Raw genomic sequence first — 144,179 nt, 5'->3', positions numbered from 1 at the left:
GAGGGCAAGAAATGACCTTCTCAGCCCAGCATCTTAGACTTAAGAGGAAGGAGATTAAGCAAGAGTCTTCACTTGTGTCTCCTGGCCAAAGCCAGGTTCTCAAAGACAGTTTTAACCAGAAAGCCGTCCAAAGGGTCTATTGAGTATTTGTTCAGCCAGAAATAAACTCCTGGTTGGTATCTGAGTATTACTTGCTGTACGTACAACTCCCTTAATAGCAGATGTCAGAGGTAAGGAAAGGTGAGAGGTAGGAGTTAGGAACAGGCCCCAGCCCTCATCTGTTCTCCAAAAGGTAAAATCAGCGTGCACGTTAGGGGATGGCTGTGTTACAGTCTGCTCCCTCCAGACGTCACGGAGATCCTTCTTGTAATAATGCCACATTCTGCACCATTAAGTCGGAAACCATTTTAAGCCAAATCGGCTCAAAAACTGGGGAACCATGAATATCCACTTTATAGTTTGGTGCCCGTGGCCCAAAGGAGCTGGAGAATAACAATAATGATAGTAATGCAATGAACTGAACAATGTCTAGTGTAAAAAACTGTGCTTTATGAAATTCTGAAAATACATCTATGAGATGGGGATTACTGTTAATTCCATTTTCTATACATACACACACACACCAAAAAAAAAGACTCAGGGAAGTCAAGTTGCCCAAAGGCAAATTCAAAACTCATGTTCTTAATTGCTACACAATCTTCCCTCTCAATCAGATACTCTCTGAGAAGACAGAGAGTTACTTTAGACTTCCTTTTCCAGTAGTTTTGATCTATGGAATTCTAACACGAGATGTATTCATCTGTCTCTCAGCACTCCTCACTCCCACCTTGGGGAAAAAAACAAAACCTTAGGAGAGAAAACAATTTAAAACTTACCAGGCATGCTTATCTCAAAGTAAGTAACTATAACAGTCCCCCCTTTAGGATAGGTTCTATGAAAGCGAGATATGATAGAGAAGGACCATAAGGGAGTTGAGATGTTTCTGAAGTACGTTCAAAATGCAGAGAGAAAGAGCACCGGTTCCCAAAAACACACGCCAAGCACTTCACAGGTTTGCCTATGCAAACCTTGCCTACAGAAGCTCTTCTATAAATTAGATGCCATCACTAACTTTCAGAGAAAAGGTAATCAGAGATCTGAACCATCAGCAGGAAAAGAATGAGATTAGTTAACGTCAGGCACTAATGAGCTCTGAATTATCAAACAAAATGGGCCTTGTTTGGTCCTCATCATTCCGGGCCCTAGTCTCCCAATCTTACTTCTCTCTGTCCTCTGCTCCGTGTCCTCAGAGCTCCTTCTTACTGCCTCTACCCACTGCCCGCTCCACACACCCTCCAGCTCATCCCATCGGTTTCCAGCACTCTCAACCTCAACTTGTATCTTTGTCCATCTTCCCTCTAACCACTTGGTTGTGCATTTCCTTAAATTCCCTTCGCCTGGTGTAGACAAAAGAGGGAAAGGGAAGGAAACAGCACAGCAATCTAATGTTGACAGGAAAACAGAAAAAAAAGACCAAAAAAAAAAAAAAAGTTGAGGATCTGTATTCCTGGGTATGTGCTCAGATGCTCAGTCATGTCTGACTCTGTGCGACCCCATGAACTGTAGCCCGCCAGGCTTCTCTGTCCATGGGATTCTCTAGGCAAGAATACTGGAATGTGTTGCCATTTCCTCCCCGAGCACACCTTCCAGACCCAGGGATCGAACTCACGTCTCCTGCATTGCAGGCGGATTCTTCACCAGTGAGCCATGAGGGAAGCCTATTTCCTCTATATCTGAGGGTAATGAGGAAAAATGTTGTCACTTTTAACTATCCATAGGGCTTCCCTGGTAGCTTTGACAGTAAAGAATCTGCCTGGAATGCAGGAGACTTGGGTTTGAACCCTGGATCTGCACAATCCCCTGGAAAAGGGATGGCTACACACTTTAGCATTCTTGCCTGGAGAACCCCATGGACAGAGGAGCCTGATGGGCTACAGTCCACGGGGTTGCAAAGAATCAGACACAACTGAGTGACTAACACTTTCACAGGCATCCAGACAGATGTCATCGATGTCATCTTAAGCACACTGACAATAACAGCCAGTAAATAGTCTATCATCATCAAAGCATTTTAACTAACCCCTTTGTGAAAGAGAATGAGAATTATTCATTCCATTTTACAGCTACAAAACTAATGCTCAGACAGGTCAAGGGGCTAGCACAAGGCCACATATATCTTGCAAGTGGTTGAGTTAAGATTTATAAAAGATATTCTTTATTTCTAATCCTGTGATCTTTCTACTATATTATGTTGTCTGTTTCTAAAAAAAGGATAATGCTTATCATAAATCCATATCAAGGTTGTACTGAATAATACTATACATAAGTGAAGTTTATCTTCAATTCGCTCTCTTTTTTTTTTTTTTTTTTGAAGGGGACCATTTTCAATTAAAGCCTTTATTGAATTTGGTACAATATTGCTTGTTTTATGTTTTGGTTTTTTGGCCCCGAGTCATGTGGTATTCAAGCCCACAGCCCATGAGATGGAAGCAAAGCCTTAACCACTGGACGACCAGGGAAGTCTCTGCTCTTTTTCTCTATGTGTAGTCCCCCCCTCATGTCTGGGCTCTAACTTCCTTTAGAATCCTGTCCTTATGTCGGCCCTGGCTGAACAGGTTGTCAACCACACGGCTATTCTGAGTCTTTCTACCCTGGGCCCCAGCAATTCTCCTCTTAATTCTGCATCCCCTCAGTGCTATTCAGACTGAATTAGTCCTGGGCGTGGCACACGACGTCCAGTGCCTTAGACAACAGGCACACTCAGGGATGGGCAGAAAGGACCTGAACGCATCTACTGCCCTAGACCATACTACTGTCTCATAAGGGAATTATGAAAACTAATAGGAGCTGTTTTGATGATGGCTTATTATATGACTGCAGCCATGAAATTAAAAGATGCTTACTCCTTGGAAGAAAAGTTATGACCAACCTAGATAGCATATTCAAAAGCAGAGACATTACTTTGCCAACAAAGGTCCGTCTAGTCAAGGCTATGGTTTTTCCTGTGGTCATGTATGGATGTGAGAGTTGGACTGTGAAGAAGGCTGAGTGCCGAAGAATTGATGCTTTTGAACTGTGGTGTTGGAGAAGACTCTTGAGAGTCCCTTGGACTGCAAGGAGATCCAACCAGTCCATTCTGAAGGAGATCAGCCCTGGGATTTCTTTGGAAGGAATGATGCTAAAACTGAGACTCCAGTACTTTGGCCACTTCATGCGAAGAGTTGACTCATTGGAAAAGACTCTGATGCTGGGAGGGATTGGGGGCAGGAGGAGAAGGGGACGGCAGAGGATGAGATGGTTGGATGGCATCACTGACTTGATGGATGTGAGTCTGGGTGAACTCCGGGAGTTGGTGATGGACAGGGAGGCCTGGCGTGCTGTGATTCATGGGGTTGCAAAGAGTCGGACACAACTGAGCGACTGAACTGAACTGAACTGTATTATTCTTTCTTTTCGTCTCACTGTCTAACAGTACTTATCAAATAAGCATCTTTTGAGAAACGATGGCCTCCTTTGACAGTATTTCTCACCAGGATTATACTGGAAATACCATGGTCAAGTGTGATGTTTGGAACATTTTCCCCCAACTGCGTATTTCTTGAAAGACAAAGGTGGCCCCATAGGCTTAGCCTCACTGGTCCCCCACACTTGGCATCACCATTGCACTTCAGCAGATGCATTTAATCCCTTCCTCCAAAGATGACTTTGGACAAAATGTTAATAGGACGCTTACTGGGGCACATAAGAATCAACTAGAAATATTTCTTCAAAAATAAGTTTTCCATAGACATAACCACTTTAATTTCAACAGTTTCAGATTTATTACAACTGAACTACTCGATCAGGTCTCATCTGTGGGGTTTGTTTTAAACAATATGAAAATTTGCAGATTAAAAAGGCTAGAATGAAAGAACACAAAGACAAAGAGAAAAGGATCTTAACCCTAACCTTCACCTAGTACGTCCTGTGTATCAAGCAGTTCACATACATTACTTCTCACAAAATTCTAGAGGTCATTAGAGTACCCTTATTACGTAGGAGGGGCTTCCCTAGTGGCTCAGACGGTAAAGAATCTGCATGCAATGCCGGAGACCCGGGTTCAATTCCCGGGTCAGGAAGATCCCCTGGAGAAGGGAATGGCAACCCACTCCAGTATTCTTGCCTGGAGAATCCCAAGGACAGAGGAACCCAGTGGGCTACAGTCCATGGGATCGCAAAGAGTCAGACATGACTGAGCAACTAACACTTCATTATGTAGGAAAAAGAGATGAGTTTAAAGAGATTAACTCTCCCCCCACTTTCCATCTCATTAAACAGTACATTTATGTGTGTACTTTAACAGTGCACTTTAACAAACCTGGTAAATTCAGGTGCCAAATATATATACCTTAAAAACGATGATAGCCAGACTTGAATTGAAACCCAAGTCCCTTGTTCTTCCACCACAGCCTCCTAAGTACATATATGGTGCTATCTGTGCTATCAGATGGAGAAGGAAACGGCAACCCACTCCAGTATTCTTGCCTAGAGAATCCTGTGGACAGAGAACCTGGTGGGCTGCTGTCCACGGGGACAGCACAGAGTCAGATACGACTGAAGCGACTTAGCATGCATGCATGCATGCATGCATGCACTGGAGAAGGAAATGGCAACCCACTCCAGTACTCTTGCCTAGAGAATCCTGTGAACAGAGGAACCTGGTGGGCTGCTGTCCATGGGATCGCACAGAGTCGGACATGACTGAAGCAACTTAGCAGCAGCAGTGCTATCAGAAAATAACAAAACTATGTGGAAACCATGCAATTCTGCTACCAGGCCAGTGCATAATATACCACTTTGTGGGAAAGTATATCTGTTCTTCAATATTTAATCAACTAAGACAACGGGATGAAAGGTAAAGATACTCAAAGGTTACATAGTGAGACCCAATCAGATTCCAGTGAATAGCACACACCTGAGTGGAAAGTGAATGGAGCCTCAAAAGATGAGAGTATCTAAAATATAAACACATTTTTAGACTGTCAAAGACTATACATGGACTAGCTTCATGAATTTATAGTCTAACAACCCTTACTTTCTAGACCAGAAATCTGACAACCTCGCAACTAAAATCATTTACCTAAATAAACAGTTGTTATCTGATATACACTTGTATTTTTTTCAAAGCAGACTTCCCTGGAATGTCAAGGTGCCCTTCAATACTTGCAGGACCACCCCTGCAAATGCTCATTATGAAGATTAATTATTGGCTTTAACACTGATGGATCTGGTATGACTCCAGGCATAAAGAATACGCACTCAGTGCTCAAGAGACACACTATCTAAAGTAGAAAGACAAATACATGTTTTAAGAGCTTGAAGGGTGATCAGAACCTTGGAGTGTAAGTCACCATGTTTACATTTATGAAAAAAATGTTATTCTCCTCTTTTCATTGCCTTTACAGCCCATAAATACCACTGAGATGGGAAGGAGGACGATCAGCACATTTGTGAAACGGCATGCAACTGCATGGGAATATTATTCATTTTAGTGAGTTTATTGCTGGACAGCTGTTTACAAATTTAGGAGCAGATTGGTCCATGGATGAATGAATTTTGGTTTAAGAAAGAGGAACGTGAGGGGCCTCTGAGGTCCTTGCTGATAATATTCATACTAACCAATGTTCCATTGTTTCCCTTAGGGAGCAGTTAAATTTTTCCACACCAGTTGATCAGTGGAAAATATCGTCTGAGTTATCCTGACAATGTATAGGGTATAAAACATATCTTTAGGGAAACCGAAAGCCCAGTGGTCCATATGGAGCCAGGAAAAAAACAACTTTTCAGATTCTGGTATTGAAATGCAGTATGGTTTTAAAATCCTGCAGGCTATTGTCTACCTGTCATCAACCAGATTATATTCCTCTGGCCCATGTTAATGCCAAAAAAAGTCCCAGAAGTACCATTTTTAAAAAACTTCTTAAAAAGTATAGATTTATAATCATCAGAAAATGAGCAAATTTTAGTTTGTGTGTGTATATATATACAGGGCTTCCCTGACAGCTCAGCGGTGAAGAATCCACCTGCCAGTTTAGAAGAAGTGGGTTCAATACCTGGGTAGGGAAGATCCTCTAGAGAAGGAAATAGTAACTCACTCCAGTATTCTTGCCTCGGAAATCCCATGGACAGAAAAGCCTGGCAGGCTACAGTCCATGGGGTTGTAAAGAGCTGGACATGACTTAGTGACTAAAACAACATATATGTATATACACATACACACACATATATACATATGTATACATGAATGAATGAATGACTTGGGCAAGTTAATTAAACTTGATTAACTTTATTATGGGAAATAATGTTAATACCAATATCTTAGAGTTATTTTTAGGCGAAAATGAGTTATTTTTTGTTTTAAAAAATTAGCATGATGTTTGGCACAGTGTACAAGATCAGTAATAGAAGATACAGTTATTATTATTGTTATTATTATTATTTCTATTATGCCTCTCACTTATGTCCCTTCACCAGCTTAGGGTGCTCTCCATACACAAAGTTAAAAGCAGTTTTTCTTCATAATGTACCATAAAGAAAAGTGTTTGCTTTGAAATCAGAAAGACTCAAGCCTGAACAGTGTATTAATTTTTCAAGAGGTTTAAATTCACGGAGACTCGGTTTTCTCATTGGAAAGGGGATATATTAGGCATAACTCAAGTAGTGAAAATTCAAATAAGATATTACATTGAGCAAAGAGCCTGAAACATCAAGGTATTCAAAAAATATTACCTCATATATAGATATCTGTATTTTAATAGATGACATTTTATTGTCATCTTGACTATTTGTCTATTTCATCCATGCCAGCGTACAAACTTGAAGGCAACAACTGCTTTTCCATCTTCATAATCCCAGTGCTTAAGTGGCTATTACTTGTGCTGAGTGAATGCATGAATAATTTATATTTTATTTATTCTTCAAAAATGACCACTAAGAAGAGTTTTTAGAATTATAATTAAAAATTGACAGGTTCTAGGATGTTTGCATGTAAATTCTTAAAATGACACCTGCTAGTTATACGTAAGATACAACAACTTTTGTCAATGAAAGAAAGTGTAGTGACCAGAAACAAATGAATAGACACAGATTTTTGACTAATTCATCCAATCATTAATTCAAAAATGCCACATGCAAGGCACTGTGTAAGACTTTAGGATTATGATAGTAAACAACACAGATTTGACCACTACCCTTATGGAATTACAGTGCAGCGCAGCAGATGCCAGTCAAACAAATGCCAACATACCATTAAAATTACAACGTGAATAACTGCAATGAGCTTTAAGATCAGAATGCCATGAAAGCATATGTAGAATAATGTCATGTGACTTTTTCCTTCTGTCTCAAAGTTTTGACTGAGTTCCTCTCAGTTGGCGACTATATGGATGATAAATGACTATAGTTTCAAAGCAGAACTCAGCAAGAAGTAGCCGCAAAATCTCTATCAATCTTAATCACCTAACCCTTTAAGCCACATATGACAGGGCTAGAAAGTAATTCTGAAAAAAGATTCACTGAAACAGAGATTTCCTTGAGTAGAATTCACAAGGGTAAACTGCTGTGGCATCTTCCCATTACCATTCCCGCTCCCCACAAATTCAAGTCAAACAGATGCCTCTCACGGAGACTGGGGTTGTCAGAATAAGAAGAGACTTGCATCTCATTCGCGGCATGTGTGCTAAGCTTCGGAAACTCAGGGACTCACTCCATACGCTTCTGAGAAGAGAGCACTTCAGTGGCATCCTCAAAAGTCTCAGGGCTTACACGAGTCTCCAACTAGTGGCTGAGTCTAAACGACAAAACGCTGAAGGTGGGAGGACAGAGAAGGAGCAAGCAGGAGCGAGCTGGCCTGCTACCCACAGCAGAGCAAGGCTTCTCATGCACCGAGTAGATACTGGGTGGCTAAACCTGATTCATCCTGGAAGCATCTCTGTATGGTTAACTTTACGTGGTGTCAACTTGACTGGATCATGGGGTGCCCAGATACTTTGCTAAACATTTTTTCTGGGCATGTCTGTGACAGAGTTTCTGGATGAGATCAGCATTTGAATCAGTAGACTGAGTAAAGAAGACGACCCTCTCCAATGTGGGTGGGCATCACCCAGTCCATGGAGGGCTGAGTAGAATGAAAGTGCAGAGAAGGGAGAATGTTCTGTCTGTGCCTGACATGTGTCTTCTCCTTTCAGACTGGGAATCACATTATCACCTCCCCTGATTCTCAAGCCTTCTGATTCAGACTGAATGACACCACTGCCTTTCCTGGGTCTCCAGTGTGTAGACAGAAGATCATGAGACTTAACTTACACCATCACATTGACTTCTTGTAATAAACTCAGTCTACACAGATAGACAGAGAGAGAGAGACCCTATTGGTTGTTTCTTTAAAGAAAGGAATGGCAACCCACTCCAGGATTCTTGCCTGGAGAATCCCATGGACAGAGGAAGTGGGCTCCATGGGGTTCCAAAGAATTGTACATGACTGAGTAACCTTCACTTTCACTTCTGGAGCATCCTGACTGATAAAGTCCCATTTTAAATGACCATTTGTCAGGATAGGGGGTCGGGGTTGGGGCGGGTGGGAGGAAGGACTCTAGAGCAGGAGTGAGCTGAGAAGAGTTACCAAGTAATTATATGGAAAGAAAACTGCATTCGTTGAATACATAACTTACAACCTTCTTTATCAACAGTTATTCCTTCTTTTCCAGGCACAATACTGTTTTGCAGTTTTTGTTCCTTAGAGAAAAGGGCTAATTACGTGAGATAAAATGCATGTAGAAGAGAGTACAGCACCTAGTAAAGCTGAAATACAGTGACGGTAGAAGGAGCTGGAGGACACTCGAAAACTGGGTCACAGAGGAAAGTGATTCATTAGTGATTGATTGATGATGAAAACACAGTCCAGAGTTGAAAAGAGGGAGTATGTAGTGAACATGAGGAAGTCAATTCTAAATGAATGTTTCATAGGTAAGGAAAATTATTCCAACTGTCCAAACTATTTCTCAAAAAAAGGTGGAGAGCTGATTATTGATACTCAACTGAAAATATTTTAGGTCCCACAGGCCTGAAGGATGACTTTTTAAAACTTGCCTTTTAAAATTTAACTTAAAACTGCAAACTACATTCTTGTACATAATCTAATTCATTTTCTTTTTTAATTATTATCTCACATCCTAAGGCTTCTTTTCTTATTTACAACTTTAAAAAAAAATACTGATTTTATTTTGACTGCACCAGGCCTTCACTGTAGCACGTGGGATCTAGTTCCCTGACCAGGGACGGAACCTGGGCCCCGTGCACTGAGAGCACGGAGTCTGAGCCACTGGACCATCAGGGAGGTCCATAATCCACTCTCAAAACAAGTATGGAGTGACTGGGAAGAGCCTTTTGGAGAAACCCAAGGGCAATCCTCACTTGCCGAGGAAAAAGGCAAGCATCTGGGGAGGAAGGAATTCATCTCCAAGGGGAGGGGCCGAGTGGAGGTTTTCTGAATGACTCTTTTCACCCACAGCCTTGTAGATGCCACATGAAGAATGATTTTTGAGGCAGCTGCATCCTACATTTAATCATTGTCCTAATTATGAGAATACTCTTAAGACCCTGGCCCTCTGCCAGCACCAGAAACGCCCTCTGACAACAGTATTGACAGGGATCATGGTCTCTGAGTGGCCTGTTGAATGTCTACAGCCCTTCCTGTGCTTCGGTGTCTTGGGTTACTTCTAAAGATAAGGTATAAAAATAATGTTAGTTTTTTGCACCAATTACCTCATTGATTAGCTCTCCTACAGGTAAAGAAATGAGAAACCATTATAGGCATATATAAAACTGACAACTAGCCTACTTACACAGAATTCTGCCCAACAATCTGCCTTCCAACACCCAGGAAGCTGCACCATATATTTAAGATATCTAAACTGTTCCCACCATATGTCCAGCATATCTGAGTACTCAATGGTGACTTTCTTTATCAAGGAAGCTAACTGCATCCACTTAACTCCACGTACTATATTTCTGCACTCTATCTTTTGGGTATGACTATCATTTTCTTCCCTCCCTTCTTTTTCCCTGTGAGTTGTGGCCTTGAGACATCTGTATTCTAAATTCTGTCCTCCCTTATTCCCCCGACTCCTAGCTCTCTGTTCTATCCACAATCTGTTCTCACGGTCTTAGCCATCAGTAGTAACTCCTCCTTCCCTGGATCTATCCTATCCCTAGTTTTCCCTTTTATCACTTTCCCTCATTTTCTGTGTCCTTGGGTGGCCCTACAGAATCCTCAAACTTCTACGCTGCACCTTTTTGTTTTTTCTACCTAGAAGAAACTTGAAAACAAAGAGTGGCATTGATTGTTCAGTCGCTCAGTCGTGTCCGACTCTGTGTGACCCCATGGACTGTAGCCACCAGGCTCCTCTGTCCATGGGATTCTCCAGGCAAGAATACTGGGGTGGGTTGCCATTCCCTTCTCCGGCATGTGATTAATCAAATGCAAATTCATGCATGTCTTCTTTATTCCCCCAAAGCACTCTTTCACGGAACAAATACAGGTTTTTTAAACTGAAGGCATAGTAGCTCCTTAAGGAGGGTCACTGTTGCATTATTTCCAAAAAACGTACTGATTGTTCACAGATTGTGCTTAACAGTAATATGAGGCAAGGAGAGTAAAACAAATGAAATAATAATTACATACAAGGAACCTACCATATGGGGTGCAGTTAAGGCAGTATCACAGTAGATGAAAACAGAATAGTATGAACCTTAGGACTGGTCTAAAAGGGGCCTGTGGGATATAAAGAAGACGCGTTCAATAAAGAGGGTGCACTGGAGACTGATGAAATGAATAGTAAAGGAAAAGGACTCCCACATGGTCCAGGCGCTAGGACGCCACAATTCCAGTGCAGGAGGCTCAGGTTCGACCCCTGGCTGGCTAACCAGATCCTACCTGCCACAACTGAGAGTTCACAGGCCACAACTAAAGATCCCGCGGGCCACAGCTAAGACGTGGTGCAGCCAAATAAGTATTAAAAACAGTAAAGGAGAGACGGGGGAGAAAAAGAGAGAGAGACTGAGAAAGGCTGGGACAGGCATTCCACAGAGAAAGTAAGAGCGATGAAAGCTAATCAGGAGATATAAAGATACTGGGGAAGAGTAGATAACCCCTTCTAGGTAAATATTAAAATAAAAGAAGACAATAACAGCATACAGCAAGAACGGTCACTGGAGCTAAGTCATAGAGTTTCAAGTGTACATGGGCCAGGGTTTCTCAAAAAACTGATGGACAGTGAAAGCCAGTGAAGGTGTTAGAACAAAAGAGTGGCATGATTGAAATGTATCAGTCAGCTTCGTAAACAGAATATCAATATGAGAGAAGATTCATTAAGCTTCATTAAAGTAGATTCATTACTGTAGTTGTTGGAAACTATATTACATTTGACCAAATATCTAGCTTAACAGGATATGCGTATCACCAACTTATTGGTGTCATACATACATACATACATATGGGGTGTCATACAACGGCACGCCACTCCAGTACTCTTGCCTGGAAAATCCCATGGATGGAGAAGCCTGGTAGGCTGCAGTCCATGGGGTCGCTAAGAGTCAGACATGACTGAGTGACTTCGCTTTCACTTTTCACTTTCATACACTGGAGAAGGAAATGGCAACCCACTCCAGTGTTCTTGCCGGGAGAATCCCAGGGATGGGGGAACCTGGTGGGCTGCCGTCCATGGAGTCACACAGAGTCAGACACGACTGAAGTGACTTAGCAGCAGCAGCAGCAGCATACAGAAACACTTATTTAACATAGCAAATTCAGAGAATACAATGTGGCCTTTTTTATGATTCAGAAAGAATTTCAGAAACCTGTAGCGTATCTGAGTCACTATTATGAATAGCAGTTGTTTACAAGTTTATCAGGGCTGTTTCATGAAGTAGTTTAGGTAAGTGTCTACAATCATTTCTTTAATAGATATTAGCCAATAACTGCAGCTGGACCACAGTTATAGATAAAATTTAGTTAAGCAGACATAAAATTTTAATTTTTTCATAATTGAACTCAACTTACTCTGGTTCCACATCATTTAGCTTCTGCTAATGTTGACCTGAATCTTGCCATTTCAAGGTAACTCAGTCATTTCTGATTTAAAATTTAGATTCTTAGGTAAATATTTAAACAAATTGAATATTTTAGTCTCTCACAATTAAAAATTTAAGTTTGTATCTGGACTGTTTCCCAATCTTAAAGACACTTCCCTCCTCCTCCTCCTAGAATCTATCCAAGGGCAAAAGGATTATAAGAGGACAGGCATACGGGGGTAGGGGCTTCCAGGCCTCTACTTGTTGGCCCCCCTGAGATGTCTAAACTCAGCTGGGGGACTTTCCCGGTGGTCCAGTGGTTAAGACTCTGCACTGCCAATGCAGGGGGTGCTGGTTCGGTCCCTGGTTGGGGAACTAGGGTCCCACATGCCACTTGGTACAGCCAAAAATTTTTCTTAAAAAATAATTGATGGAGGTTTCCTCCTTCAATACATCCACTAAATCCACCCCAAGTTCCTTCTCCCAACCCAGGGAAACCTCTTATTTTCTTCACTCTGTCACAGAAATCCATCCTTATATAAAATCCTGTATCCTTCCATAGTCTCTGATATATACCAAGAAATTGATATTTTTATATTTCCTGAATATGGCTCTTGTTTAAAGGGAAACTTGGGATTTAGAAAACTCCATTCTGTCTTGCAACTGAGAGCCTAGCCTTTCAGACTATTGTTCCTTCTGGGTTTCTTTTCAAAGTTTGTTTTCAAAGTCAAAGCTGGGCAGTGATGCATGTGTTCTTAATCAATGTTCTTTTCTTCTAAGGAAAGAACATACAGAAGACTATTGACATGGTTTGACTAATGGGCTTAAGGATAGAAAACAAAGTACAGAAAATAACATAGCTCACTAGCAAACTATTATCATAACTATATATGGGTATCATAACTCATCAATGGATGGATTTGTCTGCTCAGGCTGCCACAACAAAATGCTGCAGACTCAGGGGCTTAAACAACACAAATTTGTTTTCTCACAAGTCTGAAAGCTAGAAGCCCAAGATCAAGATATCATCAGGGTTAGTTCTGGTACGATCTCTCTTTCTGATTCATAGAAGGGGACTTTCTCGCCAAGAGCACATATGACCTTTCCTCTGTGCACACACACAGGGACAGAGAGAGCCCTCTGGGTTTCTTCCTTATCATTATGACCTCATTTAATCTTAAACACTTTTTTAGAGGTTTTGGGCTTCCCTCGTGGCTCAGATGGTAAAGAATCTATCTGCCAATGCAGGATACCTGGGTTTGATCTCTGACTCAGGAAGAGCCCCTGGAAAAGGGAATGGCTACCCACTCCAGTATTCTTGCCTGGAGAATCCCAAGAACAGAGGAGCCTGGCGGGCTACAACTCATGGGGTTGCGAAGAGCTGGACACAACTGGGCAACTAACACTTTCACTTAGAGGTTTTATCTTCAACTACAGTCATACTGGGTGTTAGCGCTTCAATATATGAACTGTGGAGGGTCACAATTCAGTCCATACAGTGGGTCACAACTTATGTAAATTGTCTGCAAATAATTTGTGAGGAATTGTAAATGTGGTTCTGGAAAAGACTCTTGAGAGTTCCTTGGACTGCAAGGAGATCAAACCAGGCAATCCTAACAGAAATCAACCCTGAATATTGATTAGAAGGACTGATGCTGAAGGTCCATTATTTTGGCCACCTGATGCAATGAGCCAACTCATTGCAAAGGACCCTGATGTTGCGAAAGGCTGAGGGCAAGAGGAGAAGGGAGCACAGAGGATGAGACGGTTGGATGGCATCATCGACTCAATGGGACATGAGTTTGAGCAAACTCAGGGAAACAGTGGAGGGCAAGGAAGCCTACAGTCCATGGGGTTGCAAACAGTCAGACAAAACAGAGCAACCAAACAACAGCAGCAAATTACACTTCTGGGCTTCTGGTGAGGCAATAAAGACTCTGCCTGCAGTGAAGGGTCAGGAAGGTCCCCAGAGGAGGAAAGGACAACCCACTCCAGTACTCTTACCTGGGAAGTTCCGTGGACAGAGGAGCCTGGTGGGCTACAGTCCATGGGTTTGCACTGAGTGACTGAGCACACACAGCACACAATCACATTTAATCAGAAGGACGAAGCATTCTGACTCCCTGCAGTGATTTAGGGACACGTGGAGGTGTCTCTAGCATGCTCTTAAAGATGTCTCGGCAGGTGTATCCCATGTCATTTGTAAAGGAAAGGAGAAGGGAGGGATTAAAGGAAAAGAAACAAGACAGTTCATCTCTGGGTTCTAGTCCAAAGGGAGAGAACAGAAGATACTTCTGAATAAACAGATAGCAATGCAACAAATTAACAGTGTTAGAGTTATGGCTAAACTCTTTCCAACAGGTTCAATATAGAATGACTTTTAAAAAATGAAGTTTATTTTTTTTCCCAAAAGTGTCTAGTCCAGACTCTGATAAACTAGAGCCCACGGGTCAACTCTGGCCCACTGCCTGCTTTTGTATAATCTGCAACCTAAAAATGAAATTTATATTTTTTAATATTGAATAAAAAATCAAAATAAGACTGGTATCTTGTGATACCTGAAAATTATATGAAATTCAAATGTCAGAGTTCACAAAGTTTTATTAAACATGGCCATGCTCCTACATACAAGTGCTGAGTAATTGTGACAGAGATTGAATGACCCGGGAAGCCTGAAATGCCTACTGACTTCTGGTCTAATGAGTTGAGGATGATAGAGCAGCTCTACCCTGTGAAGTCATCGAGGGACTTGAGCTGCCAGAGGCAGCATCGCCAACTTAAACAAGCTCAAACTCAGCTTGTTGGCCATCGGGGTGCCAGCTGGCAGGAAGAGTGGATATGGCACACTATAGCACAATTACTTGTATTGATTCATCGAGCAAACATGGCTGCGAGGGACACAGAGACTAATGCGCTCTCTAGTCGGGAGGCCAGGTGTCCAATTTAAACTGTCTTTCTGATAGGAGATACGGCCAAACTGGAGGCCTTTAAGCTGACCCTCTAGTGCGTCCTTATTCTCAATTCTGACCTTGAACTTCTGTCTCCATACACAGAATTTTTATTCTCACAAAACAATAAGAGAGACGTGTAATACAAAGTGCAAAAATATGTTTTGTTTGCTTTCAAATACTGGTGTGTGTTTCTTGAAAATCCTCTTTAAACGAGGAAAACTGAGACCAATATATCTTATCATCTACATTGAGAAGCTGAAGAAACTGGTTCTAAAAATGACATTATCTTTGTTTGATACTAGTTACTGAAATGTCAAAATTTTTCATCAGTCTAGAACTTTCCTCCCTCCTCCTCCTTCAACTGCTTCCATGCAACTCTTCAACATGTGTTCACTATGCAGAAAGACACACGAAAATTATTAAAGCAAAACTATTTTAATGAGTTTCGGCCTCCATAGGATTATCAGGATAAGAACTGAGTTCATTGTCTTTATGCCACCTCCAGAGCTGCTTTAGGTTATACTGGACTGGAAAAATTAATAATCTTACTTTTTCCTGATAAATCTCATTAGTTGAGCACTACCCAAATACATGTTTAAGTTTGGCTTAATAAAATCACTAAATGGAATAGTACATCAGAGACTTGCATTCCCTTGCTTCTGATCTGTACAAGACCAAAATAATTGAAAACACATCTACCATTAAAATAAACCCTATAGCTATACTCAAGATTAAATTATTATTACCTGATATTTTATATTATTTAGATTTTGCCAGAAAAAGATTAGTCATATTCCTGCAGGAGTGGAAAACTTTTCCCATTTTCCCTTCTAGGTTCTTTGGCTAACCCAATAATTGACAAAAGACAGATTAACAGGAGAAATTTTTAATTTCCTATGCCCAGGAGCCACATATAAAATATAAGACTCGCAGCAGGTAGCTTTTATACCTTTCAGACAAGGAAACAATAAATTTGTGAAGAACTGACAAGACAAAGAGGTCGGGGTTTGGAATACGAACCTAGTGAAGATGTAACATGTAACATGGTTTATTTAGCCTTCTTGGTCTAAATCCCCTAACTCTGGGGGTAAGGATGCCTCCAATCTCCAGGTACAAGGCACGTATCTTTCACACAGGAGATTTATTTTCAGCTTTCAAGGGGGACAAAGGAAGGTCAGAGCGTCTTCTTTTGAACCAGCTATTTAAGTAACTTTAATTCAAAATAACCAAGAACCCAAAGGCATATTCTGTTTTACTTTACTCCTCCACATAAGCATTTGCTTCAGCCACTATGTGACTGTCGTTTCTGGCCTCTTGCCTAAGAGTTTGGAATTTAGATTTTTCAGTGTAGAAAGGTGAGAGTCCATACCAATTGTCTAAGGCAAGTGAGATGATATTCAACTCCACCCTTGACCCAAAACGCCCTAATCCAAAAATAGGCTTCTCTGTAATTACAATTATATGAAACAATGGAACTTGGGAAATAGAGATAAAACAACAGATCCATTAAATGTTAATGGAGAAGAGCATTTTAGAGACTAACTCACCCAGGGCTGACCAAGTGCATGCAGCCTGCAGGTAAAAACCCAACCTGGTCCATCTGCTTGCAGATCGTCTGTGGCTCTTTTCACACCATGAAAGACAAAGCTTGCGTGGAGCACAGAGCTGAAAATGCTTCCTCCCGGGATCTGTGCAATGTTTGCCAACTGCTGATTTAGTCCAGCTTCTCTCACTGCCTGTGTGGTGGCTACTGAGTTCAGGAGAGGTTACAGGGGTAAAGCAAGAAACAGATCCCACCTTGCGTATTTCACAGGCTAGAGCCCAAAAGTAAAAGATTAAAGTGAAACCTCTTTTTCCTGTTAATTCAATAACAGTCTAAGCCCTTGTCAGTTCAGACCAATAACCTGCTGCCCCTGAAAATGTGGGTCATGCATTTTTATGATTATGAAACTGCTCATGCTCTTCCAACCTCTTGGAACATCATTTCCTCCACCCTTGTCTGTCTGGAAAACTCCCACTTACTTTAAAGCCCATTTCAATGTCATATCATCTCAGTAGCTTTCCTTGCTATCTGTAAGTAGAAACAATGGCTCTCTCTATATTTTCTTATAACAACTTATGTGTATATTTTTTAAATGTATTTATTATACATTGAAGGATAATTGCTTTACAATATTATGCTGGACCAAGAGAATGCACTGGTCACAGGAAACACCCTCTTCCAACAACACAAGAGACATCTCTACACATGGACATGACCAGATGGTCAATACCGACATCAGACTGATTATATTCTTTGCAACTGAAGAGGGAGAAGCTCTATACAGTCAGCAAAAACAAGACCAGGAGCTGACTGTGGCTCAGACCATGAACTCCTTAATTGCAAAATTCAAAATTAAATGGAAGAAAGTAGGGAAAACCACTAGGCCATTCAGGTATGACCTAAATCAAATCCCTTATGATTATACAGTAGAAGTGACAAATAGATTCAAGGGATTAGATGAGTGCTGGAGGAACTATGGACAGAGGTTCATAACATTACACAGGAGGTGGTGATCAAAACCATTCCCCAAAAAATAAACTCAAAAAGGCAATATGGTTGTAAAAGGAGGCCTTACAAATAGCTGAGAAAAGAATAGATGTGAAAGGCAAAGGAGAAAAGGAAAGATATCCCCAACTGGATGCAGATTTCCAAAGAATAGCAAGAAGAGATAAGAAAGCCTTCCTAAGTAATCAATGCAAAGAAATAGAGGAAAGCAATAGAAAGGGAAAGACTGGAGATCTCTTCAAGAAAATTAGAGAAACCAAGGGAACCTTTCATGCAAAAGAAGGGCACAATAAAGGACAGAATGGTATGGACCTAACAGAAGCAGAAGATATTAAGAGGTGGCAAGAATACACAGAAGAACTATACAAAAAAAGATGTTTATGACCCAGATAGCCACGATGGTGTGATCACTCACCTAGAGCCAGACATCCTGGAGTGCGAAATCAAGTGGGCTTTAAAAAGCATCACTATGAACAAAGCTAGTGGAGGTGATGGAATTCTAGTTGAACTATTTCAAATCCTGAAAGATGATGCTGTGAAAGTGCTGAACTCAATATGCCAGCAAATTTGGAAAACTCAGCAGTGGCCACAGGACTGGAAAAGGTCAGTTTTCATTCCAATCCCAAAGAAAGGCAACAAAGAATGTTCCAACTATCACACAATTGTACTCATCTCACATGCTAGCAAAGTAATGCTCAAAATTCTCCAAGCTAGGCTTCAAGAGTACATGAACCAAGAACTTCCAGATGTTCAAGCTGGATTTAGAAAAGGCAGAGGAGCCAGCGATCAAACTGTCAACATCTGATGGAATATAGAAAAAGAAAGAAAATTCCAGAAAAACATCTACTGCTCCCTTGTTGACTACACTAAAGCCTTTGTCTGTGTGGATCACAACTGTGGAAAATTCTTAAAGAGATGGGAATACCAGACCACAAACCAGCCTCCTGAGAAATCTGTATGCAGGTCATGAAGCACCAGTTAGAACTGGGTATGGAACAACAGACTGGTTCCAAATTGGGGAAGGAGTACATCAAGGGTGTATATTGTCACCCTGCTTATTTAACTTATAGGCAGAGTACATCATGGAAAATGCTGGGCTGGAGGAAGCACAAGCTGGAATCAAGATTGCCAGGAGAAATATCAATAACCTCAGATATGCATATGACACTGCCCTTATGACACTGGCTGAAAGTGAAGAGGAACTAAAGAGCTTCTTGATGAAAGTGAAAGAGGAAAGCGAAAAAGTTGGCTTAAAAGTCAACATTCAAAAGATGAAGATCATGGCATCCGGTCCCATCACTTCATGGCAAATAGCTATGGAAACAGTGACAGACTTTTGGGGGTCCCAATCACTGCAGATGGTGACTAAAGCCATAAAATTAAAAGATGCTTGCTTCTTGGAAGAAAAGCTGTAACAAACCTAGACAGCATATTCAAAAGCAGAGACATTACTTTGCCAACAATGGCCCGTCTAGTCAAAGCTATGGTTTTTCCAGTAGTCATGTATGGATGTGAGAGCTGGACCATAAAGAAAGCTGAGGGCCAAAGAACTGATGCTTTTGAACTGTGGTGTTGGAGAAGACTCTTGAGAGTCTCTTGGACTGCAAGAAGATCCAACCAGTCCATCCTAAAGGAAATTAGTCCCGAATATTCATTGGAAGGACTGATGCTGAAGCTGAAGCTCTAATACACTGGCCACCTGATGAGAAGAACTGACTGATTAGAAAAGACCCTGATGCTGGGAAAGACTGAGGGCAGGAGGAGAAAGGGATGACAAAGGATGAGATGGTTGGATGGCATCACTGACTCAATGGACATGAGTTTGTGCAAGCTCTGGGAGTTGGTGATGGACAGAGAAGCCTGGCGTTATGCAGTCCACGGGGTCTCAAAGAGTCAGATACAACTGAGCAAGTGAACAGAAACAGTGTGTGTATGTGTGTGTGTGTGTGTGTGTGTGTGTGTGTGTGTACTGGAGAGAGAGAGAAATTGTGCAAAATATTATTCTGACATTAACCACCATTTATCATTTAACAAGAACAAGCTATTTAAAATATCTATTTGTAAGAGCTCATTCTAAATCTTCATCTTCCACCATCATTCTGGTCTCTGTTATCACTGATCTTTATTCGCATCCTGTGTTAGATGGATCCCCATACTAAAGCAGGTCTGTTGAGGGAGGAGTCACTGGATTCTTAGCTGAAGGGATCACAGGGCAATCAGATTCCTCCTCTCCGTCTACAGCTGGAAGTTCAGACATACGCAAAAGAAATGATTGTTTTAATTATAAGATAAACATCCCTGGGTATTTCTGTCTTCAATGGTAACTGTACAAGTTTGAGCAAGTGCAGAAGTATAATTCTTGTGCATTTCTATAAATGTCTTCTGTGGATCTAAATGAAGTATCTGTTTGCCTATCCTAAATATCATATAAAAAAATGTATCACTGACTGAGAAGTCAGAACTTTTATTTTGTATATTTTCTTTCAATATTCTTTACTGACAGCATTAATGGAAGAAAAAAGAAAAGAAAACAAATAGGGTCTGTACGAGAATATTCCAATTAACTGTTTCACACCTGCCTTCAGGGGATATTTACATAGATATGATAGTAGTTGTCTCTTTAAGAACCTGCGCCCTCCTGCAGCTTTAAAATATACATCATCAGCCAAGACTCAGACTTATTTAGTTTTAAAATCTCAGACTTAACATGGGACGACACACATGATAGACCGACACTGAATTTAATTGTATTATACAGGGGAAAAAGAAGACCACAGAGCATTGCCTAAGAAGTGGTCAACCTAAGAAGTTAGTGAATTCAAATGCACTCACAGTTTTTAAGGAAGCTCTGTAGTCCGCTCCATAGTGGCTATACCACTATATATACTCCCACCAACAGTGTATATATATTCCCACCAACAGTGTAGGAAGCTTCCCTTTTCTCCACACCCTCTCCAGCATTTATTATTTGTAGACTTTTTTGATGATGACTATTCTGACCAATGTGAAGTGATATCTCTTTGAAGTTTTCATTTGCATTTCTCTAATAATTAGTGAGGCTGAGCATCTTTTCATCTGTATGTATTCTTTAGAGAAATGTCTATTTAGATTTTCTGCCCATTTTTTGGATTGTTTCTTTCATACTGAACTTCATGAGCTGTTTGTATATTTAAAAAAACAAAGCTACCATATGAGCTATCAGCCCACTCCTGGGTATACATCCAGAGAAAACCATAATTCAAAAAGACATATGCATCCTGATGTTTGCTGCAGCGCTATTCACAACAGCTAGGACGTGGAAGCACCCTAAGAGTCTATCAGCAGAGGAATGGAAAAGAAGATGTGGAACATATATACCATGGAATACAACTCAGCCATAAACAAGAATGAAATAATGTGATCTGCAGCAACTTGGACGGACCTAGAGACTGTCATACTGAGAAAAGTCAGACAAAGACTATGATATCAGTTACATGTGGAAACCAAAAAAGCATACAAATGAACTTATCTACAGAAAAGAAATATAGTTATAGATACAGAAAACAAATTTATGGCTATGAAGGAGTAAGAATAAATTGGAAGATTGGGACTGACACATACACGTACTGTATATAAAACAGGTAAGTAATACAGACCTACTGCATAGCACAGGGACCTCTACTCAGTACTCTGTAATGGCCTATATGCGTAAGAATCAAAAAAGTGTGGATATATGTATATGTATAACTGATTCACTTTGATGCATACCTGAAACGAACGAAACACTGTAAATCAACAATTCTCCAATTTAAAAAATGAACATATCCATCACCTCCAAAAAAACATTGTACTTGCAGGTTGAATCCCAAGCATCTAACCAACCAGACAATTTGCCAAATTGTGAGTTTAGAGAAAATAAACAAAAAAACACATCAGATAGTTCCAAAGATGAATTGAAACAGAAGAACTAATGCTTTTGAACTGTGGTGTTGGAGAAGACTCTTGAGAGTCCCTTGGACTGCAAAGAGATCCAACCAGTCCATCCTAAAGGAAACCAGTCCTGAATATTCATTGGAAGGACTGATGTTGAAGCTGAAACTCCAATACTTAGGCCACCTGATGCAAAGAACTGACTCATTAGAAAAGATCCTGATGCTGGGAAAAAATGAAAGCAGAAGAAGGGAATGACAGAGGATGAGATGGTTGGATGGCACCACCAATGCGATGGACATAAGTTGAAGCAAGTTCTGGCAGTTGGTGATGGACAGGGAAGCCTGGAGTGCTGCAGTCCATGGGGTTTCCAAGACTCGGACACAAGTGAGCAACTGAACTAAACTCAACAAACTTGTGGAACAAACGGGTCCCTAGAGATCAAAGAAATGAAAATGAAATATTACTTTTTATGTGACTACATCTCTCAGACTAAGGTAATACAGCATTTTAATATATATCTATTTAACATGGGTTGGCTAAGCTTATTCCTTGGAAGAAAACCTATGACATACCTAGACAGTGTATTAAAAAGCAGGGATATCACTTTGCCAACAAAGGTCCAAACAGTCAAAGCAATGGCTTTCCCAATATTTATGTACGGATGTGAGAGATGGACCATAAGGAAGGCTGAGTGCTGAAGAACTGATGCTTTCAAACTGTGGTGCTGAAGAAGACTCTAGAGAGTCCCTTGGACATCAAGGACATCAAACCAGTTGATCCTAAAGGAAATCAACCCTGAGTAGTCATTGGAAAGACTGATGCTGAAGCCCCAACTTTGGCCACCTGATGAGAACAGCTAATTCACTGGAAAAGACCCGGATGCTGGGAAAGATTGAGGGCATGAGGAGAAGGGGGCAACAGAGGATGAGATGGTTAGATAGTATCACTGACTCAAAGAACATGAGTTTGTGCAAAATCCAGTGGATAGTAAAGGACAGGGAATGCTGGCATGCTGCAGTCCACGGGGTCGCAAAGTTGGACATGACTGAGCGACTGAACAACAAGCTTTTAAATAAGCCAGTCCAGGTTCGATGCATGAGACAAGGTGCTCAGGGCCGGTGCACTGGGATGACCCTGAGGGACGGGATGGGGAGGGAAGTGGGAGGGGGGTTCAGGATGGGGAACACATGTACACAGATGGCTGATTCATGTCAATGTATGGCAAAAACCACTACTACATTGTAAAATAATTAGCCTCCAATTAAATAAATTAATTTAAAAATTTTTGACTAAATCTATCAAAAAATCTAACAGAAAAAAATACTGAGAGGCTTGCTTTGGATTAGATGAATATTGTGTTTTTCTTTCCTTTGTTTTTATATTTATTCTAATTATCTCCTATAACATATATAATAGGTAAACTTTTTAAAATAGTAATAAATTCTCATTCAAATTAATTATATAGTGTCTTTAAGTAATTCATGAGATTAAATATTTAGCCATTTAATATTTCACTCAAGATCAATTATTCTAATGCCGTGGGAGAAAGCCAAAGCATTCTTGTAATTGTTTCTGTAGTTTGCCAACTTGGAAATGTTACACAAATAGATAACCTTTCTGAGCCTCCGATGTCTCATTTATAAAGTGGTAAAAATAGTAACAGTGACTTCACAGGGATTTTGTGAGTTATTAGTGAAGTAAACAAAGATAATACTGGGATTAAAACGGTGAGTTCTTTTCTTCCGGCAAGTATGTCTCTCTAATATCTGACAGCACAAACCACCATCATGTTCTTCACTTGAGCCATCGACCATCATCTTTTCATTTAAATTGAAAAAAACACCAACAGCATGGCATGGGGCAGTACACTGCAGGCACGTGAAATTGTGTTAATGAACATCAGGGAGAATAAGAAAAGTTTTTTATCTAGACTTGGAGAAGTTATATGCTTTGGGGAAAGGCTTTAAATAGCCTTTGGAATGAAATACAACATTTCTAATAGGACTCAAATGCTATTAAATGTGTTAGACTCTTCCAAGAATAATGGTACAAGCACATTTTGGGAAAAAGATGAGTCTTGTTAATATGCTAATTTCACAGGCATATTTCTACTTGACAACTGTGGGTATTATTTTAATTAGAGTCATACTTACACTTTAATATAAGAATTACTACTAAAAGCAGTCTTAATTTCCATCAAGAATAATTTACTGTATTCTTTTCACTTTATTCTTGAATCCACACCCGCTGCAAATTATCTTGTCTCTTTTAACTAGTAGCCTAAAGCAGTCTTCTTGTTTTCTACTCTTTTCTGCTATTTATATCAATTATCTTTATTTCTTTTTCAATTTCCCCTTCATTTAAATCTCAATGTGATAAACTTTAGACTAAAACAATAATAAAAGAATTTTGCAGGCTTTTAAATAAAAATCTATTCAGTATTATTTCTACTTATTTCCAAAAATGAGAAATGCATACAATTTAATGGGATACAATGGGAAAAACGGGATAAAAAAATCTTAAATCATCACTGGGTTCTAATTGGAAATGTTTATCTAACCTCATAGCTTTCAGAATAATTGAAAAATTAATATAAACTATTTTGTGTTTTGATATCATCCTAATGTAATTCTAATTCAGGCCAGTTACATCACAGATGCGAAGTTACCCTTTGTTGGGGGTGGGGGGGAGGGTCTCCTTTAAATCATAGGAGTACCATCATAATAATTTATACCTACTCCACATATTCAACTTAGCATCTATAAATCTGAGTTTCTCTTGTGAATTAATGGGTACATGTAGCATTAAATTTAATTTAATCACCTTCTAAACAGAGGGCTTCCCAGGTGGCTCAGTGGTAAAGAACCTGTCTGCCAATGCAAGAAACACAAGTTCAATCCCTGGGTTGGGAAGATCCCCAGAGAAGGAAATGGCAACCCACTCTGGTATTCTTGCCTGGAGAATCCCATGGACAGAGGAGCCTGGTGGGCTACAGTCCATGGAGTCGCAAAGAGTCAGACACAGCTGAGCGACTGAGCACAGAATGGAATGCAGAAGTGTTCTCAAGTGTAGATTAACTATTAGCAGAACATACATTTTCCCCACACAGAGAAAATCAGCGTGTGATCTATTTGACTAACAATAAAATGTCTTCCCTTCAGGTGAGATTATATCGATTCTTATCAACGTGTGACTGTAGATCTTACTTTCTTATATCTCTTATCATATGATGATAAGAGATATCATATGATGTCTCTTCCAGATATCATAATTTAATGAAACACGTATCCCTGGATTCTCAGACATCCTTTAAGACACCGTGGTTTCTGTTGTTTGGGATGAAAGAAACCCCTTTGAAAATCTAATGAAAGCAATGTACTTTTTACCCAGAAAAATAAAAGTTCCCTTCCTCCGACCCCCGACTCCTGCCCAAATACGCACACACCATATTAGATGCTTATTCAGTCATAAAATCTTTTGACGCTCATCGGTGAAACACCAACCAGAAGTACTCAACAATATTTTCAAAGGAAGTTTTCAAAATCTCTTTCTTAAATACCTTTCAATGATTTTGATTTTTCAAACCTGGACTTTGGTACATGTCTCTGCTCTAAACCTTCAAAATACCTAGCTCCTGGCCGGGATATTTTCTGACTCCGTCGCCTTCCACCACATGTCCCTGTGTCCCTCCTGTTCGTCATTTGCTCATTTGGCTTCTAAACTAGCTTTCCTAACACCCTTCCTGAAAGGCCTGACCCTGGATTTCAGTTCATCCTTGAAGGTTTTCTGTAACAAGCTTGTTTCTGCTTTCTAGGAACCACTGATGTAGAATTCCTGATGAATTCTAATCAATATCCCAACATGACATACCATTTTCTTGAAAAACCAATATATGCAGAGGTCTGCATTATACAAAACCCACAATTTAACTGAAAGGAAAGACAGAGCTAAATAATTTTTTATGAAGTATATTCATTTGTATGGTTTAAATACAATTGATTTAGCAACTCATACAAATGAAAATTAGATAATGATTCAAAATAGAAATCTACATATAATCCCCAAATAATTTGAGACAATTTTTCCTCGACTTCCATATTTTTTAGAGAATGCCATACAATAAATGAGACTGCTTTATGCATCATTTGCTTCTATTTTTTCCAATCTGATCTATTTTACTGACTAAATGTAGAAAATGTGGCATCAGGGAAAATAGGAGGAAGAAAATTAAAAGGCTGTGATCACCTGTAATGAGAAAATATTTTCTAATGGAGAGTTCATAATAGAAAATGGTGTGCAGTTAAAAGCTCAATTACATGAAATATTCTGGTTATACTTTTATTTCCCTTCTTTTTTGAACAATCTTTAACTGTGTTAACCAACGACTCCCCCCCGCCCCCGCAACTCTGTTCTATAATTGTTTAAAGGATACCTACCATAGTTCTTATTGAAAATATGCTTTCTAGGAAGCAAAAGACACAGTATATCTAAAATCTAAACAGACATTTCTCCAGACAAGACATACAGACGGCCAACAAACACATGAAAAGATGCTCAACATTGCTCATTATTAGAGAAATGCAAATCAAAACAAGAGTCAGGTATCACCCCACACCAGCCAGGATGGCCATCATCAAAAAACCTACGAACAATAAATGCTGGAGAGGCTGTGGAGAAAAGAGAACCTTTCTGCACAGTTGGTGGGAATGTAAATCAATACACTCACTATAGAGAACAGTATGAATATTTCATAAAAAAACTACCATATGACCCAGCAATCCCATTACTGGGCATATACTCTGAGAAAACCATGATTCAAGAAGACCACGTATACCTCAAAGTTCATTGCAGCACCATTTACAATAGTCAGAACAAGGAAGCAACCCAGACGTCCATCGACAGATCAAAGGATAAAGAGGTTGCAGCACATATACACAACGGGCTTCCCTGGTAGGTCAGATGGTAAACAATCTGCCTGCAACGTAGGAGACCTGGGTTCAGTCCTTGGGTCAGGAAGATCCCCTGGAGAAGAGACTGGACAACCCACTCCAGTATTCTTGACTGGAGAATTACATGGACAGAGGAACCTGGCAGGCTACAGTCCATGGCATCGCAACTAAAACACATTCAGTGGAGTGTTACTAATGGAATGAAATTGGGCCATTTGTAGTGATGTGGATGAACTTACTGTCGGTCATACAGGGAGAAGCCAGTCATAAAGAGAAAAATAAATATAGCATATTAACATACATATATGGAACCTAGAAAAATGGTGCTGATGACCCTATTTGCAGGGCAGGAATGGAGACTCAGAGAGAGTGGATTTATGGACACGGTGAGGGAAAGAGAGAGTGGGACGAGTTGAGAGAGTAGCACTTACGTATATACACACACTGCTATGTATGAAAGCGACGGCTAGTGGGAAGCTGCTGTATACACAGGGGGCTCAGCTCAGTGCTCTGTAATAACCCAGAAGGCTGGGATGGGAAGGGCGCGAGGGAGGGAGGCTCAGTTAGAGTGGATTTAGGTATACTTATGGTTGATTCATGCTGTTGTATGGCAGAAACTAACACAACACTGTAAAGCAATTATCCTCCAATTTAAAAATTAATTAATTAAAAAATAAAGCAGTCAGTGACAAACTGCCTCAGATCATAGTTTGACCATCAGAAGTCAATATGTCATGTGGCAAATACATGTGTGTGTGTGTGTGCACTCAGTTGTGTCCGACTCTTTGCGACCCCATGGACTATAGCCTGCCAGGCTCCTCTGTCCATGGGATTTTCCGTGGAGTGGGTTGCCATTTCCTCCTTCAAGTTATCTTCCTCACCCAGGGATTGAACCTGCATCTTTTGCATTGGCAGGTAGATTCTTTACCACTGAGCCACCTGGCAAATATGACCCCCCAATAAATACCTCAATGAAATGTGTAAATAGTTTGTTCGTTAATAAGTCTCTGGTTAGAATTTAATAATAAATTCATCATTTTTCCTCTTTTGCATTAAAGTAGAATCCTCAAATGGGGCTTGCCTGGTGGCTCAGTGGTAAAGAATCCACCTGCCAAGCAGGAGATGCAGGTTCGATCCCTGGGTCGGGAAGATTCCCTGGAGAAAGAAATGGCAACCCACGCCAGTATTCTTGCCTGGAAAATCCCATGGACAAAGGGGCTTGGTGGGCTACCATCCACGGGGTTGCAAAAAGTCAGACATGACTTGGCAACTAGATAGGAGCAGCAGCAGAATCCTCAGACAAATCGAATGCGAAGGCCAACCTTATCATTTCTGATTCATCAGAAATTATTAGACAGAGAAATGGTTATATTCAATTGATTGAAAAAGAAACATAATAAAATGTGCAGCCTTTAAACATTGTAGATAAAGTAACTTTTTGCAGTGACATAGCTTATTAAGAAAGGACTTCAAATATGACATTTGAATGTACATGAGATGTTTCTTTTTGAAATAAAACCTAATCCATCAGAATTGGGTCACCATCAGCACTTAGGATAAACAATCTTTATAAAGGCCTAAAGGGGAGTAGAGTTTCCAGCTGCAATGCCTGGGAGCTGGAGAGTGAGTGAGAGAGAGGGGGTGCCTTGCTCACTCTTCAGGCCAACATTATTATTAATGATAAAGATAGAAAACGGCAGCAGGTTAATGACATTTTCAGCCAGTACCAACTAAGCAGGCAGTGAAACTCCAGTCCAAAAACAGAAGAAAAATTCAAAAGCAAATGAAGAGTTTATGATAACCAGGAGGAAAGGACTAAATGAATTCCAAGGCAAATCAGGAGCATAAGCTTCTGGGAGCACAAGGGAGGGAGAGGATGTCACCAGCAGAAACCTAGCTAGATGGCATCTGGAGGGACATGAAGAACAAGATGGCCACAAGGGGACACAGGCTCACAGCAGACACCAACTGGACAGCAGTTTTGGCAGGCAAAAAAAGAAAAGCCAAAGTCGATTGAAGCAGCATACCAAGAGATGTATTTCAACTGCGAATAAAGAAGTCAAGGGTTGGGAATAGAAGCTGAATGTCTGAGAGCTAAATGATAAATTTCTTTTAAAATCACAAGTGAAATTGATAAATTAAGTGTCAGTAATCTGGGAGTCTCCAACGTACAGTTTTCAAATATCAAGGTCTGTCGATTCTATTTACTAAACAGCTCTCAAATTTACTCCCCTGTAACTCTTAAATCACTCTCTTAATGCAAAACCACCATCATTTCCCACATGGAAAAAAAAAGCAAGAGCCTCCAAAATAGTGTCCCCACATCCACTTCTGTCTTCCTCCTATTCATTCTCCAAATGTTCACTACAGAGGGGTATAATTTTAAAATGCAAACAGGTACAGCCAGAGCCTGCTGCTGACCAAAATGCATTGCCTTTGTGTGTATCGTTAAAGGGCACTTTTCTCAAGACGATTTACTTCTGGCAGAACCCTGTTGTAAGAGACATATTTTTTTAGAACACTCTATCACCGTCTACCAGAAAATCACCATAATAAAAATATAAATATAAGGTGTGAATAGCACTCACTTATATGTGAGTCTCTTCTCGCAGAGGGAGTATACTCAATGGTATTGGAATGACTGGATGGTAGCACTTAGTAACCAGACATTATGGTGATGATTTAGAAATGTATATAAAGGACTTCCTGGAGGTCCAGTGGTTAAGAAGCCACCTGCCAATCCAGGGGACGTGGGTTCCACCCCTGGTCCGGGAAGATCCCAGATGCCATAGGGTAACCAAGGGCACACACCATAACAGTGAAGCCCGTGCACTCTAGGGCTCCTGCTCCGCAAGAGAAGCCACCACGATGAAAAGCCCAAGCACCACAACTAGAGGAGGCCCTGCGGCCACAACTAGACAAGGCCCAGGTGCAGCAACTATTCATAAGATCCAGTGCAGCCGCAAATAAATAAATAAAATCAGTTTTAAATGTATTTAAATATCAAACCACTACGATGTACACCTGAAACTAATATAATACTATACACCAATTATACTTCAATTTAAAAGTGGTCCTCTCCTTCACTGCATCACATGTATAATCACACATACGATACACAGCAGCCTGCTACATCACTTACATTATAAAGGGTTTCAACGGCTTCCATTTTCTCCCAGGTTAAAGGCCCAAGTCCGACACGTGTGCAGACTCTAGGTCTTTCTTTGGCTATGCTACTCTGTCTGCTTGACATGCTTTCTTCCAACCCCATCCCACACCATCCTGCCATTAGTATTTCCCTCTCATCCTTCATTTTCTCAATATAAATGTCATTTCTTCCAGGAACCCTGTCTTCTAGATTGCATGAGGGCCACCAGAGTGTCACAATCTCTTATTCAATGCCTCATCTGGTAGAAGGAAGGTTCCAGAAGAGGAGACCCCATGTCAGACTTTCTCAGTGCCTCGCAGTTCTTGCCACAGTGGTGTGTATACAATAGATTGTTAATAAACAGCTGATGGGGGTACAAGTGAAAGACAAGTATATAGAATACTGTTACATAATAAATAGGCACATGTTAAATTGTAAATTTAATCCCTTGAGAGAAATTATTTTAAAGAAAATAAAAATCAGAGGGAGGAGCAACATAAAATGAATGTTTGGTAAGTTAGAATTGAGCTGTATGATGTATTTTTGTCAGTCTTGTTCCTGACTATGAATTCCAAATTTACTACCTTCCTTTAAATTGAATTCTATATCATAAAATAGAAACGTTCTTCCTACTTCTCCATGTAAATATTAGGTGCCTCAAAATCAAATTACCATTTTATTTTTTTTTGCTGTTCTCAAATATTTCTGTTAAAAAAAATCTTGATAGTGTTGTAAATAAAATATTACCTGCAGAAAGTAGTAAAGAGGTACAAGTTAACAGAGTGGTACAGCTGTTTTTCTAGAAGTCTAATATTTAACTTTAAAAAGAAGTATTTGAGTGTTTTTTTCTGTAAAAATGTCAAAGAACTATATAATCAGATACATATGTCCATTTTATCCTGAAACATCAAGAGGTCAATGGGCTCCACTGACCCACGTAAATAAATATAATATTTTAGCAAACGTAGCTTAAAGAGTAAATACAATTTATCCTTGCAACTTCAGAAAATAGATAGCAAACAACACAAATAAAAGGGACAGTTGTCTACATGTTGAAACAAAAGGATAACCAAAAAGACCTCACCCCATGGCCTGAAGAAGAAAATCTTTTTTTTTTTTTTCACATTGGAAAAAAATCATAAAATGATGCAGTTTGATAGGGAGATGTTAGAGGCATAAGTCTGAAGCTGCAGAGTCTGTCCAGGCCCTCTGCTCTGCCTACCAAAGACATGTAAGAAGGAATCTGAAAGGGGAGAAAAGCAGGTCCCTTTCAGTCTTGCCCAAGGTAAGTTTCACTCCATTCTTTGTGCCCAGTGAAGTACTGAAGGAAACTTGGTATATCTGGGAGACATTTTGTTTCTAATCTTTTCGAAGCATTTCCTGCAGAGATATGGACTGTTGACAACATTATGCTTTTCAAATCAACAAATTAAGTAACTCTAGCGCTAGACTTTCCTGGTGGTGCAATGGATAAGAATCTGCCTGCTAATGCAGGGGACAGGGGTTTGATCCCTGATTCCAGAAAGATCCCACATGCCACGCAGTGTGGAAGCCTGGGTGCTGCAGCTGCTAAAGCCCACACATCTACACAGCCTGTGCTAGGCAACAAGAGATGCCACCTCAACTAGAAGCTCATTGCAACAGAGTAGCCTGCACTTGTCACAACTAGAGACAGCCCGAGTGTAACAGTGAAGACCCAGTGCAACCAAATTAATAAACTAAATGCATATATGGGTGTGTGTGTGTGTATATGTCTAGGACCAGTCACCTCTCCTTACAAAATAACTGAGTACACCCATGAACGTCTTACAGGCACTTCTGTCTGACAGTATAGACTACTGGAAAGATTAGGAACACGTGGATATTACAAGAGATTAAAGACCTTCCTGTCAGCCAAAGGATAGCCTGGCTTTACTCTGACTTGACCACTGTCCACTTTGTAGCTCATCAAAAATGTAACTCCCTTCATGGGTTTAACTGTTGACTTGACTCGTCTTTGCTCAAAGGCTTTTGAGTGACTCTCTCCTGCTTTTATTATTATTTTCATTCAGTTCTCAAGTCAACTTGCAGGTTTTCAAGGGCTTTTGGGAAGACCTTGATTTTTGTCCCCTTGCCTTATTTACACTCTTCTCCAAAATAGATAATTACTTAGTCTCTTTTAATAAGCTCAGCTTCCCTTGAGACTCTAAGACAATCTTGGCCCTGGTGTCAGAGAAATTAAAGCAATTTAAGTGACACAATTTAGGAAAGACTGATTCAGCTCCTTCAAAAGATAACAATAAGTTTCCCTAATTTAACGATGAAATTCTGTACCAAATGGAATCTAGTTTATTTCCTTAAAGGACCATCTGCTATGGACATGAGTTTTGTTCCCTCCTCCCCCTCCCCCACCAGATTCATTTATTGAAACTTACTACCCAATGTTATGTTATTAGGAGGCGGGGCCTTTGGGAGGTACTTAGGTCGTGAGAGTGGAGTCCTCATGAATGGGATTAGTGCCCTTATGAAAGCAACCTGAGAAAGCTCTCTTGCCCTCTTCTGCTATGTGAACTGACAGCAAAAAGACCATAATTTAGGAAACAGTTTCTCATCAGAAACCTAACCTGCCAGAACCATAGTCTTGTCCTTCCCATCCTCCAGAACGGTAAGAAATCAATGCTGCAGTTTAAGCACCCAGTCTATGGTGCTTTTGTTATAGCAGCTTGAATGGACTAAGACACTATCCTATTTACAATAACTAGACCCCTAAATCTCTTATTTGTATAACCTTTATACAAGTTCTCACCAGCCTGGGTCTGGCTTTGCTCTCATCATTTTTATCAGGAGCGGGGAGGTTGGGGGATATGCTGGCCAAAGGGTAAAAACGCAAATGAATAAATCCTGGGGAATCTAATGTACAGCACTGTGATTTTAGTTAACAGTACCATATGGCACACCTGAAAGTTGCTAAGAGACTAGATCTGATAAGAAATGATAACCAGGTGACATGCTAGAGGTGTTAGCCAACACTATGGTGGTCATCATACTGCAATATAGATGCGTATCAAGTTAACAGTTGTGCACTTTAAACTTACACAATGTTACGTGTCAATTACACCTCAGTTCAGAAACAACACATAAGGAAATCTGATACACATGCACACACACAAAGTACCTCCACTGAGACCAGACCCCTTACTAGTCACCTTTCTCTTAGAGATTCACCTACTGCCTATTCTTCACTCCTCTCTGTCCACCTTCAGTCCCACTGGGACATCCTTAACTTGAACCATCTGCTTTGAGTCCCACTGATGGTGGCTCAGACACTAAACTGTCTGTCTGCAATGCAGGAGATCCAGGTTTGACCCCTGGGTTGGGAAGATCCCCTGGAGAAGAAAATGGCAGCCCACTCCCGTATGCTTTCCTGGAAAATCCCATGGACAGCAGAGCCTGGTAGGCTACTGTCTATGGTGTCGCAAAGAGTCAGACACGACTGAGAGACTTAACTTCACTTCATAGTTATTAGCACTCCACCCAGCTGCAAAGCCTCCTGTTACCTCCAGCTGAACCTGCACTCATCTAAACACCAGTCCTCAGCCCCTCCCAGAATAAGTTATTCTTTTTTATTGGTGTATAATTGCTTTACAGTGTTGTCTTGGTTTCTGTGTACAATGAATTGAATCAGCTATACACATATATATATATATACATCCCCCCTCTCCGTGGGCCTCCCTCCCACCTCTCTGGGTCACCACCGAGCACTGAGCTGAGCTTCCTGCACTGCACACTTGGTTCCCACTAGCTATCTGTTGTACATGTGGGTGTGCACATACATCAGTCCCAACCTCCCAATTCATCCCACGCCATCTCCCTGCTCCACATCTATGCATCCATTCTCTACCGGTGTGTCTCTATTCCTGCCCTGCAAATAGATGCACCTCAGTGCTCATTGCAGCACTATTTACAATAGCCAGGACACAAAAGCAACCTAAACAGCCATTGACAGATGAATGGACACAGAAGATGTGGTACACATGGAATGTTACTCAGCCATTGAAAAGGAACAGTATCGGGTCATTTGTAGACTGAGCTATTCTTGAACCAGAAAATCCTATTTGCTTCCATAAAGAGAGGTCCTCTGTGGTGGATTTAAATTATAGCTCTGGCTTCCTTATAGACATCACTCCTGAATAGGTGCCCATGTCTCCTCTTTCATCCCCATCTCTAAAGCCCTGCCCTTCAATCTCCTTGTTCTTTTTTCTCATAACTGTAAGTTCACAATGCTTTCTCTCTGCTAACACTGTACTAAATGCATTGAATGCATTATCTTACCTAATTCTCAGAGCAGTGATGTGCACTCATCACTTGTATTCAAATTTGAAGAAATAATAACATAAAGCTTAAAATATGTAATGACCTACCTAATAACAAGGTGTAGAGTTGGGCCTTAAAACCAGGTCTGACACTGACATTCACATTTTTAATTACTAGGTTATGAAAAGGCAAAATGATAGGATACTGACAGGGGAACTCCCCAGGTCAATAGGTGCCCAATATGCTACTGGAGATCAGTGGAGAAATAACTCCAGGAAGAATGAAGCGATGGAGCCAAAGCAAAAACAATACCCAGTTGTGGATGTGACTGGTGATAGAAGCAAGGTCCGATGCTGTAAAGAGCAACATTGCATAGGAACCTGGAATGTCAGGTCCATGAATCAAGGCAAATTGGAAGTGGTCAAATAGGAGATGGCAAGAGTGAACGTCGACATTCTAGGAATCAGCTAACTGAAATGGACTGGAATGGGTGAATTTAACTCAGATGACCATTATATCTACTACTGTGGGCAGGAATCCCTCAGAAGAAATGGAGTAGCCATCATGGTCAACAAAAGAGTCCGAAATGCAGTACTTGGATGCAATCTCAAAAACGACAGAATGATCTCTGTTCATTTCCAAGGCAAACCATTCAATACCAGAGTAATCCACGCCTATGCCCCAACCAGTAATGCTGAAGAAGCTGAAGTTGAACGGTTCTATGAAGACCTACAAGACCTTTTAGAACTAACACGCAACAAAGATGTCCTTTTCATTATAGGGGACTGGAATGCAAAAGTGTGAAGTCAAGAAACACCTGGAATAACAGGCAGATTTGGCCTTGGAATATGGAATAAAGCAGGGCAAAGGCTAATAGAGTTTTGGTCTAGAGCACTGGTCATAACAAGCACCCTCTTTCAACAACACAAGAGAAGACTCTACACATGGACATCACCAGATGGTCAACACCGAAATCAGATTCATTATATTCTTTGCAGCCAAAGTTCGAGAAGTTCTATACAGTCAGCAAAAACAAGACGGGGAGCTGACTGTGGCTCAGATCATGAACTCCTTATTGCCAAATTCAGACTTAAACTGAAGAAAGTAGGGAAAACCACTAGACCATTCAGGTATGACCTAAATCAAATCCCTTATGATTATACAGTGGAAGTGAGAAATAGATTTAAGGGACTAGATCTGATAGATAGTACCTGATGAACTATGGATGGAGGTTCATGACATTGTACAGGAGACAGGGATCAAGACCATCGCCGTGGAAAAGAAATGCAAAAAAGCAAAATGGCTGTCTGGGGAGGCCTTACAATATCTGTGAAAAGAAGAGAAGTGAAAAGCAAAGAAGAAAAGGAAAGATATAAGCATCTGAATGCAGAGTTCCAAAGAATAGTAAGGAGAGATAAGAAAGCCTTCCTCAGCAATCAATGCAAAGAAATAAAGGAAAACAACAGAATGAGAAAGACTAGAGATCTCTTCAAGAAAATTAGAGATACCAAGGGAACATTTCATGCAAAGATGGGCTCGATAAAGGACAGAAATGGTATGGACCCAACAGAAGCAGAAGATATTAAGAAGAGGTGGCAAGAATACATAGAAGAACTGTACAAAAAAGATCTTCATGAGCAAGATAATCACAATGGTGTGATCACTCACTCAGAGCCAAACATCCTGGAATGTGAAGTCAAGTGGGCCTTAGAAAGCATCACTAGGAACAAAGCTAGTGGAGGTGATGGAATTCCAGTTGAGCTATTCCAAATCCTGAAAGATGATGCTGTGAAAGTGCTGCACTCAATATGCCAGCACATTTGGAAAACTCAGCAGTGGCCACAGGACTGGAAAAGGTCAGTTTTCATTCCAATGCCAAAGAAAGGCAATGCCAAAGACTGCTCAAACTACTGCACAATTGCACTCATCTCACATGCTAGTAAAGTAATGCTCAAAATTCTCCAAGCCAGGCTTCGGCAATACATGAACAATGAACTTCCAGATGTTCAAGCTGGTTTTAGAAAAGGCAGAGGAACCAGAGATCAAATTCCCAACATCCGCTGGATCAAAAAAGCAAGAGAGTTCCAGAAAAACATTATGTCTGCTTTACTGACTACCCCAAAGCCTTTGACTGTGTGGATCACAATAAACTGTGGAAAATTCTTAAAGAGATAGGAATACCAGACCACCTGACCTGCCTCTTGAGAAACCTATATGCAGGTCAGGAAGCAACAGTTAGAACTGGACATGGAACAACAGACTGGTTCCAAATAAGAAAAGGAATTCGTCAAGGCTGTATATTGCCACCCTGCTTATTTAACTTATATGCAGAGTACATCATGAGAAACACTGGGCTGGAAGAAGCACAAGCTGGAATCAAGATTGCTGGGAGAAATATCAATAACCTCAGATATACAGATGACACCACCCTTATGGCAGAAAGTGAAGAGGAACTAAAAAGCTCTTGATGAAAGTGAAAGAGGAGAGTGAAAAAGTTGGCTTAAAGCTCAACATTCAGAAAACAAAGATCATGGCATCTGGTCCCATCACTTCATGGCAAACAGATGGGGAAACAGTGGAAACAGTGTCAGACTTTATTTTGGGGGGTTCCAAAATCACTGCAGATGGTGATTGCAGCCATGACATTAAAAGACACTTACTCCTTGGAAGAAAAGTTATGACCATCCTAGACAGCATATTCAAAAGCAGAGACATTACTTTGCCAACAAAGGTCCGTCTAGTCAAGGCTATGGTTTTTCCAGTGGTCACGTATGGATGTGAGAGTTGGACTGTGAAGAAAGCTGAGCGCCGAAGAATTGATGCTTTTGAAGTGTGGTGTTGGAGAAGACTCTTGAGAGTCCCTTGGACGGCAAGGAGATCCAACCAGTCCATTCTAAAATAAATCAGTCCTGGGTGTTCATTGGAAGGACTGATGTTAAAGCTGAAACTCCAATACTTTGGCCAATTCATGTGAAGAGTTGACTCATTGGAAGACTCTGATGTTGGGAGGGATTGGGGGCAGGAGGAGAAGGGGATGACAGAGGATGAGATGGCTGGATGGCAGCACTGACTCGATGGACGTGAGTCTGAGTGAACTCTGGGAGTTGGTGATGGACAGGGAGGCCTGGCGTAGTACGATTCATGGGGTCGCAAAGAGTCAGACACGACTGAGCGACTGAACTGAACTGAGGCTAAATTGCTTCCTGGCTCAGTGGCAGCTGAGTTACAAACCCTCTTTGCAGAGATGCTCTCCTGCACTGAAGGGACCCAGACTGAAGTTTAGCCAGGAAATTGAGTCTGAGAGGTATAGTGAATCAGACTGAATCAAAAGAGAACACACCCAGATGCATCAGGTAACTTGGGAGTTCAACAACAGAAATCAGCCACGTCTGGTAAATTGTCCAGGAAGCACTTATGTGGCAGTTTTCAAAAGTTTAAGGGTCTGAAAGATAACAAGGAATGTTATTCATTCCATCATGACCCCATGGACTATAGATAACCAGGCTCCTCTGTCCCTGGGATTCTCCAGGCAAGAACACTGGAGTGGGTTGCCATTTCCTTCTCCAGGGGATCTTCCAGACCCAGGGATCATGCCTGGGTCTTCTGCATTTCAGGCAGATTCTTTACCGCCTGAGCCACCAACTCTCATCAATTAGCATTATTTGTTTCTTTTGGAACACATTTTATTGGTGAATATCAATTTCCCTTACTCTATACACTGTAAGTCTTATAATTCAGGTTCTATTTGCTTTAATATTTTTCTAGCAATCACATCAATCTGTCAGCTTCTTTTAAGTTGTGGTTAATGAAACCCCTCAGATCCTTTCCTGATGCATTCTTGCCATTTAAAAATTACTTTCTCAGAAAGCAATTTTTAGCTTAAATAAATACAGAACTATGATTGCTCCAGTTACATTTACTTTTTTAAATTTATTTATCATATCCTTCTGTGATGATTGCTGTTATGGATTGAACTGTGTTCCCCCAATATTTATATGTTGAAGACCTAGCCCCGAGTACCTTAGAATGTGACCCGATGTGGGAACAGGGTCATTGTAGATGTAATTAAAGGTAATATGAGGTCATACTAGAATAGGGCGGGCTCCTAGTTCAGTACAACTGGTGTGCTTTTCAAAAACGGGGAGATTTGGATGCAGAGAACACCCAGAAGAAATGCTACATGAAGACGAAGGCAGAGTTTGGAGGGATGCTTCTACAAATGAAAAAAATGCCAAAATGGCCAACAAACCACCAAAATCTAGAGGAGAGGCATGAACAGATTCTTGCCTTCCAATCTGCCAGCACCTTGACCTTAGACACCCAGGGTTCAGAATTGTGAGGAAATAAACTGCTGTTGTTTAAGTCAGTCATTTGGTGGTACCTGGTTGCATCAGACTTAGCAAACGAATACCATTGCTCATACTTCTGAATCTACCATTTATTGTGAACCATCTCATAGGATTTCTACTCACAATTTATCCTAGACATAGTTTACAAGTATAAAGGAGTAATTTTTAAAGTCTTATTTTCAATGCTCCTCTATGTGGGCCTTTTTTCACCAGCACACTCCACCTTTACTCCATCATTATCACTCATTCTTGCCTGTCCTGAAGCTGAAGTTTTAATATTTAACAGGTCATGAAATAAAAAATAACTGATAAACCATGCTCTTAGAAAGAATTTCCAGCCTGGCTCTCAAGATTCCAGGAGTTCTAAGATTATGTTTTGTATGTTAAAAGCTTAGGTTCATATACACAAACTCATGCTAAAAATGCACAAGCAAACTCAAAACATCAGGTACTTCCCCTGAGCTAAATTTCTACTAATTTTATACCTGTAATAATATAAACACATTTTGAGAATGTAAAACTTTCCAGGCATGACACTAAAAAAATTGCATGTGTTATCCCATTTAAACCTCATGACCACATCCCAGGGGGTGATACTGGTATTATCCCCTTTTAGAAATGAATTTACCAAGGGTTAGGAAAGTAAATTAAGTATCTTATGCAAGGCTGCAGAGTCAGTAAGTGATGGAGTAAGAATTCAAATCTAAATGTGTCTGACTCCAGTATGTAAACTGTAAACTACACATATGCTTCTATTATACAAACTGAGAAAGAAAAAGACTCATTGCTTCAGCCACTTAACAGTAGCACAATGTTGGGCAAATTAATTAACCTTCATTTTCTCCTTTATAAAAAACAGTAGTGATATTAACCTTCTAAGATTACTGTGTGTATTAAATGAAAAAAAAAAACTGTTATTTATGTTACTTAGCAAATGCAGTTGATTCAGCAGTTAAACTCTTTCATAACATCAGGAAAATAACAGATGAAAATGTCTGGAAAAACTGAGTTCTTGAATGCAATTTAGCTTCTTATACTTACTCCTATACTCAGACATAGGAGAAGGCAATGGCACCCCACTCCAGTACTCTTGCCTGGAAAATCCCATGGACGGAGGAGCCTGGTAGACTGCAGTCCATGGGGTCACGAAGAGTCGGACACGACTGAGCGACTTGACTTTCGCTTTTCACTTTTATGCATTGGAGAAGGAAATGGCAAACCACTCCAGTGTTCTTGCCTGGAGAGTCCCAGGGACGGGGGAGCCTGGTGGGCTGCCGTCTCTGGGGTCGCGCAGAGTCAGACACGACTGAAGTGACTTAGCAGCAGCAGCATACTCGGACATACATACTTCATTGAAAAAGGAAGCATGATAAATTTCTGTTACCAAATTTAATGCTGGGAGGATGTATATATAATACATGTATGTATATGGACATATAGTAATTTTTAAAGCACACAAGACAGTTCATGATACAGCATATTTATAGTGGGTAGAGCCAGTACAACAGAAAGCACCTGAGAAGATTCAGTTTTGGTCCATGGAGAACGAGGATGAGGAACCATATCTTGTTCACACATCAATCCTCCCACATGAAAGACACCACAATCACCAAATCTTAAACAAATTCAAATTTCCTTGACAATGTATACTTATACTTTGTTAAACTAACAACTCTGTCAAGCTGACCTTTCAGAAAAGGATATTACTTTGCATTTCACAGAGAAACAGAAATTGTCATGTGTGCATTCTCCTGTCATTTACACCACCCAGGGCTTCTCATAATCTCAACCTCATTCAACCATCCTAAGAATCAAAGTGACTAGACTAATCACCTTCTCATTCAGACATTAGGGATGGTTTAACAACCAGATGGAATTTTTCGTGTGTGACAGACCAATTGATTCATCAGTAATTAACCTGAAAGTAATCAACCTGGCCAAAACAGTCAAACTTTCCCAGTAGCTCATCTGTTTTCTTTTCTACATCCTGACTATTGCTTCAATTCAACAAGCAGCACACAAAAATACACTTCTCTTACATTCTTTACTTCACTGTTTATAAAAAAGAGGGAGGAGACTTTCTTAAAAGCTCTTTTTGAGATATATATTTTAGATCTACTTTTTAACACTATATTCCCTATGAAAGAAAGAATAGTTGAAATCACTGTTTGGAAAGTGTCTTGGAAACTTCTACCCCCTCTCTGCCCCAGTGGGTGAAAATGAGAGAATCAAACCCATGAGGCACATTAAAATTTTAGAACAAATTTAAAGAATGAATCTGTGTTCTCCAGGTTAGTGTGCTCAATAACTGCACTTAGTAGATGCTGGGATAGCCTAATTGCACTTTCATTTTTGCCCATGCAATTATCTTAACTGAACTCAAATCTGGTATGTTTATAGTCCCAGCATCATCATTAAGCTAAAAATTGAACATTCTATCTTACCCTGAAAAATTCCAATTAAGCCCATTTGGAGCTTTCCACTGAATGCCAGCCCTAATTTCCTTCCGTAAAAGATCAAGGGTGCCAGGATGTCATACCCGAGAGAGGCCAATAGTCGGCTCATTAACAAGATGGATGAAGTATTCTAGGAGCTTCTACTGATGTGAGCATCTCATCTCGGACCAAAATCACATCCTATGAGGCTGTATGGATGATCTGGGAGGTCATCCCTCATTAAGAACAAGTGTATGTGGACAGTTCAAAATGGAGTCATCCAAAGAACAGAACTCCAGAGGGATGTCAAATGTTAACAAATAGACAAATGGAATCAGGTGCTGTTTTTGTTTAAATAGCTGAACTGCTGATGTAAGCAGCCCCACTAAAACTCCTCTAATCTCTTGGTTTCACCTCAGTGGAAAATGCAACGTGAAAGCTGATTGTTTTTACTTGACTTCTGGCTCTCTCTTTATCATTAAAATATGATTCTGTTCTCTCTAAAATCACAAACAGAACACAGATAAGTCTACCTGCTAATGTTTTCATCCGTGGCGCCAGAAGCACTAACAGGTAGGTTCCAGTTTCGTTTTGCTTTGGGTTTTTGTTGTGTTTCTTCAGTGAATTTAGAATATGGGCCTTTTAAGCAAATAAAATGGCAGAAAGTGAAGAGAAACTAAAGAGCCTCTTGATGAGGGTCAAAGAGGACAGTGAAAAAGCTGGCTTGAAACTCAACATTAAAAAAATTAGTATCATGGCATCGGGTCCCATAACTTCATGGCAAATAGATGCGGGAAAAAAATTGGAAGCTGTGACAGATTTTGTTTTCTTGGGCTCCAAAATCACTGCAGACGGTGACTGAAGCCATGAAATTAGAAGACACTTACTCCTTGGAAGAAAGCACAAACCAAGACAGTGTATTAAAAAGCAGAGACATCACCTTGCTGACAAAGGTCTGTCTAGTCAAAGGTATGGTTTTTCCAGTAGTCACATGCAGATGTGAGATTTGGACCATAAGAAGACTAAGTGCTGAAGAATTGATGCTTTCAAACTGTAGTGTTTAGAGAAGACTCTTGAGAGTCCTTTGGACAGGAAGGAAATCAAACCAGTCAATCTTAAAGGAAATCAACCCTGAATATTCATTGAAAGGACTGATGCTGAAGCTGAAGCTCCAATACTTTGGCCACGTGATGTGAGGAGCCAACTCACAGCAAAAGACTCTGATGCTGGGAAAGAGTGAAGGCAAAAGGAGAAGCGGGTGGCAGAGGATGAGATGGTTGGAGAGCAAATGGACATGAGTTTGAGCAAACCCCATGAGCTAGTAAAGGACAGGGAAGCCTGGAGTGCCACAGTTCATGGGGTCGCAAAGAACAAAAACAAGCAAATAAATTGGCCAGCAGTATGGTCAATGGTTAAACATGGCTACACAAAATAGCTAAATGAACAAGAAAGCAAAATATCATAAAATAAATGGTTGAGACCACAAAGTTGTCAAGGAGGGACAACTCCTTGTCAATCCTATCAGGGCCTTCCACCCTTACAGGCTGGACGTTCCTTTCTCATCACAGATTAGGGCCTGGGCTGAAAACAAAACACTTTTCAGGGAACATAGCACTGAGTGAACTCAGTAAGACAGGCTAACTCTTATGAGTTACTAGAATCAAATGAGGATGCACATTATCTATTTTCAGTTACTTCAACACTGATGAGCAAGCTCCCGTGTAATCAATGTACTGTGAAAATGGAATTAGTCTTCAGTAATTTTACTGGTCAACTTGGGTCCAAGCAAATGAAAGAAGATACTGTTGAGGAATATTTTCGTTTACATGATGGTGAAATTTGAAATTTAAAAATATCTTTCCACACAACTAAGGATACAGCTCTGCTGAAAATAATGCATTTTTCCCAAGAATTCTATGCCCATTCTAAACAGAAATAAATTAATCCTTCCTAAATCTGTGCTTTAATCTTTCCTTTTCCACATAAACAGTGTGTCTTTGATTACAAGTTTTTATCCTTAGGGAAGTTTACAGTGAACTTGGCAGAGTAACAAACTATTTTTTTAAGTTTGCTCATATTTTCATAAGACACTGCCTTAAAAAACTTAACTGGAATTAGATATTTCCGATTAGTCAAAGATGAATGGATCTCTTAAAATAAGTCACACTTCAGATGGTAATCCTATCCATTTCATACTGTTTCCTCCTGTTTTAATTTTACTTCCAAAATTCTAGAGACATCTTGACTCATCTTTACATAATGGCTAGAAGAAGCATTATATATTAAAGCTTTATGAGGGCAGTGAAGGGAGATACATAACCATCCCCTACCTCTTCTATCAATGGCATAATTACATGTCATAAACACTGTTAAAGATAGAAGGGGGTCAGGGGAAGGATGGGAGGAAAGGATGGTTAGGGAATTTAGGATGGACATACACACTGTTACATTTAAAACGGATAACCAACAAGGACCTACTCAGAGCACAGAGCACTCTGCTCAATGTTGTGTGGCAGCCTGGATGGGAGGTGAGCTTGTGGGAGAATAGATACACCTATATGTATGCCTGAGTCTCTTCCCTCTTCACCTGAAACTATTATTAATAGGCTATACTCCAAAGTGACTGAACAACAACAACAAATACTCCAATACAAAATAAAAGGTTAAAAAAAAAGAAAGGGACATACAGCATTAACCACAATGCTGATGGAGAGCATAAGGGGTGAGAAGTATGGTACTCTTAAATATCCTTTATTCTAAAGAAGGAGAAAAAGATATCTACTAGCATGCAGTGAAAGTCGCTCAGTTGTGTCCAACTCTTTGTGACCCCGTGGACTATACAGTCCATGGAATTCTCCAGGCCAGAATACTGGAGTAGGTAGCCTTTCCCTTCTCCAGGAGATCTTTCCAACCCAGGGATCGAACCCAACCCAGGGATCAAACCCAGCCACAAGGGAAGCCCATTAGCATTTAGATATACACATAAAGTTATTCACTAATGAGACAGTCTCCTCTTGCCTGATAGCTCAGTTGGTAACAAATCCGCCTGCAATGCAGGAGACCCCAGTTCAATTCCTGGGTCAGGAAGATTTGCTGGAGAAGGGACAGGCTACCCACTTCAGTATTCTTGTTCTTCCCTTGTGGGTCAGCTGGTAAAGAATCTTCCTGCAATGCAGGAGACCTGGGTTCGATCCCTGGGTTGGGAAGATCCCCTGGAGAAGGGAAAGGCTACCCACTCCAGTATTCTGGCCTGGAGAATTCCATGGACGGTATAGTCCATGGGGTCGCAAAGAGTCGGACACCACTGAGCAACTTGCACTTGCACTTTCCAGGTAAACCCTAGAATAATCTGGAATTTAAGACGATGACAGAGTGCCCACAGTACTTTTCCAGCTTCATTTCCTACCATTCTTATCCACGGGTCTTTAACTCAGTCATATTAAAACACTCACCATTCCATACTTTTAATACAAGCTATTATAGCATTGGGACACAAAGTGTTCTGCGTTTGTTTTTGCTTTTTATTTATTTTATAATGGCAAACTAGTCTTAAATCCCCTTTTCTATCACTTACTACTTCGTACGGCTAAGTCAGATTTTCATAATCTCTCTGAGTCATATATTCCTGTGTCCTTATCTAAAACTGGATTCAGTAATACCTAACTTGGATGTAACAGAAGAGAAATTTCACATCTAGCTATTTAGAACATGTGAAAAATTAAATTTAAGAAATAGTGAACAAAGAAGAACCATTATAAACATTTAGATGGAAAAATTAGGATATGGATTCAAATCACACTCTGAAGTCCACTTCTGCCTGATCTTCTCCTCCTCGTGTGGACTGACTGTGGACAGACAATTGCGAGCACAAGAGGGGAGCTCTTCTGCCATAATCACAGTTTCACTGGAAGGAAAGAACATCCCAGGTCCCTCATGCCGCTGTCAGTATAAATTAATCCAAATGAATTAATCTCACATCTCTTTTCACATACGGATGTGAAAAATTATCCTATTGAAATCACACTTTCAACTACTAACTACTAACCTACTAATTAAATAATAATAATACATATATTGTCAGATGCTGGTGTGATCACAATGCTTATGAAAGCACCTACCCAGTATAGCCAGAGGGACTTTGAATAAAACAGACCTGAGTTGAATCCTGAAGACAGTGCTGTTTAGCTATGTGCTTTGGATGACCTACATAACCATTTTAAAATCTCAGTTTCTTCATCTATAAAATTTGATTAATTATTATTAATCGGCCTGAAAGGGGCACTTTGAGTATTTAATGATGTAATCATATAAATGGCTTAGCACAACACCTGCCTCATGTTGCAAGTAAACAGGAAACGATAGTAATTGTTCACTAAAGGGTGGTCACTATCCTTATCATTATTTCATCACCCCTTGCCTTCACATGTTCCTTCTTCATATAACATCCTCCTTCTTTCCTCTTTATGCTAGACTTCTGGTAATTCTCCAATTTTTTTCCCCTCTAGCCCCAGTGCTCAGAACAGTGGTTGATACTAAGGAGGAACCTAGTAAATTTTTGATGGAAAAATACATGAAGAAACAAGTAAAGAAGTGGAAGAGAGACTGAACAGATTCTTGGTAAAGAAGAGTGCCCCTTAGGACCATTTTCATAAAGCTTGGGTCAGCAAACTTTTTCTGTTTAAAAAAAAAAGAAAAGAAGCAGAAAGTAAATATTCTGAGCTTTGTGAGCCATAAGGTCTTTGCAACAACTATCCAACTCTGCTTTTGTAGCACATAAGCAACCACCAAACATACATAAGTGAGTAAGCATGGCTGTGTTCCAATAAGGCTGTACTTAAAGAACTGAAACTTGAATTTCACAGTTTTCATGTGTCATAAAATGTATTCTTTGGAAATTTCAGGTATTTATTTTTTCATAAATTTATTTATTTTAATTGAAGGCTAATTACTTTACAATATTGTATTGGTTTTGCCATACATCAACATGAATCTACGACGGGTATACACGTGTTCCCCATCCTGAACCCCCCTCCCACCTCCCTCCCCATATCATCCCTCTGGGTCATCTCAGTGCACCAGCCCCAAGCATCCTGTATCCTGCATTGAACCTGGACTGGCGATTCGTTTCATATATGATATTATACATGTTTCAATGCCATTCTCCCAAATCATCCCACCCTTTCCCTCTCCCACAGGGTCCAAAAGACTGTTCTATACATCTCTGTCTCTTCTGCTGTCTCGTTTACAGGGTTATCATTACCATCTTTCTAAATTCCATATATATGTGTTAGTATACTATATTGGTGTTTTTCTTTCTGGCTTACTTCACTCTGTATAATAGGCTCCAGTTTCATCCACCTCATTAAAACTGATTCAAATGTATTCTTTTTAATGGCTGAGTAATATTGTGTATATGTACAACAGCTTTCTTATCCATTCGTCTGCTGATGGACATCTAGGTTGCTTCCATGTCCTGGCTATTATAAACAGTGCTGCGATGAACATTGGGGTACACGTGTCTCTTTCCCTTCTGGTTTCCTCAGTGTGTATGCCCAGCAGTGGGATTGCTGGGTCATAAGGCAGTTCTATTTCCAGTTTTTTAAGGAATCTCCACACTGTTCTCCATAGTGGCTGTACTAGTTTGCATTCCCACCAACAGTGTAAGAGGGTTCCCTTTTCTCCACACCCTCTCCAGCATTTATTGCTTGTAGACTTTTGGATCGCAGCCATTCTGACTGGCGTGAAATGGTACCTCATAGTGGTTTTGATTTGCATTTCTCTGATAATGAGTGATGTTGAGCATCTTTTCATGTGTTTGTTAGCCATCTGTATGTCTTCTTTGGAGAAATGTCTATTTAGTTCTTTGGCCTATTTTTTGATTGGGTCGTTTATTTTTCTGGAATTGAGCTGTAGGAGTTGCTTGTATATTTTTGAGATTAGTTGTTTGTCAGTTGCTTCATTTGCTATTATTTTCTCCCATTCTGAAGGCTGTCTTTTCACCTTGCTTATAGTTTCCTTTGTTGTGCAGAAGCTTTTAATTTTAATTAGGTCCCATTTGTTTATTAAATAATTGGAAATACAAAAAACCTAGAATAGCCAAAGAAATCTTGAGAAAGAAGAATGGACCTAGAGGAATAAACCTGCCTGACTTCAGGCTCTACAACAAAGCCACAGTCATCAAGACAGTATGGTACTGGCACAAAGACAGAAACATAGATCAATGGAACAAAACAGAAAGCCCCCCCCCCAAAAAATAGAAAGCCCAGAGATAAATCCACGCACCTATGGACATCTTATCTTTGACAAAGGAGGCAAGAATATACAATGGATTAAAGACAACACAACAAGCGGTGCTGGGAAAACTGGTCAACTACTTGTAAAAGAATGAAACTAGAATACTTTCTAACACCATACATAAAAATAAACTCAAAATGGATTAAAGATCTAAATGTAAGACCAGAAACTATAAAACTCCTAGAGGAGAACATAGGCAAAACACTCTCTGACATAAATCACAGCAAGATCCTCTATGACTCACCTCCCAGAATTTTCAAGTATTTAAAAATGTAAAACTCAGTCCTAGTTCATGGCCACAGGAAATAGGCAGCAGGCTGGATTTGACTTGTGGCGATTATTTGCCCATCGCTGAGCTAGAAAAACAAAATAATCAAAACTTATAGGAAATTCTGGCTTAGTAGTCATTGTCCATTAGGCCCATGATAATGGTTTGAGAAGGATGTCTTTGGAACTCCTGCATTTTCACAGAGATGTGAGAGAGCCTCTCTCATGATATGATGCCCATAAACTCAGACTTAATTATTGTAAAATTCTTCAGTTTCTTCTCTGAGGCAGTACTAGAAAAGAACCCGAGTTTTAGAGACTGAAGTTCTACCTCTACTAGGTATCTAGCTTTGAGCAAGCCTCTCTCTTAATTCTATCCTGTGGGAAATTAGCACAATAATTCCTATTCAGCAGCACTGCCATTATTATTAGAGAGTGTATATAAAGCCCTGTCATCTAATAGATGCTCAGTAAATTTGACTGACAATTGCACCCCCATACTTCACTTTTACAAGATATTATTTCTCAAACTAGTTCCGCTTTCTCCTGCTAGTTTCAAGCCCTATAGGAGTTTTACCACTCCAGCAGCGTCCCTGTAGTCACAGATAACAAGATTACCTATGGACTTTTCTTGTTCTCATTGCTAGAATAGGAAACTGGGAAGGATTAAAAGATAACAGCCAGTCAACATCACCATCTTTCCATGGCATCCCAAGTATCCTCGTTATCATATGAGAATATCTAAAAGAGAAATCCAACAGCAGTGGGTGTCTCATTGCCTTGTTCCATGCCACATCCTTGGCCCCTACAACAGTACTCTACAAATAACTGGTGCTAGACTTTTGTTCAGTGAGAGAAGGATCTAAGTCAGAGACAACACATTGCCTATAACCTGAAGATCTCTTTTGTTTAGCTCACAGAGCAATTCCAAAGTAATAATAAGGAGCTAAAAACAAACAAAAAACCCATGAGATATGTATGTCCCTTTTATGTAAAAGTGATTTAGATTTATTTACCAAATTAGGATCTTAATATTCATACAACATGTTTTGAAATATGTTATTGTTGTTTAGTGGCTAAGGCATGTCCAACTTTTTTGCAAACGTATGTATGCACTGTAGCCCACCAGGCTCCCCTGTCCATGAGACTTCCCAGGCAAGAATACTGGAATGGATTGCCATTTCCTTCTCCAGAGGATCTTTCTGACCCAGAGATTGAACCCATGTCTCCTGCATTGACAGGTAGCTTCTTTACCTCTGAGCCACCAGGGATGCCAAATGTAACGTTTCTGATTAGAAGTGTCATGCTTAAGACTGCGGGAAAATCATATCAAGCCTTTGTTCCAACTAGAGGGAGCACAGAGGCTGGTGCTTTATAAGCATAAAAGAGGGCCTGACTCAAGGAAATGGAAAGGGAAAGAACAGACATACTACCATTCTACTAGATGCTGAGACCTGTGTGTCATGCCCATGAAGTGTTATGGAAGGTGATAGGATCTTGGAAGGGAAAGGCATAAAGGCATGTCCATGCCTTACAACCTGGAACTGATCCTGGTGCTCAGCCTTGATGGCAGCCATTGAATAAGTGATGGAGCTGAGGCCCCTGAGACAGGTTTTAACTCACCCAGAATAGACATGCCCACCAGGTAGCTGACAACTATATTAACAGAAGCAATGCAGCTATGCTAACAAATTCCAATGTGTGTCCAACATATATATACATACATATATATATATATACACACACACACACATGTATGTGTGTGTATGTATGTGTATTCCTGTATTTCAAACACATTTATTTCCTATACACTCAAACACAAGAGTAGTTTATTTCTTATTCACATTGAGTTCAAAAAGATGTTCATGGAACTTCTCTCTTGGTCCAGTGGTTGGGACTCTGCGCTTCCACCTCCGAGGGCACTGGTTCAATCTCTGGTCGGGGAACTAAGATCCTGCATGCCACATGGCATGGCCAAAAACAGAGAAAAGAAGAACATTTAGAAAAAGCAAATCGATGTTTGTGACTGAGGAACTGGCTCTTCTTCAAGATTCCATATTCCTTCCTCTTTGGCCTCTATCATCTACTAGGTCTTCTAAATTTTCATTTAAAGCAAGCAAGTGGATGGCAAAGAGTCTGCAGAATTACATACGAGAAGGTTTTCAGGGTGGGTTCCCCAGTGGACAGACCTACAGGTGAAGATGTGCACACAAGTGGTGTTCTGAGCAGCTCTCTCAGTAACACTTGAACAGAAAGTAAGTGGGTCAGGGAGAAAGTGAACTGCAGTGCAGTTGCCAAGACACCTCACCTGATCTACAGGGAAGTCAGCAGCTAGGACGGTTCACCTGGGCAGCCCCAACCTGGACTTATACTCTCAGCCAAAGTGGAGTAATGGGACTGAATTTACTTTCCCTCCTTAAATGGCCAGAAAATTAGTCGAAATACATAGATAATGAGACTGGACAATAATCACTTTTTCAGTCATAATGATTTATGGCATTGGACCACAGCACAAGACGATGGGGAAATGTCACCTAGAAAATGTATATCCAAGAAGAAAGAAACCGACTTGGTAAAGAGCTAGCCAGTCTCTCCCAGCAGAGCAAACGCTTACCTGCCCTAACGTACAGCGGGACAGGGAGGAGAGCACAGCACACCGTGAAAGCACGGTAGAACTTCTGTTTTAAGAACAGCGATGCCTACCGCTGGGCTTTGAGTTGTTCACATTGCAGTGATAAACATCTTCCCACGCGGCTCACTGGTAAAGAACCCACCTGCCAATGCAGGAGACACAAGAGATGCGGGTTTGATCCCTGGGTCAGGAAGCTCTCCATTGGAGAAGGAAATGGCAACCCACACCAGTATTCCTGTCTGGACAGAGGAGCCTGGTGGCCCACAGTCCATGGGGACTTAAAAGAGTCAGACATGATTGGACACATATGTACACACAGGTCTCACCAGATCTTCCAAATGCTTATAGCTGTATATAAAGGTTTGGGTTTTTATTTTTATTTTTGCTTTGCTTTGTTTTGTTTTTGGTTGGAAAACCAAGGTTAGGAATGAGTTCAACATCTGTATGAATGTGAGGTTGGAGATAAAAGCATAGAATCTAACAGAAGAATTAGGATCCAGAAAATTACACTAATTATAATCACCCCATAAATGCACGCGCGCACACACACACACACACACACAGACATACACACATAATTATAACCACAAATTCACAGAATTACTACAGAGGGCACTGAACCTTTCAGAAGATATAGAAATGCAGCTTTAAATTCATCTTCTCTAGATATTAAGGGTGGGAGAAGGCAATGGCACCCCACTCCAGTACTGTTGCCTGGAAAATCCCATGGATGGAGGAGCCTGGTAGGCTGCAGTCCATGGGATCGCACAGAGTCGGACACGACTGAAGCGACTTAGCAGCAGATATTAAGGGTAAAGGGAGACTCCAAGAGACATATATCTTACAATTCTTTTTTAATTCACTTATAATACACACACACACACAGTTTTTCTTTCCTTCATCTAAATGTCCTTTGCCATAGCACTGACCTTTTGAACTAGGAAAATGAGTTGATACTCAAAACAAAAGAACTGTTGGAAGTATGCCTCAATAAAATAGTAAGTATTAGCATCTATTATTCCTCTAGCCCTTCTGCTTGTAAGGTAATGAACCTAATTTTAACTAGGTGGAATCTTTCTATTTCCCACTGAGTATCATCTAATACTGCAATTGTAGCAGTCAATCACAGGCTTTTCTAGCACGTGAAATCCAGCCAACAAAGGACCATGGGACCTCCTTTTGGAAGGCTAGGAACAGGGGACTGGCTGCTTTACAGGTTTCAATACACCAATCCTAAGGGGCCAAGTGCTGTTTGGCAGTTGAGCAGTCACCATTTGGGATGCTAGGTCATAATGCACAGGGACCCATCAAGAACAGAGAACCTATCTCTGATATATCGGCATTCCGGAAGTCAGGTGCCAGACCCAGAAAGCCTGTGTCCAGTGACCACAGAGGGACGCTGGGGGCAGAATCCACAGTATCCCAATACATGCCTGGTTCATACAATGACTTTGTTTTCCCAATATTCCATTCTTTTAACTACAAACCATCTTTGTTTAGGGCTTCCCTGGTGGTTCAGATGGTAGAAGAATCCGCCTACAGTGCAGGAGACCTGGGTTCAATCTCTGCGTCGGGAAGATACCCTGGAGGAGGGCATGGCTACCCACTCCAGTATTCTTGCCTGGGAAGTCCCGTGGACAGAGGAGCCTGGCGGGCTACAATCCACAGTGTCGCAGAAAGTCAGACGTGACTAAGCAACTAAACACACACATCTTTGATTAACTATCAAAACTACCTTTAGGTAAATGATTGTGATGGTTCTTTTCGCTTTCAACAAACTTGTACAATGAGAATGTCAACCCACCAGATCCAAAGAGAAGGGAATGGGTCAAGTTTTAAGAACAAGTTTTACTCTCTTCACAGAAAGACATTATTAGAATGTAGAGAAGGACCACCGGGAAAAGACTTCTTGGAACTTCCCTGAAGGTCCAGTGGTTAAGACTCCAATACAGGGGACCCGGGTTCAAGTCCTGATCAGAAAACTAGGCCTTACAAACTGCAACTAAGAGTCTGCGTGCTGCAACCAAAGAACCTGTGTGCTGCAACCAAAGGACCCTCGTGCTGCAACCAAAGAACCTTCGTGCTGCAACCAAAGAACCTTCGTGCTGCAGCAAAGACCAAAGATCCCACTTGCCACGGCCAAGACCCGTGCGGCCAAATTAACCACCTATTTTTTAAAAGAAGACTTCTTTTTAAACCTGCAAATGGATACAGCAGCCTGCTTCAGGAACCTGGGGAGGTATTAGAGTGAGGTGTTCCTATCTTAACCCTGGTTGAATTTCCTCACCCCTCTGCCTCTAAGCTGGATTCCTAAGACTGTCCAGTCAAAGGCTCACATCTCTACTCCGAGAGGTGGGCAGTACTAAAGGCAGTTGGTGACATTTGTTGTTTGTTTACCTTGGACCAGGCTTTGTTCCAAGTGCTTCATATGCATGCTATTCATTTAAGAACAACTCTATAAGAAAAATGAGAAACTGAGATGTTAAGTAGACTGCACGAGGTCTGGCATGTTCCAGAGCCAGAAAACCATCCCAAGAAATTTGGGACCAGGACCAACATTCTTTTCAACCATATTTTACCTAATCTTTCTCTACAGTGAATTAAACCCTTCTTCCAGAGCAAGGATCCACTACCTCTGCCATCACTGCAAAGTCCTTTGTGCCCACCAAAGTCCTGATGAAATGGGGAGCCCTGAAGGGTCCCTCAAAGGTAACATGAGTGAGAATGACGAAGAGGAAATTTCTCAGCAAGAAGGCACTGGGGACTATGAGGTCGAAGAGATAGCTTTTGGGCTTGAACCCCAGAGCCCTGGTTTTGGGCCACAAAGCCCAGAGTTTGAACCCCAAAGCCCCAGGTTTGAGCCTGAAAGCCCAGGTTTTGAGTCCCGAAGCCCTGGATTTGTGCCCCCAAGCCCTGAATTTGCACCCAGAAGTCCTGAATCAGATTCTCAGAGCCCCGATTTTGAACCTCAGAGCCCTAGGTATGAGCCCCAAAGCCCTGGGTATGAACCCAAGAGCCCTGGATATGAACCCCGGAGCCCTGGGTACGAACCCAAGAGCCCTGGGTATGAACCCCGGAGCCCTGGATATGAATCTCAGAGTCCCAGGTATGGGACTCAGAGCCCAGAGTATGAACCCCAGAATCCGGAGTTCAAAACCCAAAGTCCTGAGTTTGAAGCTGAAAGTTCCAAATTCCAGGAAGGTGCAGAAATGCTTCTGAATCCTGAGGAAAAGAATCCCTTGAGCATCCCCTTGGGAGTCCACCCCTTGGACGCCTTCACCCAGGGGTTTGGGGAACAGCCTGCAGGGGGCATGCCCCTAGGGCCCCCATTTGAGATGCCCACGGGGGCCCTGCTGGCTCCACCCCAGTTTGAGATGCTCCAGAATCCCCTGGGCCTGACGGGGACCCTTCGTGGTCCAGGCCGCCGGGGTGGCCGGGCCAGGGGTGGGCAGGGCCCAAGGCCCAACATCTGCGGCATCTGTGGGAAGAGCTTCGGGCGGGGATCCACCCTGATCCAGCACCAGCGCATCCACACGGGTGAAAAACCCTATAAATGTGAGGTCTGTAGCAAGGCCTTCTCCCAGAGCTCTGACCTCATCAAACACCAGCGTACCCACACGGGCGAGCGGCCCTACAAGTGTCCCCGTTGCGGCAAGGCCTTCGCTGACAGCTCTTACCTGCTTCGCCACTAGCGCACCCACTCTGGTCAGAAGCCCTACAAGTGCCCGCACTGCGGCAAGGCCTTCGGTGACAGCTCCTACCTCCTGCGGCACCAGCGCACTCACAGCCACGAGCGGCCCTACAGCTGCCCCGAGTGTGGCAAGTGCTACAGCCAGAACTCCTCCCTGCGTAGTCACCAGAGGGTGCACAATGGGCAGAGGCCCTTCAGCTGTGGCATCTGCGGCAAGAGCTTCTCCCAGCGCTCGGCACTTATCCCCCATGCCCGCAGCCATGCCCGTGAGAAGCCCTTTAAGTGCCCTGAGTGTGGCAAGCGCTTTGGCCAGAGCTCGGTGCTCGCCATCCACGCCCGCACCCACCTGCCAGGCCGCACCTACAGCTGTCCCGACTGCGGCAAGACCTTCAATCGCTCCTCCACGCTGATTCAGCACCAGCGCTCGCACACGGGCGAGCGGCCCTACAGGTGCGCCGTGTGTGGCAAGGGCTTCTGCCGCTCCTCCACACTGCTGCAGCATCACCGGGTCCACAGTGGGGAGCGGCCCTACAAGTGCGATGACTGTGGGAAAGCCTTCTCTCAGAGCTCCGACCTCATCCGCCACCAGCGGACCCATGCAGCCGGCCGGCGCTGACCCGGGGCCCTGTCGGGGTTAGGGAGCTGGTAGGCAGAAAAGAAGGGGACAGGGAGCTACAGCAACTTTGTGAGAGAATAGTGGAGACTCTGGAGGAGAAAAGAGATTCTAGGAGGTGAGGGGGCCAGGGTGGAGGAAGTGACATGCCCTGGAGAGTTGTGGTAAATGGGCTATGAAGAGGGGTTGGAGGGAGGCCAAGCTGGCAGCCGGAGGCTCTGGGAGTGATCGAGAAAGAGATCAGCGGAGAGCTGGCCTCAGCAGCAGCATGCCCCTTGGTGGAAGCCTGGCTTGGCAAAGAGCTAGATGGGGGTGGGGGGAGGGGGGGTCGGGTTACTTAATTAGATTGGGTAGCTTAGACTGGTAGCTACTGAGACCCTCATTGAATCAGGAAGGGGTGAGGGGAGGGATGGGGCCCAAAGTGGGGCCTGGCTTCTGAGCACAAACCCCAGCCTCTCTTGTCTTCCTCAGGCTTTGGAGCCCCTGAATTTGAGTTCAATAAAAACCTTTATGTGGTAAAAAAAAAAAAAAAAAAATCAGCTATTATGAATTTCTACCCTCCCTTCAAGACCATGGCCTGGTAGTTCTAAGCCCCAGTACTCACTCTGCTAGACAGGAACCCCGTTTGTAACACTAGACAGGATGCTCGGTCTGGACACTGCACTCGACAACTGTGGGGACATCAGTCACATAAACTTCAATGTGAATAGCTTTATCTCAGAAGACCCTCTTGATCACAGCTGACTTTCATGCTGATTGCCCAAATCCTCCATCCACTCCACCTTAAGGACTGAAACTATTTTCTTGAACACTGATCCGTTATTTCAGACCTTCACTTCCACCCATTTCTTTTTGTGCCTTTTCCCCCAGAATGAGATTTTCTTCCCTGTGACTGATGGAAGCTTCCTGTTAGTAGTGGTTCTTACAAAGAAATGGCCAGGATCTCCCATCTTTGACCAGCCTCCTATCACCAGCACCACACTGGTTCCCTAAGGATCTGTTCCCAAAGGACATTCCAGCCTGAAGAATTCTTGTCATTACTAGTGTAGCCTCCTGTTCTAGTTTTTATGCAGATATTTAAATCATGAGGTGGAATGAATGGTAGAGAAACCATAAACATCTCCTTCCGTCTATTCTAAGTCTCTAAACTACTCCGTGCAGGTTTCCTTCCCCCTGTTCACTCTCATACCCTATCTATCTTTCAAAGACCAGGGCAAAAAAAGTCATGCCCAGGTACATCTTACTGCGCCCACTATACAAAACAAAAGAGAAGCCCAAAGAACAGAACACATAATTATATTCTAAATATAAATCTATTTTAAATATTTTCTATCCAGTTACTAAATTTATAATTATTCGCTGTAGAAAATTTCATATACACAAAACAAAAAAAAAAGTTAGTCACATCGCCTAATCTAAGTTGCTAATTAATAAATTCTTCTCCTAGCTATCCTATAATTATGTGTTTGTATTTATATCTGTGTTATACATGTGCATGTAGCTTCATTTGTTTAAAGATTTTTTGACCAAAATAGGAATGTGATTATAGCTTGGCCCTCAGAGAGCTGTATCTGGCAGTTGTATAAAAAACTGGATTGAAGACAGAAACTCTGGAGTCCAGAAAAGCCACAGAGAAAGAACACAGGCATGAACAACTATTAATGCTGTAATAATGAAAAGAAGCTGATAGACAAGAGGAAAACTTATTCCATCGATACATTTCTCTAAGTCAGTCTCTCCCATAGGGCTCTAAAGGAAATAAGAAGGCAGCTGCTTTCTGATGGGTAATGGTTTCAAATGTAATCACTCCCTCTTTTTTAAAATTTGAGAACTCTTATAAATAAACCCACTATCATTTATTTGCCTTAAGTTTTTTTCATTCTTCTAATTCTAGCAACTAGGAAAAAATCTTAAGGTAGGAAAGGGAATGCAATTTATGACGCCAGTGTTAAGACTTGTAAGGTTTCCATCTTATCATTTTTACCACTGCATCTAACTTGTATGAACTCCCAGAAATACCACTTGGGAATTTCATATTTTTAAGCCCTTGGACATTAGTTTGTGTGCTCCCTGAATGAAGTGTACTGAATTTGTTGTGTTAAATGTGGCACATATACATTTTCTATTACGTTCCAAAAGTTAAATATCAAGTTCTCATCCATGGTGAAATAGTACATCTGATCTTATTTCTAGATTAGGGTTTCAGAAAAAAATACCTCTTTTTGGAGGCAAATATGATTCTGTGTCCACATTAGGAAAGAGCTAAATGCCGGATGCCTGAATGTCTTCGGTTCCAGCGTAACTAAACATTTGTTGTTGCTGTTGTTCAGTCGCCAAGTCGTGTCCTACTCTTTGCCACCCCATGGACTGCAGCAAATAATAGCACTAATTTTTAAATGGTGTGCTTGGAACAAAGAGGCCATCAATATGACAAAATGTTTAAATGATGTTTCATTAAGGTAACTCTACAGCTTCACTTGAAGTGTGGCATCAAAGTCTGCAAAGTGGAAATTTTCTTATGACTCATCAGATGATTGTTTAGAATTCTGTGGTGTTTCCTGAGCATGGGACAAGGGGGCCAGGGGATGGGAATCAATTCATGTCTGTAATTAGCATTGTCATCTTTCAATTGACTTGCCCATGCAACTAAGTTGATTTGACTGGCCCCTGGGGAAGTAATACCTCCCGCATTAACCACTGCCTTCTGACACACAGCGAGAATACCTGCCGGCTGTAAACTTTCCTGAAAGACGAACATTGAGAAAACCAAGCAATCAATGAACTAAATCTGGGAAGCAAGAAAAAGAAAACAGAAAATTGCCAGACACACGTCTGCTCCTTCTTTTGGAAAATGAAAGAGAGAAAGATTCCAACAAACCAATCAAGAAATTTCCAGCCTTGTTTAGAGATGACTATATTCAGCAGCTTCCTTTTATGTAACACAAATGGGTTCCAATCATTGTTTTCCTAGCTTCAGCAAGTAGATTGCTTTTTATAGGAATTAATTTCATCATTCTAAAGCAATTCTGTGTCTGAGTTAATTTAAAACTATACAGAAACATGTGGGTTAATTTTGTAAGGTTTCACCTTAGGGAACAGTAGCCCAACATGGAATCAGTTGTATTTGGCACCTCCTCCCAGGAGTAAAGTCCTGAGTCTTATAAGAGTACAGAAAGAAATGTGTCCTCATGTCTCAGCCCCTAGAACTGTTCTAACTCTCTTTTTACTTTAATGCCTTCTTCTGTGGCCCAGGAAAAACAATGTTCCCTGTGTACTTAAAAAGAATGCAAATTTTGTTGTTGGGTGGAATGTCCTATATATGTCTGTTAGGTTCGTTAGGTCTAAAGAGGGAATTTTAGGTCACAAAACAAGTCCTAGGAAGTTCTAGAAGATACAGAAACAACCTAAATATCCATCAACAGATGAATGGATAAAGAAACTGTAGTATATACAGGGAATATTATTTAGCCTTAAAAAAGAAGAAAATCCTGCAATATTAGACAACATGGATGAATCTTGATGACATTATGCTAAGTGAAAGAAGCCAGACAAGGAAGGACAGATACTGCATGATTTGACTGATAATGACATATCAAAAATATCAAACTCACAGAAGCAGATAGCAGAATAATGGTTGCCATGAGCCAGAAAGAAGATGACATGAGGAGTTGCTAATCAACTGGTATAAGGTTTCAGTAAAGCAAGATGAATTCATTCTAAAGATCTACTACAAGAGCCTAGTGAGACTAGCTCTCTGGGCTTCTCTCAGCAGTCACAACTCTCTCCTGTCGGGTCAGCTCCAAGCATCTTGGAGAGATCACCTTCACTGCAGTTGTGTCTGTAGGCGCAAGCTGGTTGGAGAGTAAAGAAATTACAGAGGTGAAACATATAAACATTCAGTATTCTTGTATAAAAGTGATTCTAACTCTGAAACCGTCCATAAACATACAAGTACAGAAGGCACACTTAGAGCAAAGAAGCATGTCTCCTGCCAAAGTGTTCTTGTTCCACTTAGATCACCTACGACTTCTTGTGTGTTAGTCGCTCAGTCGTGTCCAACTTTGCAACCCCATGAACCATAGCTTGTCAGGCTCCTCTGACCATGGGATTCTCCACGTTAGAATACTGGAGTGGGTTACCATTCCCTCCTCCAGGGGACCTTCCCAACTCAGGGATCAAACCCAGGTCTTCTGTATTTCAGGCAGATTCTTTACCCTCTGAACCTCCAGGGAAGCCCAAGACTTCTTAGGAATCAGCATTAAACGGGGTAGCTTTCAGACCTGTGTGATTTATTTCATTGAGTTAATCAAATTCCTTTCTATATAAATCTATTCAACAAAGCTATTTTCCATCTTAAATTTTGAATTATTTACTAAATCCCAAATGTGTGTGAATTAAGTTTGTGTTTCAGTGGCTCAAGAAATTTATACAAATTTATTGAATTATTCAGAAACAGAAAATTAATTTAATATAAAAGGTAAGTAACATACAAGTTAACCCACAGATTTTTTTTCACTATATCCAATTCTCATACAAATCTTGGGGTTTTTTGTTTCTTGCTTTTCTGTTTCCTAATTGCCTAGTTAAAATGTACTAAAAGAAGGTTAAAGGATACCATCCAAAAAAGTCTAGTTATAAAGATGGCTAAAAATGTGTCACAGCTAGGTAATAAATTATCCATTGTCAGGAATGTCTTGGAGGAAAGAAAGTACATTTATGATAATATTTATGAGCCTTTATTAGAAAGGTAGTTTAAATTCACAAAAGCAAGCAAACATGAAACGGGAAGGAAGGTACAGCCATAGTGTGTAGACTTAGATTTTGATTTTGCACAATTTTTTATCTAAAATACTATAGCTGGAATTAGCCCTATTAAGATGCAACTGTCCTTTTGCATTCACATTTAACCAAATTTCCATAGAAATTATGTTAATGAAATGTAGCAAGAACAGAAATTTCACTTACAATGAATGATATCTGATTTAAGCATTCAACATTTTGCCTTTGATATATTTTTCTGAAGCTTTTTAAACAACTGTCTAATCAAATTCTATTTTAATTTAAGTACCTCTGTCAATCTCCATGGTTACATTCTAGAGCCAGCCCAAGATCTACCAGTCCCTTCAAAAGATATTAACCAATGGTGTAACTTTTCATTTTGTATTAAAGGTAATCACTACATAGGCACATTGACAGACATTCAATGTTTACCTCATCTTCATTTAAATAGAGACTTTGAGACAGTTTTCCCATTTCTAAATTCATTCATCAGAAACGTTTGGAAGCCCATGTATTGCCTTTTACTGAATTATTCAAGCAGCTTTGGGTCAGTCACAACTATTTTCTGTCAAATCAAATTACAGACAGTTCACATGACCAAACTGTGTAAATACTACTGGGAGATACTAAGCCTTCTGTCTTTAGATTCAACTTTAAATTCTCAAGACACTTCCTTATTTAACCTTGGACTCAGGAAAGAAGGGTCTGTAAACAATGTCAATCCAATTTTTTTTAATTTCTTTATTTTTTAATTGAAGGATAATTGCTTTACAGGATTTTGTTTTCTATCAAACATTAACTTGAATCAGCCAAAGGTATACATATCAATCCAATTTAATATGGTAGTTCTTAAATGTATTTTGCCAAAAGGCATTAAAAATCTGTATTAGAATTGTAATAAACCATGGTTTATATACATCATTGATTTTGTAGTTTTCTCACATATTACTCTTTCTCATTAAATTGTGATAGAACTTACTATATTTAAGTATGAAAGTATTTTCTCCTTTTAAAATTAAATATGCTGCTGCTGCTGCTAAGTCGCTTCAGTCTGTCCGACTCCGTGCGACCCCATAGATAGCAGCCCACCAGGCTCCCCCGTCCCTGGGATTCTCCAGGCAAGAACACTGGAGTGGGTTGCCATTGCCTTCTCCATTGTGTGAAAGTGAAAAGTGAAAGTGAAGTCGCTCAGTCGCGTCCGACTCATAGTGACCCCATGGACTACAGCCTACCAGGCTCCTCCATCCATGGGATTTTCTAGGCAAGAGTACTGGAGTGGCTTACCATTGCCTTCTCCGAAAATTAAATATGAGCATATATTAAAAACAGTTTACTGCAAAAGATTCAGTGCCATTTTCAGGTAACATTTTGCTGCATTTCCCTTCCATTTCATTTCAGAAATGTGTTTAAGTCTATTAAGCTAAGTTAACCTGTTTCTACTTAATGAATCAACTATAATTGTGTGTTTTTCAACAGTGTATATGTGTGTGTGTGTATATATATATACACACATATCTATTAACATAAGTTACATATCCAAGTTACAGTAAATCCCCTATTTTAAAAGTTTGTATTTTATTTTAATGAAGATTAACTATGTATGCTAAGAATAATTTTTAAAAGAGAAGTCACATTCAGGTTATGAAAGAATACAATCCTGATAATTCTAGAATAATTAAAGTATCTGAATCTGACATCATCCTCTTTCCCCAAATGGCACAACCACAAGACCCTTTACTTTCTCATGGTACAAAAATCTAGCACAAAGCAATTCACCGGAAGACAGTGCTATTTGCTCTAGTCTTTCTGCAACACTGCAAGTTCAAGAAAATGGATTGCCTACTCTCAAACAAGTATATATGTTAAAAAAAAAAAAAGAAACTATGAATCTAAATTACAAAAGAAGGAAAGTGGAGAGCTGTCTTTTTCCTATGTACTACTAATTACATCCACCCAACCCTTCTTTTAGGTAGTTCCTTTAAGTTTTATCTCATTAGATTGAGTCCATCTCCCCTTTAGATAATCATGCCATGAAACAGTAAATACAACCAAGCTAAGGACGAAGGCCTGCATCAGGCTATCCAAACACTTACTCAGGCTAATAATAAATCATCAGTAAAAATATGTATTTTCTTTTATTTTTATGTAATGTGGTCTTTTAGTTAGTTACACATTCACTGGGGGTAAACATCCAGTGCATATTTAACCTACTTTGCCCACTGAACTGTCAAAAATATCTCTGTCAGGCATGTGAAGAGATGCTCAACAACATTACTCATCAGGGAAATGCAAATAAAGCCACAATGAGATGTCACCTCCCACTTGTTAGAATAGCTATTATCAAGAAGACAAGAGATAAATGTTGGTGAGGGTATGAAGAAAAGGGAGCAGTTGTGCACCGCTGATGGGAATGTAAACGGACCCAACCACTATAGTACTACAGAGGTTATTATTACAGAGAAAAATAATAGATTCCTCGAAAGTTAAAAATAGATCTACCGGCAATTGTACTTCTGGGTATATGAAACCGGGATTTTTGATGTGATAAATGCATACCTGTGTTTATCACAGCATTATTCACAATAGCCAAAATATGGAAATGACCCAAATGCCCACAGAAAAATGGTTAAAAAAGATGTGGTACACAGTGGAATATTACCCTGCCACAAGAAAAGAGGACATTCTGTCATTTTCAATACGGACCTTGAGCACACTAAGTGAGAGAAGCCAGACAAGTACTGTATGAATACTACTTATATGTGGAATCTAAAAAATTAAATGTATAAAAATCAGAGTAAAATTATTGTCATCAGGGGATAGGAAGGATGGGGAGGGGATAAGATTGATAGTGTTTAAGTGTACAAATTAGTAATGAGTAGTAAATAAGCCACTGATATCTAATTAAGGCACAGTAGTCAGGAAAACCCCCTGGAGAAGGAAATGGCAACCCACTCCAGTATTCTTGCTGGGAAATTTCATGGACAGAGGAGCCTGGCAGGCTACAGTCCATGGTGTCACGAAACAGACACGTCTGAGTGACTAAACAACAATGATGACTATAGACAGTAAGAGTGTACTGTGGTTACATCAACAGACGAATGGATAAAAAAGATGTGGTATATATAAACACAATGAAATACTACTCAGTCATTAAAAAAAAGAAGGAAATAATGCCATTTGCAATAACATGGATGTACCTAAAGATTATCATATTAAGTGAAGTAAGTCAGAAAGAGAAACACAAATGCCATACAATATCATTTATACATGGAATCTAAAATATGGCACAAATGAATTTATTTACAAACAGTAACAGACTTGTAGACACAAAAATCAAACTTATGGTTACCAAAGAGGAAAGGGGATAGGGGCGGGATAAATTAGGAGTTTGGGATTAGCAGATACAACTGCTATATATAAAATAGATAAAAAACAAGGTCCTACTTTATAGCACAGGGTTAAACCATAATGGAAAAGAATATGAAAAAGAATATATGTGTGTATGGTGTGTATATAAAATAGACGGACCTTTGTTATTTTCCAACAGAAAAATAAATTTTTGAAAGTATTGATAATTTGGTATTGCTTAATCTTAGTTCCAAATTTCCAAATTTGCTGGCATATTAAGCACAGCACTTTCACAGCATCATCTTTCAGGATTTGAAATAGCTCAACTGGAATTCCGTCACCTCCACTAGCTTTGTTCATAGTAATGCTTTCTAAGGCCCACTTGACTTCACATTCCAGGATGTCTGGCTCTAGGTGAGTGATCACACCATCATGATTATCTGGGTCATGAAGATCTTTTTTGTACAGTTCTTCTGTGTATTCTTGCCACCTCTTCTTAGTATCTTGTGCTTCTGTTAGATCCATACCATTTCTGTCCTTTATCGAGCCCATCTTTGCATGAATGTTCCCTTGGTATCTTTCATTTTCTTGAAGAGATCTCTAGTCTTTCCCATTCTGTTGTTTTCTTCTATTTCTTTGCATTGATCGCTGAGGAAGGCTTTCTTATCTCTTCTTGCTATTCTTTGTAACTCTGCATTCAGATGCTTATTATCTTTCCTTTTCTCCCTTGCTTTTTGCTTCTTTTCTTTTCACAGCTATTTGTAAGGCCTCCCCAGACAGCCATTTTGCTTTTTTGCATTTCTTTTCCATGGGGATGGTCTTGATCCCTGTCTCCTGTACAATGTCATGAACCTCAGTCCATAGTTCATCAGGCACTCAACTGAACTGAATCTTGGTTCATCCATCCTACCTCCTAATAATTACTGTTGACTTTCTAAAAGCTCATAAGCCATATTATAAAACTTTACTTGAGAATTTTGTCATAACTTAAAACTCCATGAAGTATTATCATATTTTGTAGAATTTATCATTACTTTTTAAAATGACTGCTCTTTCCTATTCTAATTCTTTTTTTTTTTTTGCTAAGTCACTTCAGTCATGTCCAACTCTGTGTGACCCCATAGATGGCAGCCCACCAGGCTTCCCCATCCCTGGGATTCTCCAGGCAAGAACACTGGAGTGAGTTGCCATTGCCTTCTCCAATGCATGAAAGTGAAAAGTGAAAGTGAAGTCACTCAGTCATGTTCGACCCTGAGCGACCCCATGGACTGCAGCCTTCCAGGCTCCTCCATCCATGGGATTTTCCAGGCAAGAGTACTAGAGTGGGGTGCCATTGCCTTCTCCGATTCTAATTCTTATTTTCCCCCAATTCCATGACTTTATGTGAAAATAAAAGAAGAAAAATACACCACAATAAGTAAAGTTCAATGAGATCACTAAGTTTATGTCCTGGGACCCAGAAATTTCCAAAATGGGAAGTAACTTGAACAGACTAGAAACAGAAGGTTGCCAAGTACTGACATTTCTACAGTAGATATGGTCAGCTGTGAAAGTTACTTCTTCAGAATTCAATCGAATTCACAATATCACAATGCTTACACTTTAAAACATGCACACCCTGAAAGTTTATACCAGCCAAATCTATACCTACATACCTCCATGTTTCCCCTTTATATACAGTGAAATAATAAATTATATAATGGAAGTAAAATACCAAGCTATTGTGAAGTGGGTTAAAGACTGAAAAGTCTTAAAAAAATCCTACTTCTGATTTTTGTTGTCAGTATTGTAATTATGACTGAGAACAAAACTGTTGAAAGAAAGCAACATCTTTCTTATAGTTATAAGAATGACTGTAAATCTTACGCTACGTTATACTATATAACTTATACTCTAAGTATGCTTGTAGTATACTTACACTTCACACATCTTCCTGGATATCATAGCATATAGGAATTAAAAACAAATATAAATATGGCTTATCGCTATTTATTCTACACAGTCTAGGATAGCTTTTTTCTAAAAATAAACCCCTGTACGGGGAGCTTACAATATTTTATTTTGAATGCTTGGATCACTCAAACTTTTTTCAATAAAGGGTTTCTAGAGAGAAGGGCATTAACACTCTGTTTATGTTCTCCATTTTAGTACATTCCTCTACTTGAGATTGTATTTTTAAAGCCTATTTAACATTGATAGCTTGTAACATATGGACTTTTAAGACAGAACATATTCATGTACCATCTTGTGTTGTTTCTATTTCAAATAAATTATACAAAACTGGAAAAAACTGATAATCATATTCAAAGAACTATGTTTTGATCTATGAAGTATATATTTGTTACCCTTTTTCACCATTCCATTCATTTATCTGTTCATATATTTGCTTAAAAATTGAGTGCCTACTATATGAAAAGTCTTCCAAAGAATCTAAGATTCAAAAAAAAAAAAAAAACTAGCTGTTTGCCAGGATGGGATGACCGAATGGGTGAGCAGGAGAATGACTAACATTGGCTAAGGCATGTTCCTGTTCTTTTATATTCGTCACTCATGAACAACTGATCTCTCTACTATTACATAATCTATCATGTCATAATTGATGTTGCAAATTTGTGTTTCACGTCTTAGATCGGTGATACACACTGCCATGTTAACATTAACGATTGTAAAGAGCGTAGGAAGTGCTGTGCCAACGATCAGAGTGTAATTTGAAAACTTGGGGGAGTGTGTATGCCCAATTAATATTAATTAATGGTAACAATGCCAGTGCACTTAAGACAGTACTTTCTTCTGCAGATTAAAATGAAGTGATGAGAATAAAACTGCACTTGAAATTTTTCAAAGAGCAAGGTACTTTTTTCCTTCCATCTCTCTTAACAGGCTGGGCATGTTTACTTTTAAAAAGAAGATTTTCATAACAAGGACTCAATACCTCCCACCAATATTCTCTTTAATTTTCGGGGTAGGGTGGTGAGGGGGGCAGAGGGGTAACTATTCCAGCTATGGACGACACTGTGATGAAGTCCCTCTCAGGTTTCTTAATGACCATGGAATGAAGAACTTAGTTCAGTCAGCCTTCCTGTAGTCATACACCTGCAGCGTCCTTGTGCTTCAGCCCCAGGGCACTGTGCCAAAAGAGAAAATGACTTTTTGATTGGATAAAGCTTACAGCTCATGAATACAATGCCATGCTTCTATGAGTTAGAGTTTTTTTTGCAGTGCGTGATAGTAAACAGTCAAACACTGTGATGGAGGCATCGCATTCCTCAGCACAGGACAACTCAAGCAAACAAGAGGCATCATAACTCACGGGTGTTATATCTTGTCCATAAATTACCAGCGGCAATGGACGACAGTGAAGAACTGACCCCCATCCATCTCCACATTGCCACTCAGCTCTCAGAAAGTCTATGAGCAAAGAAGTAAAACATGATTTATGGTAAGTTGCAAGATACCACGCTTGCATATTGCTGCGTGTAGAGCAGAGATCAATCCGTGGCTTACAAATTTGTCACAGGACAGTGCATCTTCCAGCCTGCCACCTTCAAATTAAGTGTCATGATGAGAGAAAAATATGGCCACACCTTGGGGAAAAATACCACATTTCAATGAGGTTACAGAAATGGTGCGGTACAGTAAATGCGGGAAACAAGGGTTCTCATTTGGTCACAGCATTCGGTCTAAGATCTAGGAGATAGAAACCAAGAGCAAATACATAAAACAGAAGAACAGGAGTCCTTACAACTGAAATGAAGATGGTGTCTGAGATTGCAACATGGGCAAAAGACCATTACTGGCTGTCAACAAAAGAACTGCCTGGCTCCTAACACTAACTCCTACATACCGTAAATGAAACCAGCTTGTGGCTTTGCCGTTCAAGTAAGTTTATACAGACATCACCATTCTGTGAATATTTATTTGAAAACTTCCTTAATTTATGCACTTTCACTCTTATGGCTTTGAAGATAAGGCAGCTTAGAGGCAGAAAATCAAACGGTGGATTATTTTATTTCTTTCTCAATACACAACTGTAAATCATTCTTATTTTAAGACTGACTTAAAATCCATCTTGAGCCAATGAGTAAGGCGATTAAACAATTAAAACTCTGCTGACTAATATAAACCTGATTCTGTAGATGCAGATGTGTCTTTATAGGATTTTCTAGAAGCTTTGTGGATTTGATTTGCATTTATCCCAGTTGCTTAAATCAATACCTCAAGATAGAGTCATCTGATATGATCTTCAGATTCCTCCTGCTTTAGACAAAAAGCCAAAGAGCTATATTATGCATATAAGTTAACTGTGGATTTTACCTGACATATGAAAAGTACCCAGATATTCAGTATGATGAAATGTCTTCTTGAATTCCTCCCGTGTTTTTAAACTTAGCATGCCTGCATCTGAATGCTGCATCTTTTTTCCTGAAACCTGTTTCTCTACTCCCTCTCTGTACAAGTCATCGCCATCACTCCCGGTGTTTATATTGCACATCTGGGGATTTCAGATACCTTCTTTTCCATCCCCTCCTATACCTTACACGTGCCTGCATCCTATCAATTCAAAAAACTTCGAGGACACTCGGCTGTTTTTGTTACCGCCCCCCTCTCACTGCCTACAGTACAAGCCATCCATATCTCTTCCCGTCCTTACAGTGACAGCTTCTCAACCAGTCTCGCCATGTCTACTCATTATTCCAACGATTGTTTGAAAAAAGCAGATCTAAACATGCTCCTCCCATTCTGCAAAGTCGTCAATGTTTCCCCCTTTTAGATAAAGTTAAGCTGGAAATCTACAACGTGACACAAGAGGCTCTTCAGTTTGTGGCTATTGCCTACCCCTTCAGCTAAAGCTCAACACGACATCCTCCTCCTCCCATCAGTCAGGCATCCAGGTCACCTTTCAGTCCCATTTCCTACTCTTTACTTGTGCTGTTCATTCCCGGCTCAGAATCTTTTCCTCCCCATCCCATGCTCCCAAGTAAGTCATCTTCATTTTACTTGGGAGTTAATTCCTTAGGAGAGACTGTCACTGACCCCTAGTTCTGGTGGATCCCCCTTGTCATCCTGTCCCATAGCACCTAAGGTATTTATGACACTTCTCAAAGTCTGTATCTTTTAATTGCATGTTTGTTTATTTAATATCAGTTTTGTCCATTTATCTGGAGATGTCACCACTTTGTACTCACCCCTGTGCATCCTTCACAGGGCATAGCCTTTGACATGGGATCGGCACTCCATCAAGATCTGTGTGTAGTAGTGATGAATCTCAAACCACAAACTCAGATGTGTAAGGGATGGTCGTGTCTTTATTTCCTCTAATAAAAGTGAATCTTATTCTGAGCATCCATTTTATTGGGCTGGTAGGAAATTTTCAGTACAAATATCACCAGGACTCTCTCTGTCTCAAAGAATTGAACCCAGTGGTGACCCTCAAGTTGGGAAGATCTGTTATTCCCAAGCCTCTCTGTTCACTACTCAAAACTGATGGCCGAAGATCATAAGGACCTTCCTAGCCTGATGCCTGTCTCCATGCCATAAGTGGCCAATGAGAATTTTAGTCAAAGTTCAGGGCTTGATTTCCTTCACCTACTTTCTTAATGAGGTTCTGCCAACTTCCCAGGGCACCATCAGGAGCAAGGCATGTGTCTTCTCTGCTCACAAACGTATCTCCTCTCCCCACTGTGAATAGCACGCATCTGGCCTCCTCTTTATTCTCCACATCTCACCCCCTCTCTTGGGCACAGGGCCTGGGTAGACACCTGGAGAGAAAAGAGTGAATCCTGCCCTCCCCACATGACCTTAAACCACTCTGAACCTCAGTTTCCACATCTTTAAAATGAGATGATGAATAAAAAAAAAAAAACTAATAATAAAATGGGATAACAAAGGTGCCGACCTTGGGGATTATTAGAAGATTAACACAATAAAATGAATATCCTGACATAGAGAGAGAGACAGTAAATACAAAAGAAATGCTAGTTGGTATCACCATGACAGATACAAGCCAGGCAACTTCTCTTGGGGTCAGAAATGAAAATGGAGCAATAAGGTACAAAAGGGTTTGGCTTTAATCCTCCCTCCAGTATATACTCTAGAGAATGAGACTTGCTTGCCTTTTTCACCACTACAGCCTTGACACAGAGAATGATGTCCAGCCTTAGGCAGGGACTCCATAAATACTCCTTGAAGAGTTCATTAAAAATCACTGCCCAGCTTCAGTAGCACCACGTGCAGACAGGGACACAAGCCCCTCAGATCAGATCAGATCAGTCGCTCAGTCGTGTCCGACTCTTTGCGACCCCATGAATAGCAGCACGCCCGGCCTCCCGGTCCATCACCAACTCCCGGAGTTCACTGAGACTCACACAAGCCCCTACCTGAAGTGAAATACAGCAGGGAGAGTGATACCTCAGGGCCAAGGCCAAGGCCCTAAGAGCTGTCACTGACTGGACAGGTACAGAATCACCAGAGCAGAAAACAAATCCACAGCTCCCAGTAAGGGCAGGGAGAAGTTTGGCAAGAGGTGAGATGAGAAGAATCCAGGGAACCTTGCATTCAACAAGTATAAGGCAAGTAGCTCAGACAGTAAAGAATCTGCCTGCAATGCGGGAGACCTGGGTTCAATCCCTGGGCTGGGAAGATCCGTTGGAGGAGGGCATGGCAACCCACTCCAGTATTCTTGCCTGGAGAATTTGGACAGAAGAGCCTGGCGGGCTACAGTCCAGGGGGTTGCAAAGAGTCAGACACAACTGGGCGACTAAGCACACAAGGCAAGTCCTCAGGACAAGGAGCCGGGGCTTCTTAAGGGGTGGGCGTGGCTGTGTCTGCAATGACATCATCTGCATCCCAGGTGGAGGAGAAGCAGGCCTGCCTCTCAGTGGCTGTGAAGAGCGAACCAGTGAATTCATGTCAAATCTAGAGAAACACCCTGCAAACGGATGAGTTGGTTCACAATGGGGTGGGCCACCACGGGGATGCTCTGGTAGACCCCGGGCGCCCAAGAGCAAGCCTATCATGTTAGTGATTGGAGCCCTGCCCCCAGCACACCACCTGGAATCTAGCTGCTTCTCACTAATTATTGGGAGCGGAGGAGAGTAGGGGACAAAAATCAACTGGAGCCGGCTCTTAAAGGGAAGTTCAATGCGCAAAGAAGGCGGAGGGTACCCTCCAAGTGATGACTTTCCGGGGACGGGGAACACTCTGATCAGAGACTGATGGAGGGGACCCTGTGAAGACCAGGACAGCAGCAAAGGGAAAGGGACCGGGAAAGGAGAGACGGGTGCCAAGGAGAGCCGGCTCTGCAAGCCACACACGTTTGTTTGTTGCTAAATCTGTAGTTTTCCCTAATTAATCTGTTAACTCTACTGAGGGCAAAAAGCCCTATGAAGCAGTCAACCATGGAGTTTCAGCACACCTAATTATAACTCTGCTCTGGCTCGTTTTGTCCTACTCAGATTGAATGTTACCATCTACCACACTATATTTCTAAGTATTCTTGTTTGTTTTTACGAGGTACAGGTGATAAACCTGAATACCGATGCCACAGGCTTAATTAGAGAGAAAGTCTAATGACACTTTCAAGGGACGACGAAAGTACAGATTTTCAGGTTTTGCCAGGCTAATTGCCATCATCTTGAATACTGCATTTTTAAGTTTTTGAAATGTTTCTGTATGTTAAACAGTAAGAATGCAATAGTTTACAAAACAAAACTATCTTAAGGTCTTCAAGGTACATACATTTCTACACTTATCAACATAATTTTTCCTATTTTTATTATACATATCACCTAAATATTTTTTTCTTAAGAAAAATTAGTATTTTTACAAATTTAAAAGTTATTAGTGATTTGTTTTACCAAGAAATAGCTTTTTACCCTATTTTCCTGTTTTATATATTCTTCCTGCAGAGTCCCTATTTCAACTAACTCTGCTATTTGAAAACACACTTGATCTAACTGGACAAACCCACCTTGTCTTCACCAAAGGTTTTTAATTCCCTCTCCCACCATACCACCTTCCTGACTGGAATTCCAAAGTGCTCTACATGTATCTCTCATTTTGCACATTATATTTGAGCTTATGCATGTGGTTTATCTTCCCACTAAACTGGAGGTTTGTTGAAGGAGATCCATGGCCCACAAGACATTCTGGCATAGCATGCATCAAAAAAAAAACGATATAAAACAGAAACCCTTTCAAATCAATCGAAAGAAAACAATGTTTAATAATCTATCCCTACAGATATATGATTTATATTTAGAATTCATAACTAATTTTATTTCAGTTTTCAACCTCAAAACATTAACTACATATTGACAAAGATTAATATAAGAAACTTTATTTTTTTACCCTGCCCTCTGAATATCTCTTTAGTCTCATATTCGAGGTATCTTTTTTCATAGTTTGAGCCTAAAACAGAATAGGTTTTAGAGTGATGGCATTAGAAAATAAAGTATATTTTTAATCAGACTTAAGAATAATATTTAAAATAACTGCTGTAAACCAGAAGGAGCTATTTGAAAATTTCAATAATATTGAATTATTTAATAATTCTAGGAAAAACATGTTATTACATATATTACAAAAAGATACTTACACATATATCTTTTAGTTCCTTTGGCTATTACAGGGTCGTAGACTGGTATATTATGCTATACAATGCTATGTTATGTCATGTTACAATATGTTGTATTAGGGAAGAAAGCTTATCCTTAAAATGAATAGAATTCTGGTGGCTATTAGTTTTCAAACTGTAGTATAAATACAATTGCCATGCTATAATGTTGGCACACTGCTCTGGACTGTTGAAAATTGGTATATCTTCTTTTCTCCCTGGGGGAATTTAACCCATTTGCAAATACGAACATGGATATCTGTCTTCTTTAACTTTGTTTTTCCCTGGGGATCCTCCTTTAGGACTTGGAAGGACATGTCATGAGCTAGAGAAGACGTACCTTGTGAACAATAATATATTAAACTGCAAAACTAAGAGGTCATTCCAAATAAACTTCATTTCCCTCGTGATCCTGTGTTGCAAATAAATCTCAGTCAAATGGCTGCAATCTCCCTAGCCTTGAGTGAGAAAGAATGAAAACATAAGAGAAATACAACCCTGTTCTGTATTTATTCACCTGCTGCCCGCCAAGTCGCTTCAGTCGTGTCGGACTCTGTGCGACCCCATGAACGGCAGCCCACCAGGCTTCTCCGTCCATGGGATTCTCCAGGCAAGAACACTGGAGTGGGTTGCCATTTCCTTCTCCAATGCATGAAAGTGGAAAGTGAAAGTGAAGTCACTCAGTCATGTCTGACTCTTAGCGACCCCATGGACTACAGCCCACCAGGCTCCTCCATCCATGAGATTTTCCGGGCAACAGAACTGGAGTGGGGTGCCATTGCCTTCTCCCTATTCACCTGCACCTCTACACATTAAGTCAGTCCCAGTTATGTTTCATTTAGCTATGGAAGGCACACAATAATTTTTCTTTTTTTACTTTACTGCAAAAGTACTATCAATGCATTACATGGATACTCTTAGATTAATGAACTAGTATAAATTCATAAGGGTGTTGATATGATAAATTAACATAAATCTTTCTGAAAATTTTTATAAGTAGATGGATTTGAAATGTTCACATTGACATAACATTTTAAGTAATGCTTCCATATAACTTAACTGATAAATACAGATATAGATCCTTTTAAATAAAAGGTTTGTTGAATAGCTAGATTTATGTATGTTTTAAACAATATTATAATAAACAGAAATAAAACAATCAAATTTGAAAAAACCTTGAGAAAAGAACCCTCCTATAAAATGGTGGGAATGTAAGTTGGTGCAGTCACTAGGGAAAACAGTATGGAGGCTCCTCAGAAAACTAAAAACAGAATTTCCATATGATCCAGCAATCCCAGTCCTGGGCATATACCTGGACAAAATTATAATTCAAAAAGATACATGCACTCTTATGTTTACAGCAGCACCATTTACAACAGCCAAGACATGGAAACAGCCTAAATGTCCACAGACCAGGAGTAAATAAATGAGATGTGGTATATATATAAAAAATCAAATACTACTCAGCCATAAAAAAGAATGAAATAACGCCATTTGCAGCAACATGGATGCAAGTAGAGATTATCATACTAAGGGAAGGAAGGAAGAAACAAATGACACATGGTATCACTTTTCTGTAGAATCTAAACTACGGCACAAATGAACCTTCTATGAAATAGAAATAAACTCACAGACACAGACATCAGACTCGTGGTTGCCAAGGGGGAGGAGGGGAGACAGGGATACACTGGGAGTTTGGGGTTGGTAGATGCCAATAACTACATTTACAAGGAATTAACAACAAGGTACTCCTGTATAGCACAGGGAACGATATCCAATCTCCTGGAACAAACCATAACAGAAAATTAAAAAAAAAAAAAAAAAAGAATGTCTATAATGTGTATAACTGAGTCACTCTGCTGTACAGCAGATATTGGCACACACTGTAAATCAACTATACTTCCAAAAACAAAATCTTGAAATCAAAAAAGAAAAACAGAATCTTGAAATCAAAATGAAAAAACCTTGAGGAAAACAATGCAGCGTTTTCAGAGAAACATGCTTGGAACTATTTAGGCACACAGAGAGATTCAATGAATTTTGTTTGCTTTTTAACTGTGGTGATGATGCTACTGTCCTAATTTAAAGCTGGAAACAATTATTACACATAATCAGTTTAACTCAAAGCTGGAACAAGTTGAAGTAATCATTAATAAGATGGCTAATTTTTCATACATTTAAATAGGGCTAGAAATGTAATCGGGCATGAATATTGGAGAAAAATAATTATCTTACTTTGCCCTATGGGATTTTAATTTTAATTTCTAGGCTTCCCAGCAACTACTACCCAGAAAGTTGCTGTTTTCCCTTTGTAGTAAAATATTTTTAAATATTAATTACAGAAAACATCCTAATATTGTTGCCTCATCCTAAAATTCTAGCACTATCGAGCAATCCACTTACCACACACAGATATGGAACAAATATCAGGATGATTTGGGAGTCTGGCCCTTTACTTCTGGCATCAAAATCTACAATCAACATGCTTTTCTTCTGCCTTAGGAAATTAACTCAGGATATTCATCCACTTTTGGTTATAAAACAGAGAAACTTACTCCTGGTAGCTGATGACAAAGTACAGTATGTTACCAAGTATGTTTCTCTTTTAAAATAACTAATAGGTCATCTCAATAGCAGTCTTTTTACTTATATATGTGAGCATTTCAGATTGGGCAAGAATTATAATTTTCAGTAATTATCAAAACCTTAATACCATCTCTGATCCACTGCTCAATGTCATTCTTGTTTCCTGTATGACTGCATTTCAACCACAAGCACTGACTGTAAAATCTCCTTCAAAATCCAAAAAGATTTTTTTTTCTCTTCCCTCTTCTTACCTCCTCTCCCCACTTCCACTCTTTCCTTCCTCCTCTGCCCCTCCTTTTTCCTCCTTTGGCTAGAAAGGATCAGTTTAGTGTTACTAGTATTGATAAAAATAAATGGATACCAGGAAAATTTCTCCAATTTATGATTATGGAGAAACCTCTTACCCTAATCTCCATAAATAAAAAATTGATGACCAAGTTAATAACTGTAACCTCACCATAATGGAAACGAGTATGAAAAAGAACCTAAGTATCCATATGAACATATGTATCTCAGTTATGTATAACTGAGTCACTTTGCTGTACAGAACACAGCACCGTAAATCAACTACAATCCCAAATATATGTCACTCTGGAAAAGGCAATATTACAGTGAAGAAGAATAGCAGTTGATGCCAAGGACTGTAGGATGCTGGAAGAGACAACCACAAAAAGGCATGGAGGAATTTTTCAGTCCCTGGAACTGTTTTACTTCTTTTCTGTGGTGGTGGTCCCACTGCTGCACACATCTGTCAAAACTGTCCTCTAAAAGGGGAGAATTTTAATATGTATGTTATATCATAATTGAAAAAATAAGATAAATAAGTATATATTAGGTAGTGATGGTTGCTAAGGAAAAAATGAATTAGGGAGGAGAGATACAAAATGCCTAACAATGTGAAATTTGAATGTGGGTGAGTGAGGAAACTGAAGACTTCACTGCAAGGATGGGAGTTTTGAAATCATCTCCTGTAACATGTCTGGCATATTTAAGGAAGAACAAGAAATTAATGTGGTTAGAACAGTGAACTAGAGACAGAGAAGCAGAGGATGAAGTCAGAGTTAAGTACAAGGGGCTCAACATCAAGGAGAAGTCAACAGGTCACAAGTCTCTGACTATTACTATGCCTAAGACAGAAAGCTATCAGAATATTTTGAGCAGAAGACTGACATGATCTAGCTTATAGTCTAATGAGATCACTCCAACTGCTGTGTTGAGAAGACAGGAGTCCACATAATAACACTGGCAAACAGGCTATTTCAATAACCCAGGCAAAAGATGGTGGCTTGGACCATAGGTAATGGTACATCTTGCTTGTATTATGGATATATCATAAATGTAAAGTCAACAGATTTCTACACACTAGACATGGGATGAGTAAGAAAGGAGTCAAAGCGACATAGGTAGAAAGATTCTTGATCTAAACAACTGAGATACAGGAATATCTTAAGTGAAATGCAGAAGTTTACAGAAGGAACCAGTGTGGAAAAGGTGTGGACATTAGCCTGGAACACTCGAGGTGAAGATGCCTGTGATATTACAAGTAGAGACATCAAGGAGGCAGACGGATATCTGAGTCTGGAATTCAGTGTGTATCTGGAACCTACTAGATACACACATTTGGGAGTCATCACAATAAAAAGATTATATTTAAAGCCATGAAAGAGTATGAGATCACCAGAGAATGGAGACAGAAAGAGAAGCTGTCCAAAGGCTGAACCTTGAGACAATATATGCATCAGAAAGTAATTATGAGAACAGATGCACCAAGAATCTAAGCACCATAAATACGTTTTCAAAAGCTGAAGAGGTAATTTAAATAAAAAACAAGAGCAAAGCTCTATGAAACCTAAACTCAATAAAAGTATTAAGAATGAAAAATATAATAGTTGAAATGAAGGACAAAATGTTTCAGATAAATATAGAACAGGATAGACATAGCTGATGAATAAATTAGTAAGCTAAAAGCTAAGTTTAGGTACTTTGCAGAGGGGAGCAGTCAAGGACAAAGAGAGGATATAACAGAAAATCTAAGAGAAATAAAGACTAGAAATAAATATGCCAACATCTAGCTTATGAAACTCTCAAAAGAGAGGAAAATAAAAATGAAGCTGAAAAATGTATAGAGAATAATAGAAAGAAATATCCAAGAATTAAAGAGAAATGGATATTTTTTTCATTATTGTCTTAAAACATAAAGTGAGAACAGTATTTATTTTAAAAAATAGAAGAAAATGTATCCAAATTAACCCAGAACAAAAATTAAGTCAGTATCAATATGATACTGGTATGGGTGTGGGGACTAGGCAATACAGGGACATGAAAAAATTCTAAGGTAATTTCTTACTAAAGATAAAAAGTGACTGATATTAATAAGACGACAATTGAGAACCAAAAGACCAAAACAAACAAACAAAAAAAGATAAATTAACATGATTCAAAAGAAAACAAGGGTAAAAATATTAGTATCTGACAAAATAGATTTTAAAGCAAAAATAACATTTTGGAAAAAATATTAGATATATATGCATAGTAATGGGGGCTTCCTTGATGGCTCAGACAGTAAAGAATCTGCCAGCACTTCGGGAGACCTGGGTTCGATCCCTGGGTTGGGAAGATTCTCTGGAGGAGGGCACGGCAACCCGCTCCAGTATTCTTGCCTCGAGAATCCCCATGGACAGAGGATCCTGGTGGGGTCGCAAAGAGTCAGACACAACTGAGTGACTAAGCACGTGTATAATAACAAAGAGAACAATACAACAGATTCCTTATAATTCTGACCATAAACACATAAGTACCTAACTACGTAGGCTCGAAGTATATCGAGAAATAATTAATCAAACTGTAAAGAAAGATTTTTTTTTTTTTTTCTGGCCACGTGGTTGGCAGAACGCAGAATCTTAGTTACCTGACCAGGGATCAAACCCGTGCCCTCAGCAGTGAAAGCACAGAGCCCTAACCACTGGATCACCAATGAAACCCCAGGAGAGAGATCGTTAAGTCAACAACTATAGTTGGAGATTTTACAAACCTCTCCCAGGAAATGATACATCAAGCAGACAAAAAGAAACAAATATATTGAAATCTTATGAATATAATTTAAGACATGAGCTACTTAATACACTGTATGTAGAACACAGCACATTTGAACTCTCCATAAATACCAAGGAAACAATATAACATCTCATTATACATCTGGTAACCATAATTAGAATAATTTTATTTTTCTAGTCAAAATCTTGAGCCTATATTTACAGTATTACCCAATTTTAAGGAAATTACCTGGCAACAAAAATTGAATGATTTTAAAAATAGCTGTAGTTGTATCAAATCTTGAAAAAGATAATTACAGTTATCTAAAACTAATTATAAATAAGAAGATACAAAGAACACACACAACTTTAAAATAGGGGAGAGCTGATGTCCCCAGAAACATATACCTGTTTTTTATGCAAGCTGAAATTACATTTGTCTTATAGAAGAACTTCGAAATTAAAGGAAATGTTAGCACTACGTTTTTTTTCCTGAGAGATGAAATAATTGTGGCAACATTTTAGCTATTGAGAAAAACACTAAATTCTAACAATGAATTTATATTTCATCCTGTCCCTTATTGAAAATGTATTGAATTTATCAATTTCATTTCATCATGCAGTTATAAATGCCATAACAACCTTATGGGGTTAATAGAAAGGAATCTTATAGGGTTAATGGCTATTGTATACTCAGCTATGGATTTTAGCAGGTCTTCCATTTTTAACTTCAGGAGAAAAAAAAAGGAAAGACACAGTTTCATAGTAGCCTGCACTCTGTCTGTTAATATTATCAGAGTTAATGTCATCCTTGATAGGCAGTTATTAAGTTCATTGCTTTGAGTGGCACTCTGACATTTACTGCCTTGAATACTAGCTGGCATGGTTGTTAAGTTCTAGCAAACAGCTTATACCAACCTTATTTGCTGCTTCTTGAAAAGCAGATTCCAAGCGAACCAACTTCATTAAGTATGTTTTCTTCTCCTATACCAGTTCGATTAAGAAACACAATTTTTGTTTAGGTCATATATGATCAAGTAAAACAAACACACAAAAAGCAATGGAATGACAGTAGGCAAGACAGACAAACCAGAGATTACGCATCAGCCCCAACAGAAGGACAATGAGAACAAAACACTCCATTTCTAAAAGAGCCCTCGTGTCAACTCAAAGTGATATGCAAATATGACAATCACTGTCTGCTCAATGCAATCAGAGTGCTTCAAAATATTACAAAAGAACTGTTATAATCCATCAAATTATTCATAACTACTTATACATCAGCTCTAATTTGACATTAATATTTCCCATTTGCATAAGTAATTCTAACTAGTGAAGGCCAAACCATTTAACAGGTTATTTATTAATTAAGCAATTGATTAATGACACTGGAAAACTGTGATTTAATGTTTCAGAATTCATTTATGTCTTTGTAAAAATGACGATTTCTTGTTCATGGACTCTCCTAGGGTGATGATTGTGAAACTTATTAACTAGTCTAGTAGGTACTAGCCTTTGATTACAAAGCATCCTGTCAAATTTCACCTACTTACAATAAACATAAATTAATGGAAGAAGCTGTTTAATTGCAAATAGTCTTCAGAAAATAATAATTTTTTTCTATAATGATTCAAACCAAGACAATGCAGACCTGTGTGTCATGAGAGGATTCAGTCCTGAGAATGAGCTTCTGGTCACTGATTCTCATGATACAGAGTTACATGTGCCAGAAACCCTGAATGCCCTGAAGAGTAAGACAAACTTCCTGAAATGTACAAAATGCTGAAACAGGCGGCTAGTCTTCGATCCTTCCACCTGTGTGCCTGTCTTGCAGCTCTCAGGACTGACACTCTCATCTCTGATTGCCAGGGGTCTCACCAGGCAGCTCTCACTCAGACTGCCTGCTTCCCTGACCTGAGACAACTACATTTTTTGTATTATTCAAAATGCATCTACTCAGCCTCATTCCCCCAAAACTTGGCTTAAATGTACTAATGCTAACATACCACTCCGATACATTTTTCTGAGTATCAAACTAGGCTTCTCCCCTAGGTTGGGCATGGAGTAAGGACTCAGATGACCAACATTCCATGAATAGCTACTCCTCTATTCAACAATGTTTTTGAACAAATATTTGATAAGTATCTACTCTGTTTCACATTGTTCCACATGTTGGGAATAGTAGGGGAATAGCAGAGAGCAAGACAGATATGGTTCCTGCACATGTAGAATAATCTCGAAAAGGAGGCAGTTATTAAAAAATAATTATACAATTAGAGGCAAAGGACAATGCTAGATTTAGAAAACTTTTCTAATTAAGTGATTTTTTCCCTGAGAATACAGAAATAAATATAAGTTTAAAGAAGGAAATTAGTGTTCCCTGAAGTCCTAAAGCACAGCCATATAAATCTCTATTAATATTTATTCAAATATATGTTATATATACAGTATATATGTAAGATACATATGTATGTGTTAGAAAATTATAAAGTTGGGATCATATTGATCAAACAACTTTGTATACTAATTTAGAAGTCATATTAGATATAATTTCTTTCAAATTCAATTAAATGCCTATATAAAACATTATTTTACTAATGACACAACTCTCTGTCATTTAAGATTAATTATCTTTTTTTGAATTGATCCCTTGGATTATTAAATTGGTTCTTTTTCTGGAATTAAACTTTTTTCTGTGATAATCTTTATGTAAATTGTTGTGTGCTCATTATTTTCTGGTAAACACTTATGCATGGCCTTAATAGGTCAAAGGATATGAAAATGATATACAGTACCAAGTATATGTAATGTATAAAGTCAAGAAAACCTTGAATAACAAAGTTCGAGAACTTACAAAACTGATAAAACTTATTTTAAAGATGAATCAAGTCGATGGGTTACTGGTCAAAGAATTACAAATCCACTACAGGGACAGGATAGAGTCCCACTCATAGATATGGATATTTGATATATGACAGCGATGGTATTGCAGGCCAGTGGGGAAAACACAGTTTTAATAAATGGACATAAATTGAAAGTCCATGGGGGAAAAAGTTAGTCTTGACTTCTTCCTCAGCCATAAACCAAAGAATACAGGACCTCAAATGTAAAAGGAGAAGTAAATAGAGTATCTCTGTGTCTGTCAGTGGGCAAAAACAGGACACAGAGCCACTATTCCTAAGAATTCAAATTTCTTTGTATTTAAGAACTTCTGTGTGTCAAAGGAAACCACTGGGTCAAAAAGCACATGACAAAGTAGAGAAAGGTACATGCAACCAACATAACCAATAAAGGACTTATTTCCAGAGTACACAAATAGTTTCCACAAACCATATGAAAAACAGAGACAATGTTGTATAAAATTGAGCAAAAACCATCAACTGGTTAGTCACAAGGATATCCAACATCAAATCAGGGACACTTTCTTATAAGTGAAAGGGAAAGCTATTATTTATTTCACCAAAACAACTTAAACTGAAACTGCCTTGGTGAAACTGCCAACAGAGAATTCTCAGCTTCACTAGGAATCAGGATGACGGTTGATTGCATGTATCAACTTGATTAGGCTAAAAGATGCCCACATAGCTATTAAACCATTATTTCCAGTGTGTCCCTGAGAGTGTTTCTGCAAGAGCTTAGCACCCACCCTCATCAATGTGGGTGGGCATCACCCAATCCCTTGAGGTGAACTCACTCTTTCTTGAGGGGAACATCCACCTCCTCCTACCCTGGGACATCAGAGCTCCTGGTCTGCAGCTCTTCGGACTCAGACTCAATTACAGCACCACATTCCCTAGTTCTCCAGCTTGCAGACAGCTGACTGACTGTGTGACTCAGCCTCCATAATCACGTGAGCTGACTCTCATAATAAAGCTCTTACATATATTCCATTGGTTCTATTTCTCTGAAAAACTCTAATACAATCATTGAAACATCAACCAAGGCCACAATGAAGCACCATTACCCAGCACGGCTAAAACTAAACAAACAAGCACAAAGAGAAGAGCTAACTGTTTATAATGCTTTGGGAAACTGTACGACATTATTTAGAAAGGAAAACGCATTTCTCAGGGTTCACTGGTTCTAGTCCTAGGGATATGGTCAACTGAGCTATGTACTAATGTGAACCAAAAGACGTGCAAAAACTTGTTCCTAACAGCATTATTCACGCTAATTAAAAACGAGGAGAAAGCCCAATGTCTATCAACAGTAGTATCAATAATATGTTTTTGTATACCCAACAGACTATTATTCAACAATGAAAATAAATCACTGCCAAAGATGAACCTCAAAAACACAGCATTAAGCAAAAGCAGCCAGCGTAAAAAGAAAGCGTATTGTTATATCCCACTGACATGAAGTTCTGAAACAGCAAAAACCAATCTCCCCTGGTAGAAATCAGGACAGAGGTTGCCAGTGGGGAGGTGGGGAAGAGTGAAGTACAGTGACAGCAAGAGGGGGCTCAGGGCCACTTCAAAGAGACTGCTGATGTTCCATTCTTCATCTGGCTGCTGATTGCTTGGGTGGCCATTTTTGATCATTCAGCACACTGCAAATTTCATGAATTGCCCCTTTTGTTATATTTGCACACTTTGATAAGACTCACGTCCATGTAAACACTGCCATACTTAAAATGGATAAGCAACAAGGACCTGCTGTAGAGCACAGGACGTTCTGCTCAACCTTACGCGTCAGCCTAGACGGGCGGTGAGTTTGGGGGAGAACAGATTCATGTATATGTACGGCTGAGTCACTTCACTGTGCAGCTGACACCATGGCTCTACTGTTAAACAGTTAGACTCCAATAAAAAGTAAAAAGTTCAAAAAAGACTCTAATGGTTAATAATTACACCAGATTCCTCTCAAGATAACATGGAAGAAAATTATGCATAGTGTCTACAGAAACACAAATGAAACTGATTAAATGTTCAATGAATTCTCACAATATAAACAATAATTCAAGTAGAAAAATTTCTCAGGAGCCTGAACAACTTGAGTTACCTAGAGACTTGCTAACAGTTTCCTTATAGATGTAGAGTCCTGGTTTCACATGGGAAAAAAAAAATCCATAAATGTAGATATAAAATAACTCCAAAAGATATTAAATGCACAATTTAATATGAGTGCTATTGTTCTAGTTGACTAAGCCTAAGGAGCAATGTCATATAAAACAAATGCTTGTCAGGAATATATGTTTATTAAAATATATAAATTCTCCATTATTCCAAAATTGTCTGTGCCTTTATTGGTATGAGAAGTGGAAAAGGATCATCAACTGTAAAACTTGACCTTGTCATTGTAAATATCAGCGCTCCCTCACTTGTCATTTCAGTTTTATTTATGACTGTCAGCACTGGAAAGGCAAGCAACCTGCATTCTTCGTCTGCTACAAGTATCACTGAGAAAACAAAACCAAACGAATGAAAACAACTCCGAAGCCACAGTGCTTGATTACAAACACCAAGTAATAATGGTATTTACTTCTGAGCGATCTCAGAGCTGGCGGTTGTGAAGAAAGTGATCTAGAGAGAAATTTACAAGTAGAAATATTAACATAAAAGTGAAAGCATATAACTGTTGAATGTCATTTTGCCATAGATGCTTTGACCTATGTATGCTGAGTGAACACTAGTTTCCAGTCCCACAATTAGGTGAGAAGTCACTTATCTATTATTTTGGTAGAACTGACTTGTGAAATCCCCAAATCACACATTGTTATATCAAAAGCTGTTTTGGAGCGCTTCTAACCCAATCTCCAATAAAAGACAGAAATCCACAATACATGCCCATTCAGCCTTCCTTATGAAGTCAAAATATGGTCCAGGAAATTCTTATGGAAAGCTTTCATGCATGAACAAGCTGTGACAACGGGAACCTAGAATATTAAGAAAATACTCTGATAATTCAAGCCAAAAATTATTTTTCCTCACTTGGCTATAGATTTCATTTAATAAAGCTTTTTCCTGATACCTATTATTATCTTCATTTTTCTTTGTAGTTGGTTTTGGTAGGAAGTTTTTGCTCTCATATCTTTAAACGTAAGAGTAGTACACATATTCCTAACGAGACAGTTGTATTCATTTCTGTAAAAGAACTAATATATTTTCCCTCTGATCACATGAATTATGTAAATATAATTTTGTTTTGGCTAGAAGGAATCTGAGAAAAGTACCTTGGGTGTGATTAGAATATTTTGAATCATTTATATACAGGGTATAAAACAAAATTGTGCTAAGCTTGGTATTATCCTATGAAATCCAGGCATGTCATGTCCCCCAATGGTAATGAGCCTCAGTCAACCAGACTCGGAAAATACATTCATGAAGAACTGTGCGAGGCTCATGTTGTTGCTATTAGGATAGACAACACCCTGTGCTGGAGGATGGGACCACCCTTGGGACAGACAGGGTGTCAACACTGGGGAGGAGAAGAGAATGTGAAACACAGTCCTTAGACCGAGAAAAGCATCCTTCTCCCTTAGGACTTATGACTCTTTTTGACCTGAATTCAAGAATCTAAGGCATAGAAATTTCTGAGTCATTCCCATTGGTGAATAGGAGCTGCTCTGACCACCGGAAGTGAAGCTGAGAGCTGGTCTACAAGGGATTTTGTGATTATCCTGAACCTCCATGATAGCTATTAGTCTTCGTGTGTAATTCCCTTTTAATCGAAAAACTTGAAACAATTTTATTTTATGCTTTCCTCTCGACCTCATTGTACTGTGAGCAACTAAGGTAAAACAGGTCCCATTCTTTAGATGGAAGATGGAGAACCCACGACCCCTATGGCACAGGAGAAGGACATCCATGCCCACCGAAGCAGCTGCAAGGCCAGCCATCGGCGGGGTGGTGAGACGAATGGAGAACTTGGGGAAGCTTCCTAGGCAACATGAAGCAAACTCTGGAGACCTCTTGGAAATGCTGAGGGTCACTCTGAAATAATGCAATTTCCAAAAATGAGGCCAATGGCACCTCATACTACCACATGTGTGAGCGTGCATGCTAAGTTGCTTCAGTCGTGTCTCTCTGTGACCCGTCCTCCGTCCATGGGATTCTCCGGCAAGAATACCACAGTGGGCTGCCGTTTCCTTCTCCAGGGGATCTTCCCAACCCAGGGATTGGAACCCACATCTCTTGTGTCTCCTGCATTGACATATGAATTCTTTACCACTGGCACTACCTTGGATATTAAAGGTAAATGTGGATTTTTTTAAGCACAAGCTGGCGAAATCTGAGATTTAGGGATTATAGTAAATTTGAACATTAGATGGAAATGATGGCTAATGTGTGAAGATTTAGAGCCTGTATTTTAAAAATTTTTGATTTTTTGGTATACTTTAAATTTATTTCTGTTTCTACTCTTTTATGACTTAATATTTTGTTGTCTGTGTTCTTGTTACAAAATGCTTGTGCAGACACAGGGAAAAATGAGGCAGGAAATTGTTAAAAATAACAGTTTTAAATAAGCCTCCCAAAAAAGTATCACTTTATGATTTTCATTTTAAATGCATTAGCTTTTTATCTGGCAGTGTGACCTAAGGAAATACACTTCCTATTACTGTGGTTTAGTTTCTTTCTCTGAAACATGAGGGAGTTGAGCTGGATACTGTGAGGTGCCTTCCACTACCAGGATTCAACACTCATGTAACTTAGTATAATATCCTGAAAACATTTTCTATGAATGAAGGATTTCGTTCTTGAAATTTTATAACGCAAAACTATTGATTGAAACTCTAGGGGCTGTGATATCCTTTTAAAATAGCTAAATAGGAACACTATGACCGTTTTCTGAGAGAAACATGAAGAGCTGGAAATTTGTAGTCCTAGCAATGAGAAAGATAAAATGGGTTTCACACTATATTTCCCTTAGTTCAGGAATCACATGGACGTTCATATGAATGCAGTACAGAAAGCCTGCGGATAAATACCAATAGCATGTGTCTATGAGACAAGGTGCAAGTAAACAAAAGAACTAGATCTTGAGACTGAACTAGATAATACCCTCCTCCTATGTATTCACACACAGAACAATCAAATGGAGAAGTAACGTAAATCAAGTGAAGAAATAACATACAATCTAAAATGGAGTAACTTTTGCCTCATACTTCAGGCATGCAAGGGATGTTTTATTGGAATATCTTTGTAATTATTTCTGTTCATGCCTTCACATTGAACTTATGCATTATCTTGTCACTTCATTCAATCAACGGACAGGTACTGACCTTAAATATGTGCCTGGAAATCAGCTTAAAGAAGCAAGCATAAGCAAATTTCTCTTCAATCTAAACACTGCAATATTCTTCAGTGATTCTTCCAGTTAAAGATGATGCTCATATATTGGTTTAATAAGGAGGTAACAACCAATTGAATTAGACTTCCCAATTAAGCTATGGGATTGGAGCTATAGCTTATGAGCCTAATCCTGATAATAACCATTACTCTCCTAGACAAGGCAATATTCCAGCCTAGTTGCAGCCTGAATTTCTTATCTAGCAAGCAGAACCTCCAATAATCATCCTAGGATGCTTTCCAACTTTTCTGGAGTAGAGATGTAAACCATGAATAAATCTGACCTTCAATGTTAAACCAAGAGTTTTCAATCCTCATGGGCAGCTAACTAGTTACATAAAATAAGAGGAAATCTGTCAGAAGAATCATCACATTGAGGTCACAGTCATCTGCACACATTACTCATTCTTCCCATTTTTTCTAATATGCCTCCCTCACCATTTCTGAGAAATTATGTGCTTATTTAATTTATATGCAGAGATCAGTTCAGCATAGTGTATCATGCAAAATGCCGGGCTGGATAAAGCACAAGCTGGAATCAAGACTGCTGGGAGAAATATCAATAACCTCAGATATGCCAATGACACCACCCTTATAGCAGAAAGTGAAGAGGAAGTAAAGAGCCTCTTGATGAAGGTGAAAGAGGAGAGTGGAAAAGCTGGTTTAAAACTCAACATTCAAATAATTAAGATCATGGCATCCAGTCCCATCACTTCATGGCAAATAGATGGGGAAACAATAGAAACAGTGACAAACTTCATTTCTTGGGCTCAAAATCACCACAGATGGTGACTGCAACCATGAAATTAAAAGATGCTTGCTCCTTGGAAGAAAAGCTATGACAAACCTAGATGGCATATTCAAAAGCAGAGACATTACTTTGCCAACAAAGGTCCGTATAGTCAAAGCTATGGTTTTTCCAGTAGTCATGTATGGATGTGAGAGGTGGACCATAAATAAAGCTGAACACCGAAGAACTGTGGCGTTGGAGAAGTCTCTTGAGAGTCTCTTGGACTGCAAGGAGATCCACCCAGTCCATCCTAAAGGAAATCAGTCCTAAATATTCATTCACTGATGCTGAAGCTCCAATACTTTGGCCACCTGATGCAAAGAGCCAACTCATTAGAAAAGACCCTGATGCTGGGAAAGATTGAAGGCAGGAGGAGAAGGGGACATCAGAGGACAGATGGTTGGGTGGCATCACTGACTCAATAGACATGAGTTAAAGCAAGTTCCGGGAGATGATGAAGGACAGGGAAGGCTGGCATGCTATAATCCATGGGGTCAGGGAAGCCTGGTACGCTGCAGTCCATGGGGTCGCAAAGGGTCAGACATGACTGAGCGAATGAACAACAACAACAACATGTGATTATCCAAACAGAATGTGCTTTTACCTAAAAAGGGGTGATTTTTGTAACTGCAAGAAAGTTGCATTTTCTGAATTATAACAAAATTGTTACACAGTTTATATATACTTTAAATTCTTTTTTTCAGGTAATGGGGTCTGTTAATGAGCTGAACTATGTCCTCCAAAAAAATACGTTGGAAGTCCTTAACCACCAGCCTGGAAGAATGTTTTTATTTGGAAGGAATGATGCTGAAGCTGAAACTCCAGTACTTTGGCCACCTCATGCGAAGAGCTGACTCACTGGAAAAGACTCTGATGCTGGGAGGGATTGGGGGCAGGAGAAGGGGATGACAGAGGATGAGATGGCTGGATGGCATCACCGACTCGATGGACGTGAGTCTGAGTGAACTCCGGGAGTTGGTGATGGACAGGGAGGCCTGGCGTGCTGTGATTCATGGGGTCGCGAAGAGTCGGACACAACTGAGCGACTGAACTGACTGACTGACGGTTGCTGCAGACGTAATTAGTTAAGAAAAGGTCATACAGGAGAAGGAGAGGACCGTAATCCAAACTGACTGCTGTTCCTATGGGAAGACAAGCCAAACAGCAAGGAGGCCATGTGATGACAGGGAGGAGATGAGAATGACGCAGCTAGAGAGGCCCAAGAGGGAGGGGATGTATGTACACGTAGAGCTGATTCATGCTGTGTACAGCAGAAATTAACACAACATTGTAAAGCAATTATACTACAATAAAAAAAATCAATAAAAGTGGGAAAAAAAAAAAAAAAGAATGACACAGCTACAAGCCAAGGAGCACCAGCAGAAGTTGGGAAGAAACAAGGAAGGATTCTACCCAGAGTCTCTGAGGCAGCACGGTCCTGCCGACACCTTGGGTCTCTAGACTTTCTAACACTGGGACCAAAAAAATTCTGTTGTTTTACGCCACCCAGGCTGTGGTACTTTGAGAGAGAAGTCCGAGGCAACTAATACAGGGACTCACAAGGAAGAGCAGATGTGATCTCGAGACAGAACTTTCTGTGTGTGAGCTAAGCTTGGGTAAAATAGAGATTCTTCTGCCACTGAAGAGAATCTAAAGTTTATCCAGCCCTTACCCTCTACCTAGCATTGCTCTCAGCACTTTATAAATATTATTTTATTTAAGACCAAGTATCACCTAATAGGGGCTTCCCCAGTGGCTCAGTGGTAAAGAATCCAAGTGCAATGCAGGAGATGCAGAAACATGGGTTCGATCCCCGGGTTGGAAAGATCCCCTGGAGGAGGAAATTGCAACCCATTCCAGAATTGTTGACAGGATAATCCCACGGACAGAGGTGGGCTACAATACAGTCCACTTAGTACTTCATTCCACATGAATTAGGTTCTAATACTACCCCAAAGAAGAGACAAAGTTGGCACTAATTCTGTTTAAATAATATTCCTTTTAAGGAATGTATTATTCTGCTCTACAGATTCTTTCAGGGGAATAATGCAGATCTTATACCATTATGCAACTTTCATTGTATTAAGTACTAGAACTTTAAAATATTTAATTTCAATGAGAAAAAAAGTTGACAATCGTCCCTGTCTTCAAAAATTATATCAAAATTAAATCTATAGGAGAAAGAACAATACAGACCTCTCTTCTGTTATATTAATGTAACTGTGCTAATAATCATTATATATAATAACTGCACTGGCTCAAATATTACTCTGTGATATAAAAAAAGCCTTTAAAAACCATTATATTTAAAACAAGTATCTGACTTCGGTGGATAGGTTAAAAAATACACTAAAATTAAACATTTTAAAACTTCTGTGAAATTATAGACAATGCTAGACTGTAATTATTTTAGAAAATATTTCAATTTTTTGGTTGTCAGTAAGTACTGAATGTTTTACTCTTATGTTCTACCTTTTTTTTTCACTCTTTGTTCATAAAGTATTTCAAAACAACTGCAAAATGCTACTGACTAACAAAAGCCCTCAGAAACTTACAACACCCATATATCAAAACACTGCATGGAAAATCAGTGAATCTCTAAATTCCTCCAGACATATGGTTTACAATGAAGTAGCTTATTGCTGAATAAACATTAATCTCCAACAGAGGCAGCAAGTACTGCTTCTCCACCTCTAGATTTTTCTAATTCATATTCTTCAGCTGAAAGCAAACACATCAGTTTGAATTTGCTTTATTCCTATATACCCTCATTTCAAAATATCAAGAGCTTCCATCCCTTGGCAAGCCATAAAGCCCTGCAATTGATTTTAATCATTATTATTCTTTATTATCAATTTGGACACTCTATCAAAATCAAGACAGTGGGCTTTATAATTTAACTGCTTAATAATAAACATAAAGTAATACAAACCTATACCCCGAGTTTTACATCCGCAAATTTATTGTGCATTTGTATATTGTAATTCTTCTTTTGCTCTAAAGCAGAATACACTTATAGAATAATAAAGTTTTATAATTAATACATAATTAAGCAGATAATACACTGATATACAACCATATAATGTGCTTCCAAAATCTAAAACATAGTCATCTCTAAAAGAAAGCTAAATCTGTAACAACTAAAAGATACAAAACATCTATATGTAGAAAAGTTCCATAATGATACAAATAAACAGGAAGTCTGTGGGAACAGGAAGGGACTGTGGGGTTAGGAATTGGTGTAAAGACACAAGACCACATGGTCTTATCCCTTGATCTTTACCAGTGTTATGGAGTCACCAATACCCATCCCTGTCAAGCCAAAGATGACTCCAAGGATGCACTTTTTTCCCAAGCTGCACAGCTCAGAGGACTGAGGACTAGAGGTTTTGCACACACAAATATATTAGCTCATGTACTTAATAGACAAATATTGACTGTTGAGCATCAATTACACCAAAATCAAAAAGATACAGTTGCTACTTTTAGAAGGTCACTTACAAGTAACAGAGTGTATAAATGGCACTGTTTGAGGCATGTATTAGTCTTCTATTGCTGAAAATAACAAACTGCCCTCAATTTAGCAGCTTAAAACAACACACATGTATTATCTCACTGTTGCTATTTATCAGGAATATGGGCATGGCTTAGCTGTGCCCTTGCTTCTGGGTCTCTCACAAGGCCGCAGTCAAAATGTTGGTACCACTTGAATCTCGCTGCCATCTCCCTCCCCATCCCACGCCTCTAGATTGATACACAGCCCCTGTTTGAGTCTCCTGAGACATACAGCAAATTTCCATTGCCTATCTATTTTACATATGGTAATGTAAGTTTCCATGTTACTCTCTATATACATCTCACAGGGGATATATGTGTATACCTATGGCTGATTCATGTTGAGATTTGACAGAAAGCAACAAAATTCTGTAAAGCAGTTATTCTCAAATTAAAAAATTAATAAATTTTTTAAAAAAAACGTTGGCCCAGAGTTTGTGGTTCCATCTGAAGGTTCAACTAGTGAAGGATCTTATTCCACCACGGTTTCGGGAGTTTTGGGCAGCCATAATTTTCTGTAGGCTGTCAGGCTGGGGGATGCAGTTCCCTACTGGCTGTTGGCCAGAAGTCAGCCTCAGTTCCTTGCTGTGAGCTTCTCCTACATGGCAGCTTTCTTCATCAAAATGTGCATGCCAAGAAGGCAGCAGAGACAGCCTTCCAGTAAATTGGAAATCAGAGACTTTATAATCTAATCACATAAATATCATTCCATCTATTTTGCTATATTCTGGTGTATGATAGTATATTATCTGTATGTCAAGTTACTCAGACATTCATACACATGCATCCATTCTTTCCCAAACTCCCCTCCCATCCAGGCTGCCACATAACACTGAGCAGAGTTCTCTGTGCTATACAGTAGGTCCTTGTGGGTTATCCATTTGAATATAACAGCGTGTACATGTCCATCCCAAACTCCCTAACTGTCCTTTCTCCTCCTCCTCCTCCCCAACCAAAAGTTTGTTCTCTAAGTCTGTGAGTAAAGAACTTCTTTTGTAAAGAAGTTCATTTGTATCATTTCCAGAAAAGATAACTTTTGACGAGATGAAATAGTGAAAGAAATTTCACAATATGAGTTCATGGTGGGAAAATCAACCTACAGAATGCCATATGGAGAGGAAGGGAGAGAGGAGGAGTGGCCATCTGAAACCTTCACTGATTTTATTACCCTAAGATACCAAGGATAAAATAGGTAACAATAAGGCTACTCTCATTACCAACTTAGTAATGGTCTCTAAATATTTCACAGCCAGACCACTATGGCTAGTGCTGGTGATCGATAAGAAAACTTCAGAACAGTGGAGAACTCTTCTCTGCAGATCCTAATATACACTTACAAGCTTAGGGAAAGAGAAGTTGTATCCGCATTTTAAGAAGAATACAAAGGCCTATCATAATTTATCAAGTTTAAATGAAGCTATGTTTCTTTGTCCTCCGTGCTGTCAATCAATCATACAGGCTGTGGCAGAGATTAGTAAGTGACCTTCAGGAATCTGTGCTTTCATGTTTCTGTGTTTCTTCCTATGCAATCAACAGATGACATTTTCCCAGCCGCCCTAGCTGATAGGAGTTCTGGACGGTGAAATTTGCATGCAGGCGACATGCTGCACGTGCAGGCTTGACCCACAAAACTCTCATTCATAGTCTTGCATGCTCTTCTTCTCTTCCAAGATACCAGGAAATAAGGCGACTATGACGATCTTGGAAGCTGTGTGGGGAAGATGACAGTCTCTTCTGAACTGGGTCACTAAACAGCTATAATATGGAAGACAGCCTCCCTGTTGATTGGTTCCCATCCAATACCACTCCATGAGCATTAAATAAACGGTTATTGTGTGGGGAGTTCTGTTGTTATACAAGCTAGCATTACTCCTACTACTCTATGCACACAACTATGGAGGGATTTGGATCAGAAGTATATAAACTTAAAATAATATCTCCCAAATCAGCCCCTTATTGTGAAGTATATTAATGATCTGAATTAGCTTATATGGATACTATTTACTCAGAAAAGTAATTATTATCAGATTGTTACTTCAAGAAAGTATATCAACACATGTACGCCCGTGGCAGATTCATGTCAAAGTACGGCAAAACCAATACAATATTGTAAAGTAAAAAAAAAAAAAGAACTTAAAAAAAATAAAGTATGCACAAAAAGAAAGTATATCAAATACTTTAATATGTGTAACAAACAATACCATTGCGTGTTAAATATTTTAAAGACCCAGAAAGAGAAATGAAAATTTCTCTCGTCACTTTTCTGCCACGTTGTTGGGGAGGGGGTCATCAGAGGAGAGGTGAGAATGCTAGTGGTATTCTCTAATTATATGAATTTAGGAACAGTAATCTCACAGTATATTACAGCAACAACAACAATAAAAACTCTTAAAACTAGAATTAATTTTTTATTGCCAAGTAGACACTGTCTGTAAACTGGGTTTATAATGGAATTACTGGCAAACTTCTAACCATAAATGGCACAAATGGAAAGACTGCAGCCATTTTAAATGAGTTTTTTTGTTTGAGATCTGTCAAAATAACAATTGGCTGATTTTAATTTGACTGGTTGGTTTCTACACTAATGCTTTATTAAATATTCAAAATCTGTGGTTCAAGCTAATTTCCTATCACTTCCTAAGATTTTTAAACATTCAATGTTGTTAATCTTTTGAAAGGGCTTTTGTCACAGTAGATAATCAAGGAAGAAAGAAAAATGCAGAAATGAGCTTCCCACTGAGTTATTTACTTGGAATAAGTGTATCCTATAAAATGCTTGACCTAAAGCATTTAACTATAACAACCCCAGAGACAATAAAACATGGGTTACACAGAGAATTCATCAAAATTTTATAGGAACTCTACAGAAAGAAAAAAATTTTAACTCAGTAATAACCTGAAAGCTATACAGTCATACTATTAAAACCAAAATACGAAAATTGAAGAGATATTAAATCAAAACTTTGATAATTGTACTTATTACTGGAGAAATAAATGAAGCTAAAATACAATTTAATAGTATACTTTTTAATAGCATTTCCCAGCCTGCAAATTGTGTATCATTTTATTTGCACTCTGAAGGTAAAATCTGAGTTATTACTACTTTACAGACAGATAAAATTAACTAATGGTTTCTTTAAAATACCGTTGACATCACAAAATAATAATTTGGAATGCTTCAGGTCACTTACTCTCTGATTTATCTGAAGAACAAAAATAAGTAGTGTTTTTCATCCTAAATTACAAAGCATAATTTTATGGTTCATTTTAAAGCACATACGTATTTATGAAAGTTTTGAAGAGATTAAGGAATTTTGCCAACTTCTCTCAATTGGTTCAACTAAAGTCAGTCTTTCTGGTTGCTGAAAGTGAAAGTGAAGTCGCTCAGTTGTGTCTGACTCTTTGTGATCCCATGGACGGTAACCTACCAGGCTCCGCGGTCCATGGGATTCTCCAGGCAAGAATACAGGAGCGGGCTGCCATTTCCTTCTCCAGGGGATCTTCCCAACCCAGGGATCGAACCCAGGTCTCCTGCACTGTAGACAGACGCTTTACCGTCTGAGCCACACTAACAGCTTGCTATGATAAAATACTTTTGTCTCTTCAATGTACTGTCTCAATCAAATTACTCATTAATGTCTCTGTATCAGTTAATCAAAAAACTGCAGTTACCTCCGATTAACAGGCACTTAATTCTTCTAGGTGCAGTGACTACAGTGGACTAGCTATCTCTCTTGCCCTCCTAAGGCTTAGAGTCCAGAAGGGAACATGTACATTTTCCTTTTTTCTCCTCTGGGGAAAATCATTTATTTTAGAAATAAACTGCAAATACATGTGTTATGACTACAGAAGACAGACAAGGATTGCTAAAGTTTAAATTTGTATCCTATTCTGTGCTTAGGACCAGAGAATAAGGACACTGTTACTCTTCTCACTGTTCTCAATCTGACATCGCATCAGTGCAGATTTATCAGCCTCAATTTATCACCTCAAGATAACAAAAATATTATTTTCCTGGACATTGTGATGATGTTTGGAGAATTTATCAGCTTTATGTTTTAATTTCTATTTATACATTTTATTGAAGTATAGTCGATTTATAGTGTTATGTCCCTTTCTGCTGTATAGCAAAATGACTTAGCTATAGTTTGGGGCACTATATCATGTTCAAATCTTCTGCGACCCCTTGGACTGTAGCCCACCTGGCTCCTCTGTCCATAGGATTCTCCAGGCAAGGATACTGGAGAGGGTTGCCATTTCCTTCTCCAAGGCACATTTTCTAAAGCAGATGTTGGTGGCACCTCTGTGACCAGGCAACAAGACACAGTTAATTTCCCCTACAGCATATCCTATTTATAATGTAAGTCACTGTGATATTCATCATCACTGAGCAACTGAGTAGTTAATACTCAAGTTCTTGGCTTATGGCTGTAAGGACCATTCAGTTTAACTCTGGGTGAACTAAAAATACGTGGTAAAAACTTCACCTCTTCAAGTGATATATATCTCCCACTCATAAAAGAGGGCATTTTCTCTTACCCTCCCCCTCCCATCCTTCCAGCTAGATCCATGTCTGTGCATCTGTATGAGGACTCGGTCCTGTGATCATTCAATAATTCATTCGGTCATTCTTTCAGCTAATACATCCTGGGCACCTACTATGTACTGGAGTCTACCACAGGTGCTGAGGATAAAGTGACAAAACGCTGAACAAAACAGAAGAAAAATCCTGTTACTGAGGAGCTCATATTCAGAGAACAAACATCTCAAATAGGCAAAATAAATGGTATTTGAAGTTTCCCTGGTGATTCAGATGGTAAAGAATCTGCCTGCAATGCAAGAGACATAGGTTCAATCTCTGGTCAAAAAGATCCCCTGCAGAAGGGAATGGCTGCCCACTCCAGTATTCTTGCCTGGAGAATCCCATGGACAGAGGAGCCTGGGGGGATACAGTGCACGGGGTCACAGAGAGTCCGACATGACTGAGCGACTAACACTCACAGTATTTGAGTGATTCTATCTAGTATGGATGTAAGGTGCCAAGAAGAACCAGCAGAGGTAGGAAATGTGAACGGCAGCAAATGGGAGGCAGGGCGGACTGGAATTTCGAACAGAGAGTAGAGATGATCCCCCCAAGAGGGGTGTGATTTGTGTTAGTAAAGACTTGAAATAAAGACATGAAGGCTAATGTTGTATCCCCTTGACTGGGTCAACGGATGACCAGATATGTGGGGAAACATTTTGGGGTGTGTTTGTGAGGGTGCTTCTGGAAGAGACTGGCATTTGATTCGGGGATCTGAGTAGATCTGTCCCCAAGGGGAATGGGCATGAGTCTATCCACTGAGTGTCCAAATGAAACAGACAGGTAAAGGAAACTGAATTCACTCTCCCTACTGCAGCTGCAACATCATCCACCTTCTCCTGCCCTTGGACTTCAGTGCTCCTGGCATGTGGGCTTTTGGATTAGGACTTATATCACTGGCTCTCAATTGTGAGGCCTCAGACTCAGAATAAATTACAAAACTGGCCTCCTTGGTTCTCCAGCTACTAGCTGAAAAATCATGGTACTGATTGGCTGGCTTCCATAAACGCATGAGCCAATTCCCGTAATAAATCTTTCTACCTCTCTACATATATGTCTCCATCCTCTGGAGAACTCTGGCTAATACTGAAGGATTTTCCTCAAGTAAACATGATTAAAGCAGGAAATTCACCACTAACTGGGTCCCCACGATGGACGTACCCTCCTTGGCGGCAGAGCCACTGCCGTGCTCCACAAGCCCTCCAGCCCCCTCTCCCGAGCGGGGCCTTCCATCCCTATGACCAGTGCTGGATACTTCTCCTACCATGCATCCCAGCTCTTCTCAAGACCCCACGATACTTAACAAGTGCTAATATCTTACAACGTTCCAGGCACTGTTCTAAACATATGGCGTATACAACATACTTAGTCCTTATAACAGCCCTCTGAAGTACGACAGTTCTCTCTTTACAGACGTAGAAATTGAGATTAGACACCTCAAGTAAGATCACTCATCAAGGGACTTCCCCTGGTGGCCCAGTGGCTGGAACTCCAAGCTCCCAGTGCAGGGGGCCCAGCTTTGATTCCCTGTTGGGGAACTAAGATCCCACATGCTGCAACTAAGACTCAGCACAGCCAAGTAATTTTTTTTTAAGTCACTCATTAAAGAAGAGGCAGAGCTGGCCTTGTAATCAGTCAACTAGCTGGACTCTGAGTTCTACACTGTTGTCCTTCCATGTAGGAATGATCTGGTGGGAGGCACTGGCCTCTGCCCTTTATCCTCATTGCTGACTCCCATCACAGTGCTCTCCTAGGAACCACATGGCTGTCTAAACCTGCGGTCCTCACCCAACTTCCAACCCAGTATCTTGGTTCCATAAACATGAAGATCAGCACAGCCAGCCTGACCCTGGAGTCTAAATGGCGTGCCTGACTGTATGCAGCTGGACAGGCTTCCTCCTGACTGAATCTCTCTTTCCAATAGTTCCTGGAACAAGGCACAGACCACAGTAACCTCTGGATGCAAGAATTGGCTGCCTTGTTGAATCACCAGAGCCAGGCCCTAGAGCTGGATCCCATTTCTCTACTTAACGATTGTGGAGAGAGTAGAAGAGCAAGGGTGTGGTAGAGAGTGCTGAGCTTTCTGAAATAGGGCTAGAAGAACAGAGGGCTAACATCAACACAAGCTAAAGGTGGCTGCACACTGCCGGTTACTCAGCACTGCTCTAAGAGCTTTACATTGAACTCAGAACTTTACGTGGCATCATCGACTCAAAGGACGTGAGCTTGGGCAAACTCTGGGAGATGGTGAAGGACAGGGAAGCCTGGCATGCTGCAGTCCATGGGGTCACAAAGAGTCGGGCATGACTGAGCAACTGAACAACACTGAACTCATTGAAAGGGAGATATTCTCCTTCCCCAGCCATCTTCACGTGGGCCATCTTAGGTCTCAGCTTAAAAGAGCTTTCCTCCTGAGGGAGATTCTGAGGTGGGAGAAGGAGGAGTTTCAGGCGCTCTGAGCTGCTTCGAAACGTGAATGGAGTTAGGAGAAAGAAAAAAATTAAAAGAGAACAATGTTCTGTTTCCCAACAGTTTAAAAAAAAAAAAAATCTTGAGACACACTGTTCTTTTTGTTCTGGAAACCACTTGAATACGTTATTTAGTTTTGCAAATGCAAAGCAGCTGATAACTGTGGCTTCAAGGAGAGAAAGTGCTTAGCACAAGAATGGGGAGAAATCATCTGTGTAATGGGGTAACTTGCAGCTATGTGAGTTGCTGCTGCAGTTGTTCTTGTTATTATAGGGGAAATGGATGTAAAGCATGAACTGAGATTACTGTTCCCTAAGGACTATCAAGAGTTCACGTGAAGAGTTTATGTTTTTTGAGCTGATGCCCATAGGAAATCTGAAGCTAAGGGTTATGCAGAAGACACTGCATGTGATCCGAGCCACGACAAGATCCTGATGGTGCACCCAGGTCATGGCACAGCACCCAGCAGGGCATGGCGTCTGTCTGCCTAGCACCGTAGGAAGAATGCCATCACAGCCTTGCAGTCAAGGGCAGCCCCAGAAGTTCAGAGCAGGGGAGACCTGGGGACGCCATGGCATGGTCGTTGGTCTCCTCACGGGACATGACAGTGGCCATGTTGTTGTTCCCACAGGCAGCTTTGGGGAGAAGTGGACAACATCTATGGGCATCCAGGGCTGGGGAGGAAGACTTGTGACTCTATACATGGTAACAATAGCATGGAGACAGATTGAAGTATCTGCCTGCCACTTCAGGAGATGGGTTTCAAGAGAGATGGGTGCTCCTGGATTGGGAAGATTCCCTGGAGAAGGAAATGGCAACCCACTCCAGTATTCTTGCCTGGGAAATCCCATGGAGAGAGGAGCCTGGTGGGCTGCAGTCCATGGAATCACAAAAAGTCAACACACAACTGAGCATGACAACAGCAACAAAGGAGTGATGTCACACACCTAAGAGACATTTCAGAAAGTAGTACTTCACAGGGACATGGGGACATCCAGAAATCAGACTGCGCTGGCCTTGGAATTATTGCAATGCAAGCATTATCTATCAGTGCCTCACACATTCACTGCCTGAGCCCTCTAATTACACAACTTCCTAAACCTCCCCTTTGTTAGGGTCTGAAACCAGGCAGCCTGTTACTATGAAGTTAAGTCTTCACAGAAAATGGGCATCAAATACCTTAATGCCCTGCCTAGACTTTCTCAGACAAGGCTTTAACAATCAGTCTCCTTCACATTCCTACTGAGTTACTCCGTGGCTACATTCCTGAGATGCTTCTATTTCCTCAGTAACTTCCTCTTTCCCTTATCTTTCTGTTTTAAGCAGGAAAATAAAAAGGAAAAAAAGAAATTGTCAGTATCTGTACTTATATAAAGAAAGATAATGATGAGACAATGGTAAGTTTTTTTTATTTTTTCCCCCATTCAACATTTAGAGAAAATTTTAACCAAACTTTGTTTTCTAATAAGTTTTGCACTATGGACTCCATACACTGTCATTCATTAGGAGCAAAGAATCTCAATTAATAACAAATAAATTCCTACATGGATTCATAGGGTTATAACAAGAACAGAAATTTTGATGATAAATAATATAATGTTAAAATGTATTTGTTAAATGAATAAGATATTGAGCAATACATTGAATGGATGATAATCTGTGAGTCTGCACTTAAGAGGCTAGAAATGTTTCGGTCTACACCACAACAGATATACATTCCTAAAATATTGCATATACTTTCTAAGTTATATCAACAGAGGTAAATGCTGAGACCCACAGAGGCCTAATCACAGGGGAAGAGCAGGAAAGATGATGAATAATGATGTTTAACAGGCTTTTAACATCCCAGTATACGGCAAGATTCTAACAGAAACACCACAGTGCATAAATAAACTGTTTACAGTAAAGTTTGACAGTGGTTTGGTAATAAATTTGGGATAAAACTTTTGCAAGTCATTAAAATGTTATTAAAAGAAGCATCAATATGAATGGCTAACGAAGATGTAGTTATGTGTACACAATGGACTACTACTCAGCCATAAAAAAGAATGGAATCAATGCCATCAGCAGAAACATGGATGGACCTAGAGATTATCATACTAAGTGAAGGAAGTCGGAGAAAGACAAATACCAAATGGTATCACTTCTGTGTGGAATCTAAAATATGATACTAATCAACTTATTTATGAAACAGACTCACAGACATAAAAGACAAACATATGGTTACCAAAGCAGGAGGTTGGGGGCAGAATAAATTCTGAGTTTGGGATTAGCAGATACAAACTACTATCTATAAAATAGTTAAACAACAAGGTCTACTTTGTAGCACAGGGACCTGTATTCATTTCTGGTAATAAACCACAATGGAAAAGAATATGAAAAAGAATATGTACATACATGTGTAACTGAGTCATTTAGCTGTACACTAGAAACTAACATTGTAAATCCAACTATCCTTCAATAAAAAAATGAAAAACTCTATAAAGAGACTAAGCCCTGATGATAAAGTATCCTTGTCCAAACTTTTACTCCCCAAGTATTTGCTATAAAGATTGCAGAGTTTTACCTCAGGATTTTCTAGAATACCTTACAGGCTAGGGAAGACTTCTAAACTTCAAAATTCCAATAAATATGGCCATATTTAATTGTACTTTAAAAATTAAGTTATAGCAAAATATTCCATAAAAATTCAAAATGTTGGGAAAACAATAATGGTACCTTTTTCCGCAGATGACAACTAAAAGGTTAATGAGCAATACTATATTAGAAAATCTCTAAAATTAGTATCAAAAAGTCAAGGAAACCAACAGAAAAATGGCCAAGGATGGGAATGTGAAAGTCCTGGAAAGGCAATTCCAAATGGCCGGTAGGTATTTTAAAAGGTACTTAAACCCACTAGTCTTCAGAAAATGCAAACTTAAATTAATTTAAAATTAAATATTAGTTTATTGACCTCAGGCACACAAAATTTTTAAAAGAGCATTAAACCAGGATTCCCTGGTGGCTCAGTGACAAAGAATCTGCCTGCCAATGCAGATTCGATTGCAATCCCTGATCCGGAAGGATCTTACAAGCCCGTGTGTCGCAAGTCCTGAGCCTGTGCTCGGGAGCCTGGCAACCGCGACTACTGAGCCCATGTGTCTCAGCTCCGGAAGCCTGAGCGCCCGAGAACCCATGCTCCACAAGAGCCGACACCATGAGAAGCCCGCACACCGCAAGAAGAGAAAAGCCGGTGCAGCAATGAAGACCAACACAAACAAAATGAATACATAAATTACTTTTTTTAAAAAAGAGCATTAAACCTACCGTAGAAAGGTGATGCTGGTAGAAATGCACTATTAACTTTATGTCTGGCAGCACCTATTAAAATGTAAAACATACCTTTTCTCCTAGTCATGCTATTTCTAGGAATGTCTACCAAAACAGTGAGAGCAACAGCTGATAAAGATGCATGTGTAAGGATGTTTACTGAAGCATTGTTAGTACTGACAGAATGAGGGGGTAAGTGAATATGCACCAGTTAAGGAGAATAATCAAGTAAATGAGGTCACACCTTTCCTTAAATATCATGTAACCTGTAACAAGAGCAAGTCTTCTATACCCATTTACTTAGAAGAACTTCCATCATATATTATTGAATCTTAAAAATTGTGCATAATATAATACACTTTTTAACAAAAGCTCCCATAAATACAAATGTATGCATATACATTCATATATACAAATATTCAAATTTCATATGTGATAATACAAGTATTAAGAACAGTAAGAGTAATACAAATCAAGTTGTTACCATGAGTTACCCCCAAAGAGTGGCTGGTTACGCCTAGGGAAGGATCAGTCTGGTGGAGGTAGAAAGATTGCAGGGACTGAAGTAAGAGGAAAAAATGAAAGCTGGAACTGTTATCTCGTTCATTAAAATAGTATATGTCTGTGTTTATATTTGTAAAAAATTACCAAAATGTGAAGTATTTAAGGTTAATGGCCGACTTTGAGAATTTGATAAGAACAAAGAACCTAATTCCCAGAAAACACCCACATCTGCACACAGATCTAACAATGTTTAGTAGATTTAAGGAGATTAAAGATGCCCTAAAGTTCATCCATGGATACCAGATTAAGGCTATCTCAATGTGTGGATTGAGGACCAGGGGCTCAGAGAAATCGAGTTTATTTCACCCGTATGACATCTGAAAAGATCAAATGGCATTGCTTTGGCCCAAATTAGGCTGCTGGAGTCAAGAGCATTTTCCCATTGAAATGTAGCAAGTTGTATACTCAGGGATCAGCTAGTTCAGCCTGATCCATTTGATCAGAAGGTATGCATCTCTCTGGCACAAAGCCTACTGCAAAGTCGGTATTGTCTTTCGTTGTTGCAGGAGAATCTCTGGGCTTGAATTTTTATACGAGAAAAGTTTTTAAATTGGGGGGAGGGGGAAATTATTTTAGTGAATCAAATTAATCCTTTGTTTCTTTGCTTGGCAATTTAAATGCTGAACATAAACATCCACGTAGAAAAGAGAACAAAGTTAAGTGGCTTGGAAATACAGAGGCAATCCTAAAGGTTTGAGTGGGAGTACATTTTTCAAGTTGGGCTTTGCCTTTTTCTAACTCACAAGCCTTTCAACTATCATGTAGACGTGTTTCTTAAAAGCAGAAAGTTTTCTAGAAAAGATGTCTTAAGAGGGCCATGCGGCAAGGACCTGCTTTCAATCACAGCCTGCCAAGAGCATCAGGTATAACATGAAGTGCTGAGGCAAGTGGCTGGATTTCCTTCTTGCTTATTCATTCCGGAGGCCACCCCTGATGAACAGTTGCCAAGTTACATGGTGGCTTGGTAATGGGACTGTTATAGACAAGGCACTAAATGAGTTCAAGAAACTCATTCATCTTATTGATTGTGCTTGAAATCTGGAGAGAATGCATTCACTCTGAGTACAATACAAATAAACTTCTATAGCACCTTTGATGCAAACACATCCCAAGGCATTTTTCAGCAAAGTACAGCACTAAAATGTGCAAGGGTACTGTCAGAGAAAATCAACCGGTTCAAATATATAAAGTTTAGGTTTAAATAAAGCTTTACATTTAGCATTTTGTATTCTACGTTAAATCCCACTCAAGAACGGGGGGAAATTATAAGTACGTGATCAGGTTCTGGAAGTTTTCAACATTCATCAGCTTAAAGACTATACTGGGTGATCACAAAAACAACCCCAGATATTTTTATATAGAAGTTTTAAATCTGCAGTTCATAATAAGTATATCTGCTCCCATCAGGCACTTAATAATCTGCTGTACAAATAACTCTAGAAGTTATTTTGTGTGATCTGGTTTGGCTGACTTCTTTGGTCAGCTTTGCAAGATGATTGCAAAAAACATGCTTCCTTTTCCTGCAGACATGACCCAGCTGACCATCACCCAGGTCATGTTCTTATCTTCATGGCTGCTTACCAATCTGTGGTGGCAAAAACAGGAGCCAATGTTTTCCTATGTTCCCCTGCTATGAAACCAGTCAGAAACACCTCCAAAAAGGCACTATTTCCTGATATGATTCTCAGCATGTTTTCAACATTCTATGGAGACACAGGTACATGCCCTGCCGTTCCTCAAAAATGAAAACTGACAAGATATATCTTCCACACGTCAGCACTGATGATGCTCTAAATGTATTTGACTGTTCAATGAAATCCCCAGTTTCTTCACCCGAGGCTGACATCCTCAGTTATCAAATAAACCATCTTTGCTAAATAGCAGTTCACATTGTTCTCTATGTATGCATAACAAAAATATGTGGGATTGGGAAAAGTTGCTCTCCTCTACTCAGAATCATTTAACACTTTTACTTGCTTTTCAAAACAGAATGCTGCAGGTCATCAAGCAATCTACATTTTTGGCACCCATATTATCTTTCATATGGTGAATGCAGATGTTCTGGTGAAGGCCATAAATGCTAATCTGTTCATGTTTAGGGAGAGACTGGAACTTGAGAACACATAGGTGCATTCCTAATCATAAATGCATTTCTAATAGTAAGGGCATTTGTTGTGGGAACAAGCATGAGGAACAAATACAGGTCCAGTCACCTTATCTGAATTCAAATATTTGCAGTAATAAAAGAAGATGAAGAATGCCTCTGAAATGTTCCATTGTGCTGGTCACATCACTGACCTTTATCTGTGATTTCAAGCAACTAGTCAGCCATCTGATTGATTTCTCAGTCAGAAATTTGCTGCCTAAACCCCTCTTCCAAACCACAATAGTCTTCTTTGGATCATCTGATCCCTAAAACCTGTGAACAGCCTGTGTGCCCTAGTCTCCTCTTGCTGTCTAACAAATGACCACAAACGTTGTTTAAAACAATACAAATGTTCTTCCCTCGCATTTTTGTAGGTCAAAGTCTGGGCACACTGTGGCCAGATTTTCTGCTCCAGATCTCATCTGGCTGAAATCAAGGTTTGGCCAGGTGTCCTCACCTGGAGCTTCGTTCCTCGTCCAAGTTCACTGTGAATCACAGGATGTATTTCCTTCCAGCTCTAGGATGGCGGTCCCATTTTCCAGCTGGCAGTGCCTCCATCCTGGAGGCTGCCTGCCGCTCCTTGCCTCATGATTTGCTCTCCAGGTGGGTCACACCATGAACACGTGTTTTTGTCCATGCCAGCCGGAGCACGTCTCTCTGTCTTCCTCTCTATGACCAGCCAGAGAAACTCTCTTATTTTAAAGGGTTCACAGGTCAGGCTCACCCAGATCACCTCCCCATCATCAGATCAACTCATTTGGAACCCTAATTCCATCTCCCAACTCCCCTCCAGAAAATCCTAGATTAGTGTTTGACCGACTAACTGGAAGAAGATGTGTTTACACCAGAAGTCAGGACTCTGAGAATTCTGCCCTCTACAATACATAAAAATCTCTTTTGGGGTGCTTCCTTTGAAGTAACAAGCAAATCCCATCAAGGAAAGTGTCACTCTGTCCTTTTGAGCACGAGATTAAAATTTTGAGACATGAGGATAACAACAATCTGCCTTGCAAACTGTTGTGAAGATTACAAATTGTAAAATGGAGAAGACTGCACATTCTATGTATACTTAAGGCCCTAGTAGTCTGTTTGGAGCGGCCAAGGTACCAGCGGTGGGATGCAGAGGTCAAGGACGCCTGCCACCCTCAGGGGCTTTGGACTGGAGGCCACACAGAAGATAAACAGGAGCCCACAGAGGACCCGCCCGTGGGGCTCAAGCCCAGGGGTCCACCGTGGACCGGCTGTAGCCCAGAGCCCTGACCTCACCGTCCAACAATTGCTGGGACTAGCCACGTGCACCCAGACTCAGATACTGCTCTCCGTGGACCCCCTGAGAGCCTTCCTTTAGCTTGTCACATGGTTGGCTACTTCTCTGCCTTCAGGTATGAGGCCAAACTAACCATAACAGAGGCCTTTCTTTAGCATCACAGCCACATATCATCCCCTTAGTGTGACTGACAGATCCCCACCCTTCGTTACAACCTGAAATCCTCTTATATGTATCCATCTCTCCCAGAGGAACAATAAGCTCCATGAGACAGAGGCTTGGTCTTTCTTGTTAATTACTGTGACAGACTGCTCAATTAATATTATTAAATAAATCAATGAACGAGCAACCTAAAGGCCCACAGCCTCTTGCAGGCAGAAGCCATGTCTATTTACCCCTCTTCCTTATTGAATTGTATTCAACTGAAGTGATTTGGTAACCACCTGTATTTACAGATTTCTTGCAAAGTCATCAACATCCATGGTCCTCTCCTAGAGACGTGGTAACATCTAAACAAAAATCGGGAAATGTTTTTATCTTTACATGAAACTTTATTTCCCAGGAGCTTGGGGTATTCTCTGAGAAGCTAGGAGACAACACATAGATTCAGATACAACACATATGGGGGGCATGTGTATGCACATGCACCTATGCACTCAGTCATGTCCGACTCTTTGCAAACCCATGGACTATAGCATGCCAGACTCCTCTATCCATGAGATTTTCCAGGCAGGAATACTGGAGCAGTTTGCCATTTCAAAACACATACATCGTGTATAACCATAGGCTTTACTATCAGGTGACTTAGGGTCGAACATCTGTTTCACAGCATACTCTACTTGTATACACATGAGCAAGATCTTTAAAATCTCTAAGCCTCAATGTCCTCTTGCAGAAAAAGAGCAGAACATACTAACATTAAAAGATATCTATAGTATATAAATGTTGACTGTGTGCAATAGGTTTTTAAGAGTAAATTCTTTACTAGGTACCAAGATGCAACTATGCTGAGGTTTCAAAGTGAAATCTCATGTCAACATATGTAGATTTTCAATGAAAGTGTTTAAGGACCATCTCCACAACCACTGAGCTCCTCACGCATGTCAAGGACATGAGAAGAGGGCTGAGCAGTGAGAGGAGAGAGGACAAGAGACAGTATCTCTTTGGTGGGAGTCATCACTGAGTTGGTCCTCACTCATTCCCTCTGAAGGAAAATTCTGTCTCCTCCTGGCTTCAGAGGGAACCAGAGGAGCTTGCTGTGTTGGTTTAGCTCAAGAGCTGATGGCTGAGGGTCTGGCTCCCGCTCACAGTGTCTAGAACATAAGAGAGTGGCTGACCAGTGGTGAAGGATCAGGAGAGGATTTCTGTACTGCTAACATAAGAGTTGTCAGGCGTGACCTTCTTCCCTCTCTGTGCTGCACCAGGGGAAGCTCCAGTGAGCTAATGGGAAGAACAAGAGATGTACAAGGTGAGGGAATGCTGGGGCCCCCAAGCGAGACCCCTTTTGCTCAGCTGCTGCCAGTCCACCATGCCTGACCTGGAGGAAAGAGAAACTTTCTTATTAACCTACGTTCAGAGTTTCACATGTCTTGAGTTGAGTATTCTATCAAATGAATCGAGACCATATGGAAAGACTAAGAAAAGAGTGAAAGTAAAAAAACAAAATCTACACACTGCTATATCGTATGATTTCTCAATACAGACTTACTATTTTTATTACCTGGAAGAGTTGCATCATTTAAGAAAGGACAATCCCAGTCCACTATATACTCCATAGAAAAATACAGATTTACTTCCTCTCCAAAAACTTTTCTAACAGAAATTGTAATTATAATGAAACATCACTGTTGTTGTTCAGTCACCAAGTCATGTCCATCTTTTTGCAACTCCGTGGACTGTAGCCTACCAGACTGCAGTCTTCACTGTCCTTCACTGTCTCCCAGAGTTTGCTCAAATTCATGTCCACTGAGTTGGTGATGCTACCTAAGCATTTCATCCTCTGCCACCCTCTTCTCCTTTTGCCTTCAATCTTTCCCAGCATCAAGGTCGTTTCTAATGAGTTGGCTCTTCACATCCAAAGTATTGCAGCTTCATCTTCAGCATCAGCCTTCCAGTGAATATTCAGCTTTGATCTCCTTTAGGATGGACTGAGTGGACCTCCTTGCTGTCCAAGGGACTCTCAAGAGTCTTCTCCAACACCACAGTTCAAGGGCATCAATTCTTCAGTGCTCAGCTTTCTTTATGGTCCAACGCTCACATCTGTACATGACTACTGGAAAACCATAGCTTTGACTATATATGGACTTTTGTTGGCAAAAGTGATGTCTCTGCTTTTTAATATGGCGTCTAGGTTTGTCACAGCTTTTCTTCCAAGGAGCAAGCATCTTTCAATTTCATGGTTGTAGTCACCATCTGCAGTGATCTGGAGTCCAAGAAAATAAAGTCTGTCACTGTTTCCATTTTATCCCCTTCTATTTGCCATGAAGTGATGGAACCGGATGCCATGATCTTAGGTTTTTGAATGCTGAGTTTTAAATTAGGCCAGCTTTTTCACTCTCCTCTTTCACCTTCATCAAGAGGCTCTTCAGGTCTTCAGTTTCTGCCATTAGAGTGATATCATATGCATATCTGAGGCTGTTATTTTTCCTGACAGTCTTGATTCCAGCTTGTGTTTCATCCAGCCCAGCATTTCACATGATATAGTCTGCATATAAGTTAAAAAAAGCAGGGTGACAATATATAGCCTTGACATACTCCTTTCCCTATTTGGAACCACAAATTTCTCAGGAGGCAGGTAACGTGGTCTGGTATTCCCATCTCTTGTAGAATTTTCCACAGTTTGTTGTGATCCACACAGTCAAAGGCTTTGGAGTAATCAATAAAGCAGAAGTAGATGCTTTTCTAGAACTCTCTTGCTTTTTCTATGATCAAGCAGATGTTGGCAATTTGAACTTTGGTTCCTCTGCCTTTTCTAAACCAAGCTTGTACATCTGGAAGTTCTTGGTTATGTACTATTGAAGCCTAGCTTGAAGGATTTGGAGCATTACCTTCAGTTCAGTTCAGTTCAGTCACTCAGTCATGTCCGACTCTTTGCCACCCCATGAATCACAGCACGCCAGGCCTCCCTGTCCATCATCAACTCCCGGAGTTCACTCAAACTTATATCCATCGAGTCAGTGATGCCATCCAACCATCTTATCCTCTGTCGCCCCCTTCTCCTCCTGCCCCCAATCCCTCCCAGCATCAGAATCTTTTCCAATGAGTCAACTCTTTGCATCAGGTGGCCAAAGTACTGGAGTTTCAGCTTTAGCATCATTCCTTCCAAAGAAATCCCAGGGCTGATCTCCTTCAGAATGGACTGGTTGGATCTCCTTGCAGTCCAAGGGACTCTCAAGAGTCTTCTCCAACACCACAGTTCAAAAGCATCAATTCTTTGGCGCTCAGCTTTCCTCACAGTCCAACTCTCACATCCATGCATTATCTTACTAGCATGCAAAATGAGAGCAGTTGTATGGTAGTTTGAATATTCTCTGGCACTGCCCTTCTGTGGGATTCAAATGAAAACTGAATTATATATGTTATACATACACACGCATTTTGTGTTGTGTGAAATAACCACAAGTTTCCAGTGGAGTTACTTATTGTCAAGAAAAAGGATCATTCCTAGTAGGCAAGGTGTTCCAATGGTGATTCTGCTAATATTAAAAGGACAGAGGACACAGAAAAGGTCATCTAGTTGGACAGCTTGTTAGGTACCTTTGAAAGCACAGCCTCTAAGGTGCTCTGTGGGGGTGTGGCGGGGGGACAGATTACAGGGACTTAAAGGAGTATAGGAAGAAAGAAAAGGAGACAATGACTATTAAAATTCTAAGGAAGACAGACAGAAGCAGGATGATGGCTTCAGAGTATCTCAGCAAGATCAAATGAAGGGGAGCAGGAAGAAACCTGTGTTTAACTGCAAACCAAGAAGGAGAAACCAGGGCAAGAGAAAGATTTAAAATCCAGAAAAAATTTAAATAAAAAGGAAGGAACATTATCTTTTTATAAGAGCTACTACCTATAAGTACTACCTATAGGCTACACCTTTTACTATATATTTATATAAGGCACCTCACAACAACCTGGTGAAGTAGGTGTCATTACACCCATTTTAAAGATGAGAAAACTGAGGCTTCCATGGTTAAATTCTTGACTCAAAGTCACACAAGTTTAGCATGCTCTAAAATGTCTATTTCCCTCAATAACCCACTAAGATTTTGCTCTTTTTTCTAAGAAAGAAGATGAATTAAACAGATCTCAAAGAAAAAATATATACTGAAATTAAGATGTGAGTAATTTAGTGACCTCCTAACAAAATAATTTCTATTTCTCCTAAAAAGAAGCCAAGGTAATTTTTCAAGAACGTGGAAGAAACATAAAATTGAAACCTAACGAGATACAGAGGTTTGGAAAAATTAGTGTAGGAAATCTGGTTGAGAAGTCACAAAATGTTCAAAAAAAAAATTTATAATCTCTTATTTCTGCCAAGAAAATAAAATGTGGCCCTCAACTGAGTCATACATGAGCTCCAGGACAATTTCACTCACTTCAGTAATCACATTTTTAGTCACAGGTATTATTGATTGGATGGGCTACCCAGGCGCTTCAGCAGTGAAGAATCTGCTTGTCAATGCAGGAGACACGGGTTCGATGCCTGGGTTGGGAGGATCTCCTGGAGAAGGAAATGACAACCCACTCCAGTATTCTTGCCTGGGAAATCCCATGGACAGAGGAGCCTGGTGGGCTACAGTCTATGGGGTTGCATAGAGTCCAACATGACACAGTGACTGAACAACAACAACACTATTGATTTGACACTTAATACATCTTTTCCTTTCTTTTCTACAGATTCAGAGATGACAAAAATCAAATGACATATCCTATGCAGCAGTACAAGCCAAAGAGAACCCAAGTTTTGGAGGGACTTCCTTGGCAGTCCAGTGGTTAAGACTTTGTGTTTCTAATGCAGGAGGCATGTGTTCAAACCCCAGTTGGGGAATCAAGATTCTACATGCTGAGGAACTGGGCCAAACAAAAAACAAGAGAACCCAAGTTCTGGGGTGTTTATTTTTAACCAACTTATACAACATTCTCATCTGGGGAAATTAATTCATTTCTAAAAGTTACTTTGAACTTGCGTTTGAAGGGACAAGAAGACTTTGTCAAAACACTGCTTTATGTTTTGAGAGAATAAATGGTAGAACAAAATGAGATTGTTATTAACCTTATAGTCCTTTCATTAGCCTCATCTTTCTGACTAGAGAGAAATGAGATGCTAGTAAAATGCTTCCTTTGCATTTTGCCGACCTAACAGAAGATGACTTTATTTAAATTATGGCTCATTTCATTGCCATGGTGCTATATATTAGAAATTGATTACCCCATTTCTTTTGTAATAGCTTCATTATATTTGGGGGGAGTCTTGTATTTTTTAAAATAAGAAATAATGAGTGTATAAAAGTGAAATCTTTATTTTTATTGTGCCTACGATTTCAAATAAAGCATACTGTGTGTAATTATAGCATGAAATTGAATTCAAGACAATTATTATTTTCTGAGCAAAATAAGATTGCTTACAAGAGGTTTTTTCTTAATCAAATATCACTTGTTGTCAACTTTTTAAAGCTTTAGAGTAAGTCTGACACCACTTTCTAGCAAATAGAAAGAATTGGTCAAAAATGCAAACTCTTCCTAACTCTCTGTTTTCTGAGTGATCTTAACATACCCCTACTCAGAGTAATGTCTTTTATGGTCTTCTGAAATATTTTCAAATTTTTTAACTTTTAGTTTGCATTGGGGTACAGCCAATTATCCCAGGGAGATCAACCCTGAATATCCACTTGAAGGACAGATGCTGAAGCTCCAGTATTTCAGTCATCTGATGAGACCAGATGACTCATTGGAAAAGTTCCTGATGTTGGGAAAGACTGAGGGCAGAAGGAGAAGAGGGCATCAGAGAATGAGATGGCTGGATGGCATCACCGATGCAATGAACATGAACTTGGGCAAACTCCGGGAGATGGTGAGGGACAAAAAAGGCCTGGAATGCTGCAGTCTAGGGGTCACAAAGAGTTGGACACGACTGGGTGACTAAACAACAACAACACAGCCAATTAACAATGTCATGACAGTTTCAGGTCAACAGCAAAGGAACTCAGCCACATGTATACATGTGTCCATTCTCCCCCCAAACTCAAACTTTTAATTAGCTACTCAGCATTTTTTTAATCTCTAAGCTGGTAAAATTTTTAATTAAACTCTTAAATAACAAACAGGAACAAATTCCTGAGGTTTGGGGGGAAGGGTGACACTAGAAATAAGCAAAGGAGAGTGTGTGCGTGATGGCGCAGTCACGTCCAGCTCTTTGCACTCCGTGGACTGTAGCCCACAAGAGTGTGTGCGTGATGGCTCAGTCGTGTCCAGGTCTTTGCACTCCATGGACTGTAGCCCACAAGAGTGTGTGCGTGATGGCGCAGTCGTGTCCAGCTCTTTGCACTCCGTGGACTGTAGCCCACAACACAAGTCAAATGAGACACAGTTGTCTGAATACTGAATGCCTTGCACTGTTTTTCATGTTCTCTTTAGAACTTATTTTGTGTGATATAAAAAAATAAGCTGAAGTGATCGCCTCTGCCCTTGAAGAATTTTCAGTCAAAGGGAAAGTACATATATAAGTGAAAATACTGAAAAGGAACACCACGATGGCATACTGGCACACTCAGCAGTCATCAAGTGGAACAACCTGCTGGTCTGGGTTATCCACTCAGGGTTTGAAAATAAAAATGACGACTGGAGCTGAGGTTAGTGACCACAGGCTGACTCTCTGAGGTCAGGGCCATGAGGAACGCTCTAGGAAATAGAGGATTTAAATCAGGGCCAAGTTGCCAAAGCAGTATTTCTTCTTGTGACATAGCCTACATTAATTTCCCTAAGTGATATTCAATACACAAAAGAATTCAGTCCTTACACTGTCTCCTTAAATTGGACAATACGCTTATTTATTGAAAACTGTTTTCAGAGAATCAACCATATGCTTTTATTTACTCTATAATTTAAGACAGGGACATACAACTTCAGTATTAAAAAGAGATGCTCAATATAGCATGATAGGTAGTTACAAGTTATAAGAGGAATTATAGATACCACTTAAAGAGCAAGAATGAAACAACTACTTTAAAAAATAGTTTGCTTTTTTAAAATCCAAAGATGCTATGAGAACTCCTAGGACACCATGTATTTAAATATATTCCATTTCCAAACAAGTGTCTAACAGCACTTATGAAATTGAGAGAAAAAAAAAATTTGCTGTTGCTCATCCTCATATTCATACTGTAGGAACATCCTCAATTAGTTTTGGACATGGATAATGGTAACCAGTACTAGCCAAATCTTACGATTTTTATTAGGTCAATCTCAGTTTTTACCTCCTTGCCCTGGCTCTCCACAAAACTGTGAATCTGAGATCAGAGACTATGATTCAGTAAGTCTTGTGGGGACTTCCCCGGTGGTCCAGGGGTTGAGAATCCACCCTGCAATGCAGGGGACACACGTTCCATCCCTGGTCGGGGAATAAGATCCCACCTGCTGCAGAGCAACTAAGCCTCCACACCGCGACTAGAGGGTCTGTGCACCACAATGAAAGATCCCACATGACGCAACTAGGATCTGATGTGGCCAAGTAAATAAACTTAAAATCAATCAATAAATGAATACATTCTTGTGCCTGGAAAGAAGTAGGTGCATCATGAGTGATAGTGAAAGAAGGAAAAAGAAAAAGAGGGAGGAGAGGAGGAAAAGGATAAGGAAGGGAGGGAGGGGTGAGTGGAAGGAAAGAAGGAAAAGAGAGAGGGAGGGAGGGAGGAAGAGGGGGAGGGAGACAGAACAAAAATTCAGTCATGAAAAACCCAGATTCCCAACCAGTAAAACAAGTTAAGAAGGAAAGACAAAACTATTTATCCAAAATAGTACTGTATTTCAGAAATAAATCTGTATTTCAGACTTTGAAAACTGTTGTTGTTAAGGATCCTCTTAAATCCTTGGATAAGCATCCTCTGCAGTTCCTGCCTAGTGGAGAGATGGCAACAGAGGTCTGTCCTGACAGGTACAGTACAAGGGTGGTAAATCAACATATGAAGTTTAAATAAATGCCTTCCATGTGACTGGATTCCTACCATCTTTTATCGCTACCATTTTTAAACAGTAATAGACCAACGCAGTGTTATATATTTGAAGTAGAAGAGGGAAGAATTTATGAATGCCTCCCACAGAGCCATTTTATCCAAATGCCCTCCTTTCAGCATCCAGAAATCAATCATGAGCTGTGTACAGAGACAGCTGTGGTCCTCCAGCACTATGGGATAATGAATTTTTAAATGCAGTCCCCACACTACTTCTGAGACTTAAGGAAACTTAAGAGACTCTCAAGCCCCTCTGAATGATGTTCTTGGGTACAAAAGAGAAGTATCTTGAATATTTGGCTCAGAAGAAGATCTTCATTTTTTTTCAGCGGCTTCAAAGTTTATGTTGTAAATAATGCTTCAACTTCATATGAAATTCTGAAAGTTTTACAGCATGCTAATGAAATTTGGACCTCAGGACTGTGTTTTAGAACGTGGAGATGTCTTCTGTACGTGTGCCTGTTCGCCCCAGGAGGCATCCAAAGTCTGGATGTATACATCTTTGTTGGCTGGGAAACTGGACTGTCTGCTTATTACTATGAAGTCTGAGTAACAGGACAGCCTTAAGGCCGACAAAGCTCTTCAAGGAATAATGAAAATCAGGGATTTTTTTTAAAAGATGCAAATTAAAGGTAACTTTAGAAATTAATTCAGGAAGAGCAATGAGCAGGGAATGCCATTCTCAAGCTGAAAGTCAGAAACAATGGCAGAACTGCCCAAATGGAGAAACTGCTATTTTCATAAATGGTCAGAACTAGGAGTCAAGGCTATGGTTTTCCTGTGGTCATGTATGGATGTGAGAATTGGACTGTGAAGAAGGCTGAGCGCCAAAGAATTGTTGAATAAGACTCGAGAGTCCCTTGGACTGCAAGAAGATCCAACCAGTCCATTCTGAAGGAGATCAGCCCTCGGATTTCTTTGGAAGCAATGATGCTAAAGCTGAAACTCCAGTACTTTGGCCACCTCATGCGAAGAGTTGACTCATTGGAAAAGACTCTGATGCTGGGAGGGATTGGGGGCAGGAGGAGAAGGGGATGACAGAGGATGAGATGGCTGGATGGCATCACTGACTCGATGGACGTGAGTCTGAGTGAACTCCGGGAGATGGTGATGGACAGGGAAGCCTGGCGTGCTGCGATTCATGGGGTCGCAAAGAGTCGGACATGACTGAGCGACTGAACTGAACTGAAACAAAGTATTTGCCCAAGAGAGTCCTGGTTTAACACTACTATACAATGATGCCCATGATTTAACATTCACCCTAGAAAATTTTATTTTTAATGAAGAATCACTATTAACAGTTACAGCAAAGTAAGTCAGAATGCTTTTGATAGACTTTCTCTTTGTACATTCAGCTTTGACACAGGTCTCATATAGACGGTACGGGGCACGTGTACAGTGAACAGAGTTCTCCCTTTAGTGGGTGGTTATATCTGAGAGACTGAAACCCACCACTCTTTTCCCAATATTTTCTAAATGCACCATAACTAACCCCCTCCTTTCAAGAACAGTTTGTGGGTTCTCTGATAAATGGAATGTTCTCAGCAATCCCACTTCTGAGTATACATCCAAAGGAAATGAAAACAGGGTATCAAAAACACAACTACATTCCCGCATTCACTGCTGCATTATTCAAAACAGCCAAGATAAGGGCATGACCTAAGTGTCCATTACAGAATGAACGAATGGGTCAAGAAGATGTGGTATATATACAATGGAGTATTACTCAGCCGTGAGAAAGGAGGAAATTCTGCTGTTTGTGACAACATGGATGAACCCTGAGGGCATTCCGGCAAGCAAACTAAACAGATGAATCCTGTGTGATCTTATTTATATGTAGAATCTAAAAACAAAGTGAAACTCACATAAACAGAACAGAAAAGTTGCTGTTCGAGGCTAGAAGGGTGAGGAAAATAGGGAGAGATTGGTAAAAGGTATAATATGAATAGGGTCTGAGGATTCAATGTAAAACAGGATGACTAGAGTTGACAGCACTGTATTATATATCTGAAATCTGCTAAGACTGTAGAACTGAAATGTTCTCACACACAAAGATGTGAAGTGATAAGCGTGTTAACTAACTAGATGAGGGAATCCTTTCACCATGTGTATGAGTTTCAAATCACCACAATGTCCACTTTAAATATCTTTCAGCTTTGTCAATTTTATTTCAACAAAGCCAACTTTTAAAATGAAATATTCTCCAACATCAGCAGCTGTGGTATGCCAGCTTTTTCTAATCTTAACAGTGATAGCCGTATTCTAATTACCAACCCTGCAGACTACCTTGGTCTAGCAGACAAATTGAGAGGTAGCCTATCTGTCCCTCAACTTATGAAATGCCAAGAAGCCACCGGACTGAAAATCTGTAGGGTCAGTGAGAATATGGAAAGGTACAAGCTAAGTGTATACAGCTTAAATGTAGGGATAGAGGCAGGGTAGTTTGGCCATAGAATACAGATAGTTTTTCTTTTTTTTTTTTTTTAAACTCACTGGTTAATCACTGGGATTTCCATCACTATAAGACTATGGTGTTGCCCAGCAGTGTAAATCAGCAATAGAAGTCATTTCTGATGTGCACTCATGTTTTACGAGATGTTTTTAGAGATAATAGAATATAATGATTCACACTCCAGACTCTTGAAGACATATAGACATATAGACACATAGATATATAACTTGATTTGAATTCCAGATGTGCTTGCTATTCCAGCTTAAAGACCTTGAACAAATTTCTGTGTCTCAGTTTCTCACCTATAAAGTGATGAAAATACCACTGCCAAGTTTATAGAAGTGAGTTAAAAGACCAGTGAGTCAACATAGGTAAAACACTCAGAACTGCATGTACTTGGCACAAGGGTTACGTAAGTGTAAGACATCGTTGCTTATTAAGCACCTAATATACGCTGAACATTGTACAGAATCTAAAATTAAAACGTTGACTGCCTTCCATTTTAATAGAATTCTAATTCTTGATTACAGTACAACTATAGATGAAAAGTATTGGTTTAAGAAAAAAAATCAAGAAGTTTCAAAAGCACTCATAGAAACCAATTTTAAAAAATACTGCAGGCATTAAACACACACTTCAATTGGGCATACTTTTTATTTCATCGCCACCATTTCTAATAAGAAATCCTTGGTAACCATCTGAAAACTTTATCCAGGGACAACACAGGAAACAGAACTAACCTATATAGAGAAGGTAATAGCTTCCATTTATTACATGCAGACTTTGTGCCAGCCACTGTTCTAAGCACTTTGAGGACCTAATTCATTCACACAACTCCAAGAGGTCTCTTCCAGGCTGGGCCAGACTCCGCAGGGCAATCCTGGCTTCACTCCCAACAACAGTCCACAGGGCAAACCGGATGTGGAGCAGAGAGCTGGGCGAAGAGTCCTCCTCCCGAAGCACTGTTGCTTCATTTTTGTTTCTATGTTTCTCTGCGGAACTGAACAGCCACAGAGGAGTGGTACTTATGAGGGTAGTGGGGCAGGCAAAAAGGGGGTGGAACTCATCAGATAACAAGAGACCAAATTCCAAGAAAAGAAGCAAGAAGTCTCCCCACCAGGCTATACATACTCTTAGATTTTACCTCCAGTCAAATTAGCAGGACCTCATCCAGGGTTCCCAGGTGGCGCTAGTTGTAAAGATCCCGCAGGCCAACGCAGTAGATACAAGGGACAGCAGGCCCAATCCCTGGGTCAGGAAGATCCCCTAGAGGAGGAAATGGCAACCCACTCCAGTATTCTTGCCTGGAGAATCCCCATGGACAGAAGAGCCTGGTGGGCTACAGTCCATTGGGTCGCAAAGAGTCGGACAGGGCTGAAGTGACTTAGAACACAAAAATCCCAGGATTAAGAAGACACAGAAGAAATGCAAAACCGCAGCAGCAGAAACTCAATCAGCTTGGGAGGGTCTGCACAGACACCTTGATATCTGCAACGGACGCCGCTCCATAGACAGGGAGCAAGCACAGCGGCCTGACAGATGTTAACAGACCCAGCTGGACTCAGAATCTTCTGGGGTTCTTATCCTGGATCTGCTCGTTGTCGGAGTCAAAATGACTATGCTGGACAAACCAACTACCTTTGGTAAATCACTCCTGGTTCCAGCCCTCCTCACTTCACCCCAGGAGCCCTTCTATACCCTGACTACTCACGCAGGAGAAAGAAGTCTGGGTACAGACTGCTTAGAGTCAGCAACAGACCATCTTTCCTTTGCTATCTGTCAATTTTTTTAATTAACCTATTTTTCCAAGATTCAGATAGTCATGATTTTATGCAACCTAGCACACTAGTTGATAATCATGTGAAAATCACTGATTAATTCATAAAAATGTTTACACTGAAAGCTGACAGTTGCATGGATGGATGGTGGCTATTTATGAGTCTTTATGTTCTTCTGTCTTTTGGGGAAACTAACCTTATGATTTTTACAATGTGTATTCTGAACTTAAACGTACTATGTGAATATATTTATTTGAACAGAACATGAGTGAGGCACACTTAATATATATTATAAAATCTGTATGGAGTGACAAGTACCAAATACTGTTCTCACCATTTTGATCAATGAGCTCATTAAAAGTTGTATCCAAGGAGAATAAAATACAGCATACAGATTTTAAAAATGCACTGATGTTTTATTACTAACTATTAAGGTCCACTAGAAAGATATGTTATGCCACGTGAACATGAAAAATGCTCCAGTGACATGAACAGAGAGTTCAAAAACTAGGAAATGCAACATATAAACACATTCATGAAAAATTAAAGGAAAGTGCAAATAAAATACATTTCCCTTTTAAATCTCTTCAATTAGGAAAAAATGGTTTTAAATTATAATATTTCATGCTGTCAAGAGAACAAAGAAATGGGGATGCTCATGCGTATCTGATCGTGTTTTTAAATGCTCCAACACTTTCAGAAAGCAATTCGGCATTATGTTGGAACCATAAAAAATATTCATACTTCCTGTGCCAGAACCCCCTTTTATGTAAATCTCTCTTAAGGAAATAACCTGAAACACTGAAAAAGTTATAAATCTGATTCAGTATTATTTATTATAGCACCCACATAGAAATAAATTCCCAAAGATAAAGAAATAATCAAATTATAGCAAATTCCAATCAGTAGAACATAATGCATCCTAATACATTTAATAATTATAAATGCTTATGCAGCAATATGAAAATGCTCATGACATAATGGTAAATAACAACCTCCTATCATTTGGGAGCAACTGGTAGAAATAAAGACGAATAATATATTTTTTAAAAAAACTATTCATACAATTCCATAAAAACAAGTATGTATGTGGGAAAAGATGACAAAAATTTACAAAATGGATCTAAGTAATTATTTTAGCATGATGGCTTTGCTTTTTATCTTTCTTCACAATTTTTGATGCAATTATACTACTCTTTAAATAATAAATATACTTTGAAGAATTCCTGAGTTAACTATATGAATTTAAAGAAACACAGAATGCCATACATTGGGAAATTTAAAAGTATTTTTTCCTAAAGAACACCAAGGTCAAGAAAAAATTGAATGCATAACAATATACTGTTTAGAAAACTGTGAAAATCAATACATTTCATATTAATTCCCATGGGATCTAATCAAAACAAAGCTAGAGTCCTAAATTTAAATACTTTTCTAAGAAAAACGGAAAAATAAACTTTATCAACTAAAGAATGTTTTAAACACACAAAGTGAAAGGAAAGAAGGAAGGAGGGAGGGAGGGAGAAAGAAAAGCAAGAGATGCAATTTAATGTATATATACATTTTGGGCAAAATTTATAGAAATTGCTACCTAAGTCTAGGATCAGATAGAAAGGAAAATATAATTTTATAATTTAATGTTTGAAATGTTTAGCTTCCTTAGAAGCTATCCGACATTACAAATTAGTGTACAATGTAGTGTAGCAAATTTCAACTGTATCTCATATCTAAAGGAATATGATCTGGTAACTAGGATGTGAAATAAAAAAGTAGTCCATTCATTTTGGAGCAAGAATTCAGAAAGCAGGACCCAGCTTTGTAGGTTTTATTTTCCTGTGGGGTGGGGCGGGGGGAGGGGGTGGTAGGTAGAGAACAGTAAAAATGGAAACAATGGTCAATATAAAAGAATGAAAGAGTATTCCAACTTCAGCCAAATGAGTGTGATTCCATAAGGACTTAAGTACTTGTCAGACAAATCAATAAGTGATCGGGAAAACAAAACAGGAGCCTAGACTCAGTTTGTGTTCCTCAACTGGAAACTCTTTGGATTCAAATTTTCTTTGGGAGCTTCTCAAATCAATTGGGAGGGAGTTTCAGAAAGCTCCACATCCTCCTCCTTGAGAGACACAGGTAGACAGAGAAGGAGGAGCTGTCCAACAAGGTGAAAGAGACCTCCATGGTTGACCAGAAGGACAGGACAAGTCAGCGCATCCACTACACACAGGTATACAGAGTTGGCAAGAAAAGCAGGGACTGGGGAACAGACAAACGTATTGAAAGCTCAGTGCAGGCATGATGAACCCTAGGCTTAGGAGAGTAACATTAATTTCAGACACCATAAGTGGTCGATATCTACTCATTTTCTGCCGCCAGGATATATAGTCTTAAGTATGTGCAGCTGAACGGGACCAGTGTAGGCTGTAGCTGAACACCATCACCACAGGTTAAAAGAGATTTTATATAGAGAGGCACTGGGCTTCCCCAGTGGCTCAGTGGTAAAGCCTGCAACGCAGGAGACGTGGGTTCAATCCCTGGGTCACAAAGATTTCTTGGAGTAGGAAATGGCAACCCACTTCAGTATCCTTGCCTGGAGAATCCCACGGACAGAGGAGCCTGGCGGGCTACAGTCCATGGGGTTGCAAAGAGTTGTCCATGACTGAGCACCCACACACACACTGTACATACGTATGTATACGTACCTATTTGTATGCATACATGTGTGTATGGTTTCCCAGGTGGCTCAGTGGTAAAGAATCTGCCTGCAATGCAGGAGACAGGAGTTCGATCCCTGGGTCAAGAAGATCCCCTGGAGAAGGAAGTGGCAACCCACTCCAATATTCTTGCCTGAGAAACCCCATGGACAGAGGAGCCTGGTGGTTATAGTCCATGGGGTCACAAAAGTCAGACACAACTGTGCGACTGAGCGTGCAGGCACATGTATGTATATGCACATCATTTCATAATGTCAGAAGATTACTTTGCTTAGCAAAGGGTCAACATTTACTCCCAATTAAATATCTGGAAACAGGAAGAAACAGTTTCTTCCTCAATAAAACAAAATTCCTTTAAAGGTTAATATTAAAACTCAATCCAAAATCCTAGTCATTCCCTTTAAAAATGGGACAAAAATCACAATGTCAACTACTGCCATTCTGTAGTATTTGTGAAGTTTGGATGATATACTAAGATATAACCAGAAATATTGGGATTGGAAAAGAAATTAACAAAATATTATCATTTGCTTATAATAAAATAAATAAGAAACTTATTGAAATGTCACTTGGATTTTTTAATGACCTTATGAAAAAGAAAATGATACAAAAGAAAACCTCAGTAATGGGCACAACTGTCAACAACACACAGCTGAAAATAATGAAAATTAAATGTTGTATTTGTATTAGAAATTTTGAGAATGAAAGTAAAAGTATAATATATGATCCTATGCAAGAGAAACTAAAAATCTTTTTTATAAGCACTTTCTAAAAATTAACAAGGTTTTCTGACTTCTAGATAGCTCTCCACTTGTGTCCCTATACTAAAATAAAACTTCGTTGAGACCGCTAGTTTACTCTTTTCCAAACCCAAGGTTTCATGTCAGTTCTCATCCTACTGGACCTCTTCTCACGACTTATATGTGCCAGCCACGCCCTGTTTGGAAAATCTTATCCTCCCCTGGACTATTCAAAATTCTTTCTCTTCTAGTCTCCTCTAAGCTCTAATTTCTGCTTCCCATCTGCTTTGACTTTCCCTTTCTAGATATTAATATCTTAATTTTGAGCTCCCTCAGTGTTTTTCCTTATTATCACTTGCCACCAAAACTAAAATATCTGTTTACGTGCTACAGTTTGACCTTTACCACGACTAGCATATCTGCTACACACTCTAGACAGCAAGCATCCAATTTACTTTTGAAGAGCCAGTACTTCTTAGCACAGAGCTCAGCACTTAGCAGATACTTAATAAATGTTTGTTAAATAAATGAACAAATTAAAAATTATTTTACACTAACTTATAAACTAAATTCTAAATAAAATTTTGGAAAGGATTTCTAAAGTGTTTTCCAAAATGTTCTGAAACACTATGGTTAAAATATTCTTAAATGTAAGAATAGCTTTTAAAAAAAGGAATCTGAGAGGGTTCTCCTAGACTATATTACTCATCACCAGTGAAAGTCATCTGGAAAAACCACTATGAGATATGACTACAGATACCATAGAATGTCTGAAATTAAAACAATCGACTTATGAGGGTTGCCAAGTATGTGACAAAACTGGAATTCTCACATGCTGGTGCTGCAAATGTATAATTGTATAGAACTTTAGGAAACCATGTACCAATTTCTTTAAAAGTTGTATATACCACATGACTCGGTCAATTTTAGGAAAGTTTTCAGGAAGTCCAAAGAAAATAAAAGCATATGTCTGAACAAAAAGTCATACAAAAATGTTTAACGGCAACTTTGTTTGCAGAGAAGGGAGGAAGAAAGGAAGACCAGAAAAGTCAATGTGATAACTTTCTACATAAAACTTTTTTTTTTAAGCTCTAAGCCAGTTAATATATGAGGAAGAGCTATATTAAGGTAGTAGGAATTGGGAAGCACAAGTAGGTCGTATCTAGGGTGGGTGACTGACCGAGTATAGGAGCAAAACTACACACATGCGTTGAATTTTTGCCCTTAGCTGGACTTTGTGTTCCCAGAATGGGTTTTGCTTAGTAGATAAGTTTTAAGCAAGGATGCTTGTTTGTTTGGGGTGATGTCAGTCAGACTGACTGAATGAATGGAAGAATGGACTATCTGAGTAGAAGACATCAATCTAAAATTAAATCTTCCTCAAACCTGCCCAGAGCAACTTATGCTATCCTTTCAAGGGTGAGATGACTGATAGCAAAGCAGCAAGTACATGGATTCTTAAATAAATCTACGTGTGTGGTTCAGATTTATGCTATTCCATGAATTCTTTCCGATACACAGAGACACAGCTTGTTGCTGATGTCTCTGCGGTCCACCAAAAACATTTTCAGTGTATTTGTTTTTCCTCAGTACTTCTACATGGCATATGAAATTATTTATTCCCCACAATGGTCTAGAATCATATGGGCAGTACAGAACAAGCCACGGAGCAAGACAACTGAAATGTAAAACAAGTGATGGAGATGTGGCCAATGCGAGACAATCCTAAGACGGGCTGGGGTTGGGGTTCATAGACAAAGACCACAAACCCGTAATTTATCCTCGAAACAGGAGGCAGTTTTTAAGGCACAAGGTGTGAGTCTATACCAGTATAAACAGATGATTGGATAAATAAATAAATGAGAGGAAAGAGGCAAATCTCTCTTGCAGAAGAATTTCAAGTAATTTATGGAGATACTTCACCCTTGATGTGGGGGCAAAAATCACAATTCCGTTGAGTTGCACATAGCGACTTCCTTCCAAAGAGCACAGTGTGGAAAAGAGTGGAAGAAAAGCAACTTTCAATGGAGAAACCTAATCAACACTTCCTCAGTCAAGTGATCACTGTTAAGATCTACAATAATAAATCATTCTGACAGCATGTACCCTTGATATGATATGATGAAAATGGCCCATCACCCCTATTCTCTTCCTCCCCAAAACCCATCATCCCAGTGTAGTCATGAGAAAAACACTAGGCAAATTCCAATAGTGGGACATACTGCAGAATAATTAAGTATTCTCAAAACTGTCAAGGTTATTGAAATCAAGGAAAGTCTGACAAACTCTCCCCGCCAAGACGACCCTAAGGTGACAGGGCAAGTGAATTTAACGTGGGTTCTTGAATGAGATCTTGAAACAGAAAAAGGGCATAGATAAAAGTAGGAAAATCTGAATCAAATATGGATTTTAATAATAATGTATCAAAATAGGTTTATTAATTGCACAAAGCCTGGTAGGCTCCAGTCCATGGAGTTGCTAAGAGTCAGGCATGACTGAGCGACTTCACTTTCACTTTTCACTTTCATGCATTGGAGAAGGAAATGGCAACCCACTCCAGTGTTCTTGCCTGGAGAATCCCAGGGACAGAGGAGACTAGTGGGCTGCCGTCTATGGGGTCACACAGAGTCGGACACGACTGAAGCGACTTAGCAGCAGCATGGTACTAGTATGACTTCCCTTGTGGCTCAGATGGTTAAGCGTCTGTCTACAATGTGGGAGACCTGGGTTCGATCCCTGGGTCGGGAAGATTCCCTGGAGAAGGAAATGGCAACCCACTCCAGTACTAGTATAAAGGGCTTCCCTGGTGACTCAGTGGTAAAGATCCACCTGCCAATGCAGGTGACGTGGGTTCAATCCCTGGGTCAAAAAGATCCCCTAGAGAAGCAAATGACAATCCACTCCAGTATTCTTGCCTTGAAAATCCCATGTAAAGAAAAGCCTGGCGAGCTACAGTTCAGAGGGTCACAAAAGAGTCAGACGTGACCTAGCTACTAAACAACCACCACCACCATAGTAATATAAGATGCTAATAATAGTGGAAACTGGATATGGAGGATGTGAGAACTCTCTGTACTGTCTTCTCATTTTTTCTGTAAATCTAAAACTGTTCTGAAAACAAAATTTATTATTGAAAGCTGCAAGATGCAATCATCTAGGCAAAGGGTGAAAACATTCAAAATCAACCCTGAAGGATCAGAAAAGTTTCAAGAGCAGACTTTCATGGTGAATGTTTATAATCTTTCCCAAGTATGCATCACTGGGCTTTTATCATTTATAATTTCTACAGAATTTCAGTTGTGTTCAATTCACCCACCGTTACTTCTGCTTCTTTTAAGCTAAAACTGTATTTATTTTTTGCCCAAGTGATACCATCACACAGTCCTCAAGTATGAAAAGTACGCCCACCAAAAAGTCTACCTCCAAGACTCAGACACCAGTTGTTATTACTTCTTTGTGTATCTGCCAGAGATAGTTTATATGTCCATCAAGAAAATATGTGTGTGTGTGTTTCCTTTCTTCTATTTCTAGACAAATGCCTGCATACCACATATGCTGTTCTGCAAGTTGCTTTTTCTAAGTAGCCATACATCTTTGAGATTTTTTAAAGTAATTCATAAGCTTTGTTATTTTAAAAGTGTAAGAAAGGCCAAGAATTATGCTCAAAGAAGAGGTGAAACTAGAACTGTAGTTGACAAAGCAGGATGTATGGATGCAAGAATGGAGGAATGAGGTAATATATGCTCGTCGGGGTGGGGGTGAGGAGGATTAAACTTGACTGTATACATTCTATAGGCTAGTATAAGCAAAGGTAACTAATTATCAGTATTGCATTATAAACGTCGATAGGAAAAATATGTGCTTTAATGTGATCTAATACAGGGACTGAACTTATACTCTCTTGTGAAAAATGAGGAGAAACAAATCCCTGAATAAGAGAAGGAAGCTCCAAACAGAAGGCATCCTAAAAATAACTCCAGGCAGGCAGAGTCTCCTTAAAGTCATCGATGGGAATTCCCTGGTGGTCCAGTGGTTAGCAATCCACATTTTCACTGCAGGGGGCACGAATTCAATCCCTGGTTGGGGAACTGAGATTTCACATGCCACACAGCATAATGTGCACACTCAAAATGGAACATTTGATTACCGTTCATGAGGGGAGACATTTTTGTCCATTCTGTTCACTGCCTGTCCCCAGAGCCCACAATATATATTTAGTTAGTTGCTTAAGATATATTTGTTGAATGAATCAATCAATAGAGCTTAACATCAATCGAGGTTAATCAATAAATAGAAGTAGAATAAATGACAAATTAAGAAGGAAAAATCAGAGTGCTAAGAAACCCACAAAGGCAGCACTGTGCAATGAGTTACAACGCCAGGATTGCCCGTTTCCAAGCTCACTTGGGGAGGCTGCCTGAAAGTGAAGTGAAAGTGTCATTTGCTCAGTTGTGTCAGACTCCTTCCGACCCATGGACTGTAGCCGCCAGGCTCCTCTGTCTATGGGATTCTTTGCTGAAACTTAGATTTCTCATTTCTAAAACTGTATCAGTAATGCACCACAGTGAAAAGTATATGCCATACTGAGTTACTGTAAAGATAAAATGCACATACATACCCACACACAAAACATATATACATGTACATGTAAATATAGCATATTCAATTATATCAATATGTATTTTGTATATATGAATACATATATATATATATACATACATACATACATACAGAGAAAGATTACCATGTTGCTTAGTCTTTAAAACAGTGGTTATGATTATAATCAATGATAGTGGGAATGACTTCAGTGATGCCATGGAAATCTGGGAACTGGGCATTTCAAGAAAGAAGTTAGTAAAAAATCATAATCTTATATAGCAAAATTAAACTCAAACACAACTATAAAGGTAAATGGATAGATTCACCTGTTAATAGAAAAAACTACAACTAGAGTCCATGAGCTGCAAGGAAAGATCCCATGTGTCACAACCAAGACCTCACACAGCCAAATAAATAAAATTTAAATTTAAAAAAAGAAAATCTGGTTCCTATTGCTAAAAAATAAAAAACTGCCTCCAAAGAGAAGCTAAGAGGAAGCGACAGATCATGACTGCATGTAAATTACTAGACAATGATAGAGAGCAGACTGTTACACACAAAAACAAACACAGACTCAACTATGAATATCAGACTACATGACTCAAGGCAAGTGGAAAGAGAAGGGCACTCGGTAATGATACAGATATAATTCACAGTGAGAATATAACTCTCATAAACCTTTATTTTGTGAAATTAAACTGTAAACTAAAACTGCAAGAACCAATGGAAGTGCCATCATAATGACAGATTTTTCACCTACTCACCCAGCTCCACAACAGATCAAGGAAATCAGGAATAATGGATACAACTGACTGAATAGTATAATGAAGATTTTTTTATATTTGTATGTATCAAACTCTATAAGCTAAAAACATTTACAGGGAATATTTATTGGAAAGCGTATTTCAGGGACTGCCCTGGTGGTCTAGTGGTTAAGACTTCCCCCTTCCAATACAGGGGGCATGGGTTTGATCCCTGGTTGGGGAACTAGATCCAACATGCTGTGCAGTTGTGGCAAAAAGAAAATGTATTTTATACCATGCCAAAATCATGACTTCAGAGATTTCAAAAAAAAAAATTATAAATAATGCCACTAGAATATCTTTAAAGTAGCAATAACAAAAATACTCAAACTATGAGATAATAAAGCTTTATACACAGACAAATGTAAACCTTAAACTTTGATAGTCTAGTAAAAGTGAATATAAAATAATTATGCATTCAAAGAAAAGACTACAAAAAGAGAAACTATTAAAATAAAGCAACCAATAACAAAAATAATATCCCAGGGTCAGATAGCTTCACAGGTGAATTCTATTAAACATTTAGAGAAAAGCTAATGCCTATCCTTCTAAAACTCTTTCAAAAAACTGCAGAAGAAGGAACACTTACAAACTCATCCTACGAGGCCACCATCACCCTGATACCAAAATCAGACAAAGACAACAACAAAAAAAGAAAATTACAGGCCAATATCATTGATGAACATAGATGCAAAAATCCTCAACAAAATTCTAGTGAACAGAACTCAACAACACATTAAAAATATCATATACCATGATCAAGTTGGGTTTATTCCAGGGATGCAAGGATTCTCCAATATACTCAAGTCAATCAATGTGATACACCATAGTAACAAATTGAAAGATAAAAACCATATGATAGGGAACTCCCTGGCGCTCCAGTGGTTAAGAGTCTGCCCGCAATGCAGGGGATACAGGTTCAATCCCTGGTTGAGGAACTACGATCCCACATCCCACACAGTAACTAAGCCCAAGGGCCACAATTACTGAGCCTTGCATGCCACAAGTAGACAGTCTGACAACAAACAAACAAAAATATGATAATCTCAACAGATGCAGAAAAAAAACTTTGACAAAATTCAGCACCCATTTATGATTAAAACTCTTCAAAAATGGGCATAGAAGGAACCTACCTCAACATAGTAAGGCCATATATGATAAACCCACAGAAAACATTATTCTCAATGGTGAAAAACGGAAAGGATTCCCTCTAAGATCAGGAAAAAGACAAGAGTACCCACTCTCACCACTATTATTCAAAACAGTTTGGAAGTCCTAGATACGGCAAATAGAGAAGAAAAAGAAATAAAAGGAATCCAGATCAGAAAAGAAGTAAAACTCTCACTGTTTGCAGATGACATGATACTATACACAGAAAACCCTAAAGATACTATCAGAAAATTACTAGAGCTAATCAGTGAATCTAGCAAAGTCACAGGATACAAAATCAGTACTCAAAAATCACTTGCATTTCTATATACTAACAATGAAAAATCAGAAAAAGAAATTAAGAGATTAATCCCATTCACCACTGCAACAAAAAGAATAAAGTATCTAGAAATAAATCTACCTAAGGAGACAAACGGAGAAGGCACCATGGGCGGAGGAGCCTGGTAGGCTACAGTCCATGGGGTCACTAAGAGTTGGACACAACTGAGCGACTTCACTTTCACTTTTCACTTTCATGCATTGGAGAAGGAAATGGCAACCCACTCCAATGTTCTTGCCTGGAGAATCCCAGGGACGGGGGAGCCTAGTGGGCTGCTGTCTATGGGGTCACACAGAGTCGGACACAAGTGAAGCGACTTAGCAGCAGCTGCAGCAGCAAGGAGACAAAAGAACTGTATCCAAAAAACTATAAGACACTGATGAAAGAAATCAATGACAACATAAACAGATGGAGAGATATTCCATGTTCCTGGGTTGGAAGAATCAATACTGTGAAAATGACTAAACTACGAAATGCGATCCACAGATTCAATGTGATCCCTATCAAATCACCAGTGGCATTTTTCACACAACTAGAACAAAAAATTTTACAATTCATTTGGAAATATAAAAGACACCGAATAACCAAAGAAATCTTGACAAAGAAGAACGAAGCTGGGGAAATCAACCTTCCTGCCTTCAGACTATAGTACAGAGTTGCAATCATCAAGACAGGATGATACTGGCACAAAAACAGAAACAAAGCCCAATGGAACAAGACAGAGAGCCCAGAGGTACACCCACACACCTCTGAGCACTTTATGTTGACAAAGAGGTCAAGAATATAAAATGGGGCAAAGATAAATTCTTCAATAAGTGGTGCTGGGAAAACTGGACATGTTCATGTAAAAGAATGAAACTAGAACACTTCCTAACACCATACTGAAGTGGTTTGCCATTCTGTTCTCCAATGTGACAAAATGTTGGCCACTGGAGAAGGGAATGGCAAACCACTTCAGTATTCTTGCCTTGAGAATCCCATGAACAGTGTGAAAAGGCAAAAAGACATGACAATTAGAGATGAACTCCACAGATCAGTCGGTGCCCAATATGCTACTGGAGATCAGTTCAGTTCAGTCACTCAGTCATGTCCGACTCTTTGTGACTCCGTGAACTGCAGCACACCAGGCCTCCCTGTCCATCACCATCTCCCGGAGTTCATTCAAACTCATGTCCATTGAGTCCGTGATGCCATCCAACCATCTCATCCTCTGTCGTCCCCTTCTCCTCCTGCCCCCAATCCCTCCCAGCATCAGAGTCTTTTCCAATGAGTCAACTCTTCGCATGAGGTGGCCAAAGTACTGGAGTTTCAGCTTCAGCATCATTCCTTCCAAAGAAATCCCAGGGCTCATCTCCTTCAGAATGGACTGGTTGGATCTCCTTGCAGTCCAAGGGACTCTCAAGAGTCTTCTCCAACACCACAGTTCAAAAGCATCAATTCTTCGGCGCTCAGCCTTCTTCACAGTCCAACTCTCACATCCATACATGACCACTGGAAAAACCATAGCCTTGACTAGATGGACCTTTGTTGGCAAAGTAATGTCTCTGCTTTTCAATATGCTATCTAGGTTGGTCATAACTTTCCTTCCAAGGAGTAAGTGTCTTTTAATTTCATGGCTGCAGTCACCATCTTCAGTGATTTTGGAGCCCCCAAAAATAAAGTCTGACACTGTTTCCCCATCTATTTGCCATGAAGTGATGGGACAAGATGCCATGATCTTCGTTTTCTGTATGTTGAGCTTTAAGCCAACTTTTTCACTCTCCTGTTTCACTTTCATCAAGAGGCTTTTTAGATCCTCTTCACTTTCTGCCATAAAGGTGGTATCATCTGTATATCTGAGGTCATTGATATTTCTCCCAGCAAACTTGATTGCAGCTTGTGCTTCTTCCAGCCCAGCATTTCTCATGATGTACTCTGCATAGAAGTTAAATAAGCAGGGTGACAATATACAGCCTTAACGTACTCCTTTTCCTATTTGGAACTAGTCTGTTGTTCCATGTCCAGTTCTAAATGTTGCTTCCTGACCTGCATACAACTTTCTCAAGAGGCAGGTCAGGTGGTCTGGTATTCCCATCTCTTGAAGAATTTTCCACAGTTTATTGTGATCCACACAGTCAAAGCCTTTGGCATAGTCAATAAAGGAGAAATAGATGTTTTACTGGAACGCTCTTAGAGAAATAACTCCAGAAAGAATGAAGAGATGGAGCCAAAGCCAAAACAACAGCCAGCTGTAGATGTGACTGGTGATGGAGTAAAGTCTGATCTTGTAAAAAACAATACTGCATAGGAACATGGAATATTAAGTCCAGGCAAATTGGAAGTGGTCAAAGAGAAGATGACAAGAGTAAACATCAACATTTTAGAAATCAGTGAACTAAAATGGACTGGAATGGGTGAATTTAACCCAGATAACCATTACATCTACTACTGTGGGCAAGAATCCCTTAGAAGAAATGGAATAGCCATAACAGTCCAAAAAAGAGTCCAAAATGCTGTACTTAGGTACAATCTCAAAAATGACAAAATGATTTCTGTTCGTTTCCTAGGCTCACCATTCAATATCACGGTAATCCAAGTCTATGCCCCAACCACTAATGCTGAAGAAGCGGAAGTTGAATGGTTCTATGAAGACCTACAAGACCTGCTAGAACTAATATGCAACAAAGATGTCCTTTTCATTATAGGAGACTGGAATGCAAAAGTAGGAAGTCAAGAGATACCTGGAGTAACAGGCAAATTTGGCCTAGGAGTACAGAAGGAAGCAGGGCAAAGGCTAATAGAGTTTTGCCAAGAGAACGCACTGGTCATAGCAAACACCCTCTTCAAACAACACAAGAGAAGACTCTACACATGGACATTACCAGATGTGACGTCAACACCAAAATCAGATTGACTATATTCTTTGTAGCCAAAGATGGAGAAGCTCTATCAATCAGCAAAAACAAGACTGAAAGCTGACTATGGCTCAGATCATGAATTCCTTATTGCCAAATTCAGACTTAAATGGAAGAAAGTAGGGAAAACCACTAGACCATCAGGTATGACCCAAATCAAATCCCTTATGATTATATACTGAAAGTGATATATAGATTCAAGGGATTAGATCTGATAGAGTGCCTGAAGAATTATGGATGGAGGTTCGTGACACTGTACTGGATGCAGGGATCAAGACCATCCCCAAGAAAAAGAAATGCAAAAGGCAAAATGGTTATCTGAGGAGTCCTAATAGCTGAGAAAGAAGAGAAGCTAAAGGCAAAGGAGAAAAGGAAAGATATTCCCAACTGAATGCAGAGTTCCAAAGAACAGCAAGAAGAGATAAGAAAGCCTTCCTCAGTGATCAGTGCAAAGAAATAGAGGGAAAGAACAGCATGGGAAACACTAGAGATCTCTTTAAGAAAATCAGAGATACCAAGGGAACATTTCATGCAAAGATGGGCGCAATTAAAGACAGAAACAGTATGGACTTAACCAAAGCAGAAAATGTTAAGAGATGGCAAGAATTCACAGAAGAGCCATATAAAAAAGATCATCATGACCCAGATAATCACGATGGTGTGATCACTCACCTAGAGCCAGACATACTGGAATGTGAAGTCAAGTAGGCCTTAGAAAGCATCACTACGAACAAAGCCGGTGGAGGTGATGGAATTCCAGTTGAGCTATTTCAAATCCTAAAAGATGATGCTGTGAAAGTGCTGCACTCAATACGCCAGCAAATTTGGAAAACTCAGCAGTGGTCACAGGACTGGAAAAGGTCAGTTTTCATTCCAATCCCAAAGAAAGGCAATGCCAAAGAATGCTCGAACTACCACACAACTGCACTCACCTCACACGCTAGCAAAGTAATGCTCAAAATTCTCCAAGCCAGGCTTCAAGGTCAACCGTGAACTTCCAGATGTTCAAGCTGGATTTAGAAAAGGCAGAGGAACCAAACATCAAATTGCCAACATCTTCTGGATCATCGAAAAAGCAAGAGAGTTCAAAAAAAAACATCTACTTCTGCTTTATTAACTACACCAAAGCCTTTGACTGTGTAGATCACAACCAACTATGGAAAATTCTGAAAGAGATGGGAATACCAGACCACCTGAACTGCCTCCTGAGAAATCTGCATGCAGGTCAAGAAGCAAAAGTTATAACTGGACATGAAACAACAGACTGGTTCCAAATCGGGAAAGAAGTATGTCGAGGCTATATATTGTCACCCTGCTTATGTAACTTCTATGCAGAGTACATCATGTGAAATGCCAGGCTGGATGAAGCACAAGCTGGAATCAAGATTGCCGGGAGAAATATCAATAACTTCAGATGTGCAGATGACACCACGCTTATGGCAGAAAGTGAAGAAGAACTAAAGAGCCTCTTGATGAAAGTGAAAGAGGAGAGTGAAAAAGTTGGCTTAAACCTCAACATTCAGAAAACTAAGATCATGGCATCCAGTTCCATCACTTCATGGCAAATAGATGGGGACACAGTGGAAAAAGTGAGAGACTTTATTTTGGTGGGCTCCAAAATCACTGCAGATGGTGCTTGGAGCCATGAAATTTTAAAAGACACTTGCTCCTTGGAAGAAAAGTCATGACTAACCTAGATAGCATATTAAAAAGCAGAGACATTACTTTGCAGACAAAAGTCCATCTAGTCAAAGTTATGGCTTTTCCAGTAATTATGTATGGATGTGAGAGTTGGACTATAAAGAAAGCTGAGTGCTAAAGAACTGATGCTTTTGAATGGTGGTGTTGGAGAAGACTCTTGACAGTCCCTTGGACTGCAAGGCAATCCAACCAGTCCATCCTAAAGGAAATCACTCCTGAATACTCATTGGAAGATGATGCTAAACCTGAAGCTCCAATACTTTGGCCACCTGATGCGAAGAACAGATTCATTGGAAAAAACCCTGATGCTGGGACAGATTGAAGGCAGGAGGAGAAGGGGACGACAGAGGATGAGATGGTTGGATGGCATCACTGACTCAATGGAGGTGAGTTTGAGCAAGCTCTGGGAGTTGGGGATGGAAAGGGAAGTCTGGCATGCTGTAGTCCATGGGGTCACAAAGAATCAGACACGACTAAGCAACTGAACTAATACCATACACAAGGATAAACTTAAAATGGATTAAGACCTAAATGTAAGACAAAATACTATAAAACTGTCAGAGGCAAACAGAACACTCTTTGACATAAATCACAGCAAGATCTTCTATGACCCACCTACTAGAATAATGGAAAAACAAAAATAAACAAATGGGATCTAATTAAACTTAAAAACTTTTTGCACAGTGAAGGAAATAAGGTGAAAACACAACCTTCAGAATGGGAGAAAATAATAGCAAAGGAAACAAAGAACAAATAGTTAATTTCCAAAATATACCAGCAGCTCATACAGGTCAATACGAGAAAAACAAACAACCCAATCAAATATTGGAAAAAGACATAAACAGACATTTCTTCAAGGAAGACATTCAGATGGCTAACAAAGACATGAAAATATGCTCAACATTGCTCATTATTAGCAAAACACAAATCAAAACTTCAATGAGATATCATACAACACCAGTCAGAATGACCATCATCAAAAAGTCTATAAACAATAAATGCTGGAGAGGGTATGGAGAAAACGGAACTCTCTTGCACTGTTTGGTGGGAATGTAAATTGATACAGTCACTATGGAAGATGGCATGGAGATTCTTAAAAAACTAGAAATAAAACCACCATATGACCCAGCAAGCCCAACTCCCAGGCATATACCTTGAGGAAACCAAAATTGAAAAAGACACACGTACCCCAATGTTCACTGCCACAGTATTGACAACAGCTAGAACATGGATGCAACCTAGATGTCCACTGACAGATGAATGGATAAAGAAGCTGTGGTACATATATCCGATGGAATATTACTCAGCCATAAAAAAGAATGCATTTGAGTCAGTTCTAATGAGGTGGATGAACCTAGAGCCTATTATACAGAGGTAAGTCAGTCATAAAGAGAAAAACAAGTATCATATACTCACACATATGTATGGAATCTAGAAAGACAGCACTGATGAAATTATTTGCATGGCAGCAGTGGAGACGCAGAGAACAGACCATGGACACGGGGTTGGGAAAGGAAGGAGAGGGAGGGATGGATGCGTGGAGAGAGTAACACAAAAACTTACATTACCATGTGTAAAATAGATAGCCAGTGGGAATTTGCTGTGTGACTCAGGGAACTCAAACTGGTGCTCTCTAACAACCTAGAGTGTGGGATGGGGAGGGAGGTGGGAGGGAGGGGACATATGCATGCCTATGGCTGATTCATGTTGATGTTTGGCAGAAACACAATTCGGTAAAGTTATTATCCTTAAAAAAAAAAAAGCCGCTGAGAACAAAAAAAGAAAAAGAAAATCATAAAGTGGTAAACAACTACAATTGTAAAATTGATACAGTAACAGCTTTTTTTAAATTTATTCGTATTTTTTCATTTATTCCCTCAGTTAATAAAAATCAATGAAACTGTTGAATTACCTAATGTTAACAATGACTTTCAGTGTGACATACTCATTTTTCTGTTTTACACAACTCCCTAACTTTGGGGCTTTCCCCAGTGGCTCAGTGGTAAAGAATCTACCTGCAGTGCAGGAGCCATATGAGATGCAGGTTTGATCCCTGGGTTGGGAAGATTCCCTGGAGGAGGGCATGGCAACCCACTCCAATATTTCTGCCTGGAGAATCCCGTGGACAGAGAAGCCTGGCAGGCTACAGTTCATAGGGTCACAAAGAGTCAGACATGACTGAAGCAACAGCACAGACTGGTTTTGCATCATTTTGAATGATACTCTTAGATGTTGTTTTATCTCATTAAGAATTTCTTCTCAGTATCCTAAATAAAAATGTACACCCCATGAGTGTTCTTTTCCTTAGTGTAACTAAGTTCTTGTATAGCAAGAAGAAAAGAAAAAAAAAAAAAACTGGCTCTGGCCATGTTAAACAGGAACAGAATTTGTTGGAAGCGACCTATAACTTCCTGGCTCAAAGTGAAGGCTTAAGAAACAGATTTATTTATAAAAAGGATGAGATGCCAAGGCAGTCTTAGGGATCTGAGCTATGAGGACTGAGTGTCTCACCAGACTGCATGATCTAAAATAAATACTCTCCAACTATTTTCTTTTAATTTTCCTGTCCCTGGGCCATTCTACTCAAGACATAGTGACCTAGAAGATTTCAACCTCATCTTGTAACTAGAGCAGGGAAGAGCAATTGTTTTTCAGCACACCAAGAAGGAACACAATGGCTAAAGAGGTCTTTGCCCAAGAGGAAATTAAGATGCTGATTATCAAAAGAGCTAAGACCAGCCAACCAGCTTTCATCACACTCAGGGTCCTGTCCCAGTCGCTCCTCCCCACTTCTCCCTTTTCTCGTCTTTGCTTACCTTCTCATCGTACACACACTCTGTGGAAATTTTATCCCTCACCCCTGCCAGCAGGGCCTCAGTTATCATCTATCAATATATTCTGCAAATTCTCAAATCTGTATCTTAATCTCAGACCTCTTCCTCAAGCTTCAGATATTTATTCCCAAGGATCTACTATAAATTTCTTCATTTAAAAAGGGGGCATCTCAAACACTCACATTCCAAATTAAATTCATTTCTCATTCCACCACTGCACCCTGGAGTATTTCTTGGAATGGCCATGATGACTGCATGAGCAGTGACTATGAGAAAGGATGGAGTCTATTTGAAACGGAACCACTGATACAGATTCTGGAACGGTTTCAGGCAAAGAAATGCCTGAGGTGAGACTCATGGACTAGCAGGAGGTGACAATAGTCAATTCCAAGAAGTGTGTGGGAGGCAAGAGAAGAGGCCTTGGGATAAACAGGGAAGTTTCATTTAAAAAAAAAAAAAGTTACCTGAGCAAAATGTCTGATATCAAAAAAGAACATGAAGTAGGCAGTTCAATATGGATGAAGCATAGAAGAGTATGAGCGTATCTGTGTGTGTGAATGTGTATGCGTGTGCATCTACAATAAGGAAATGAGGTCTACTTCCTAAAGACTAGCGTTGAGACTTCGCTGGTGGTCCAGTGGCTAATACTCCATACTCCCAGTACAGAGGGCTAGTGTTCCATCCCTGGTCCAGGAACTAAATCCCACATAACGCACCTAAGAGTTTGCATATCACAACTAAAGATAAAAGGTTAGGGCTGATCGAGCATAAAGGGTATGTGACCTATTTGGGGAGCCATAGGAAAATATTAGGAAAGAAACTCATCTATAAAATGTAATTTTGGAAAAATCTAGAGAATGAATTGGTAAGGTTGGAAGCAAGAAGACTAATCCAAAACTAGTGTAATGTTCCCTATTGAGAAATGAGTGTGCTTAGGTAGATGTGGCTATGCAGATAGAAAGGAAGGGAATTATTTAAAAAGAAACTTCAGAAACTGAACTTCAACTTGGGAAAGAATTGAATACAATGTGAGAAGGAAAGGATTGCTGGCTTTAGAAACTGACGTGTTGGTGATGTCATTTGTTAATGTTGGAAATAAAAAGGAAAAAGGGGTTTAGAGGGGGCAGTGGGAATGACTAAAATTTACGCTTTGAAACATTTAGCTGGAGGATCCTATAGGGGACGTGCAGTAGACTGTCAGATGTACATAGGTTTGCATCTCGAGAGAGAGGGCTGAGTTGGAGCTGATAAATTTAGGAGTCATGAACCATGGACATGATACCATGGCATTAAGTCAGTAAATGAAAAAGATGAGTGACCAAAATGGAGACCTAGAATAGCTTTGAAAGAAGAGTCCTAGAAAGAGCATTGCAAAGGATGGCCTCAGAGAGTGGGGAAAAAGATAGCAAGTGTTTTCTAGAAATTCAAAAAATGTGAGCTTTTAAAGTAAAAGCAAAGCTTTTAGGGTTGTACTCAGGACCAAGTATATTTCTGTTCTTGGGGAAAGCAGTTTTAGTGCTATGATGGTGACTGTGTTCACTTTGGGATAGATTAGCACATGAAGGAGATACAAAAACTCAAGAAACACAAGTTTTGATTTTGGTTTTAGTTTGTGTTACAGTTGGAAAAGAAACACATGTTTAACTGCTGATAAGAAGTAGATTATAAAGGCTGAGAATGTAATAGGAAAGGGTAATAGGACCATGGTTCCTGAGTTACTGGAAGGAGACAGGATACAGAATATAGATTAGAAAAATAGAATTACCTAGAAAGTATAGCCTTGTACACTATTTTAGAGGAAAAGCAGAGGATGGACCTGGATACAGACACTTGCACAGCACTGGTTTGTGCGTTAGGACATTGTGGGGAACCTTCTCTGTTTCTGCAGGGTTTGCTACAGGAGGTAAAATGGGGCAGGGTTTGGGAGTTGGGGTTTGAGGAGAGTGGAAACTGCCTGAAATACCTCATGAAGCGAAACTGACAAGAAACAAGCAGAAACTCCTAATTACTGAGGTCAGATACCATGAATTCAGAGTGGCTCAAATTTCTAAAGTTGTGCAATTATTTAAATTCTGATTTACTTAAATCACTGACTGATTCTCCCATCTGAACAGGTGGGCAAGGCAAACCTCTAAATGCTGACACACTGGGATCTGGGCATGACGGACTAGAGATATTTAAAAAAATCTTCAAAGTGATACATCATGAAGAGAGTCATTTTTAAGATTTCATGGTCCAACAATTCTTGATGACAAAGTGCAGTGGGAAATAACGGCTAAAATGAAAGGAAAACCGTGGTCTCTCATGATACAGAAGTTAGGGGATTTAGAAATTAAGGTAATGAATGTATCAACCATATGAACCCTGAAGTCATTTTTAGGTGATGCTGTAGGATTCAGAAAGTAGAAAACACGATCCTGATGTTTTAATCTCCAGTGAATAATGTAGGGTGACAAGCAGCACAATGATAAGAGCAATAAGATAAGTCAGAGGATGTCTAGCTGGAGGTCATGAGCCTCAGAAAGCACATTTCATGAAAAGGTATTAGAACAGCTACAACACACAAGTGGCCATTCTGAGGTTTTTAGTTTGCAGGAGAATGATTGACCTTAATCTAAAGAACTGAAGGCAAAATGCTGTACTTGGTGGAAACCCAAGTTTTAGTTAAAATAAGTAGATTAGAATAATAGTTAAAGAAATGTATCAAAGATCTAAGGACCAATGAAGGTCTAGGGTCACAATGACAATTTCTGGACACAGTAGCAAAGATGTAATAGGGGAGATGAGCAGAGATTATTGGGATAAGACGACAGAGGACCAGAAACGCTAACATCTTGAGAGGTTAGTAAGAAGAGCAGGGATTTTAGAGATGGTGAGTGTATGTAGCCCCAACTTTTCAAATTGATTAAACCTAGAATTTTCCTAATCCTGACTGCAGGGGCTGGGTAGGGGGGGTAACTCAAACCTGTGATCACATGCTTCTCTACAAAATACATTTCCTCATCTCTTGGCGAGCACACCACTATAAAGCAAAGCCACGGGTATGAAAACAGAGGTCATCTGCAGAAGCAAGCACAGGCCTGGAGACTAAGAGATACGCTAATGAAATGAAACTCAACATTTCAGCCTTTGGGTGAGAGTGTCCCCAAGGATGAGGAACGCAGCCAGAGAGTCTCCTTGGCTACATGGCAGTGGCCCTCTGAATGCATCCCTAGTCACTACACAGAGTCTCAGACTTACAGGCAGAGGAGCAGAGTGATTAAGACTCTTGATCTACTGCTGCGCTGGCTTTGGGCAGTTATCTTACTTTTCTCACTTTCGGATGCTTATCTGCAAAACAGATGTAGCTTCCTCCCTGAATTGTTGTGAGGATTCAACTAAACAGATCTGAAACACCTGGCACAAAGGTGGAATAAAATATGTGTTCAATAAACGGTGGCTTCTATTATTGCTTCCCCCCTACCCCCAAATAATGTTATGGCAAGAAGCACACAGAGCTCTTCTGAGCCTGTGCTCATAGGACCTCGCTGAAAGGTGGTGGGGGGGCGGAAATAAATCCAAGTTTAGAATAGGTGTCTCACTTCCTTCACTGAATTTTCCTGGTACTAAGCCAGTCTTCTCTCCCTGCCTACTCCTGCCTTTAAAAAAAAAAAAAAAACTGCAATCCGGTAGTATTTTGGACCTCAGCACTGGAAATTCTAATTCTTAGTTCCAGGGAGGGACCACATAGTTCTGTATTTTCAATACCTCATGGAGGAATCTGGTGCACAGCCAGGATTTCAGACCACTGTAGACTAGAAAGTCATGAGTGTCTTTGTCAGTATAGGCGTTAGGTGAAAATGACATTCATAGTGAACAAGCAGTATCTCACAGATTTCACCTCTAAATAAGGGAAAGTTTGGAATAACCTCTGTATCATTTGGCTCAGTTGTCAGTCTTTACTTCCAGCTGAACGTCCAGACCAGGACTGGTTTATTCTTTAGTCGCAGATCATTTCAGATAATGAAGGTCTTGAAGGTCTACCCAGACTTCACCCCACCCTCTCCCAAATTACTTCACATTCTTGCCTCAATGTCTCTGCTTCTTCTTGGCCTTTATTTGTTTCAAAATCCAAAGCTAAAAATACAAGTCTTTATTTCCTTTTTAGTAGATATTACATCCACACACAGTACATAATTCAGAAAATCTGAATTGCATATAGTGGAAAGTTGATTTCCTTTTCTGTTTCCTCGCCACCTACTCCCACTACTTGGAGACAAGCATTGTTAACCATTTCTGGAATATCCTTTGCAAGATAAACATGTTTTTACATACACATGGAGTGGATTATACCTGTTTTGCCTATTTTTCACATTACAATGGGTACTGGAGACTTTTCTATATCAGTATATATAGATAGTTATCCTTTATAAGAGCTGTATGTTCTCCAATGTTTGAATAGAACAACGTTTTATTTAGTTTTCTTGTTTAAAAAAAAAAAACTACCATTTTCAGGCAGCTTTATTTATACCAGGAAGAAACAATATTCACACATTATGTTTAAAAAGCAAGGCAAGGAGGGGAAATTATGGGACAGCAAGACTAGGAAGAATAGCAGACTGTTTGGTTTTTTTATGAAAAAAAACCTTTTTTGTGACACAGAAAAGAGTATTTGTGACAGATATAGATTACTATATAGACAGATTTTTATGAAACAAAATAGAGAAATACCTCTGATCCCATCACCCAACTTAAGAAATAAAATACGACCCATAACTTTGAGGCTCCCTGTCTGTTCCTGTCCATTCTATCTGCCAGCCTCTGCTTCTCTTAATCGTTCCATTAACATACTTATTGAATTTTATATTATAGAATTGTACTGTATATTTTTTTGTGACTTGCTTCTTTTATTTATCCTTTTCTAGGATTCAACCTTTCTGACATACGTAGTTTCACTGCAATATAATGTCCAATTCATGGACACTGGACAATTTCATTATCCATTTTTCACAAATGAATGTTTGCATTGCTTGCAGGTTTTTGTTTTTACTATTATTAGCAATGCTGCTTTTACATGATTTTTTGTATGAGGATTCCTTGTATTCCTTGTATAAATGGGCAAACATTTCTCCAGTGCATATGCTAGGATTGAATGTGCTCATATTCAATTTATAAGATAAAACCAATTGTACCAATTTATATTCTATAGTTTCAGTGTCCCCCTTGTCCTACATCTTGTCAAAATTTGCTATTGTCATACTTCAAATCTTTATCAATGTATTGAACATATTATGTTACTTCACTGATTATCAATATGCCTTTCACTGGTTATGAATTAGAGCATCTTTTATATATTAAAATATACAACCATAATATTTTTATATATTTACTGAACATTTCTATTTCTTCCATGAAACACCAGTTTGTATCTTTCGTCCACTTTTCCATTATTTCCTCTACTGTGAAAATTTTTTTTCAAATTTTGCCTATTTTGATTGGTTTAATACTTCATTTATTTTGAATAGTACTCAAGTTTTCAATTTCATGTATAATATGACCAAAAAAATCTTCTCCTGGCATATGGATTGCATTTTTCCTTTATTATATCTTTTGATGAAAAGAAATTGATAACTTTAATGGAGTCAAATTTATCAAACTTTTCTTTTATGCTTTGCACTTTGTACATGTTATTTAAGAAATCTTTTCCTACCTGAAGACTATAATGAAATTACTCTACATTTTCTTCCAATTTCCTAAGTTTTCTTTTCACATTTAAATTATCAGCACATACTAAAGTTAATTCATGCACACACAGATAGGTATATAGACAGATGGATAGAGAGAGAGTTGTTTATGGAATAAGACACATTTTCTCCCCTGATGCTCAGTGCCCAACTCATCACTGATCAAATATTCACACCTTCATCATGGTGTTCCTCGACTATCAAATTTCTGGTATCTATTGGCCTGTCCTTGTGCCAAGACCAGTATCGTATTCTCTGTAGATTATAATGAATCTTTATATTTAATAAAGCCTATCTTCCCACTTCATTCCATTTGAAGAATTTTCCATCACTCTTGGCTCTTTGCACTACCATGTAAATTTTTAAATTAATTTTTCCCATTTCCTCATAAGTTCTGTTGGATTTTAGTCAGAAATGTGGTCTCTGTGATACTGATATTTTTTTAATATGTTGATATTTGCTTTATGGCCAAATATATGTCAATATATATAAATCACCTGTGTGCATTTGGGAGAAAAAAGTTAGTATACCTCAATGTTACAGAAGTTGATGCATATCCATTGTATAAATATACGAGTTTTTTCCTTCAGTTTCTATGCTTTCACTGGTATTTCTTTTCCTGCTTAATCTCTCAATTACTGAGTAAGTTTGCTAAAGCTTTTCACTGTGAAGATGGATTTGTCAATATCTCCTTGTAGTTACATCAATTTTTGTTTTATATATTTTCAAGTTATTCCATCAGTTATGTACGCTTTTAGAATTATTATATCTGTTAACTATGAGTAAACTCTTTTTCCCTTCTAACGCTTTTTCCATAAATACATTTAGTTGCTACTTCGGCCACCTCATGTGAAGAGTTGACTCACTGGAAAAGACTCTGATGTTGCGAGGGATTGGGGGCAGGAGGAGAAGGGGACGACAGAGGATGAGATGGCTGGATGGCATCACTGACTCGATGGACGTGAGTCTGAGTGAACTCCGGGAGTTGGTGATGGACAGGGAGGCCTGGCGTGCTTCGATTCATGGGGTTGCAAAGAGTCGGACACGACTGAGCGACTAATCTGATCTAATCTGATTATAACTATATAAATTTCTCTTGGTTAGTATTTACACAATATATCTTTTCTGTCTCTTTGTCTCCATCCTTTTATTATCCTTAAAGTTGAAGTCTGTCTTGCACAGAGCTGGATTTGTCTTGTTATCAAGTATGACAATTGATTCTTTTTTGTAAGAGTTCAATTAATTTACATTAATTATTAGCATTTTTTACTCATGGTATACAATGATATTTTTATTTTCTATTTGTTTTATCTTTCTATGTCTTTTTTCTCCCTTCTTTTGAAATAACAATCTTTTCTCATTCTATATTTTTTCCCTCTACTGATTTAGAAGATATGCATTTTATCCTTTTCATGGTTACTACTGAAATGTTTAATATAGAATCTTTATGCCTCACGCCACCTCAGGGCCACTTTGTTGCACAACTCCACAAGGTAAAGCACAGGAGGAGCCCAGCCCCACACTCTAAAATCTTCAACAATCAAAGAATCTTCAAAAGCTTTAACCCCATCAGCCTCCTCCTGGTTGAAAAACTATTTTTGCCCTACGTTTTAGCTTTCTCTATATTTTTAATCTTACATATTAGATATTTTGATTATTTTTTATTCAGTCAATGTTTGCTACAATTTATCCACAATTTCTTTTACTTTTCCTTCTGTCTTGAATCTCAGACCTTCATTTCAAGATTCTTTTTCCCTTAAGTGCATCCTTTAGGCAATACTTTAGTGAGGTCTTTCTTTTTTATAATAAGCACTGACTTTTATATTTGAAAAAAAAGTTTCATGCTTGTTCTTGAGAGTTTTATGATATATACAATATTTACAGTTATAGCCCCTAAACACTTTGAAAATATTAATATAATTCTACTGTTGACCATCTATCTCCATCGTCACCGTGGAACCTAGCTGAGAGTCTAATTGTTCCTTTGTAGGTAATCTGTCTTTTTAACTGAGCTCTTCCATGATTATTACTATTGTTGTTGTTAACTTTATTTGTAGAGCTGTTTTAGGTTTATAGAAAAATTGAACAGCAAGTACAAAGAATTCCCATATACCCCTCACCATCTCCATGACCAACCAGTTTCCCCTCTAGTTTTAACATTTAGCACTAATGTGGTATGGGTTTCCCAGGTGGCTCAGTGGGTAAAGAATCCACCTGCCAACGCAGGAGATGTGGGTTCTATCCCTGGGTTGGGAAGATTCCCTGGAGAAGGAAATGTCAACCCACTCCATTATTCTTGCCTGGGAAATCCCATGGACAGAAAGCTTGGGGGGCTACAGTGCATGGGGTCACAAAAGACTTGGATGTGACTTAACAACTAAACAACAACTCGTGTGGTATGTATGTTACAATCAATGAGCCAATGTGATGCATTAATATGAACTGAAGTACACAGTTTATATTAGGGCGCATTCTTCCTGTTGTGTATTGTACAGAGCTTCATAAATGTATGATGAATGGTCACAACATCGCTCCACTGCCCTGAACATGCCCTGTGCTCCCTCCCTCCCTACCCTTGGTGAACACTGATCTTTTTACTATCTTCACAGTTTTGACTTTTCCAGAATGTCATGTAGTTAGAATCACACAGTATGTAGTCTTTTCAAATTGGCTTCTTCCACACAAAACTCAGCTTTTAAGGTCCCTCCATGTCTTTTCATGACTTGACAGCCTGAGGTCTGTGGGGCCTCCTTACAAATTCACCTAAGATGCAAGCATACCTCTAAAGTAAGCTTCTATTTTTTTTTTTATTTTTTTAAAAAATGTAATTGAAGTATAGTTGATTCACAATGTCATGTTAGTTTCAGGTGTGTAGCACAGTGATTCAGTTAAACATATATATATATTTTGGATTCTTTTCCTTTAAAATATTGAGCATAGTTCCCTATGTTATACAGAAGGTCCTTATTGGTTATCTATTTCATATATAGTTGTGTGTGTGTGTGTGTGTTGTGTCCAATTCTTTGTGACTCTTTGGACTGTAGCTCGTCAGCTCCTTTGTCCATGGGATTCTCCAAACAAGAATACTGGAGTAGGTTGCCATGCCCTTCTCCAGGAGATCTTCCCAACCCAGGAACTGAACCCAAGTCTTTCTTGCATGGCAGGCAGATTCTTTACCCAATGAGCCATCAAAGAAGCCCAAATATAGTAGTATGCATGTGTTAACCCACAAGCCAGACAGAGAAAGACAAATATATGATATCACTTACATGTGGAATCAAAAAAATGATAACAAATGAACTTATTTGCAAAACAAAAACAGACCCACAGACATAGAAAATAAATTTACGGTTGCCAAAAGGGAAAGATGGGGGTAAGAATAAGTGAGGGGATGGGATTAACATATGCATGCTTCTACTTCCCTGGAGGAAGCAGTCTAGTTTCATAGGAGGAAAGACTATTCTCCCTGATGGTAGAACACTGATCCTGCCCCTTGTGAATCAACTGTCAGCCCACTGTGCTAAGGAGCACGTAACTCTTTTCTTGGCACGCCTGAACACTGCAGGGGCTTTTACACTGGCTGCAACGGACTCTTAGAAACCCAATAGCACTACTGTCTGCTTCTGTTAGTTCAATTTAAAAATCTTACCTATTTCCCATCTGTCCCTGTCAGTGGGCAAAGGGTTATTTTCCAATACACCTGACCATGTGATAAAATCATATACAATAGAGTCATTCTTATCCTAAAGGAAATCAGTCCTGAAAATTCATTGGAAGGACTGATGCTGAAGCTGAAGCTCCAGGGCTTCAGCCACCTGATGCAAAGAGCTGACTCATTGGAAAAGACCCTGACGCTGGGAAAGATTGAAGGCAGGAAGAGAGAGAAGGGGACGACACAGGATGAAATGGTTGGATGGCATCACCGACTCATATGGACATGAGTTTGAGTAGACTCCAGGAGTTGGTGATGGACAGGGAGGCCTGGCATGCTGCAGTCCATGGGGTCACAAAGAGTCAGACACGACTGAGCAACTTAACTGACTGACTAAAATAAGATTATCTTCAAATGTTGGATTGGCCAAAATCTCACTATAATTTTCACCAATCTATGATTACCTTCATTCTAATATTGTTTCCATAGCTGTTATTCAAAGCCAGTCATCCTCAAGGCAGTGTTAGTATTATTTGAGAAGCACAAATAAAGATTTCCCAGCTGAAAAATTTCCTTCCCACTAAGCTGCCACTAGGGAAGGAAAGAAATTAACATTTATTGAGTTTCTTCTAAATGTGAAGCATTCTCATAAAAAGTTATCTCATTTAATCCTCACAACACCCTGCAAGATGGGTATCATAATCTAAATTTTGACACTTGGGGACACTAAAAGCTGCCAGTTCCCTCTGCAGGGAAGGGATTCTGCCCTTTGTTATTCCTTCAGGACAGCCCAGCAGTGGACCCAACAGAGGGACTCAACAAAAGGTCAGCTGAATAAATGAGACTTGAAAAGTCTAACAAGAAAAAACTGAGGTCAAAAACTTTCTAAGAAACCAAGGGAAAATTCAAACCCCATACTGATTCCAAATTCCTATTGCTGCTGCTGCTAAGTCGCGTCAGTCGTGTCCGACTCTGCAACCCCATGGACTGTAGGCCGCCAGGATCCTCTGTCCATGGAATTTTTCAGGC

At 39.7% G+C, this 144,179-nt stretch overlaps 1 pseudogene; it reads left to right on the top strand.

The window, feature by feature from the left end:
• The first annotated feature begins 52,432 nt into the window (after positions 1-52,432).
• Positions 52,433-54,774, top strand: LOC507011 (zinc finger protein 768 pseudogene; annotated as a pseudogene).
• Positions 54,775-144,179: the final 89,405 nt, after the last annotated feature.

The sequence above is a fragment of the Bos taurus genome, chromosome 27 (assembly GCF_002263795.3).
Source record: "Bos taurus isolate L1 Dominette 01449 registration number 42190680 breed Hereford chromosome 27, ARS-UCD2.0, whole genome shotgun sequence".
In the NCBI taxonomy this organism is placed as follows: domain Eukaryota; kingdom Metazoa; phylum Chordata; class Mammalia; order Artiodactyla; family Bovidae; genus Bos; species Bos taurus.
Note: the sequence above shows the minus strand (reverse complement) of the source record. Positions and strands in the feature narration are given on the sequence as shown.